This window comes from Phyllopteryx taeniolatus, chromosome 2, assembly GCF_024500385.1.
Source record: "Phyllopteryx taeniolatus isolate TA_2022b chromosome 2, UOR_Ptae_1.2, whole genome shotgun sequence".
In the NCBI taxonomy this organism is placed as follows: Eukaryota; Metazoa; Chordata; class Actinopteri; order Syngnathiformes; family Syngnathidae; genus Phyllopteryx; species Phyllopteryx taeniolatus.
Genome location: NC_084503.1, coordinates 37,429,754 through 37,573,932, shown reverse-complemented (window position 1 = coordinate 37,573,932; position 144,179 = coordinate 37,429,754). Strand labels below are relative to the sequence as shown.

Sequence of the window (144,179 nt, the reverse complement as noted above, 5' to 3'; positions counted from 1 at the left end):
ATATCCCAATTCCTCAAAAACCACACACACATTCATGTACACTTTCCAAGCCACCCAGCAGTACACAATGTCTTCAACTGTTGCACCATGAACATAATTCCCTCACACACAACCACACACACACACAAAGCCAAATGTATTCCTCTCCCATGCTCCCATGCGTGGAGATCAGCCCACCCTTGAGTGGACCACTAGCACCATCTGGTGGCCATAGATATCACTACATATTCTTCACACCTACACTCACAGAAGTAGCTTTTGAAAATTGGTTTGTTTAGCTGCGTATGTGTCCTTGAAAGCATCTTATGTTATGTATACAGTACGTTCCTGCTATGTGTATACAACCATGGTGTATATTAACCACACTGAGTTAGGTATGTGTATGAGTGTCTATCATTTTAACGGCTAGTTCAATTGATGGATATTCAATTATTATAAGGCTATTTAGATAGATAGAATAGAAGAACCATGATATTTACACTAGGCAATTAGAACGATCAGAATAAGCAGCAGCAGTGTATTTCGCATCTTTACATGAATAACAAATATTATAGATGCCGGTGTCAATTGCAGCTGTCCATGAATAAGTAAATATGATGTAAACAAACGGCAGAAAAAAAGTAGGCAGCAGCAGTCCGTGTAAATAATCTGTAGACCGAAATAAGCAACACACATTGCTTCATTCATGCCGCTATAAAAAGAAAAATAATACAAATATATAATTGAAGACAACACATCTAGGGGTAGCAACCCAAAGTCGATCCAACCTCCCGTCACTTGGAATTAAGTGAGTGACAAACAACAGACACCAGTGGTCTTGATCTGTGGAGTCAGCCACAAATTCCTAATTCCTGGTCTGTCTGTTGAACAGGAAGTGCAACATAAATTATACAGATGGGCAAAGAGACGCTGATGGAGCGACAGGGAAGAAAAGAGAATCCACGTGACCAAAACCACAAGTGCTGAGGACAAAAGCACTTTTAACTCAACCATTCCTTTCATGATTTAGGACCATATACATACCATGGATAGCTGGAATTTCCATATACTACACTACAGTATCTAGACCCCAGATTCTAGCGCATGTCACCAACCATTTTGGAACTGAGAGCTACTTCTTGGGTACTACTTAATGCGAAAGGCTACCAGTTTGATTCGGACTTCTGAAATAACTAATTTGCACAAAATACATTTAATTATATGTTATTAATAATTAATGATATCATGTTAATGATTTCTCACAATATTATTAACAATCGCTTAAGTTTAAGAAATGTAAATAATATGTAACATTTTAAGTCAAGTCGATTTGAGTCATACAGCTTCATTTCACAACAGAATGTATCTCAAAGAACTTTATACATTGAGCAGGTTAGGAACCACACCAATCCATCAGTGAAGTTGTGCTATGCTACTATATATTGGGTTTATAAATATATATTTTTTTGAACTGCTATGTCACAGCTTTCTATTAACAGTGATAACTGATAAGGCAAATAGTTTGGGATCTTTCAAGATATTGGGGTGGCCCGCAGCCCTGTATCCCACAAGAAAAGACTTGCCGTCACACGAAGCAATAGCTGAATCACATCTCCACATTCACAACCAAAACAGTCAGCTGTAAGCTGACGATCTTTAAAGGAGTGTTTACTTGAGATCGTGTGATGTTTCAAATTGGACAAAAAGTGGAGCAAACAATCACGAGTCACACTATTTTCTTCTGAAACAATTAGTTTTATTTATCGAGGCATTATAAATGGAAATTGTTACTAATTTAGTTGTAAATAGATTCAATATCATTTTTATTCATACTGAGAAAAACATAAAACCAATGTATTAGTAGCATTTGTGATGGGTGTCACAACCTCTACATTTTTTCAACACCCACGCTTTCCACACTGACCTGCGCCCACCCTGTTTTTTGTTTTTTTTTAATAATGACACGGGCCATGTCAAATGCTATCTTAAGTAAAGGCCGCGGGACACAAATGGCCCCCGAACTGTAGTTTGGACACCCCTGGTATATACAGTATGCATGTAGACTAAAAGGCAAGAGGCAGGTACAACGTCTAACAAGGGGATTCATGTACAACAGTAGTGTACATGAGGACACCCACATGTGACCCTTGACCTTGTTCAGATAGATGAGAGACAGAAAATGGGGAGGAAAGAGGAAAAGAGCAGATCAAGGAAAGAGGAGCACCCTCTTGACAACAGTCTACACTGTGTGTGTGTGCTCCTGGCAGACAGACTAGGCATTAAAATTATTGGTGCCGCCAGCGTGCCGCGGCCCCTGCTGAAAAGGGGGAGGGAGGTGAGCGGGGAGGGGGCTGCGTGGAATCACCAAGTGCTAATCGGATACATGTGTGTGTGTGTGGCCAGCGCTGCTCTGAACAGCTGTTCCCATTCGGAGGAGATGGTTGTCTCGCTCACACGCACGCAAACACATTTTTATTTTGCTTTTGTTTTTTTTGGGGTGGGGGGTGCAGGAAGCGTCCTTTCCTCCATTCATTAGGGGGAACAACAGGAAGCGTGTGAAAGCAAAGGGAGGAAAACCTGCTATTTATATTAGCCACGGAAGGAAGGAAGGAAGAAACCCTCGTTCTACAGCACCAGCACACACTTTGAACCAGTAGGCTGCATGCATTACAGTAAAGGACCAAGGTTTCTTAGTGTGCGTGCGAAAACAGAGAGCTATGATAGGCCTCAAGGCAGTGAGTCTCTTTGTAGTGGGCAAGGGAAGTAGAAGAATGTCAAGAATCTCCTCTGGAGGATGATGAAGGGTCTGTCTGCTCGGCCCTTCTTCCCCACTATTGTTGTACCTCTCTGAGTCACGGTCATCCGGGCCACAGTACGTGCGCTCGCGACTGTTGAGCAAGCAACGAAAATGCAGCAGCTGAGAGAGACCAGCGTAAAAGAGATTTGAGCCAATGATGTTCGCTAACAATACAGGAGAAAACTAAGCTTTTTTTTTTTAACAGCGGGCCTTGAGCGATGTGTGTGCTTTTTTTTTTTTTTTAAATGGGGAGGGGGATGAAAGTGGTCAGACAAATTATTAAAAAATTCCCATTGTCCAAATAAGGTGAAACCTCCTTTTAAGTGTGTTGTAGTTTTTGTACTATGCTGTTTTTGATGATTATTTTCACCAAAAGTTTGCCCCAGTTTTCTTCCATCTGCTCATAGTGGCTACTCATCCGCCGGCCCCCGTGACTCGGCCACTTACAGTATTTCCGAGAATGGAGCTCCCACACAAAGCATCCCATGCGCATACATAACTTTATTGAGCATTTCCTTGTTGAGCGAGTCACGCCATGCGTTCATCGGAAGCATTTCAAATGTTTTTTTATGCTTATTTGAGTGTGACTGTTCAATACGCCACCATGGGGGTCAAAGAAAGTTCCAAGTGCCAGCCTTTTGATAAAATAATTTGAAACATCATAGTATTCAAGAAAGAACATATAGCAATGTATGAAAGTAACCTCGATCCCTAACTTTCCCCACCTCATCTTTCATACGCCATTGTGTCTTTGATGAAGGTAAAAGTGATGTTTTATAGTTACTTATTCGTTTCATTAGTCATTTATATTTATTTCACAGTGTTTTACGTATGTTAAAATATATATTTCTGTATAAAAAGTAGTTTTTTATTATATTTTTGAGCATCCGGTACAGATTAATTGGATTTCCATTATTTCCAATTAGAAATATTGCTTCAGTTTTCATACAATTTGGTCATACAAAAACAGAGGTTCCACCGTACTTTTTGCCTTACCGATACTGTGTATGTCAACTGATTGGAGAGAGAAAAAACTGTCATCAAGGGCAGTGTTTGACAATCTTTACTGACCTCAGGCACCCATTTCACATTAAAAACAAAGCTGATATACTCACTAGAAACCATGATTTATTCAGTTGTATGAACGGCCACAGTTGGATTCTCAGGTTAATTATGTACTTTCTGCCATCTAGTGAAAGACTGTTTCATCGGTCTGCCTTTCACAATACGTCATTTGCATAGATAGATGAACAAAGATACATCAAGTAGAGTAGAGTAATCAACTTTCACCGCGGAGGTTACATTACAGACCACCCCTGTGATAAATGAGATCTGCAATATCGAAATACAATATTTCAGTAAACCCTAGGAATGTTTTTATTGCATTACAATTTTTAAGGTCTTTAAAACACACTTTTAAAACACTACAAACACATTTATACACGTAATATATTGAGAGCTAGCAAGAGCAATGGATAACACAAAAATATTGTCCAAACAGTATAAAAAGATTGAGTAACAATTCCACGATGTAGAGGGACGTGAAGCATGAATGGTGGTTTACTGTAAATAATAATTTCTAAGCAATCAAGTGAAACTGGATCATTTCTGACAGCACCCATGATGATCTCTCACCTTGGTTGGGAATCACTGATCTAGAGTTGTCCTCCTTCAGAGCAAGTTTGACCACAATCATGCTCTTCATGCTTTGTTGAAACTCTTCAGGGCTCAAATTGTTTTACCAGCAACACTGACACAATGTAGCACTGTTTATTTTGTCTGTGTGCGTGTGCATGAGAAACTGAGGTGAGTGATGGATGCAGTTCATTGGCAGCCACTAGGAATAGCGCATCCGGTTGATGACAGAGATTTTGCAGCTCACCAACCTAAAAGGGAAAGACGTGCGTTGGTGTGTGTGTGTGTGCCGTGTCAGCACTGCCCAGAAACACAGCAGAAACAGGAACACAGAGCACAAAAGGCGAGTCATAGTGGCACCTGGTGGAGCGACTAGAAAAGCAGCAGCGACGATGTGAATCACTCAATAATGTTTACCATACATCACTTGTGGTGGGAACACTGGGTGAGTTGAGCGAGCAGAACCACATGCATTAAAAAAACAAGAAGAGAGGGGGGAAAAAAAGTGCACACGCTCACACACACACTGCGGATGAAAAGGTCTGAAAATAGAGGAGAAGTGAGATGGAGATGAGGGACATTTACACGCAGACTCAGCAACAGATGTTCAGTCCTGTCAAGGATCTTTTCAGAATAATAATAATCATCATCTCTATTGTCATGGTACAATTACAGGCATGTTCATGAAATGTAGCCTCTGTATTTAACATATCACAGTAGTAAACAGAAAGCACACAGTGGAGCAGAGGGTGACACAGAGTAGATGAGTGGTATCGGCGCCTTGCTCAAGACTACCACAGCTGTGGGTGTGAACTGGGATCCTCACCGTGACAAGCTGTCACTGCAAAAATATGATTTTAGTCAGTTTTGTGCTTTCAGGGAGAAAATGTTTTTCTTGGGACTCCTTAAGGCCATTTCCACAAATTTAAAGTTTAAAAAAAAAAAAAGTCGACATGAAATTGCATTGGCAGACTGTCAAGTGCATCCCAAAGCTGGAGATGGCACGGTAACCCAGAGTCGTGAAGTCATTCCAGCAGTCAGAAGCCTAAAGAAAGTTGTTTCCAGCAAAAGCACACTAACAACAGAAACAACAATTTTGAATGAGGAAAAGGCAAAAGGTGCGCATCGATAAAGTGGAGTAACTCCTGGGCTAAAAAACATAAAATAAACTTCTGTAGAATTTAGCGTGTGGTGTACATTTAAAGGATTGGGGTCAAGAGGGCATCTTGGTTTTGGGGCTGAAGCAGAGGTCCACAGTGAAACCAGAGGATGCAGCAGCGTCAAAGGGCAAGCACCAGCAGGAACAGTTACCAGTGTCACACAGGCAGAAACTGAGTCAAGTGTGGCTGCAAGTCAGAAAACAACTCACTCAGCAGAACAAATCCAAGGTTCATAAGGGGGGAGAAAAAACAAAAAAAAACATGAAAGTGAGAAATTGAATTGCCCGTGTCTAGTAGTGTGTAATACTAACCACTTAACACCCATCTGTAGTAGCTAACAGGTACTTAAGTCTGGTAATGATAGATCCCTGATACACTCCTCCAGATAAGTGAGCAGAAGTCTATCATCAACACAAAGATGAGCAAACTGGACTGGGTCATTATTTATTCCTGTGTTTATTTAGCATTACAAACATTGTATATCAAGCATTTTACAATTGAAGGGTCACAAAATGCAAATCATGCCTCCAGTTCACTCATGAACTCAGGCCCTCCGCACACCGAGCAAGGCGGCCGAATGCAAGTGAAGTTGACCATCGCGAAAAGATTAGAATCTTCACCGCACATGAAGCCATTGAGCACCGCTCTACATACGTACAATATATTGTACTGTATTATTTTTTTTGTATTATTAAACCACAAAAACATGACGCGTTTGTCAAGAAAGAAGTGGTCAGAGGACAGAGTATGGATATTTTGAAAGGCTGTTGGCCACCCATTCAATGGCTGCACCCTTGCATTTCTTTTCTTTAATAGACAAAGCTACATATGTAATTATTAACACTGTTGAGTATTATTGAAACACTATATGTTCATACGTAATATACTGCATGTACGGTATTAGTACGGCTTGGCGGGCCGCCTCGGACTTTCGTCGCTTAAATCCTGGAAGCCTTTTTTTGAGGGGGAGTGAAAGCTCATATGCATTTTTGATTGGCTGTTACATCTGCGACATTGCGATGCTGTTCACCGGCGATTCAAATTTTTTATCACAGCAACATCATGAAAACTAGTAGCAACAGTTCAACGAGTTGCGGCCACGTCATTTAGTGTGCGGCGAGCCTTACTTGGGGTTCACGCTGCATTCGAGACTCATGGGAAGCCTCAAGGTGTTCCAGTCTAACATAAAAAAAAAAAAAACATCTGATGACTGCAGTAAACTAGTTTCGTTTGTGATTAGCAGACTAAAAACCTGAGCTTGGTAATTGTTGTTTTTTTTAATAGATTTTAAATGGCTCAATGCAGAGGTCATGTAAGTATAACCTATAACAGTTCAGATCATCAGGTGTCAATTGTCCATTTTCATCATTTTCTATTCTCTGATACCAGGAGGAGAAGCGGTACGGAAAATGAATGGATTTTAAGATGAAAAAAAGCAGGGTTCAGATATGCTCAGATCTCAATCAGGGATGGATAATATGTGGATTAAAATCAGAAAAACGACAAAATTGGACACGGGTATTAGACCAGAATTGGGGAGTGTTAATTGAGCCTAAGTAATCAGTGTATTGTGACTAATATAGATGAGGGCATGTAGCTGAACCTGCTTTCACACTTGAAGCTATTAAACCACAGCCAGGTTACACAGGAAGAATTGTATCAAACGTGAAACCTGGCAGGATGAAGAAAGAAGAAAAAAAACTGCTCCTTGTGGGGGGTACGGTGACTTTACACCAAAGAGTGTATTGTGGTGGTGTGGAAAAAGTGGGAGGGAAAAGTGGGAAAAAAAAGGGGGCGGGGGGGCGGGAGGAAGAAAAACAGGTCCCACTGAGCTACCGTGCAGGCGCCAGCAAAGACAGCAAGGGTGGAAGGGCGGGGAGGCGGAGGGGAGGAGTGTGGGGGGGGTGTGGACTACCCTGGTGAAACTCTCAACAGATGCGTGAAGCCCTTGTCAGCATTCCTGCTAGGTAACGCAAGGTCAGGAGCAAGCAGGAAGACAATATGAGGACTATTTGGGCTCCCTGAGCGCCAGATGTGTTTTAATAAGACGGCTGCCCTCCGAGCTAATAAGGTCAGCCTCTGGCTCCAGCCAGACGAGCAAACAAGTAGACTCTTGGCAGGAATTCAGTTCCAGCTTGGCACAGCCTCTCTTTCTGCTTCCTGCCTTGCTCTCTCACTCACTCACTCTCTCTCTCTCTTACAAGCTGGGGAAACAGAGCGAGGCCAACTCATGGCTGTGTGTGTGTGTGTGTGTGTGTGTGTGTGTGTGTGTGTGTGTGCGTGCGTGTGCGTGCGCGCAAGACCGACACACATACACATCCACACCCCTTTTATTAGACACTTCCCTTTTCTGCAAGAGGAGAGGGAATACTACTCCGTAGAAGCCGGAGCCTTTGACAACATCTGTGCTTGGATTGTGCACTTTCCTGCATACGCATATACACCCAGATGCAAGTGCACACACAGGAAGCAGAGTGAGCCATGTCACTATTTTCGAGGACTGCAACAGGCGATGATAAATATGTAAAAAAGGACTCAATTTTGTCATAAAAAAAGAACTAATAAATCTTTCTTCTCTAGAGAGGAAACTAAAAAGGCAGCTCCGGCGCCAGTGAGATTGGCTCGCATTGCACTAGAACACAGACGAGAAGAGGCAAAGAATGAAGAGGAGTGGGAGGGGGCGCGGAGATTTAGAGTTGAGAATGAGAGAGCTAATTAAGGAATAGACAAAGTTAGGGAAATCAAAAGAAAAGCCCGGGGGAGTATCTGTTTCTACGAGCCAAAACTAATGAGTGGAAAAAAAGTCCAAACAGTGAGAAGAATATAGAATTTCCTATTTATTTTTGAAATTACGGATGCTAAATGTATAACCATTGTTCAAACCAGACAGATCAAGAGCGTTTGTGTGTGTGTGAGAAAGGAAAAGCTGACATCATCATCTGCATCACACGACACTGGCCCATCAAACAGAGCCTGAGCTAATGGTGCCTGCACTTCTCAAATATTTACCTCAAGGCCAGGCCACAGGATCACACACACAGGAGCTCTCACCATCAACGTGGACCCCGGCTCTCACCTATGCCTCTTATTCATACTCCTGCCAACAAGTAGCGAAATGTGTGGGAGAAATAAGGGTGAAAGTGGTGTTCTCAGGTAGGGCTGTCACTATCGAATCTTTTTTTAATCGATTATTGTATCTATATTTCCTCAAGTACTTGAATAATTGCCGTCCCCCAAAAGAAATTTATTTATTTGTTTGTTTTACTACTATCATGCATTCCTTTCTCATTAAAGACTCATATCTTTCAACTGCATATGTTGGTACTGAGTGTATGGTATTAATTCAACAAAATGAATTTGAGACAACATAATAAGCCTTTGCTAAACAGCATGCGCGAATAGCACTGGTGCGCAAGCAATTACCGTTATAGGCAAAAAAAATTATAATATATATATATATATCCGCTAACTACCATTCAGCTCACTCATACATCATGTTGTACACATCTAATAGTGCCTTAAAAATCACTTAATGAGGCTGCTCTGTTGTTTTTGGCAATGCCATCAGTGTGTCCGTCTGCAACAAATCTGCGTACGGTAAACATGGACTGTGGCCAAATGGTTCCGGGAAACGTAAATATGTTATTATTAATACTTTTTTTTGGCTTAAGGCTGAAATTTTTGCATCAACCAATTTTTGTCGTCGATTTTCCCAAGTTAGGCGACTATCTGCTACATATACACTGTATTCCACTCTGACCTGCAATTTGTTCTGATCTAAATAAATGTATATAGAAATATATATTCTAAATAGAACAATGAATTCCACGGTTTGAACTTTTCCCATTAGAAAATGTTAACTGATGGACAGGTAATGCTTTAAGTAAAACATTAAATTGATTATCAAGTAATCAAAAATAAGTTGCACACAAGTACCGTAATTTCTCGTGTATAATGCGCACCCATGTATAATACGCAACCCAAAAGTTGACCTCAAAATTCTGGAAAACCCTTCTACCTATGTATAATGCATTTTTACAATGCATGATTTTGCTTCTACCCATATGATCAAAACATGATTATATGTATTTTGTTAGGTTTTTTTTAGTTAAGCACTTTATTTGAACACGCAATCCTTTTTTTAATTTATTGCTCTTATTTTGAAATTAACAGCCCTACTTTATTTAGTAATTTAGAAAACACACAGTTGTGCTCATATGTTTGATTACCCAGGCAGAATTTGTAAGATGTGTACAATTCTTTAAAGAAAATATGAAGGACCAGGCAAAACACATTTAATTTTATTTTAATGGGATTCAAATTAAACGGTCAAGCATTTCAGAAAAGCATTATCATTAAACAAATCATAATCATGAAGAAATTAATGATGGTTATTGTTCAGTGAGTCATATTAAAAAAAAATAAAAAATTCACAAATTCTGCCAGGGTATGTAAACTTATGAGCACAGCTGTACATATATGCCGTCATACGTACCTGTCATATTGGAATGAAAGTGTGGGCTACACTTTTTTTATAACCACTAGGTGGCGGTGGTATTTTGGAATGAAAGTGTACAGCTTTTTCATAACCACTAGATGGCGGCATACATTTATAAAACGTGAATGTTTTTTCCATTTGCCACTATACCTATATATAATGCGCACTATTGACTTTTATCAATTTTGGGCGGAAAAATAATGTGCATTATACATGAGAAATTACGGTAGCTGTCCTCACAAGTAATACGCATTGGCGTGTACAATTTTAGGCAGTTACTTTTATTTCTACCATTATGACCATTTTTGTCTTTGCCTTATCAACAACACAGATGCATTTGTGAAAGGGTGTCAACACAAAAAAAGCCAAATAAAAAGCAAAAAAAATTAATAATTTGACTGGAAGACATGGGAGCTCATCTGATGCCAAGCCAGTTTGTTTCAGCTCATACGTTTTTTCACTGGATAATTGGTCAATTTCTGGACTACATGCCCCTTTAAATTGTAGGTAAAATTCTCATTTTGTTTCCCCCTTGAAATTTTGGGCGAAATTCTCAGTTGTTGAATCACCAAACTGTTCAAGGGTCCATTTCAACCCAATCCGGGGTTCTTAATTTAAACAGATGCTGTCCTATGAGGTAAACACTAAATAGTATGAAGCATATCATCCGATCTGCAGCCAAGGAACATGTTTGCTGGACAGATGACCATCATCCATCACTGAGCTGTGAGTAGACTCCAGAGATTACACCTTCCTGTTTTTAATGCTGGCAGACAGGGAACATTAGGCCCAATGTCATTTGAGACGACCTCATCACAGAGAGTTTGAGGTCACAAGGTTAGCAGGCCTGATCGTTGAGCAGCTAGTTATGTACTTGCACCAAGCTGACCGCCACTTGTTGGCTCACTCACAGACACGCCCAGACAAACGTCTGTTTTCCCACGGTTTCAGCGGGTCCACAGGTTGACATATGGCGGCTTCTAAAGCAATGCTGTCACTCGGCTTTTATAGCCTATCACGGATATCCAACAGGACCGCAGCCAAGTACTGCAGCAGTAGATGACTGACCAGCTCAGCAACACGCCATAAAAGCAGCTGAGCGTCTACATGCTGAGGAAAGGTGTGCAGCAGGGGGAGTCATGTTTGATCTAATTTATATTAACGTTCAAGGTGCTCCAAAACATTCTTGTACATGCTTCAATTATCCAGGAACTTGGACAACCCTAACACCCTTGGAGCTGTTAAGGGAGAGTGGGGCCAAAACCTGCTATCAGGCTAAAAGCGGGGTACACAACCAAACATTTTTAAAATGTGAGAAACCTCAATCATGGCAATAATATTTTTTTTTAAAATGCATGTACGTGCTTATTGCTCTTATAGTTTGTGTTGATGATCAACACAGAACACTGCACACAAAACAATATCTCCAATTGCGAATCTCCTCCACCAAACCCTTGGTGTTGACCACACGCAAGGGTTTGCTATTGTAAATCTCGATTTACCATATTTTTACAGTCTCGCATTTGGTTAAACTGTACATAGGCCTCTCTCCTCCCCCCTATCTTGGAGACGGGGGTCGCTCGAGATGATCAAATCTGAGGCTGTTGCTGTATGGATTCTGCACCGACCTAACGAGACAAGATCTGAGGTGAACCAGTTCCCCGGAGGCGCAGCTAAAGACGATTCTGCATCGACCGACCTGGTCAGGTCCTGAGGAAGAACAACTTTGGCGAAGACGTTTACCTGCAGCGGTTCATCTCATTTAATCGACTCCTACGCTGTTTTAATTAACATTGTACAGCACCATACTATGTGGGAAATGTTGCCCACTCGGCATCCATTGTAGCCTGGTTATCCTGGAAGGGGATCCCTCCATCTGTGCTCCCTTCGCAAGGTTTCTTTTTTTTCCCCAAACGGGGGTTTGAGTTATTCCTTGCCCAGTTTTTTTATTTATTTATTTTTTTTCTTTTTTTTTTTTTAAATCAGTGGATGCTTTGTCAACTATGGGCCTGTGAAGCCCTTTGAGACTTTTTTGATTAAGGGATGAATGAATAAACTTGACTTAAATATTGAACAGTTTTGACATAAACGATTGTCGGCCCCACTGACTTTGATGGGAATATATTGCAGGAGAAAAATGCTCAAATTTGGCCTAATTGTCGTTATATGTTTACCCCACTTAACATGACTACATTAAAGCACTGAGCATACTTGACCAGGCAATAAACCTGGCATGATCACAGAGACTGACCTCGACAGATAAATATTTATTAGCGGACTGCTAAGCTACCCGACCTATGACCCCTCTCACTTCCTCCTAACAAGAGCTGCAGGCGGATATGAATTCTCTTCACCTGTCTCCTCTGTGTCCCGTTTGATGTGACACTCGGGTGCGTTTGAAGAGGCTTTCAAAAAGATATGCAAGGGGCCATAAAGGCCATGTCGAACAGGAGAGGTGTCCTCTAACATCACAGGAATAATACATGTTGATTGGGGTCGCAATTTCAATGAACGGCTGACTGAAGAGAACCAGCTGCAGTTACTATAGCGACCAGCACAAAGGATTAGTGTAGTTCAGCACAAAAAACCCTTGTCATGTGGTATGTATTGTAGTATTGGTACCGCCATATAGGCCTACTCCAACATGCCTCCTACCGAAAACATCAGACAACAGAATATATTATGTGGACTTTGAAAGACAAACGGCTCAGTTTAAAACTTTATACAGAGATACTGAATTTAGGAATGTACACTGAAAAGCCTGTTCTCACAAGAAACTTTGGAGCTTGAGGTACAAATGTATTACTTTATTCAGTATAGAGGTGCTACGATTATTTGATCATGGTAATGTAGTGATCTCAATTACTATGGTAGAAAATAATAGCCAAGACCACAAAGTGACCAGCAGAAAATGAGTATAACTCATTACCAAGTGAGCACATTTTGACCTTAAACTGCACAGTTGTAACTTTTCTGCTTTGCAAAGTGTTGCATTAAGGCGCCTCCACCAGAATGGACACATTGTCAGTCTTGTATACCCCCTCCTGAGATGTGAGAGCATATCAGCAGCAGGGATGCTGCAGACAGAACCATATGTGTGTGTGTGTGTGTGTGTGTGTGTGCACGTGTGCGTTTGTGTGTGTGTACCTGAGTGCGCGTGCACTTCCATGTAAGCATGTGTGTGAAACAGATGGGAGGAAAGAGAGAAATAAGAGAGGGGTAAAAGGAGAATAGCGACAGCAAGTCTGCAATAGCTTGTGTGTGTGTGCGCGTTGAATTGGTGGCGGGGGTGGGGGCGATGGGGGGGTTCTACAAGAGGGAGTAGTGTGGCTAGGCATCCAGAGTCACTGAACATTTTTCTGGCAGGCCCTCGCTATGCTCCTGGCCGCGTGCCCAGCTCTGAAGCAAACTTAAACAAACTCCTGTTGCAGCCATCTGCTGGGCCCGCGGGATAAATCACAGCACTGCTCCACTCAGTACTGCTCAGCCGCACCACTATCAGGTTACTGTGTTAGCGGCCGCACACACACACACACACACACACACACACACACACACTTTCACACGGGCAGACACACTCACACCAAACTACGCGTCAGCCTGGAGCCAGGGCCTGCCATGGGGCTCACACCACCAGGAGAGGCCAGCAACATGTGGCCCCACTAATACCACAGGGAGAGATGAAGCGGAAGGGGGAGAAGAAGAGGGGGGAAGAGGCAAAAGGGGACAAAAGAGGGGAGGACTGGATGAGGGGGCAAATAAAATTTAAAAAATTAAAAAGACAGTGGGGGAAAGTGAAAGAAGCGAGTGGGAGAATCCCTCCGACAGCAAACGTGATGTGCCAAGCGCTATTTTTATTGCGCCCTGTGGAGGAGAAGAGGAACATAAAAACATATTAACGCCGCCTGCCTGTGCTTCCCAAACAAATTAAGCTTTTATAATTGATGTCAATTGGAGAAGGAAACTTAGATTTTTTTCTTTTCTTTCTTTTCTTATTTTACTCCTCCTCCCTCTTGATATATCATGTTTACACTGACATGTCCATGATCTCTCTCTTACCCTGCCGCTATTTATCTGATGCATGTTAAGGTCATGTCCACCCGTTAACAGCGCATCCAGTTATATGTGAAATCATGTCCTCCTTAACTGGCTACATTACTGCGGCCTTGAATGAATAACAAAAGGCATTTAGTATCTGTCGCACAGATGGAGACACTGTATTTGTGTATTTCTGATTCATCGCATAGTCATCTCAGTGAGAAACATGCACCAATCCGCAAAACACACACCAAAAAAATATGTTAATTCAAACCTTGCAAGTGGACTAAAATTAGCAAATTTGGTTCATAATCTTAAACATGTACAGTATGTCTGACTCTTAACTGAAAGATCGTGACAAGCCTGAAAATACTATTCCATACCAGTCCTGGAGAGGGCAACATTGCACATCACATAGTCCCAACTGCCACAAACAGGAATCTTTATTTCCCGTAAGTAAATCATCTAGATTTGGTGGGTCACTGCCACATTTGGCCCTAATGCAAGCAAAATTGAATGCCTTTGTCCAGAGTTGCTCCAAAATTGAGTTGCTTCTTCCTCAGTCCACACGCCACCTTCTATACAATTATTTTTTTTTTGGGGGGGTGGGGGCACTTATGCACAGTGGTGCCTTGCGGTACAAATGATCTGACGTGTGAGTTTTTCGGACGATTTTTTGCTTTGACTCACAAGCAAACATTCGACATACGAGCGCTGTATGCACTTTACAACAAGCAGCTGTTTGGCAAAGAGTCTCCAAAAAAAACAAGCTTCAAGATGTTTAATGGCACTCCCAGGTGAATTTTACTGTCAAACTAAATATAAAACAAAGAAAATTACACTTTGTGTATTTAAAACAACTCCATAACGGCCTTAAAGTCCACTAGCTTAATGCTAACATAATTAGAAACTCCATAGATGGGCTAACAACTAGCAACCATGTGACGGTGTTATAACGCTTCAAGCAACGGCTATTCGATTTGATATATTTGTTATCCTCTGCGAAAATGACTAATATTACTGGATCTTACTGAGTCACTTACTGTAGTTGTGAAACTCTTCTTCGTTTGTGTCTGCATGACTGTATTGTACTGCCCCCAGTGGGCCAAGTCACACACACCAAAAGGAGCCGCAATTAATTAATCATGACGCACAAATTGTTTTTTCTTTCCAGTCTATTTATGATCTTATGACTGTGTTTTTATACAGTACAATATTATAGCGTGCTATTTTCCTTATTAGAAAAACATTACAAACAATTTTGGTTGGGTTTTTGGGGGAGGCTGGAAAGGATTCATGTTAGTTCCATTCATTTAAATGGGGAAAGATGAGTTGAGATGAGTGTTTTGAGTTCATCAAAGCACCACAGTAGTTTTAGCTAACAAGCTAACCCACCCACTAATGGCTCTGAAAACATAACCTCTTGCCTCGAGCTTTTCATGCTGAGGTAAGGCCAAGTGAATCTGGAGCACTTTTTGTTAAGTGTTAAAACCATACACTTTGGGCATGCTCTCATATAGTCATTTTAAGTGGTGCTTTTAAATTTCAACTCACGCTGTATAAGTGTATCTGCAACAGGAAGTCAAAGTTAAGAATTGAAGTATTCACATAGTATGGAATGACAGAGCCACAACTTGACCGCTGACACTGTACATTCGGGTATTCAATTTCATTCAAAAAGGCTCTGAGTTTGAAAAAAAATCAAGCAACCCTGTTTCAATTGTATGAGGTCATTGTCAGAGCCAAGCAAATTTCTGACACGACAGAAATTCCCCCAAATGCAACTTAGACTCAACCCTGATTCAGTCTTGCGAGGCAGCCTCAAACATCTTCATTTGTGCAGTGTATGACCAGCTTAAGAAAGACTAAACAGCTTTGCAGCCTTGAGAAAAACACTCAGAATTATTTTTTTTTTTTGCTTGGTAGCAGTATGAAACACTGAACAAAAAGGCTGTAAGGTCTGATGAGTACGGACCTTGTGTGACGGGCGTATCAGAGTAAAATAAATGTGATGTGAGCCTCTAGGAGCAGTGTTATAATCTGTTATAATTTTCAGCAGTCGGCCAGCTGTCATTTCAACAAACTCAAAATGGACGAGGTCTCCTGACAATAGCAATGCAACGTGTTATTCCATCAATGGATATTAGGTAGGTCCCTGACAGCACTCATGTACTATAAAGACAATGCCAGGATTAAAATTTAAAGAGGAACTTCAACTCAAGATGTCAAAAGTGTTATATTTTAATCGGTCATATCTTCTTTTTGAGCTGCTGTTTATACGTTTAAAACATTGCATCTACTCACTTACGGTGAGATTGCGAATTTGCGAGAATAAGATGTGTATCAGTCAATTATTGCCCATTTTATTTACTACTTACTTCAGCAACGACAAGCTACAAATTCAATTTCATTACATGTACAAAAGCTACATATAAATCAATATCATCCACGTGTACTTACTGAGTTATGAGCTGATCTGGAAAACTTTTTGTGGCTCTCTTTCACATCACGAAGTTAATGTACCACACTTAGTTTTTGCTACTCTTTCTCTGATGACTGCCGCATATTTTCCATCTCAGTCACGGTGTACACAGGATCAAATGATTAAATCCATCGCTCTCTACAATCTGTCAGTTGACACAGTTCAATAGCTCGCTGTATTAACAGGTAACGCGCTACTTTAGCTTCGACGTCACTTCCGGTCTGGAGCTGATAATGATTTCGCCCAACATGCGCCCCCTAACATAGATGAATTATTCTGTTCGATTCTTATCCCTCAAACACAATAATAAGAGGACCGCGTTTTGACCCGTACTAGCACATACAATGTATTCTTGCTTTAATTTTGGGTGGGTTTAGTTCCCCTTTGAAAGAATGGTTCAAGGTGCATGAGACATGATGCTGAAAATAAGACTCTAGCACACAGTGTCCAGACTAAATTTTTTTTTTTTTAAAACAAAAAACACATTGAAGTTGCCATGGCGTCTGCCTGATCTGCACACTACATTCTGACATCAAGCTCAGTCCAAAACCTCCCTGCTCTGTCTGTCATATTTCCCAGCTGTCCTGGAACCTGCCGCAGCAAGCTGTCAGAGACCAGGTGGTTGGTTTGTAGGAGGGGGCGGCGGGGTCATGGCCAGGGGGGATGCTCATGGAAGGAGAGAGTCATCCAAGAAGGGAATGACTCCTTGAGCCAAAATTAGATCCCTAAAGATGACCGCTACAGATGATTATCTCTCCTCCGATTGGCTGACAGAAAGAAAGTAAACAAATCTAACGTCTGGTCGGTTTGAGCCAGTGTGCTGACTGTAGGATGCCAAGTATATTTAGTCCGCTGCGTGCTATTTGGGACTCCAGCTGACATCTACAGTTAGCCTGATAGCATCCATTTCGAACTATCAGCGTTGACCATGAAAAAGGAAAAAGGAACAAGTGATGTAAAGAACAGAAGTGAAATATATGGAAAACCAGCGAGAAAAAGTATAGAAGGACGTGATAATAACAGCTCGAAGCATACGCTACACGTTAAAAATAGCAATAGTGGCTACTGTGTGACCACACGCACACGCGCGCACACAATCGGCCATACACACTGACAGCTGTGGCACAATCCAGCTGCATTTGCAAGCACAAGAGCAAACACCTGCCAATGCTGCCGACCACCTGGCAGACACACGTGTGCACAAACACACTTGCAGCTGTTGTGAATTTAGATGCAGAACAAAGATTATATATTTGATGTGTGTGAATGTGCGCATCCAGGCAGGTTTGCATATGTATGTGTGTGATGGTGAGAGGGCAGCTGGAACAGAGCGCAGAGCTGTAGTTTCTTTGCACTCTGTCCTCTATAATTTACGCCAGTTAAACCTGGTTTACTACTGTAAAACACAGACTTTACATTTTAGGGGAGCACTGCATGACAGCCTTAAGTTAAAGCATGACCACACCTCCTCATACATCATGCAAGGTTCCTTGCGATACTCAATGTATCAAAATCAGATATGCAGTACATAATATATTCAAATATTTGTAGGGATGTACTGATGCCACTTTTTTTTTTTCAGCCCGAGTACAAGTACTTACATTTGCATACTTGGCGATAAAGTACCAGAACTTGACAATGCCATCGCATCTTGCAATTGTGATGACAGTTTTTTATTTTCATCAAATATTGTTCAAAAACAAAAGACAAACTTTAATTGAACACGGCAAAGATTTCACACAAACATCACAAAAAAAAAAAATTGGCAGGCCAGTCCCTGGAGGATGGGATCGTACTTTTTAAAAAATATATATTATTCAAAGGTACCCTGCGATTGGCTGGCAACCAGTTCAGGGTGTACCCCGCCTCCTGCCCGATGATAGCTGGGATAGGCTCCAGCCACGCCCGCGACCCTAGTGAGGAGAAGCGGCTCAGAAAATGGATGGATGGATGGATATTATTCAGAGGTGGAAGCCTAAACAGTATCCATCCATTTTTGACACCGTTTATCCCCATTGGGGTCGGAGTTGAGCGGTATCCCGGCTGACTTTGTGCGAGAGACAGAGTTTTACACCTATGGACAATTTAGTGTCTCCAATGAACCTAACTTCATCTTTTTAGTATGTGGAAGGAAGCGAGAACATGCAAACTCCACATAGGGATGCCAGATTCAAACCCTGAGAACTGTGAGGCAGACGGGCTAACCACGAATGGTGCCGCTGAAACAGCAAAGTGAAGAAAAAAATTCATTTGAAGAAAATGAAAACTCGTAGAGCGCTATGTGTCTTTGTCTTTTCTGTCTGCTAGTTAGCAGGCTACTTCATGGTTTATGGAGTATGAACACAGAAATATATGGATGGCGCTCTACCATTTATATATTCTGTGGAGGTTTCATTGTGCCTCGAGCAGTAAAAGTAAACTTCTTTATTCGCATTTTTATCCAAACTGGCATGAAAACACTGTTTCCATCATTTCCAGATGTACTGTATTGTAGTAATATATATATATATATATATATATATATATATTTTCTGCTAACTAACTAACAAAATACAAAACCATTACTCACCATCACAGTGGGAGGGTGTAATTACCACAAGCATTAAGAAATACAATAAATACCGGTACATACAGTACAAACCCACAGCAACAAAGAACTGCTTTATACAACCCAACCTCACCTCCAATCTACTGTATCATATGCACCCCTTGGGGCCAGAACAAACTCTCTCAAAACGTTTTCGTCATTATTCGCTACATTCAACTGAATTTGGACATTCATTTTTGAAAGAGGCCAGTGACCAGGAATGCAGCATTAGCAAAGCTATTTGTTTCCCATCATCTAGCCATCCATTTTCTATATTATCTATCTTGCAAAGCTGCAGCCTATCCCTACTGGCTTCGGGAGAAAGGCGCCAGCCAATCGCAGGGCACATATCAAGACAGGTGACCTTTCACACTCACATTCACACTGTTACTGTGTGGCAACTGAACCCACGGTGCCAGTCAGTCAGGCGACTGTGATGAAATTGACGACTTATCACTAAATGACATTTTTCTTTTTGTAAACATTTAATCTAGAGGCATGAGAATAATCTTTGAGAATGATTGAGTGAAGTTCTATACCACTTCAAAGTATAACCACAGCATACACTATAACAAAATTGTCAATGCCTCTCTTATCAGTTTATTCGTAAGGGTAGAACATTTGAAGCCATTCTTCCATTGGTTCCTATAAGATTGCTGTGTTTAAATTTATAGACTAGCAGAGGATCACGGGAGTTATGCATGCAGTGTTGCGCCAATTCTTGATACTTGCGGTATTGATGTCACAACCTTGATATTTAGACAATATCGCTGGACGAAAAATATGCATGTCTCTTGTCAATTAATATTGAACACTTTTGAGGTAAACATTTTGGTGTTGGCCCTCAACAACTGTTCCAGTTTCTCACACAGCCCCTTGGGAAAATTAATTATTTATTGTTGGCCAGCCCTGTGCAACAGGGTCAAAAGGTCAATATTTTCCAAATACAAACCAAACTGCATCCTGGCCCCCAAAGTTCTGACGTCAAGCTCCTGAAAACCCGTTTCTTTCCACTCTCCCCATGACTTTAATGCCAGGGGGGGGGAAACACGATGAGCAGAGAGCAGCAGCGTGATGTGCTAATTCTTCATTCATTCTTTGCTCTCAATGGCATTCCTTTCTGTGACAACAGGAAGTGAAGAAACATCTCAAATGGAACTCCTTGATTAAATCTCAATGAGCTCGCTCAAGTACTTAATCTCGCCAGCCTGCCAGGAAGTTTACATTCTTTGAAATTTAGGATGAAAATCTAACTCCAGTTCCAATTGTGAATGATTCCCATGTAATCATAAGGATTGGAATTCTACACAGTACACTAATTGATTCATGCTTTGTAATGGTCATTCTCAGTATAAAAATACGCTGTATTCACTATGTTTTTCCGTAAAATTGTGTAGCTGATTGATTACATTGTCTTATTGCTTGACTTGCTTATTTATTTAACCAGAACTCGACTGGTGTTAACACAAAAGCAGCAAAAAATAAAAATAAATAAAAAATCGTTCGTTGAGTGGTTAATTCGTTAGTGGGATGATGAAAAAACTACCGAACTGACTTCCAGAAATAGGGGTGTGGCAAGGGTAAAGGAGAAACCATTAACATTGGGTCAGAATCTGGATGAAGTTGTGGATTACTTTTCACAGTTGAACAGTAACAGTCCAACCCAAAAATAAAACGGCACTGCATGTCCATCCCTAACATCTCACCCTCCATGCATCACACATATATTTGTGATTAGTATGAAGTATTGCAATGTCAGTTTTGGAGAAGTGTGCAAAAATCCTGCCTGAATGTCTTCACTTTGTGCGTATGCAGCTGATGCTAACCAAAAAACAGAGGGACAAACAAAAAGAATTGCTATTGTCAACAGTCTGACCTTGACAGAGGTCAGTGTTTTTACGATGGATAAATCTACACCATTTTCCCCGTGTGCAACACTGGCCATGTACTTTACATGAGTATATCAAGACGGAATCCAAAAATAGCAGACAAAAAAATATTTTATATTGCAGTGTTGAGAGTAGGCAGGAACTGATACTACTTTTTCAGGCCAAGTACAAGTACTTTACATTTGAGTACTCACCAATACTGAGTACTGATACTATATAATGCCATGTCTTTCAATTGTGATGAAAATGTGTTTTATTTTAATCAAACATTATTCAAAAACAAAAAACCTTTTCTGGGAATAGGTTTCACTCAAATGGAACACTTTTGAGAGTTAAACCTTGTCATGATTGACAATTTAACATCTAACCGCATGTTTTTCCCCACAGTGTTGCCACAAATTTCACTTACATGTATCCAGTAACACAAGGCATTTTAGTTATGTCTCAGCCTGAACACTAGGGGGCACAATGTAAGAGGAGTACATAAAATAGATAAGAGACAAAGAAGAAATGAGACAAAGAAGTACAGAGCATGGCTCATCCACACATGGCATGATACCTCCATGTATAACCTACAAAATAAAGTGAATAAAAAGAAATACAAGACTGCTTCTTGGGAGTACCACAAGTTATAAAATAAAACTTTGGCAGGACAACTGAAGTCATACTTTAATCACACCATTGCTTACTTCTTGCCACGCCGCAGTGCGTAGATCGGCCGCGGCTTCGAGACGAAAGCGCGGCTTTCTCACTGGAGCTGAGCACTGCGGAGTGGAACGTGTGAGAAACTTCGTGTATGCCGGAGAGCCTGCCGCCGCCCCACGAATTGCGTCGAGATTTTATGTATCTCCACACGGCTGACATACAGTATCACTAGTTGAGACATCAAAGACAAACATTGGAGCTCCTCAAATTCATCTGTGAATGATCTGGACAAAAAAGCAGTACTGACAAATGCGGGAAGAAAGTGTTCATTAAAGCGTCGTAGGCTAAATCAAAGCCTGCATGAAACAAATGTTTAATTAAGGCCATTCAATGCTGTGAATTGTGAAATTCAAGGCAGTCTACCTGATTCTACCATTGAGAACACAACAAAGGGTGAAAAGTATTCAAAGGTTGGCTTTACGATTCATTTCTCTTCTGTGTGTAGTTGCAGTCCCTTTAATCCCCCCCTCACAGCCCTCAATGTTTCTCTTCTCTTTTACTTCCAATTGTTCACGCTCGCTAATTTGTTTATATCCAATTTCAGCTTCACTTCCTGATCCCATGTGTAATTTTGACTTCCCCCTCATTTCACCGCTATGCTGTAAATCTTGCTTGGCGGTGCTGTGAGAAGGCTGGCATGTTTTTCCTGTGACAGAAAATACCCTTTGCACAGGATTCCAGACCTGCAGTGACAAAACACTCACTTCTATGACACACGTAGGATAGGTTAGGTCTCATCCATCCATTATAGAACACGTACACATACGTAGTCAATAATATATGTAAATATGTATTAGAGAATCTGATTAACCATTAGGCAATAATTGTGATAGAATGTGTCAAATTGGATCAAGTGGCTATTTTCCTGCTCTTGCTTTGGGTTTCATAATCACTGATACACTAGTATACAGTATGTGTATTATTAAGTCTGTCTATCGAGCCTTTCATCTGTCATTTGGGTATTAACAGTGACACATTTCAGCAGAATGAACATATTTAAACAAGGGTCTTCTTCTTGAAAGCACAATGACAACATAATAAATAAAAAACAATTGATAAAACCATTTTTTTTATTTTTCCAATTGCATGAAATTGGATAAAATCTTCCAGACTTTTTATGGGGGGCACAAGGCACAAAAACCATGTACTGAAATGACCATTTTGAATGACTACATGATCGTATTAAATCTCAGCACACCCTGCGACAGCCATTAAAAACCCTGTCAAACATAAAGCTTGTCCCAAGAGGACAAAAACACCTGTTCCCTGCAACCATGTCTCTATATCCCCCCCAACCCCCCCCCTCCACACACACACACACACACAGTCACGCTTCCCAACAGAGACAATGTCACTTAATACAGGTTATTAGCTCACATGGGCCAAAAGGAGCGTGGGCACCTGCAACTACGCCAGTCCAAAATGATCACTCGAAACCTTCCCACCCGTGACACTTCTCCCATGCCGCAACACCTCAGTCTCAATGGGCAAAAGCCAGTCCCATAATTAGACTCTATATTAGGAGTACCCCCTATGAGCTCATCTAAAAACATGTGTGACTGTCCAGACCAATAACAACTACAGCGAAAACAAGTGGTTACGCCACATAAGAGACTCCAGTCATGGATATTTGTTGAAGGTTGCTCCATATCAGTAGACTGTCGTTATCTTAAGGGACAGATAGAGAATGAGGTGGACAGCTCCCGACAGCTGGCGTGAGTGTGCTTCCATTTTAAGATTGCCGAGTGCGAATGGCATCCACAGATGTTTGTCTTATGTCCTGCGAGGCTGTACAGTCGGTAACTGTTTGCATGAGAGAGCGGTTCACGAGGCCAACTGGCGGTCTAAAGGCTCCTCAGCGCTTCATTAAAACATCACAAGCCCTTGTACAGCCCCACTGGCTCCCATTTGCATTCTCCACCCTCAGCTTTAAAACAGCAGGATGGGAATTTTACAAGTTTTACTGATGGAAGAGTGACTTTAAAAGATGGTAAAAATGAGCAACAGAGTGGAATTTTCTATTTTTTTTAAAGGGAAGTGGATTGAGTGTGGATGTCCCACTTACACAACAATTCGGCTCCTCTCAGTCAGGATAACAAATAAACAAACAAACATCCACTTTTGGCTTTCAGGTGCTTCCACGACCATTGTTACAATTGAATGGAGTATTAACAAGCGTGATTCCACACAAAATATGCCTCTCTCCACTCGATCTTAATTAGACTTTACACTGATTTGATCAGGCTGATCGGTATCGGCCGATATTTAGCATTTTATGCTGATCGGCCGATCGGCTTTAATGTCATAATTCGCCGATCCGATCAATGCCATCATTGACTCCGTGTCAACGCGTGCACAGTATATTTGAATCCAAAAGCTAGTTTATTTTTAGCCTTGTCGTGTGTCTTTTGACGTAGTACTGTAAATATCTGACGGCCAATGAAGTTATTTTAAAAATAAATAAATAAATAAAAATATGTCGGCGGTGTGGGACAGACAACACATCGGAGATAGGCAACACGTAATGCCCGGATCAGACTACAAGAAAACATTTGCTCTTTCACGATTGCACTATGTCAGACTACTGCAATAAAATCTTCTATTCCGATACCACCGCATCCAGTTTTTTACGATCATTGGGCTTTATCTTGTCAACTCAAATGCGACCAGATACACTCGTTACCGTGGCGACGACAACAAGAGTGGATCGCGCCGACTGTATTATAAGGACAAAATGGGGGAAAACGTGTGTTGGTGGTCACCGGTGCGCAGGACAGGAGAGGACGTTCGTTTAAGGCTTGCTTGAGGTATGTTCACGTGCTTTTAATACGATACGGATCGCAAGCAGGCAATAAAATGTTATGTAGCCTAGCAAGCTACTGCTCGCACGAACGGTTGGACGTAAACGAATCATGCTCTAAAGCAGGGGTGTTAAATTCAAATACACGGTGGGCCAAAATTTTAAATTGGCACAACGTCGCGGGCCAAACTCAATATTTAATGAAAGATCATTGCGATGTGCATGTTTCCCTTCTCTTCAGAAATGTAGCGTTAAAGTTTATCATATGACAACAAACTTAAATTTTGCTTAAACACTGAAACTGGAATAAACAAACTTTAATATTATAAATACATGAGAAATCTAATTTGGTAATTCTTTGTTGTTTTGTTATTTAAATAGATAACATGAATTCTTCTGTCTTTCTATCTTCTATTCATCTATCTCCAACTACATTTCTTTTTGATGTAAATGTTTTTTCAAAGGTCAACAACAAAACAACCAGAAACAAATAAGAATGTCCTCCAATAAAAAGCCAAACTTCAAACTATTCACAGTCCCTGCCTAGGAGTTGATAAAGGGCATTAAAAAAAAAAAAAAACATGAATTCAATTATGTTATATTCTTTGTTACAGCCACGTTGCTCCGCACATGACAAACAGGTCTGTCGTTTACTTTCGTGAACAGATAATCTGCCTCCCACCTGTCTTGGAAGTTAACTGTTTTCCATCTTTCGTTTGGCCATTTTTGGGAAGGGGAAGTGTAAATTTTCCCGAGGAGACTGGTAGCATAGTTGCTAACGACAGCAAGAGAAAGGGAAGGGGCGCTCGCCGGTCGAGACTGATGGGCCAACACACTAGCAAAGCATTCTGGGATTTGTAATATCAGTGGCGCATGTGCTATATACTGGTGGGCCAGCTCTAATACACATTTGATAGGGTCTTGCGGGCCAAATATAATTACATCGTGGGCCAAAGTTGGCCCCCGGGCCTGAGTTTGACATATATGCTCTAAAGTTTTGGTGTGGGTGAAGTCATTTAATTAAAAATAAAGTAATTTAATTACAGTAAGTTAGCAGCCATTATTGCTGCCATATTGTAATGTTGGTTTGACCTGACTGATTAGAATGTACGATCTGACTAGAGCAGTGATTTCCAACCTTTATGGAGCCAAGGAACATATTTTACAATTGAAAAATGTCACGGCACACAAACAATCTAAATCTATCAGAAAAAGTGGATACATTACATTACATTACTGTATTTACTTCCTGCCATCTAATAGAAGACCATTAATTTGTTCTGTCTGTCACTATCCCTCACTGGCACAAATAGAGGAACAAAGATACATTATTTATTGTAAATGTAGGTTTTTGAGCAATTACGTACACAAGTATATACAGTAAATGAACAGGTCATTTAAATAGACACGTTCCTCCATCTTGTGATCGGATCGGTGATCGGTTATTGGTTTTTTAAACTCGCTGGTCATTGATCGGCCCCAAAAATCCTGATCGTGTAAAGCCAAATCTTAATGTCTGTCGTTTTGCATCCAAAGCTATCCTTTCTAGCTTACGTGCATGAACTGGTGAATCCTGATCGGATGATAGGCCAAAACGTCTTGTAAGACAACCAGAACAGTCCAGCTGCGATCGATTCAATGCTCTGAGAATTGAATGACCTGGCTCACAGGTGTCCAACTCAAGACCCGCGGGGTAGATCAAATGTAATGTAATATATAACATTTCGTACAACTTCAAGAAAAGTTCTTTAGGATTTGCTGTGTGATATATTTTAAGTAAACACAAAATAAGTCAAAATTTCAACATTGCTCGTAGCCGACCATACCGCACAGCAAAAAGAGAGACATACTCAGTCATGCTTGATCAAATAAACACAATGCGGGCATTGGCTTTCAGACCCCATACTTTCCCTCAAGCGTTTACAGAGGTTTGTTGATGATAAATGTTTGTGTCATCGTAGCCCACATAAGTGGCCCCAAACTTCCTCACACACAACTACACTGCTTGAGGTTCTTAGACTAGCTATTGATACCTTTTGTCAAACACAAGAAGCGCATGAAAGAAAACTGACCAAAGAACGAAGGCACTTTCATGACAGCATGAATGTGACAGCAAACCGTCAACATCATCGCTTGTCATGTGAAACTCCAGAGGGCACAGCATGACAAATGCATTCTGCACTCAGTGTGGGGAAAGTAGAGAGCACAAATGCGTCAACTTCATTGCATGGTGAAAATGAAATATATAAAAATGACCAACCTGTTTTCCAGGCTGTGGCGAGGTTAATTGTGGTTCTTCTCTCTCCCCATCCGAGGCCCCGTGTCCAAGTCTCTCCCTGTCCTGCTGTGCGCTCTGGCCCACCTGCACCATAGTCTTACAATCCACACACGAGCCAACCATCAGCCTCCTTCCATCATCCACCAGGAGCGTGCGAGCGCCGCGTGGCGCATAGAGGAAGACGGGGAGCCTCGCCACAGTGACCGTGCACAGCCGCCCGTGCCTGCGCTGCTCCTGCCTGCAGAAGAAGCACATGAACGCCTCACAGGTGTACTGGCGAGCCCAAGGAGAGCTGGAAGAGCTAGAGGTCGAGGGTGTAGAGGGCGTGCAGGGGCCCAGGCCTTTGCCCTCATGTTGGGCCCACTGATTGTGCAGGTCATGGTAGCAGAGGGCGCAGGCTGACACCAGGCCCGTGGCGTCGACTGGCTTGGCTTGAGGAGCGGGTGGGTGCACTGTGAGGAAAGGGAAAAACGGCTCCTTCTCGCCACAACGTCCAGGTGGGTTGACAGGAAGCTGGAACTCGCATCCGGTAGACAACTCCAATCCACACAAGTAGCACACTGACACGGTACTCTCAGAAGACACCCCGCTTTGGGAACCAACAGCGCCGAACCCTTCGTTGCCCATGACGGAATGATACCTGACCAGGAAAGAGCTGACAGAGGTGATGAGATCCTCGCTGAGACAAAGGCGATAAGCACTCCAGATGTCCTCGAGGATTAAAAGGCACTGTGAGCAGCAGCGCACACGCCCGTTCCTCATCGGCTGGGCGTCGGGCGGGCAGGGGAGCATGTCGATGAAGGGAAAATACATCACACCGCGAGATTTGCCGACGCCAGCCTGCACATGCACTACTTTATCGGCGCCGCACTCCTGACCGCAAAGGAAACAGGCCTCACGGGCAGCCTTGTTGTCACACTCCGCGGGCCGGGTGGGTTTGTCCCGCTGGGGCGCGGCGGCCGGGTTGAGCGGGACGACATAGAGGCGCTGAAGCACGGGAACATCAGCCTGTTGGAAGTTGTGCCACTGCTGCATGAGTGAGGCGTGACAGCTGCAGCACACCAGGGTCGCACCTGCTGGACCGATGGGCAACGCACCTGGAGGGGGAGTGTGCAACCACAGGAAGGGAAAGAAAGGCTCCCCTTGTGCCGTTTCCTGCTTTTGAACACTGACTTTATAACTGCCACTTGGAGCGAGCTCCGTGCCACAGATAAAGCACGCGCATCCGTCTGCGTTTGACTTTGCAGTGTGGCGCAATTGTGCTACTTTTTGGGTCAAAAGGTCACCGGCAGGACCACGACATTTGACATTTGTACGATTGTCCACGTCCCTGTCTTCATCGCTTGTGATGTTAATCTCATCTTCATTCGAGATGCTCCCTTGTGCATCTCGACGACATTTAGAGTTGACGGCGGAGGTGGGCTGAGGATATTCGGGTGAGGCGCATCTGCTGTCGGCTGCACGCCGGATGTGACGCGACTCCAGCCACGACCTGTTGCGCATAATGACCCCGTTTTCCTGCACAGCCGTGTCAGGGAAATGGTTCTCATGGCACCGCTGGGGTATCCTCTCCTGGAACTTTGCCAAAGAATACGATGACTGACACGCGTTATTCATCACTTTCGGTGCGCGTCTTGGAGGCAGCGCGCTCTCCGGTTTGGGTGACCCCTGCCCGCCGTAGACCCCGACTGAGTAGCGCGGGAGTGTCCGTGGGGAATCTGGGCTGGTTTTAACGCTGTTTTTCCGGCTAGCGTCTCTCTGCGATTTACCAGCTGCTCTTGGGCACTTGTCCTTGCTCACCACGTCCATCTCCTGATCTGACATGTTGTCGGAGAAGGAGGAGAAGTCCGACTCCGCGCCCCCGTCGTCGTTGTGGCTGCCGGTGCCGATCCTCCTCTCCAGCTCGTAGGAGATGTTCCACTCCTGCGGGACCCGGCGAGAGTCGCACTGGTAGGGCCGCTTCAGCCAGTACATGCGCTTCTCGATGGGCGTCCCGCTCCTCTCGAAGGAGTTCCACTGCTCCGCCAGGAAGCAGTGGCACACGGCGCACACCAGCGCGTGACCCTCCGGGCTCAGCTCACTCGCACCGGGAGCTGCCTCCTGGTTCTGCAGGAACGGGAAAAAAGGGAAGCGCTCCTTTTGATAAGTCACTTGCAACCTCAGCTCCTTTCCTGCCGTTACTCCGCTTCCACATATGAAACAGTGCACCAGTCCCCCCATGCCGTTGCGGTCAGCCCTGGAAGTGTTGACCGGCGAAGGGTGATCCTCGCCGGCCATGGCCGCAGCCATCAGTCGGTGTTTCCGAGATAAGAGCGCCAGTTCCTTGTCACGGGGGGAATGCATTGCGTTGAAGAAAAAAATATAAGAATAATCGACGCCAGGCTACATGGTATCAGTCCTCCTCGTGCTCCAAGTTAAGCAACGCATTTCACGCCAGCGGATGATAAGGGAGACGACAATCCATTGAAAGTGCAGCAGCGTGCGGCCAAGGCAGCAAAGCGGTGACTTGGATCCCCCACGAATAAATCCACTTGAACGAGACAACAATCCACGCAGGTTTTTGCACTTTGTCGTCCATATGTTGCTTTACACGGGAGGTCCGGGAGGGACATGACAGCGGAACCCTTGCGGGAACGCGGCTCAGCTTCCCCGGCGAACTTTTTTTTTTTTTTTTTTTTTTTTTTTGCTGCCTCCCCGCCGCTCTGCAAAGTTTGGCCGCGAACTCGCTCACACTGTACTCAGCACCCCCCGCGACGACCCCCACTCTTGGAGAGCCTCCCCACACACTTATGATGCGGGAGATGGGGCGCAAACACTCGTGGCACGCTGCCCGCATGCGTCAACACACGCAGCGTGCCACGGGATTTCCACTAAACACGCGTGATTCAGTTCACAGGGGAAGTCGTTTTTCCGTGACCTATAATAAGGCTTTCCCAAAAAAAAGTCATTTCGTCCTACTTTGTATTCATGTTGAGACAATAAGAGTCCATGCAACGTGAGACGATGGTGAACACATGGTACCAGTAGTTTCTCTCGTCAGCGGGCAAGTTTATAGTGAATGAATTTAAAAAAAAAAAAAAACACTCGTGATACTGAAAAGTGAAAGGTTGGGGGAACTCCAAGTTGAGCGAAGAAACGTCTTAACCCCATTGAAAGGCTCCCATATCAATCATGGCTCATGCTGTCATTACGTTTAGCCAATTCATAGTCACACAACTTAAATCATGTCATTGTTTACAACACCGCCCCACAGTGGCGAACCTTGGTACTGCACCAATTTGCTCAAGCACGTTTTCTGCAGTCGTACTGTGAATTGCAGAATTTAATACTTTAACGTGTTTACTGAATGTGTTATTTGTCAAGTTTATATTATCCTACGTAACATTGAGTTTACATCTAAGTATCCGGAAGAAAGGCGTCGTCTTAAAATAGTACTGTTTTTATTTAACCCACCACTAGGTGAAATTGCAAGTACATCTAATAGGTTTGAGGTTTAAAATCACCGAAAGAGAAATGAACATCCATCCATCCATCTTCTATAGCGCTTGTCCCCATTGTCCAAGGGTGCTTATATTTCAGTGTCTGTAAGTACTTTATAGTTGTGCACCCTATGGTAATGACCCTCATTGACCCTAGACTAGAAGACAGGATATGAAGGGCTCTGTGGAAAGATGTTTTGGTCAGAAAAATAAAATCAACAGATGGAAACAAGGATGCAAGGGGTGCTTTGAATGAAATACAAAAATGCTCTTGTTGACTGTAGAGTTTTATCAGCAGGTGGTGTTGACACGGGCCAGATGGGACTGCAGACGTTACAGTACGCTGCACAAGACGACGTACTCAGATCAGATGACAATGTGAAATCAGCCTGTCTGGATACCCATGTTTGTAGTTTTAGTCTATTTTTCCCCCCCTTGATTGTTTACATGCAACTGGTGCCGATTTAGAGTACCATACCCCTATCCTATATATGCTCATATGATTTAGGCTGGTTTCTGATACTCGAGGCCTCAAATGACAGCTCATAAATACACATTGTTCCATAGTGGACAATATATCCATATCAATATACTCTGTACATAGGATTACTTTTGGCAGCTTGCATGTGTAGGTGTGGTGCTTTCATGGCCATATGGGACTCATTATTATTATTATCATTTTGAAAAATGACTTCATACTCTACAGGAGAGACATTTATTGAACATCAGTGAGAAGGATAATGTAATGTAATGTTGGCTCTAACTGTTGGCAGTAAGGTTAAAGAAGAACATTAAATATGAGGATATTGGAAATATTCAATAAGTATAGTTTGTAAATAGCGAAATAGTTATGACATAAAATTCATATGCTTCAAATGTCGCACAAACAAACAGCTATCATGTATGCTATCACATGACACTTCCATTCAGTGAGAATCCAAGGACTTATGTTTGTTTTTCCCCCATTTTTTTCCAAAAAGAACAACAAAGAGTGTTAAAGAGAAGAATGTGAAAATATACACCAGTTCAGTGAAGCCCACTCCCTTTCAAAGCAGTAAGACTCCAGCGTCAACATACACATTGTCACTTTTGATAAAAGTGTTTCATAGTTTTTATATTTTACATGAATAGTAGTTAACTCCTTCTGACATATGTGACACTTTGATGTCAAATGTTACTTAAAAGTAACTTTACGGTTAATAAAGGTTTCATGATGCAGACAGTTTGACCCAGGGAGGAAGAATCGTATTACCACTGTAGGTCAACCAGAACCATGAGGTAGTAGGTAGTTTACAGTAAAAAACAAACAAACACATAAAACTTTTTGTCATACATGCTAAAACTGTCTGCATGACCTGACAATAGAATATTTACAAATTTTTTGAAAAATAATCCTTCTTTCATCATATTTTATGGCTGTAATTGAATTGTAATTATTATTTTACAACTGGTCCCTGCACAACAAGAATAGCCAATTAGAGACTGTAGAAACAGGAGGTGCGACCGAATTTGCTCGCGTGTGCCACCGCACACGCAGCCTCACCGCTCTCACCGGGTCATCAGGTAAGTTGATCACCACTTTTATATTTGTAATTGATTGTACATTCAAAGAAATACATCAAACCGGAGTAAGATAGGGTGTGTTGATAGGTTTCTCCGATGTGGCCAGGAAGTGCCAGATGCTCAGGGCACTGTGGGCAGGCACATTGGTATTTTGAAGCAGTCACGAGTTGTCCTGCCACAACTCCCACCTCTTCTCACACACTGAATGAATCAGCCACCACAGGATCTATTTCTAGATGTGCTTCTTGATTATCTGTCCGACATTGAAGAGGAAAACTCATAGTTTGTTGTTTGGGTTTGCGATATGCCTACCGTGAAACCTGTCCTGGAACTATTCTGAAATACCTTCTAATTATACAATAAGCACACTTGAAAAAGCAAGTGTAAGAAAGGTCAGATGGCCAAAATGCCGTTTAAGTATGCTTTCAACGACAATAACAACAACAACAATAATTTAAAAAAAAGTTACCCGAACTGCCCAAACTGATGATCCAAGCAAAAGGTCAGATAGGGGAAGGACATTTAACCGGACAGAGAGCACTGGAAGGTTACAAGCAGAAATGAAAGGACATTTTGGTTGGAATTGGGAACAGATGAGCTGACCAGAGAATGAGGATCAGGTGAGTCCATAAATAATGGGGGAGAAGTTTAGAGACATCTAGTGGACAGTTTGGGGATGGCGAAGATGCTGGCCCCCTCCCCCCCCCAAAAATAAAACAAATAAATCCTAATCAGACTTGTGCTGTACAAAATAAATATTACCAAAAAAGAAAAAATAACCTTCAGTCTATATTGCTGCATTTAGTGCCCCATTGTGTTCTCAGAGACGGTGACTTTTTGATGCCAGAAATAACAGCAACACTGTGCTGCTAGTCACAGCTCTGCATCCGGCCAGGCAGGAAGAGAGGGTGTTTGTGCCATTGCAGGGAGGTGACACAGGAAGTAGACTTAGTCAGAGTCAGCAGTTCAGTTCCCTGATGATGAGCTGTCAGTCGCCCAGGCGTCCTCACACGTGATGGACTAAAGTGTAAGCATTTCAAGATTGGATTTTGATATTAATTGTTACAATATGGACCTCTTTGTAGTTATGAGTGGAAGTGTTTGATTATCTTGGGCCCATAGCAACAATGAAGTGTGTCACGCACACTTCACACACAGCTGAAAAATGCAACCTCTGAGTATCGAGGCCTGGACTTTCTCCTACTTGTTTATTTGTTCATTTATTTCTGCAGGATTTCTTGCCGCTCTCCAAGGTCAGAGGTGCGTCTAAAGAATGCGTTTCCTCGCCGTGAGGAAAAAAACCAACATTTCCAGCAGTGAAGACAAGGCCAGTTTGTTGTGTGTTCTTGGCAGTATTACCCTGCTGAGTTGTTTTTCAACATAAAAACAAAGTTTGACAGATTTGTCACTGATTTAGGCAAGTGATTTTAGACAAGTGAAGATTGAAGAGGCACCCCTTTGCTCAATGCTGCTAAAATCTGTTGCACAGGAACACAACAGCCACAACATTAGGTGCACTTGCACAGTCTGATAACCTGCATCAAAATGTTACACCCTTTAAGAAGATACTAATTCAGTCTTGATTGTCTCTACAGACACTGCAGGTTTATTATTGCGGTTGTAGTTTGTAATGGTGTACTGTGCATGTATGTGTCGCTGCTCCGTGTGTGTTAAGTAGCATCTGTGCTAATGTCCATTAGCCCGTCTGTGGTATTTCATGTTATGTTAGCATTAAGTTTTTGTTAGACAAAATGATGTAGCCTGGTTGACTATTTAAATATACAATGTTTAATTCTCGTTTTATGTGTCACTTTTACAGTTACATAACTTCAACTGTGAGTGACAAATGAACCACTTGAAGCAATTGCAAGAGAGAGAGAGAGAGAGAGAGAGAACGGGCACTGTGGAATACTTCAAAAACTGTGTTTAAGAGTGTTTTAACAAGTAAAAATGTTTAAAGTGTATGAGCCGGGGGGGGGGGGGGGGGGGCTATTCAAAAAATGTCTTCTGTCTTTCATATTTTTTTTAAAATGTATTGTGTGATTATTGTGCAAACAACAACTACACATTTTGCGGCACTAGAAGTATTTTCTTTTCTTTTCTAAGGCAGAATCTTTACATTTTTACAGCTCTTGCAGTGGGTCTTATTAGAGCAGGTGTTCCTAATGAAGTGTCCCCTGATGGAGCACATTAACATCTTATAATCTTCTGGTCAACGTGTTTTCTACTTTCTCTTGAAGTGAAGAACATCAGTTGTAGTTGACCTCTCCCCTCTTTCCCAAAGAGGTATAGCCTTAACGGAGCCTGCATATGTCTGTGTGTGTCCTCTGTGACACAAGGTTGACGTAATTCACTTTCACCTGTACATGTCAATCAATGAGACGCCACTCGCATTGCCTGAGGCTCCATGACCTTCTCCTCCTCTCCCTCTCGCTCAAAGGCCTTGAAAAGTCTTGACATACTCCTTGTGAACATTCCTCTCTTCTCAGGTCGCAGAGACCCACAAGAGGGATAATGGAGAGATTGACAGAACACAAAGGAATTGGAGAAGAGGCATGGTGGTCTAGTCGCCAGACGAGGAACTGGAGAGGCTGCGACAGCTGTTGTCCATTGCAGATGTTTGCTGGCCTTTGTAGCAAAGGCTCTCTGCTGTCCTGTTCTTGGTTCCATATGACACAATGCTGTCAATATTTCGTATGCAATGTAATTAAACACAATAAAGAGTTTCAAGGTTCAGGTCTGTATCTGGTCAAGCCTTTCCGTGTGAAATGTTTTTTTGTTTTTTTTTGTTTACTGCATGTTAGTTCATTGAAGATTGAAGGCCTGATTGTATTCACTCACGAAATGATTTCACAATTGTTGGCAACAGGTGTAAAATTGATGGCGATCACCATATTTTACCGGGATTTGCACTTAAATTACAACTCCTAGTTTTCACCACGGAACATTTGAGAGAGCACTGCAAGCACAAAGTGAAGTCAACTCAACTTTATTTAGAGAGAAGCCGATGACAGGTACTAGGCAGGCATCAATGGGATCCAGGAAACACGAGGGCACGACGAAGAGAGGGATACATTATGTTATGTACGGAGAATCAGTCATGTCGCCATGGAACACAAGAGGCCACACACCCTATTAGCCCGCTGGCTGTTTACTACAGCTGTTAGGTCGTCCGTTTTGTTAGTGATTGACTTCACACTTCCCCTAATGATCTATGGAAGAAACTGTTTAAATCTCCCCATGCTTCTTGATCCTCTACGCTCATGTTGGCGCCACTTTTTCCACCATTGATGTGATCTCTAACTTGTACAACTCAATTGGGGGGGGGGGGGGGGGGGGAGAAATCTTTTAGAGAGTGGAAGTAAAACAACAAAACAAAATTTAGAGAGTGGAAGTAAAAAAGACAACAAAATCTTAAAAATTCAGTATGTGGCTGTGTTCAGAATTAACCAATCACGTTCAAACTTATTAAATGGGAGGCAGCGCAGCCCTGCTACCATTTAAATTGACTCAACCCCAAATAAAATTCAGGTGTTCTAGTAGGTTTTTCTTGATATTTTTTCTCTCTTTCTAGCAGAAGCCTAAAGGTTTTGAGCTAACACCGATTGGTATTTGAAATGGTGGGAATTTTGCACTGTTCCCATTGAGTGAAAAAAATCTGAATTGATCTGCCCTGTGAATCTAACCTTTGACTTTGGCAATGAGCAGTTACCTTCAGGAATTACGTATGGCCAAAAAGTTCAAACGTGGGTTCATTGGACTATAAAACATTTTCCCACATGCCTTTGGGAGTTTTTGTTTTTTTTCTTTGTAAAATAAGGCTTCCATCTTGCCACTCTATGCGATATTCTAGACACATGGAGAAGACAGGAGATTGCTGTCACATGTATTAAACAGCCAGTACTTGCCGGAAATTTCTGCAGCCCCTTTAATGTTGCAGCCAGCCTTTCGGTAGCCTCTCTGAGGAGTTTTCCTCTCTTTGTCAATTTTGCAGGGTTGTCCAATTCTCGGTAATGTCTCTGGTGTGCCATATTTTCTCCACTTGATGAGTCTGCACCGTGTTCCATGGTATATTTAATACCTTGGAAATTATTTTGTATACTTCTCCTGACTGATACCTTTGAACAATGAGATCCCTCCGATGCCCGGGAAGCTTTCTGCGGACAATAGCTTGTGCTACATGTTGTTGCTACAAAAACTTAGTCATAGGGGTTAATCAGAGGTATACGTTACCATTTAACATGAGTTTGAATGAGAGTGGTTAATTCTGAACAAAGTCATATCACCAGTTATCTGAGGGCGTGCACACTTAACACATTATCTCAGTTTATTTTTTACTTCAGCTCTCTAAAATATGTAATCCCTTTTCAGTCAAGTTGCTCAGGTTATTGGTCACATTAATGGTGGGAAAAGATTTAAATTTTAATCACAAAACAAAAATGGCATTTGGACAGGGGTGTGCATACTTTTATATCCACAGTACATCCCGTTTTGTCATGGTCTTATATATATATATATATATAACTAATAACTAATTGCAGGTGACCCATATCATTACATCGTTGTGCGTATATTTACTGTACGAAAAAGACAAAATAAAAAAAACGACATACTTTGGTAAAAAAAAAAATAAGGAAAAATGTACTTTTAATCAGTAATTCAAAGGCTCAAAAGGTAAATAACCTTAGCATTAACTAAAAACAGTGACAGAAAGTAAATAGGCCTACAGTATACTGAAATGATCTCAATTAACTTACAAATTTAGTGTGAAATCTGGGCCTGTTTTAGTTGATCACAAAGCTATTATTCTGTTGTATGAATGTCATCAGGAAAATACCTTCTGCCATCTAGTGGAAGATTGTTCTGCGTGTCATTATACGCCACTGGTTCAGATGAATAAAGACGAAGTGACGAACATTGTCATAAATGAATATTTTTCCAACCAGTTAATTGGATTTGGATCATTTCAACAGATAATCTTTCACGGCACAGTAATGTGCCACTGCACAATGGTTGGGAATCATTGTTTTAAAGAACACACTCAAATCAGCATCACAGAAGCAGAGCCCTCAGCTTCATCACCATCTCACACCTCAGGACGAGCAACAGCAGCAACTAATAACCACAAGGTAACAAGAATAAAAACACAGAACATCGGGGGCAAGAGGAAAAGCCAAACAAATCAGAGGATGTTGCTGTCATAAAGGGATGCTTGGAATAATGGGAAAGGAATGTGGAGTAACGACTCCCCTGGGACAGGTCCAGTTGAAAGCCCTCTGGCTCGCAAACAACAAACGGTTGAGGAGCGCTTGAGGAGTCCAGGGTGCACGCATGAGGGTTTTAAGAGCCTCCGCACTCACTCTTTCACACACATGTAGATCCACACTAACGCTCATCCACCCGTCGCCCCCCTTCCCCAAGTCCCTTCCTGTGCCGACCTACTGGAGTCGGCTGTTGATGTTGGCCGCCTTCAGAAGAAGCACGCCCTCAGCCTCTCCCTCTCTTCTCTTCATCATCCCCCCCCCCCCCCCCCTCTCTCTCTTTCTCACTTCAACTGAACGTCCAGGGAAATGCTGATAAAATGACATCTTTACAAAAGTCTTTGGAAAAAAGTGTTTGTTCCTCAGTCTTGTCTGTATCAAATCTCTCAGTTCACTCACAAGTATATAACTGACCATGCTGATTACCTAGCTGGCTACTGATACGTGTGGTTGTGAATGGGTGACACAGGCACACAAGTACAGTGGTGCCTTGAAATACGAGTAACCCGACTTAAGAGTTTATCACGATACGATGATTTGCGAGCGCAAACCTGAGATACGAGCACTGTATGGTGGTAGTCAACTCAATTCAACTCCACAATAAGCAGCAGTGAATAATTAAAAAACAAAAAGGTTTCAAGAAGTTTAATGCCACTCCCAGTTGAAGTTCGGTATCAAACTAAACATAAAACAAAGAGAATTACAAGTTGTATATTTTAAACAATTAAATTTTTGTCAATTCATTCTTTGCCTTAGGAAAGCACACTTAACACTAATAATGAAAAACCCCATTGACAATAGGTATTTGAACACAAGCAGTCGAGCAACACGTAGACATAATATAATTACTCACAGTCACAGGCATACTGTATATTCTTTTTCCGCTACCAAAAGTGACTAATACTACAGTCTACTACAGTTTGTTGTCACATTTCTGTCGGGCCAATTATATCTTACTCGCGCACTCACTGTAGTAGTCTCGCCACGCTGCACTATTTGCATATCTGTTGTTGACCAATACTGGCCACTCATGCCAGAGTGAGCATCTACCCCACTTGCACACTGACTAAAGAGTATCTGCAACATTTGCAGAATCAAAATTGTCCCAGATGATCGCGCTAGTAGTCACTTTAAACTGCATACACTCCTTAAAGTCTCGGGGCCCTTTGCACAATGGTCATTGCACCGGACTATTGCTATATTAGTCATTCAAACTGCTCTAAGTGCTAGAGGACTCTGCATCTTATTGCACAATTGTCAAAAATAAATAAATAAATAAATTGTACCGGCATTACCAGATAACTAGCAACCCTTTGTTGCTCAGTTTTTCTCAATGTCTTTATGTCTCAAAAGTGTTCTCTGTCAATTGACTGTCTGTTGTTGTACTAGAGCGGCGAGAGAGACAAATTACTTGTGTTTTTTGGACATACTTGGCAAATAAAGATGATTCTGATTACTAGGTCACTTACAGTAGTAGTAGAAGGACTACTTCTTGGTTTGTGTCTCCATGAGTATCATACAAACATGTTTGTTTGTTTGTTTGTTTGGGGAATGGCTTAATGGCATTTCTATTAATTTCACTACTGTACAGTACTGTCCAAAAGGTAGTTGTACAAGTTTGACTTCATGTTAAACCATAAAAGTTAGAGGTTTTTTTAATTTAAATGTATTAAATTTAAATTATAATCCTGCAAGGCGAATTCCATTTAGTCAACAGGATAACAAAATAAATAAATGATTTCCACAAATCATTTATTTATTGAGGGGTGGTGAATGGGACAAAGAAGCCATTACATTTTGGTGAGGCTCTGGATAAACCAAACATGTATTTATTTGGATTCAATGGAACTGTACACCTGTAGAATCATAATGACATTGCCCATCCGTCATCCTCCCTAAACCAGGAAGTACTCTACTAACCTATAGATGGACAAAAACAAACACAGATTTATTTTTTCACTTTTGTTCACATTTGACAGCCTTGATGAGGTCTTTTTTTCCCCCACTGCGTGACATTCTCGTACAGTAGTTACATGGTCATTTTAGCATTGCTGAAAGAACAAATATGACGTCTCGATTCCATGTGACAAACACATGCTCTTGCAGTTGTCAACATGTTCTTCCCAGTTTCTGGTTTGAATTCCGCCATTTAATTGCGGTTGTGCATTTCCTTGTGTTTGACCAATTATTCAAGCCAGTTAAGGGAAAAGAACTTGCCTACTGTCCACTTTCGGTCAAGCGTGGCACAATCTAACACTCAAGGTGCCTGGCATGACTGTCATCAGGAGACTTCAATTTAAGGCACACACAAACGGAAATCCCCTGATATGGGCTCCACGAGTAGTGCAAAGTGATACAGGAAAGTAGGAAAAGATGCAAAGGGTGGAGGTACTGTATAAGTCAAAGTCAGGGAGAGCTGCTGCCTTTGGGTCTGACCCATCTTTACATTCAGCCTTTTGACTCCTAACTTGCTCCTGTTGCCAGAACCACGAAACCGCCAAGAATGCAAAAATTCCAGAGGATGCCTTCAGAGACAATAAACTGTGGCATGCCTTTGCTGCACACAAATAGAATGAGGTACATTCTTATTTAAATATTTTTCTAAAAATAAAAGCATGTCTCTTTTTTGCGGTTGTCACACAGCTTTCTATCGCTGTACAACTCACTGCCATTTTGGTCTGCCTAGTCATAATGGGTACTGCCGCTTTGGATTTCTTCTGCCTAAATCTATTATTGTCATCCAATCCTATGTTTTCTTGACAGTTCATTTCAGTCTGAGGGTCGTCGGCTTCTTTCGTTCACTATGTAAAGAGAGCAGTACCATTCATCTCCAGACAGTCATCCTCTTTTCATTCAATCCTCCATGACAACCACTTTCACATTCTTGGAAAGGGGCCAGGGTCTGTTCGAGAGCAGAGGAGCTTTTTTACCCCCCATTCCAGGCACATATACTTAAAGCGAAGGCTTCTTTTTCTTGAGGATTTCTGTACACAAAAGGTCACAATTATTGTATTACAAAAATAGTCATTCATCTCTTTGTTTTCACTTTTGTGCTTTGGTCAATGGTGTTTTTAAATGAGGTGGGGGGGGGGGGGGGGGGGGGGTGAGGCACTGACCACTTGTAGTGGTGACATACTTGGAAAAATGACCTCTAACATTTTTTACTCCCAATTAATCTTTAGCAATATAGAAAATAGTAGAATGTGTCATACGTACAGAATCAGAATCCAAGTATGTTGGAAGACACACAAGGAATTTGTCTCGGTTAGTTGGAGTCACTCTAGTACATTGTATAACAACAAACAGCCACTATGACAAAATAAACATTAGGACATGAAAAACACGTGTGTGGAGTCATTGAGCAAGGAAAGTGTACCACTAGTGTGGTGATACCGATTTAATGGCTCAAGCAACTTAAAGCAGTTTAAAGCAATTTAAAGCAGTTTAAAGTGAATAAAGTGACAGGTCACACGTGCTGTAACCTTGATTAAATATCAAATTTGTGTGGGCACAATCGCAATTTAAAAAAAAAATGGTTTTGTGCTGTTTCCTTGGCAACTTGGGGTATGGAAACCCAATGCCAGACAGAGTAAGGGAAAGGTATGTTGAGGCAACATTGAAAAACAGTTCACACAAAACAACATGACAAAGGAGTTTTGTTAAATCGAAGTTAATTTCACAATTGAATCAGTAGCGTGTAATAAATACAAAAACATGCACTGGAAATAAATTTCAAATAAATTAAATTCATTTCCTAGCTATTTATGGTATGCGTAACCTAGAACATCCTAGTAAGAATGGAAAATCATTTTCTACGCGTTTTGGGAAAATGTTCACTTAGCGGCAGCAACACTGTTATAATGACACCATTCTCAAAATTGCCTGAAAATGCCAGATCAGTAGTTGGCAATGTTTGTTTGTGAAGAATAACTAGCTCACAATGTGTATGTGACTTAATTGTAGACTTTAGTGGAGAAGTGTTATAAACAATTGTGACAACAGAGCTGTGGCCCATCATTACTGTTTTGGCTGTGACGCACTGCTCTCAAATGTTTCTACAGTATTTTGACATCCAAAAATACTGCTATCACATAAACAAACGGTCGAAACAACCATTTTTGTATTTTTTATACAGCTTATCCTGTTCAGGGTCACACTGAACTGGTCGCCAGGGAACAGTCAAAGCTACCACTTTCGGTATGAAAACCATATCATACCATACCATGCCATAACATACATATTGTATTGTCATGGCATGTCATCTCTCTTCATACCTGGAAACGGAATAACATTCCAACGCCATTTCCTTGCCCCAAGAATAAAAAGTAAATAAAAAGTGAATAAAAAATTTAAAATAGTTTATTTAAAAAAGATTATTCATTCTCATTTAATTAATACTATTAATAATTAATTGAAAAAAACAACATTTTAAAATGCATTTAATTTTGTTAATATTCTACCAATCACCCAATTATCCAGTGAGAGGCATGAATATAAAATAAAAAAAACAATTAAAAAATACATTTTTCTCATTTTAGAAAAAAATGGTTAATTAACTTATTAATATCTGTGACTCTTGATAATGTCAAAACTCGGCGGGCTACATTTAAAAATGGACCTGGCCTGTACTTTTTAAAACCAATGAATTGGAATGGTCCTAGTCTGAGCAGCAGGCTGTCTTGTCACAATTTAATTTAATACAAAAATATGGGTTTAGATAAATTATTTCACGTCAATAACTTGCATTCCTGTGAAATTAGCTTCTACACCATGAAGGCCCGAACATGTGGCGTGAGTGACATGGATGAACACCCGCGAACAAACTCCCACGAGTGACCGCAGCATTAGTCACCTGAATTTTGGCTGTGTAACGAATACAGAATCCATGTCTAATCCATCTGTGCTTGAGCGTGCGTTTAGTTCTATGTGAACAATTAAGTGTGCATGTGATATACATGTTCTGTCCCAGATGCAAGAAGCAGGAGACCGCGTTAGGCCGCTCTCAGTTGAGCTGCATTAAAGGAGCCCAGTCGCCGGTCACACACAAATACATCACATTTATGTGATGACAGCGAGCGAAAGTAGGGCAAAGTTTGGACTTCCAAATTGAGCTTTACACTAGAGCATATATGCATGTGGGAGATTTTATACGTGTGCGGTGAAGTGTGTGTTTATCATGATGCTTCACCTCAGCTCTCCCACAGCTTCCCAGCAGCTTTCCGCGGATGAAAGCAAGTGAAACCCCAGACTGGTGGGGCTCCACATCCAATTAGGATTGTTTATTTAGCCAGCCGCTGCCGCTGAGCATAACAGGAGCACATAGCCAGCCATACAACCCTGCAGGGGCAACCTCTTCTCTTTTTCCACTCTTAAACTCCTTTTGGCACAACCCCCTCTCTTCCTTCTCTCCAGCCTTTCTTCCTCTTTGCCCAACTGTTACTGGCTTCCAATTTATATAACAGTAGTGTCCATGATAAGCCACAGTCAAGGGGCCTACGATACTCAGGCACACTGTTTTTCCTCTCTACAAATGTCTTATTTGTGGTAAGGCCATGCAGTCTATCAGCTACTATTATCCAATCTTCCATTGTTGGACTCCTTACATGACAGTCCTGTGGTTTCAATGACTCATTTCTGACCAGTAAAAGTAATTCAGTTTTTGTTTGATGTTTTTAAGCGAGTGAGTCATTTTTTTTTGGCTGCATGCCGTCTCATACAGTACATGCTGGCCCATACGTCAAAAACACAAATAAGACAAATCAACAAACAGGTGGTCGAACATTCTTGATATCTGTTATTAACATAAAAATAAAGGGCTTACTCCAACAGTACACCCACACCATGTCGCCAGTGTCCTATTTCCCTCTTTTTTTCCCCATAACCGTCCTGGATTCTTGGAAGTCATTAATCAACATCCTCTTCATCATCCATCACCATGATAGGGGTGCTACATCTCCAATTCCCTTCTTTTCCCCTTCTTCTGTCTCCATGTTCTTCTCATATTTTCCCCTCCTCTTCAACGCAGCCTACCCATGATGAATTGGCTTGGTAATTGATGTGTGAAGGGGGCTTAATTGATGCGTGCACACTTGAGTGGATTTTAGAGACTACTGGAGAGCTGCAGTGCTGGGATCATGGCGTAAACGGTGGTGTTCGATTCTGTGTTGTGCATTAAAGGCTGTGACGACGCACACCGGGATTGCTAGTTAGGGTTGTACTTTTATTCGTCTCACTCGCAGTGCCTGACGAAGTCAACACAAAAGAAAATCCTCCTGTCAAATGTGGCGATATAAGGCGGGCCTCCCCCATGGACTTCAACAGGGGGGAAAAAGGGCTGTACAATACACTATCAGAATCATCTTTATTTGCCAAGTATGTCCAAAACACACAAGGAATTTGTCTCCGGTAGTTGGAGCCGCTCTAGTACAACAGACAGTCAATTTACAGAACACTTTGGAGACAGAGACATTGACAAAAAACAATTGTGCAAAAAGATGCAGAGTCCTCTAGCACTTAGAGCAGTTCGAATAACTAATATTGCAATAGACCGGTGCAATGACCACTGTGCAAGGGGCGCTGAGACTTCAAGGAGTGTATGCGGTTTAAAGTGACAAGTAGTGCGATAATCTGGGACAATGTTGGTTGTGCAAATGTTACAGATACTCCTCAATCAGTGTGCAAATGGAGCAGATGCTACTCTGGCATGAGTGGCCAGTATATGCAAATAGTGCAGCATGGCGAGACAACGACAGTGAGTGCACGAGTAGTACATAATTGGCCCCACAGAAATGTGACTATGCACTCGAACGCAACATACCTGACAAAGTCAGCACAAATGAAAATCCTCCCGTCAAATGTGGCGATATAATGTGCCCCTTAACTAATTAAATGACACAGATATGTATTGAAAAACAAACTTGTGTATGAAAACAAAAATGTTTCTTCAGCCTCATGGCGTTTACTGGTCCCATGGACATCAACAGAAAAAGGGAGAACCAAAGACACATATCCAACTTAACAAGGGCAGTGTCACATTAATTATTGGAATAGGGGAACACATGAAAAACAAAAGTAATGTTGCACCTTTTGATATTTGAGGATGCATTATAAAAACAGGTCAGGTAATTACCATCAAACAGATTTTGTGTAGTTATAATACAAAAATAAGTGCTTAACTGGCTGTTACACATGGTCACACGTAAAGACTTTTTTTTTTATTTTTTTTTTTTTTAACCAATTCCCTAAACTTTCAGGACACTGACTTGAACGGAGACTGGTTAGAAAGCAGTGAGACAAAATAATTCCTTTTCAGTGACAAAACTGACCTCCCCCCTAACCAATCTTGTTACTTCTGTGAGCCCATATGCATGCATAATTTAATACAAGCCCACATGGGTGCTAGGGATTCATACTTTCAAGGAAGTGGAAAATGTAAAAGGATCTTTGTGTAAATGTCTGGACAAGCCTGCATTGCCAGGGCCTTCTGGACAGCAGGGGAAGTACCTGGGTCAAACTAAGTGCCTCAGAAGGCAATGAGCCAAACTAAGAGTTCATGACTAAGTCAAGGACCTGCCATACAAAACACCCCAGGTGAGCTCGTGGATGTGCGGACACATGTGAGAAGCAGTTCTACTAGACACGTGCTCATTAGAATGTGCAATAGATGTAAATGAATGAGCAATTCTAAGAAAGTGACATTTCGGAGAGTTTGAATGAGGTACACGCTCACTCATAAAGCAGCTCAGTGCACGAATAAAAGGTCTGTTCACAGACTCCTTCGTCATGAGTGCCTGTGGTTTAGGCTCTGCAGTGACTACGGTGAATGTGTATGTCTTTCAGTCCTCCAGAATCATTCAACAGCCCTAACAAGACTTTAGCAAGGCAATCTACAAGCAGCATTATACTAATCGTACTGACAGTTCCTTGATGATTCAACAGGCGTAGAATAAGAAAAAAGCAGTGTTGACTAATTAGGTGTAATGGGACTACCTGACGATGTCATCTGTTGAACATGTCCTCTGAAATTTAAGCATTTCCTCATCATTTGAACTGCCCATGAGCTGCAGAGTTGCAAAAACTAGGGTTCACACAGTCATGGCTCTGTAAATAAGTACGGAGGAAGACAAACCAAACCACAGAGCACATTCATATTCCAGCAGTAAGACCACTACAGTAAAGAAAATAAATATCTGATTGCATGCTTTCATTTGGAATTGCCATTCTTGAGAATGAATTCAATGGCTTGATGAGTGGATGCTGGCTGTTGAGTTCACACGTCGACAGTACATACAAAAAATCTGAATATCGGTACATTTGAGTGGAAAAGGTGTTTGAAGTAGTAGTGTTTTTAAGATTTGACTTTGAAAGGCAGATCATGTAATCTGTGGATACAATGTGTTTTAAATTACAGACTGTTCTTTTGTGGAAAATATTATCAAAAAGACATCTTTGGAGAATGAGAGCAACTGTTCTAGGACAAAAATTTGCATTTCGGGATGAGATCAGCTTTAAAAATTTGACATTTAATGAATGATGACGCGGGAGTTTAGTCGATGACAGCTCTTGGTGTCAGTCACGTATAAACAATTTGGTAGTGTCGTAGTACCCGAGATTGTTCTCGATCTCAGGAGCACTTTGGGAAAGGAAGAGAAGTGGGCGGATTTCGCTCTCATTTCGTAATCAATTTTATTTTAACTCAGTCTTGTCCCCTATTAAGATATACGGCACTCAGGATTAATTCACAAGACCTACGCACTGTATAATTTGTTTGTGAATATAAAGACTGCAATTGGATAAAACCAGAACCAGGATAGCAATTATTTTGACACAGATCAGCAAATACCTTTGAGGCCTTCCATGAGACCGACATTTTAGTTCAATTTTGAATTGTTCTCAGAGAGAGAAATAGGAAAGAATTGAATTTTTATCTGCTTTGTAGCTCACCAAAATACTTTATGTATTCATTACACAATATTAAAAGTACATTTCTACAAACATTATCATACAAGCCTGAGCATGGTCTAGGTCTCCGGTTACGTGGTTGCGACTACAACACTAGTGTTTAGTGACTTGTACCAAAACCTACAGATAACTTTGACTATTTGAACAGAAGCATGCTTTAAGAACATCCATCTATTTCATTTTCTGAGCCGCTTCTCCTCACTAGGGTCGCGGGCGTGCTGGAGCCTATCCCAGCTGTCATCGGGCAGGAGGTGGGGTACACCCTGAACTGGTTGCCAGCCAATCGCAGGGCACATAGAAACAAACAACCATTCGCACTCACAGTCACACCTACGGGCAATTTAGAGTCTCCAATTTATGCATGTTTTTGGGATGTGGGAGGAAACCGGAGTGCCCGGAGAAAACCCACGCAGGCACGGGGAGAACATGCAAACTCCACACACTCAGAAGTGTGAGGCTGACCCTCTAACCAGTCGGCCACCGTGCCGCCAGCTTTAAGAACATGTCAATCGCAAATTTAAAGCAACATGTTACAACATGTTTTCTTTCGTTATTCTCATGTATTCTCTAACAAAAGAGCCTGTGGAATCACAAACAAATGTATGCGTTGAACTTCAAATCAAATGGAAATTTAATCATTTACACTAGGTCCTAAGATTTGTGAAGGTATTCCTGGTGAAAACGTTTTTCATATCTAAGGGGGCTCAATGTTGAAGGTAAAAGCTGGCTTCCGTCGCTGGCACATTCATGCTCTCATAAGGCTTCATATTTCTGTGTTCTGGGTCGATTCGATAGACAATACTTTGTCATGGGTGATCAATCAATGCCCCCCCCCCCCCATTCACCCACAGTTGATAAAGTACTGTCTGGACTGTGTCTGACATAATGCGGTCTGGGTCTCAGCCTGTACTCTCTGACTTACAGTCAGGTTGGCAGAGCTGTTGCTAGACTGGAGGCTGACTGGAGCGGAGCGGGGGTGGTGGTGGTGGTGGGGGGGTCTGCTGCTACCAGACAGTGTGTTTATCATAACCACTGTCCACTGGGGAAACTTGGCAGAATACATTGAAAATTCATCTACAGACCCCTTTTACACTGTAACCGTCCGTCACAACCAATACTTGAAGCCGTGTTTGTGTGTAGTGTGCAAAATGTCCCATGGGAAGACAAATTTACCCATTGAAGATCGTTATGTCCTAACCTATCCTAACTAAAAGAGAGGTCTGTTGTTCATGTTTCTGTGTGAACTAATTAAAGTACCATTTCAGTGGTGCCTCTTGTGTAGTACACATGCCAACACATTCTTACAGTTGGGAGCGAAGATGGCCTTAGTTCAACACATAGGCCCTCATTAACAGTACACACAATCCCTCCCCAAAAGCAAGTGAGGAAGGGGTACAAGAAGTTTAATGAGCGTCTTTTTAACAGCAATTTAAACACCCAAGGAATAAAGTTGATTTTCTTCAGCTCTAGAGCAGCTGTACATTCTTGCACCTCTGCTGCCATCAAACGTCTGCGATTATGAACTACAAGTGCCAGAATTTTACATTGGGATCTAATGCAGTGGTACTCAAACTTTTAAAGCCGAGCAAGTACCACCTCAAAAAATACTTTTCTCTCCAAGTACCACCATAATGACATTAAAATGTAGTAGCATAGTAGGCCCACGCGTTCATCAAAAACGAAGCAAAAGTTGTATTCCTAAAAAGCATACATTATATTATTATTGTATGCTACTGTAACATTACGCGCAGTTTGAACATTAACACTGCGCTTAAATATTGGACAATAAAAACTGTACTTAAAGACTAAAGTGATTTCAGTGATTTCTTTCTAAATACAATTATTAATAAATTCATATCCCGGCGCAGTTACGAGTTACTTAGTAATAACAACTTGGCCCATTTCCACCACTATAGCATGCAGTTAGCTTGCAAGCTATGTCTACAACCTGAAATATGAATCTTATCTGAAGGTCTTATATGTTTTATGTTATTCGGGCTACGGCGTCTCTGCTGTGTAGACCCACGCACGGTGCGTGGTGATGAATTAGCTTGCTAGCTCACTAGCCCGCGGGCTCACTGACCCGCTAGCTAGCGAATGGACCGGCGGCGGGGTCGTCTAATTCATCTCCAATTCGCTCTATGTGTTGTGTGTGAGTCTACATAACAAAGACACCTCAGGGAAAGTTAACTGTTTGTTAAACACAATGTCACATGTTATTCAGCCTGTGGCTCAAACTACAGACATTTGGGCATATACTTTGCTTTTGAATGAGAGCTTAAGGTTGAGTGGGGCATTTTCAGCACATTCAGCGGACATGTCCAAAGGATCCGAAAGCTCTCCATTTTTCACGATTTTGGAACCTCGTCTTACATACTTGGCCATTTTTCTACTCATTCAAATATGGCAGGCTTGTTAACAACACTGTTTTTAACTCTTTTTTTTTTGTTTCACTTTACAGGTATTTTAAACAACAATTACATTCAAATGTATTGCACATGAAAGTTGAGTAAAAATTGACCCTACACAAATGTTTGAAAGAAAACACTTCAGGAAGATTAAATGCAAATGTATTGTACTTAAATACAACTGAACTGTACCTAACAAATCTACTACTAATTCACTGACAGGTTGGCCTGTGCCACCCCTAAATTGGGACACAGCCTTTTTCGCCCACTGTGGATGGGTCAAACTGCTCGCATAGGGTATAGAAACAAATGAGTTGAGGTTTCTGTCTGAATGTGACTGATAGTGTTGATAACAGTTAGCACAGCACATCCCCACGCTTGCTTACGGCTGAATTAGAGACCAGATGGGCAGTGAGAGTGTTAAAAGAAAAGTCAAACAGATGGAGGCACTGATGCCATCTCTGTTGATGGGACCCAAGAGACAGGGGCCAAATGGCCAAGCCTTTCTGGCAGCGTGCACACATTTGGGCTTTTGTTCTGCTAACCTGTGGAGCATCTGGCCAGATGGGATAAATTTAGAGGGCTGTGGGAAAAAAACGTGTTTTCGAATGAAGCACCAAAGCAAAACCTCAATAATTAACGCAACTTGCAATAGGCAGTCACACCATTTTGAAAGGCCTGAAAATGTCTGACAGGTTTGCTCTGTGGAGGTGCATAAATTGCCAACGCCAATGTAGGATTATTGCTCACTATTAAGCCTTAATTTGCCAATGTAAAAATACATCGATTGTCCTCAAAAAACGTGTCATGGATTAGCCTTCAGAGTTTTCATTGATGTTCCTCTGATTGACTAGAAGCAGTGAAACAAACAAACAAAAACAAAAAAAAAGATTGATGTAGCATGATCACTCAGGAGGTGGCAGCAGAGAGTTTGCTGTTAAAGGCTGGAGCCAGTAAGATGGAATCAGGTGTCATGTTGTCATGCTACATCTAACCCAATGAGGTCGTACTATCTTCCACCCAATACTGACCTAGTGCACACATGCATGACGTTCCTGCTCATAGAGATGGTTTATCTTGCAGCTGTGTACTGCAACAACTGTGGAGACATATGAATAAATAAAAGGAAGTACAAAGTAAAACGTACCTTTGCGTCAGTGATTAGTCATGCTGAGGAAAATAGTCTGAGCTGGCTAAATAAATAAATAAATAAATAAATAAATAAATAAGACCACCGCACACCCACACTCCATGTGACCAGCTATTGTCGATAGCAGAGAGATAGGAGAGTGCTTTGGGATCGAGTCCAGATACACTGAGAGGAGTGTGAGAGTGCAGCAGCATTGTTATTTTATGATACCTGTTATGAGATGTCTGCTCTCAAAGGCAAACAGGGCCTCTGGGGACGCAGCCTTCAGAGTGATGAAATGAGTGGGGATATGATAACGCAGAAAGCAAGAGGGGGTAAAAATCAATCTTGCATGAAAAAAAAAAACATGCATACCAACTCTCATCAGCACGCACGAGTGCTGTAATGGCTGACGCGTTTCACACTCGCCTGGCAGAGGACACAGACGTTAAACAAGCTGACAAGTCTGGTCAACAGTCACGTTTTGCTGAATCATTCACGTGCACAGCCTTGCTTCTAGACAGCAGACTAGGTTTTATTTGGAGGTGGGGGTGGGATATAATGACATCATTCCCTATGACAAAGTACCAACGGCGCCCCTGGAGAGGGGAGGGAGAGGCCGGGGGGCTAAAGTCATCAAATGGATGCACAGCATGAGACAGGCTAACAGTATCAGGCATACTGGAGAGAAATTTAAGAACTGAACATCGTTCCTGAGCATCACAGTGGGAGACCTCTCTCTTATTGCACTTTTACACTTGTATTGCAAATAGATTGTTAAAAATGTTACTTGTAAAACGGCCTGTACAGTGGGAGCTTGCAATTAAAAAAATAATAACTTTTTGTCATATTTGTTAAAACTGTCAGTATGACCTGACAGTAGTATATGAGTAAAATGATCTGCAAAAATATAAAATCTGCCCTCTGGCGAAAACGGGGTGCAGTGGTGCACTTAGGCACTGGTATGAGTCGTCGTCGTCCTCCCCCCCAAACACACTATAAGAACATGAAATGCCTTTGTTCGCATTGGTGGTTATCCGGAGCAATTCTGAGTTACGTCGTTATAATTACGTAGCCCACTTCCACAACCACAGCGTACAGTTAGCTAGCTAGCTACCTACTGTAGCTAACTATGCTTATAACCCGAAACCTCATTGTTGTTATTTAAATTCCCAAGTGTTATGTAATTTGTGTTATTCAGGCTACCGTAATATGTAAGAACGCAAGACATGGTGGTCATATAACTAGTATGAAATATGTGATCAAATGTCTTTCAGTATAAGCCACAGACAATAACGTGTGCCGCAGTGTTTAATAAGTGGTTGACTGAAAAGTCTGTTAAGTGGACCCATGCACAGACAACACCAAGCAAAGAGGTGACGCCAAAAATGAGCTCGCTGCCCATTCGTCGGCCGAGAGGAGCCCTGGTTAGCTTGTAAGCTAGTGGGTGGCTAGCACCTCTTGTCGTGGCATGGAAAGCCCCGGTGGTATACTGTATATTCCAACCAACGGAGACTTTAAGCAGATGTACATTCACGGCTCAATCAAGTAGGGATGTGTATAGGCATAAGAAAGATGCTAGACGCAGTGATATTTGATTGACAGTGGAGAGGGATGTGGTTTCAGCACTTTCAGCGGACACACTCACAGCGTTTGAGAGCGGAAACAAGGGCTTGATTTTTCATGTTTTATATAGTTGGCAATTTATTTATTTTTCTTTTAAACATTCAAATTTGGCAGGGTTGTTAACCCTCTTCTCTGGGATGTGTCAAATTTATGACATTTTCTCTTTACAAGGACTTTAAATGTTTTTGATGGTGAAATTTTAAAACTACTTCCGTTACATTCATAAGAAAACATTTCAAAATATTGAGCAAATCGGAGGCCGATCGGCTGCCTGGAATAGATTGTGTTCAACCGTAGTCGGTCAACTGTATTTAAATAATTTATTGGGCCCAGGGTGACTGAAGGCTTATCCACCATGCATTTAGAACTTTCACCTTAAAAAGAAACTCATCACAGCAGCTCAATATATTGTGACATCTAATATTTTAAAAGGCTAGCTAGCAAAGGTTCAGTCAATATTAGATCATCCTCTGGGAGACACCCCTTGGCCCTGGTCCTTCATATATTTTCCTGTGTGCTCCTATGTTGTTTGTGTCTATGTCTTTTCTCTATACCTGGCTGTAATGGAAATATTTGTATTCAAGCTTTGGTACAATTCCAAATTCAAAAAAGCCCCCCCCCCCCCCCCCCCATCTGATCTGATACTGGTCCAGGAAATGGTTTAGATTGGATGCACTTGCTTTGCCTACAGTCCATCCAATATTCGTAATTTCAATTTCAAATACTTTATCTAACCAGATAAGTATCATTGAGATTAAAACATCTTTTAAAAGAGCAATCAGGCCAAGAAAGACAGCAAAAGACAGAGATACAACACTACTTAAGGTATTCCAACAGGCAAGAAAACAGAAGACTCACAACAGGTTCAGACATAAGACACACACGTTGTACGAGAGAGCTGCATTAGTAGTCTTTTAAATAATTTTTAATTCAAAAAAGTGAAACCAAATTTATGCTTCAGTTTCCAACCAAGTTTGTATATGTGCGACTTACTGTAAATGTGAGGTTCTCATCAACTGTGATGGCTAGTACTTGTAGGGGTGACCCTTTAGGTTTCAAGCCCTTCTGCTGTCAATAGTTTGGGAAGATCTGCTGGATGTCTTTTCCAAATTGAGAAAAGCATATAATGTTTGTAAGCACTTAACAAAACCTGAAGAAGGGTAAGGTGGGACTAAACAATATCAAAGACAGAGTGCAAGAACTCTATAGTTGCCACAGCACAAGGGGATGAGCATCTGACTGTCATCAGCATATAAATGGTAAGCAGCATTTGATAGGTTGTTACAAAGATCATTTGCAGAAATTGAAAAAGTAAAGGTCCCATCATAGAACCTAAGGGTACACCCTTAAGTACAGGGAGGAAAGAGTCAACCGGGCATGCTGACCTCTCACAGTTAGGTAATTTGAAAACCACTTAACAGCTGCCCAGATAACACATTTTGATAAAATGCCACAGTAATATTAGATTCAAAACAAACTAAATGGTTGTGGTATAGCATAAAAATTGTGACAATTCATTAATTTTCTATAGTTGCTGTTCATGTCAGATTCGGTAAAACACCTCATAAATGCAATGCCATTAACAATAGATAAAAACAAATTGCTACAAAATTTTCAACACAACCAAACTAAGCCAAAAATAGCACATAACTTCAGTTCATTTAGTTGAGGGAGACAGCACAAAACCCCTTCATAAACTCAAATCTCCCAAAAGTATTCAAGTTCCATGTGGTCCTTTATATAAGCAAAACCAAAGTGCCACCCTTGCCTTCATGTTACACATCCACTAATCCACAGGATTCAAAGTGAGGGCCAGAGTGCAATTGGTCTATTTGACTCATTATAGATAGCTTAATTTAATTTGGCTTCCCCAAATAAAAAATTACAAAAAAAGTAAGAGTTGGCACTTAAATTTTTATTTGGCCCGCCAAGTTTACATAGGGTGATAGAAAACAACACCAAAAAGATTCAAAAGACGAGAAGTACAGAACTATGCATTGAGTTGGGTACTAATGATCTCCTCTCACCACATGGTCACTGTGTGCATGCACTCGGATATGACCTATTACCTAACATATTTTCCACCTGTTTCTAAGTTATGAGGCTTCCCTTTTCTCTGTTTTGCCATCTAAGGCAAAGCAGCAGGATATTAAAAGATTGGGCTTGGAGACAGATTGCATTTTTATGATCGTCCTCTCGCTCAGGAGTTGTTATGGTGGAAATGTGCAGAATGTGTTTGCAATAAAGTGTTCATTATATTATTGGAATGCCATTTAGCCTGAAAGGAAAGTGACTTCACAAAGAGTGGCTGTAAACAACGAGATAAGAAAGAAAATGGGGTAGGAGCAAACAACAGGCCAAAGTAGCATTTGATTTATTCCAGACCGTGAGAGGCCATGATGAGAAGGTGAAAAAGTCACGGAAAGGGCATAAATACTTTACAGTGGGGAAGAAAATGTAATGTTGAACCTTTTGTTTAATTCATAAGATTTTGTGCTGCAATAACTCCTTCTGTGCTCAAATGAAGCAGAACCGATCTGGAAAGTCAGAGCATATCAGCAGCACACAAAAAATAAAGGGTTGGTAGTAAAGATTACAGTTTTCAGGACGACAGAAAGTCATTGAGGGTAATCTTAAAATTGTTTTCGTCTCATGATTTCAGTTAGCAACAGAACTTTACTGATGATATTTTGGGGTTGAGTGTTGGTTTGGATGTGACAGATTGTTAAAGAATGAGCTTGAATTTTCATTAATATTATTGAAAAATCTACTATTTTACTTTAAAATATTTCCTGGTAGGGGAGTACGGTGAGGTAGTGGTTAGCAGGCCTGCCTCAGTCAAAAGGTACAATGTTTGTCCTGTATATCCGCTTAGGCCCTCCTGTGTCAAGTCTGCATATTCTCCCCATGCTTGTAAGTACTCCGGTTTCCTTCCACATTTAACCATTCATGTGTTGTCACTGAAAACTCGAAATTGTTCACAGGCATGAGTGTGACTGTAAATGCTTGTTGGTCTTTTATGTGACCTGTGATTTACCGGCAACCAGCCAAGAGCGTAGCCCGCCGCCTCTTACCCAAAGTCAGCTGGGATACAGGCTCCAGCTCCCCAGCGACCCTAACAACGACAAGCGCTAGTAAATGGATGTATGAATAGTCTACGGTATTATTGGGAAGTTCATCAAGGCTCTCGTCAAACCTTCCAAAACAAGGTCTCTGGAATTCACGTCACATATCCTCAACTCATAAATTGTCTGGTTTCCTGTTCGTTGTGTCTAAAGAATACAAGAACACTCAGAGGTCACTCATTCATGTCTGAGGCTTCACTTACAATTCCTTCCCTGTTGCAGAGCACAGGAGCAGTGATCCTAACGATACAGTATTGTCCCCCTGGTTTTATGCCTTGGTCATTGTTTTGTTATGGAGGCCTTTCCTAGAAAGTAAATCTAATTTAGTTCCTTTATCATATCTTGGGAAATGGGCAATATTTCTTCATCAGGTAGGTTACCAAAAAAGTTAAGTTGAGAGGACAGGTAAGTCCAGTAGGTGTTAATAACGTGCATTTCAATCTGTTACCAGCTGTTAAACATCCATCCATCCATTTTCTGTACTGCTTATCCTTACTAGAGTCACAGGCGTGCTGGAGCTATCTCCGGGCGAGAGGTAGGGTACACCCTGAACCGGTTACCAGCCAATCGCAGGGCACATACAAACAACCATTTGCACTCACATTCATACCTTCAGGCAATTTTGAGTCCTCAATTAACCAACCACGCATGTTTTTGGGATGTGGGAGGAAACCGAAGTACCTGGAGAAAACCCATGCAGGCACGGGGAGAACATTCAAACTCCAAACAGGCGAGGCCAGGATTTCAACTGAGAACTGTGAGGCAGATGTGCTAACCAATCATCCACCGTGCTGCCGAGCTATGAAACAAATCGAGAAAATGTTATCTGGGCTGTCTGTGCAATCAGATTGCTCGTGGTGGGGGAGCGAGAGAGAAAAGAAAAAACCTCTGGCAACAATGCCAACAATGTTGTTCCCGTAACATTCAAGGCTGTCTGTGGAATCAGATAGATAGATGATGAAAAAGTGCTTGCTATGGTTAGGCTCATCATTTGAAAATGGATCTGTGCTCAAAATTGAAAGAATGAGAGAAACACACATCGGAAGTATACAAAGATAAGGCTAACAACTGTTTTGACATTACTGAACATGAGTAAAGATAATGAAAAGGAGTATCAGTTTTTTCTTTTAACATTTACCAAACCACTTAAGAGTAAATATACTGACAACTTTTCATATTGAACAGGTTGTGACAAATGCTGATATCGAGTATAAGCAATAAATACCAATAGAGATCGTTGATATAATCTTATATTTAAAATGATCATGGGGCCAGTGAAGTCATGTGTACAGCACATTGAGTTAATGGGTATAAAAATTACTTGGAGCGACATTCCAATGCAGGATAAGATAAGGTAGCATTAGGGAGGGTTGGTGCACGCGAGCGCTCATTAAAACAAATACTAGCCCAAGCAGACATTTTGCACTGACATACTTTGACACATGGAAAAAGTATTGAACACATGAAGAATGGGAGGTGGAAAAAGGCATGTAAAGCCAAGACAACACCTAAAATCTGTAAATCAAACAGCAATCCAGCCCCTTGTCAGTGCAAATAAATATTAGCTGGTTCAGTCCTAATTGATGGCCAACAAAAATGTCTCATTGCCAAGGTGTGAGTCAAGACACATCTCATGATGGGTAAGAGCAGAGAGCTGTCTCAAGACCATCGCAAACTAATTGTTGCAAAACATAACTATAGCATTGGTTACAGGCGCATATCTAAGCTTCTGAATGTTCCGGTGAGCACGGTTGGGACCATAATACGTAAGTGGAAAGCCAATCATATCACCATAAATTTGCCTCGATCAGGTGCTCCTCGCAAGATTTCTGACAGAGGAGTGCAAAGAATAATCAGAAGAGTTGTCCAAGAGCCAAGGACCACCTGTGGAGAGCTTCAAAAAGACCTGGAATTAGCAGGTACTGTTGTCACAAGGAAAACAGTGAGTAATGCACTCCACCGCCTTGGCCTGTATGCACGCTCACTACGCAAGACCCCATTGCTGAAAAAAAAGCATGACAAAGCTCGTTTAAAGTTTGCTGAACATTTGGACATGCCAGTTAAATACAGGGAGAATATAGTCTGGTCTGATCAGAGCAAAACTGAACTATTTGGATACCATAATGCACACCACACATCACCCTAAAACACCTTACAAACAGTGAGGTTTGGAGGTGGGAACATGATGGTGTTGGGCTGCTTTTCAGCAAATGGTACTGGTCAACTTCACATTATTGAAGGAAGGATGGAATGGGCAAATGTACAGAGACATTCGTGACACAAATCTGCTGCCATCTACGGGGATGATGAAAATGAAACGAGGGTGGACATTTCATCAGGATAATGATCCAAAACATACTGCCAGGGAAACTCAATTGTTTTCAAAGAAAAAAAAAAGCTGCTACAATGGCCCAGCCAATCACCTGACTTGAATCCAATCGAAAATCTATGGAAAGGACTTAAAGTCAAGGTCCATAAAAGAAGCCCATGGAACCTTCAAAATTTGAAGACTGCTTACGTGGAGGAATGGACCAAAATCACACCAGAGCAATGCATGGGACTAGTTTCTCCATACAGGAGGCATCTTGAAGCTGTCATTGTAAGCAAAGGCTTCTGTACAAAGTATTAAATAAATACCAGTTGGCGTGTTCAATACTTTTTCCGTGTCATTTCACATAACTACACAACTTAATTTCTGAACTGTTTGATCGACTTTCTTTGTATGTATGGATTATTTGGGTTGTTCCCAGCATCTGGTGAAATTGTCATGTCGACAGCACCTTTGGAAATATATTTCGTGAGAAAAATGGTAACGTGTTGTATATTATGATGAAATTCACTTCAAAGTCAAAGCTGTTGTTGTGTGGGGGCTAGAGGGGGGAGAGGAAATGGGAGGAGGAAGATTCAGTCACTACCACACATTTACACACACCTGACATTTATCTTAGGGAGAGTGTAAATTTCTGGTAGATTTGTTATCTTTAGCATTAAAAACAAGAGTAAGGAAACCAAAGTGAGAAAACAAAAAGAGAATTTCTGTTCCAAGGCTGTAAAAGATCCATTTGCAATGTAATCATTCGGTTCAGTGCTCACAGCAGGAAGGCGGCTGCTGCTGCTGAGGCAAGGCAAGGAAAATTCATTGAATGCCTTGTGAATCATTTTGAGTGAAATTATGAGCGCTCGCGTGCACCAACTTGGGAGCGGCATTAAAATTGAAGGACATCCTCAAGATGAAGGTAGTGAGGCTGTGCAAGTGGGATGTAAATACACATTTGTGCTTTCAGGCAAATATAACAGCAAACCCACCCGGAGAGAGAACAATCATCCTACAACCACATACAGAGGTTATATACAGTATGCAGCTGTTACCCTGCACCATAGCAACACTGCTTACCACATCATGCTTAAGTTACATAATACATCATACTCTGCCATATTTCAATGTCTGATTGGCTACACCTCTTATGTAATTATACTGCATTTGCTAAAGTGGACAAGTATGTTAATTAACTTGATAAAGATTATAAATGTAATATCTATAGACTCAGGTGATCAACACCCTAGAAAACAATGAGACAATTCCAATGGGCCCCATCAAAATTCTAAAAATATAAAGGGTGAAGGACAGATAAGAAGGAATTAATTATTATTTAGCTACAATATACAATACAAAAGGTTGCTCTTCAATTAATCTAGGGAAGAACCCATTCTCGTGAGAATTTAGGTAATCCTACAAGAGACTACTGGTAGAAAATCAGTCTGTGACAAAATGTCAATGTAGAAAGTCTGCTAGGGCTAGTTTTGTTTTGTTTTTTTAAATTGAAAACAGTAAGGTAAAAACAAGCTCACTCAATTTTTGTATTTACTCAGTTGTTTGCACTTTACAAAATATTTTTTTATTCCAACAGTGTGATGCATGTATGAAAAACACAAGCTTGCACTCAATACAACTTTCATTTTTAAACTAACTTTTTCAGTGTTTATATAGAAACATTGCATATCTTTGACACACTTGCACTTAAGACCTTTCTCAAATGTTTATGCAGTTATGTAAACAAAAGGTCAACGCCCTACCCTTTTTTTTTTTTTTTTTTTTATAAATAATTTATTAAACTTTAGTGCTACTTTCAGTGATATTTTGACTAACGAGTTATGAGCCATCACTTAAATGGCTTTTTGTTTTGTGATTCTAGCCAAAATTTGAGTGACGAGTTTCAAATAGGCAACAGTTTTGAAAAAAATTGTGTCACATGACATAATGTGATGACATTCCTATGGTTTGCTTACATGAAACTACTCCTGTGTCTGAGTCCAATACCTCCCCTCCCAAAAATGGCAGTTGGGGAGCATCAGTCTGGCATCATTCCAAGGACATGACTGCAGCCATGTCGGCAATGGCGATGGCAGCAGCACATTGCAGCGCGTGTGCAGCTTTCCCAGTGGGGCCCAGCAGGCTTTGGAAAAGGAGGTGCTCAACTGACCAGATAGCCACATTTGCAGCTCTGCAGTCACACACTGCACATCACAATATAACTAACATTAGCACAGAATGTTTATAATACGGCGGGCGACTGATTAGAGCGTCTGCCTCACAGTTCTGTGTGGAATTTGCATGTTCTCCACGGGCCTGCGTGGGTTTTCTCCAGGCACGCCGGTTTCCTCCCACATCCCAAAAACATGCATGGTAGGTTAATTGACAACTCTAAATTGCCCGTAGGTGTGAATGTGAGTGCAAATGGTTGTTTGTTTATATGTGCCCTGCGATTGGCTGGCAACCAGTTCAGGGTGTACCCCGGCTCCTCCCCGGTGATAACTGGGATAGGCTCCAGTACACCCGCAACCCTAGTGAGGAGAAGCGGCTCAGAAAATGGATGGATGTTTATAATACCATTATGAAACACACCAGTGTATAGATTGAGCGTGATTACAGAGGAAAAAAGAACAACTATCATGAGTATTTGTTACAACATTTTTATTGAGCATTTATTTAATAAAATAGTGGTTCTGTGGTTAAACTAACAGAAAAATAAAGGTTTGTTTCAGTTGTGCATGCATGCAAACATGGTGAACATTCAGGAGACAAAACATTTACGATAAAATGGTTGCATAGGAAAATAATTACTAGGATGATGCTCCCAAATTTGACAAAACAAAAAACATGCCAACGTTTTCAAGCCCCGGTGAAAGAACAAAGCAGTGAATTGAGAGAAGGCAGGAAAAAGAAAAAAAGGGACCATATTACAACACTTTTCACATGAAAAGCTATTGCCCCATGTACATACTATCAACCGTCTCTTTCCGCATCCTCCCTCAAAGTGCAATAAAGGTGGCGCCGAGTGAACGCTCCCAGCTCCAGCTACAATCTCAAGTCACTCATACTTGTCACCATAGACCAAAGTCCATTTGGCGAGTGTCACTGGACATATTTCCAACCCTCTGCAATCACATCCCCCCCCCCCCCCACAAACAAGCACTTACAAGGTTCCATCTCTTCTTCGTAAACTCTTATAACAGTAAGGTGGCGCACTCTTGCAATGGTGCAAAAGAGCCCAGTTCAATTACATTGTGAATTTCAAATTTTCTCAATTCATGTTTTCCCATTAATAATTTCAAGGTCTACTAGTGTGCTTTCAAGTTGGGTTTTTGTATTGAAACTTCACAGGTCAAAACTGAACCAATTGCATCTCTATAATCTGCTTTTAAGATGCTTCGTACACGCATTGCAAACAGTAATATGAAGACATTCAGTATGAGACATTGACAATACAGTACATATTTATATACATATATCAGTGCGCTCGGATGAGAAGCATAATATAAGCAGTTAAAATGAATATCTGATTCAGACAACAGCCCTTCATTAGGGATTCACCAATAAGAGCTGGCTAGCATGTTGAAACAATGTCTTAGTATCGCCAATTAAACAGTCAAATATGAACTGTACAAAGAGTTGCTTTTTAAATTTGGTTTACTACACATGTTGTTAAACTGATATTGATGCATTTCTTACGTTCTGAACTCTGCTACTTTGTATGGATGCTTGGGCGGGCTCGACAAACATGAACAATGTGCAAATACACTTTTAACAAAAAGAGCAAAAACTTTGCACATCCACATCACATTTGAATAACATACAGTGCATGACAATGCTACGTAGGCAAACGTTGTCCCAGAATGCTTAGCTCTCATTTTAGCAGTCCAATATTGAACCAGGAAACTTTTTTTTTTCAAAAATGGATTGGGCGCTTCACAGTGGAAGTGCTCTAAAAGCTAAGTGCTTACTGGAAAACTTTTTATGTCCACATCAACCAGATTGCATCAGTAAATGAAGAGTTACCCTCTGAGACTGCTGTAATGTAAACAAAGAAATGTTCAGATCAGAGACAGAGAATTTAAAAAGTGCTGACTTGTACTTACAGACAACTATGATAGCATCGCACACGACGACACACCAAATGTGAGCAAGACTGAAAACAATATAAATGAGAGCAAAGCTGAAGAAGTGGAATTTGGAAGACAACTCACAAGTGAATAGAAATCTCTTGTTTATATATAAAAAAATAAAAAATAAATTAAAAAAAGGAAGGGATTGCCAAAGTTCTGGTTGGGACACAAAATAGATTCGGTTAGAAGTACATTTTTATGGGGGTCAGCCATAGTTTAAATGCCGCAAGTGATTTATTTTCTTTATTGATAAACCAGTCAGCCAATTTCTTGCAAAGTTGCTATTCATCTTTTCTTGGAGTAAATTAACATTCTTTGTCATGAATTTGCGTCGAGTCTATCAATCAATGTTTTGTCAAGGGATAGATTTTAGTAAACTCGGGACAAAGGGGGAGCCATATTCCTACTTTGGAATGTGAGCTGAAAAGTTTGGAAAACTTTTGATATAAATGTTAGTGGACGATATTGGAGAGCATTGCACTGCATCTCAACAGTGATGGACAACAAAGATTTCAAAGACAGTGACGTTTTATACTTGCTTTCTTCATTTGACAACAACGCAAAGAAAACAATCACCAGTGAAAAATAGCTTAGAAGTTGGGAGAAAAAAAAAGTACTAATAGTACATGCTACTTGTTAAAAATATACTTATCTGTTCAATGTTCAAAAGATAGGAATTTCTTGGTCTACATGTCCTCTTGCACTATTTGCAAAAGGGAATGAGTTGAGGCAATATCAACACAATTTATTTATTTTTTTTTTTTTAGACAGAATCTAGTCTCTATGAACACAATGGAATGGCCAAAATGCAGATATTTCGGGGGAATAGTTCTATGGCAACAAAATATGTAATCATTGGGGGGGGGTGCTTAGTGAGAAAATCAAAACTATCAATGCACTGCTTCCCATAGCATGCTTTACAAAGGCATTTAATGGCATGACATAATAGATGAATGAGCGGTGGTATATTTTAACCTCACGTGTTTCCACGTTACATAACGTGGACGTGCCCTCCCAAAGGGCACCGAGCTGTGCAGAGCCCTGACATCAAGGCAAATTAACTCTTCACCAGGGCACCTCAAATGCTCACGCCACGTATATATTTGATACTGCGTGTATTTAACCCCCATGCACACACTAATAACGCCCATTTGTACACGTTAGTCACTTTTAAGGTACCCGGGGGTTTCAACGAACGCACAATTTACGCACGCGGCGTGTGGCTGAGGTTAAATAAAGTGGATCCATCCGTTCTCCCATTCCTTCGGTGGGGACATCTTGAACCGGTGACGCCGCACTTTGTAGTTACTCCCGTTGTTATTATCCCAAAACTCGTCGCCGTCGACTGTGTATTTGATGGCGAACTGCAACGTGCCCCCGTTCTCCATGTAGGTGGGCATGACCACCTTGAAGGAGAAGCGATCCGTGGCGCCGTCGCTCGAGTGGGGCACGTAGGACGCCAAGCTGTCCATAAAGGTGATCCAGTTGTTGAGGGAGTAGCGCAAAGAGACGCTCTTCTCGAAGGCCAGGTTCAAGACGCGCACGAAGCCCGACAGGCTGAATTCGTCCGTCTCGACGCTCTCCAGCAGCACTTTCACCTCCCGCACCTTCTGCTCGAAGTCGGCAAGGTTGCCCGGGCTGGTGAACTGCAGCTCCATGAATACAGACTGGGCCGGGGGTCGGGGGAATTTCGTAGAGGCCATGCGGTTCGCGTCCGTGGATTTAGGTAACTTGGCCAAAATGCGCTCCGGCACCTCCGGCTCGTCAGAGTCGTCGAAGTGTTTCACGGAGATCAGCTCCAGACCGAGAGAGTCTGCGAAGCGCACCTTTTTCTGACTTGTTGGACTTCTGCTGCGGGAGATTTCCAACTTGGCTCTCTCCGTGGGAGTGGGCAGAGACTTGCATCGCCGGCGCAGGCTGGGGCTCTGCGGGGGCTTGAGGAAGGTCTCCCGGCCGCGCGGCCTCTCGTCCACCACGGGGCTGTCGGCGGGTTCGCGGGTGCCGTTCGTGATGTCAAAATCGTCGCCATCTTCCAGACGAGGATTCGCCGCAGCCAGGCTGCCGAAGAGTCCGGCGATGCAGCTGTAGTTCCTGGGCAGGCAGGTCTTCGGGGGCAGCATGTCCGCGGCGGGTCGCGCGCGCTCCGCTTCCATGCAACGCTGCAGCCCCTGCGCTGCAGAGCCCGACTCGGTGGTCTTGCGGAGACCAAAGACTGGGGAGACCGAGACTTCGGGTGCCAGTATCCCACCCGCGGATTGGCGCCGCGGCTGCGTCACTTCGACTGCGGCGCCCGGGACCAATTGGCGCGAGTTTTGTTGAGCGCTGTTTGCTCCATCGGATCTGCCAGTTTAAACGTATAAAAGAGGCGGCGAATAAGGGGTGGGGGGAACAAAACACTTGCCTTGATGTTTCAAAATTTAAAAATAAATAAATAAAAAAGTACACTTCCACTGAGTGGAGATCGCCCTCTCGCGTGATACTGTGGTATATGACGTCAAAACGCAGCGCGGGCTCACTGTGAAGTCTACGTGCGGATCTGAACGTTGCCTCGCTCGGGACAAGATGGTTCCCACATTTAGGACATAATGTCACAGTACACGTTGAGTGTGAGATGGAGTAACTGCATCGTTACCGGACCGTTTTCGAGAAATCCCTCGTGTGTGCTGCTCTGTTATTGCATAAGACAAGTGTCATGCCGCCGTCTTGTGTGCAGCGGGGTTGCCTGCGCCCCGTCCACTTTGTTACGTCACAGGCGGCAAAAGAAGGGTTGCCAGGGCGACAGCGTCACTCGGCAGCACACTGTGGATCGAAAGTGAAACACACAAGGGAACTCAAAGACAGTTTGACGGACAAGATAACTACAACCTGCATGCCACAAGGATTGTGAGTGCAGACGTTCATGCTAAAGTTACAATGGCTCTTTTCGCAGATTTCTTGTTTTTCCTTTTATTTCTGTTGTCAATGATGTTGTAAAAATATGCCACAAACTGTCATGGGATCACACGTCATTTTCTCATGCAGTCAAAAGTAGCACTTGAGTGTAAAAGCAGAGTCTATTTAAATGGAAAACTCAATGTTACAAAGTTCAGTTCACTAATGGTTAACAGTGAAATTTGCAATCCTAAAACATTATCGTTTGTAGATAAAGAACTAGCACAGCCATTGTTGTCACTGACACAAAACTATACAGATTGACATTACAATGTGCCTTGTTTTCTTTTGAAGCATTGAGGACCTTTGGAAATCAAGCCATTTAATTTGACATTTTATATTGAAGCAACAAAATGTCTTTGCCGGCCTCAGCACACATAATGGGCTCTTTGCACATTGTGCCGTGACATCATATCTATTGATAATACAGTTTACCCTTTTTTTCATAGCCTTGAAAGGGTTTTTTGGGTTTTTTTCCGCCGGGGGCAGCACAGATGATTGTTGAGTCCCAGTATTCACATCATCATCTAAATTGGAAGGAGTTTGAAGCAGTGGCTCGTGAGTATTCGTCGTGAGAAGTTTACACTTCACCCCAGAGCAGATTATTCAGACAAAAACCAAGGAAAGATATTATTTATTTATTTTAACAGTGCCATATTTTACCCAAACAACTTATTTCTAATATTGGGGGATGTAATATTAGCTCTAAGGTGCCTCAGTAAACCTGTGAGATGTAAATTTAAATTGTGCATGCATTCGGAGTTCCAGACATTTTTTCCCACTGAGAGACCTGAAATCAGGTCATTCGAATTTCTCAAGCTTATCTACTTCACTAGCGAAGATCTCCGCCTTCCTTTTCCTGCTCTCGAGTCAGTGATGTTAACATAAACCTCTACACGGAGGCAACCAATAAGAGGAAAGGGGGCGGTCTTAGCCAAATAGGGACAAAGCGGATACAAAACTGGGTCAAACAGAAGTCACTGTAAGAGGAGCCTTTTCTAGACACTCATATGACAAAACTAAAGTGTTTTTTTTTTTTTTTCCAAATGAAATCGACACTTTCATACTAAGTCCATGTTAGACAGTCAATCTATGGAGGTCTAAATAGCCAAAATATGTGATGTTAAAAAAACAGTTGAATACAAAATGTGTCAGATTTATTCATGACCTTTACACAATATGTATGGGTAGCTTTAGAATGTCGGCATTGGATCTGGCGAATGTTTGTAAACCAAATTAAATGTAACGTTTAATTCCTTGATCTCTTCCTTTAACGAGTAGTTCTACTTTTAATTGAATGTTTTCATGCACTGCAAGTGTTTAGGAAAGCAGATTCCGAGACAGCGCAATAACCATGAGTTCAACATTGCTGGGAAATCCATGGTAGCTTAAAACACCATTGAATTTGGATGATTGTGTGAACATTAGAATGCAATGTTCAATGTATTGTTTGCATTGCTTTTGAAAAAAAAAATACAAAGCTACCGTTAGTTTGGTTTAAAAAAACAAAACGGATACTTTTTTTGTAATATTACCGACACCAAGAGTCTGGGGTAAGCAGAAATTGGAGAAAGTCTCCGAACTTCGGACTGCTGTGGATTGGTCCTGTATCGCATTGGTAGCTCATGGCAGCATAAGGCAATTCAAGCTCCTATGTCACATTAAAAACTAACTCAAGTTTATGGATCTAGCTAAAGGAGGGTATAATAGGAAGCGAAACGGGGTGCAGAAGAAAGTTATTCAGACAGTTGGTAGGTGAATTACTGTTTAAGGGTCTGTGTATATGATGGAAAAAAAGTCTTTATTCACCTAACATGTTTCTGCAACAGTGTCACATGATGTTACTGTGACGCGTCTTGTTCAGCTGTTTTAGGTCCTCTGATGAAGCTAACAATTGTTTCTGCAACATGCAAGATAAATCAAACCCCTTTTCTGACATCTACAAAGAATGGGGAACCGTAAACAGTATTAATTCTAAGAAGACCGTATGAACCTTGTTACATTTGGTAGGTTAAATGTAAAGGCGATGAAGCATATCATGTACCTTTACAGATAGCAAAGTCAGGTAACTGTACCTATAATCATTAAATTTGACTTTGGTTGTCACTTATGAAAAGATGAGGAATGCACATTCTTTATATACTTAAAAGCTGTCAAAAGCATCCAAAATCACATCTAGCCAGTGGGGGTGCATCTGTAAAGCCAGTGTGATGAAGGGTTAAAAGAGACGTCTCTCTGGTCTCAGTTAAGGCAGTGGGAAAAAAAAATCCACAACATGAAACATTCAACAGGCGGACAAAGTGCTGACCCGGAAGAAAGATTAAAAGTCTCACAAGGAAAATAGTCCATGAAACCATTTGCAAGAGGGTCGGTCAGCTAGCTTCCTTGAAAGGGGTCAGGCTTAACACTGTCCAGTTAGAATATTGCTTTAAACAGGAAACATGTGAAATCATTATGTAGCGCCTGCCCTCCACTGTATTAATCTGTATTAATCAAAAAGCTCTAATCCACCTCTCTCAAATGTTCAGATCACACCTAAACTCCTTGCTCGTTGTTCTCGCATACAATCATTCTGAATTCAATTCTTTGGTATTTAGCCCATCTTTGCCTGCTGTCTACATCTACATACCTCCTCTTCTGCTGCTTCCAACTCTGCTTGAACTCCATCTTCCTCAACTTCCCCATCTGTCCAACAGCTTTCCAGTCATAGATTGATTGTGTTTCTGCTTGGTTTGAACATTTCTCATCAGCTGTGATCACACCTGTGTGTGAGAATTTGGGAGAAATTATTATTATGACAGAATGAGTAGATGCACAGTAACTGGCCACAATTGGCCACTTGAACAAAATAAAACAAAATAAATGTGTGATCTGCATCTCTTGTAGTGTTTTATTGTTTAAGGGAACTCTTACTACCATATGCTGTTATCAGACTTACAAATGTTTGTCAAAATCCCTTAGAGGTAATTTGCCATGTATACCTCAAAATGCAACATCACCTCATAAAGTCGCACCACCCCACGCTCCCATTCGTAGCACTTTTAAGTTACCTGTTGGATTTCTTTCCTCCAAAGTGGAACAAATAAAAGGTTGAACAGCATCGCATAATGGACAGCAAAATATTAGACAGCTCTGAGTATGAGTGCAGTCTGCACCAGAAATTCCTGACCAGGGTGCCATGGCAAACTAGTGTACTGTGAGAGATCATCAGGAGTGCTGCGGGAAATTATTAAATTTTCACCCTTTTTTTTTTTCATGACAAATAGCTTTGCTTATCAAATACAGCATCATACAGTGAGAGGCAGAGCAATGTTGTTTCATTAGATGGCAGAAGGTACAATTAAACTGTGCAGCCACCTGTTGTCATTCATGCTTCCTGTGAGTACATCAGCTTTGTGTTCAATTAAACAGACCCAGATTTCAAACTTGAGTGAGTAAGTCAATATGCGAGTAAAATGAGACGAGATCGTCATTATTTCAGTATTCATACTTCTTGTGACAGTTTTTGAGAATGAGAAAATGTGCTGTTCATCCAAAATTCAGCAGAAGAGAAAGCAATTGTTTGGACTGACAAAAGAAAAGGCACACATTTTGTTTTTGAATTGAGTTGGAATCCATTGAAAATTCGAATACTGTACTATGTAAACTGACGATTTAAAAAAATAAATACATTCACACATTAAAAAAAAAATGTGATACAGTACTCATTTAAGAAAGCAATAAAGACGAATTATTTGAAACTAATGACATTATTCCAAGAAAATGTCAACTTTGGTACTTACCAGAATGTGGACGAGGAACACACTTCCAAACAACAAAACTAGAATGGTGTAAAACGTGATTTATGCGCTTTACTGCAGCTATCCACAAACATTTGGGCCTTATAGATATTATATCAGAAACACGACCTAAATAAATCTACCTGACTGAACCTTTCGGGGGGGGGGGGGGGGGGGGGGGAAACAGTCCATTTGGAAGTGCTTCAACAAACAGCTTCCTCGTTCGAGTTTAAAGCTTTTGACAAAACTTTAGTCATGCGTCCTTGTCTTCCGGTCACGCCATATGTGGCGAATCGAGCTCGACAAACACCCTGCGCATTTTGGACGTGACGTCACTCCCCCGAAACGTTTTAAAACCAGATTACGTCATCACGGCTGTTGTCACCCAAGAACGTTTGCGTGTATGTATGCATCCGCTGTACTTAACGGCTTCTTTGCAACATGAAGTGGAACTGCAATTGTTTATTGTGTAATGTTCATCAAAGTGTGTGTCTCTATGATTGGTAACTGCACAGACTCGGGCGTGCTTATCATCTGATAATGTTCACGTGAGCTGCAAATTAAAAGCATGTTGTGCATTCTAATTATTAGGTTCCCATCAGCGTAAAAGCATTGCTTTCATTGAACATTTGTTTGAACCGCAGTATAACAACGATTGGAAAAAACTAGTTTCCTCCAATGGTAATTCCAGAATTGGAGGACAATTTGGCCACCAACATTGTTTGACAAAAAAAGGACCATTAAATATTTTATTGCCCCGTTTTCAAGAAAAAAAAACAGGGTAATAAACAGCATAGCATTTATTTCATTGAACTCAACCATCAACAGCACAGTTTGCAATTTGTCATATACATTATGCTGATTGTAGCAACCCTGTTACAGATAGTACAGGACCTGAAAACATACAGGATTTCATAAACATTACAGAATAAATCTTGTTACTAATTAAATTTTTGTATTTCTCTAATTTCTGTAATGGGGTTGCAAATCAATGCTAATTTTAATTTTTGTCCAAGTACTTGCTAGCTGCGTTAGCTGCTATGCTAACTGGTCAAGAAAAAAAAAACTTAGCTACAGTATATAATAAAAAAACAAACCTTTGTTTGATCATGAGGAACAGGGTCGCATTGGTCTGAGGAAACACTCCATTATTGTTGAATACATTGAAAAAAAAACATTAACAGGAGACAATTTACCAAGGTCTTCGCATGGTCAGGGCAATTAGCTAGATAATGACAATAAGAGGTATAGAAAATGGTGAATGGATGTAATTTCTGCTATGTCACAAACTTTTTTTTCTTTTCGTCAAGATGGCTCAAATGTTTTACTAAGAGGGTCCTGTGTATGTTGAGAGAAATTCAGAGCATAATTACTACTATTTAAGATGTCTGCTAAAACAATGTTTTAACAATCACATGGAAGATAAAAATAAAATTTTATTTTAAATAGTATTTAGGAATCACTTTTACTACAGCTAGTTACATTTTGTCTCAGAACAACTATAATTTACACATGTGCATTTCTGTATTTGTGCATGGATTATTTTGGGTGTTGGGTGAGTTCCTCCAATTCTGGAATAACCCATACATGTTCCATAATGTCCACTTTAATTGAAAAGACCATAAAGGTGCCATGGATATATATATATATATATATATATATATATATTTAGCAATATACAATTGTTTTGATGACCACTAGATCTTAATGATGTCAAGTGAAATCATGTGTAAATATGCAATCAAATAAAAGACTTTACCAGTTTCTCATTTCTTTAATATAACTTCTGGATATAATGGGAAAACGGCTCGAGAAATCGATCCGGAATGGGGGAATGGTATTCGATTGACAGGCAGCAGCATCCCTAGTTACAATTTTGTTCTATCTATAATTGTTAGTCACATATTTTTCATCTTGTTAAAAATTAGATGTGATTAGTGACCATTTAAATTCTTTTTTTAGAACATTTTTATCATGTATAACCTTTTATTATCCTGCAAAAAGGATCCCACAGGTATGAATGGATCAGATGAAGGAACTCTTGATCAGGAAGATGCAGCTGAGGAGCAGCTTTACAAAGCACAAAGGATTCATGTCGATGCCCTGCTTGACATGAGTGAGGAGGCCTTTTTAGAAGATCTGGAGCCACATGAGTATCATTGCTACTGTGGTTGGGAAGAGGCTGTAAGTGCATTTGTATGATTTGGTGATTGCTACCGAGTTGAATTTGGATGACAGTCAACTAAAAAAAAATACATTTTGTGTTGCTGTAGGTGCGGGGCTGGGACAGAGTTGCTCCTGTCAGTGGCATTCTTCTTCCTCAAAAGAGAGACAAGAAACCAAAGCCGCATAAGGAGTTGACAGACAAGCCACCCTCCTCACATGCAGATCCAATGTTTTATGGAGACACCTTGGCCATCAGTGGAGAGCACTGTAGCGAGTCACAATCAAGCCCCCATAACTTGAAGAAATTCACCCCATCAAGCCAGAAGGCCATACTAGAGCCAGAATCCCCAGAATGGCATCCACTGGATGGCGTGGAAGAAGACTTGTCACACCTGCTACATGAAGAGAGAGGGCATTCCAGTGGGATTCCTTTGCACCTGCAACAATTACCCCCAAACATTTCAAAGGGCAGGCCATCCAAACCCACAAAACGCCAGACTAAAAGCAAAGTTGTTCCCATTACAAACTTCACTTTTTTACCTCCAATAAAATGATGTGACAACCAAAGGTCAGCTCTATACGCCATGAATAACCCAGTAACATCACAACTGTTGCAAGTTTTTATAAGAAATGTGGACTTCCAAAGCCAACCAAAGATGTCAGGAACATTGCTTTTTTTTTTTTTTTTTTTTAAGCGGCTCATGTACCAATGTTCAGCTTCTTACTGTCCAATACGCATGCTACAATATATGTGAAGGCTGATTTGGAATGCTAATTAGCAGCACCAGTTTCATGTCCTGTTGATTACTGCCCATGCATATTAAACTATTTGAAGACTGATTTGGGATTGTAGTTAACAGCTAGTTCCCCAGGGTCATTTCTCAGTTTAGTTACTAAGCAACATCAAATTGGATGCAAGCTCTTGTCACAGAAATGTGTTGCAAAAGAAATCTCATTATGGACTACTTCTCTTTAAAGGGATTCAGTACATCTATTGAAAAATTTGCAAGCCTGCCTTTATTTTTTTACACAAACGATAGTTTATGAGTACACAAGGCCCTCCCTTTCTGAGATCTACTCTGCGAAAATAAGCACACAGTAATGTTCTTGCAGTTTATTAGGAACATTTGTAGTTAAGCTGCAACATGTAATCAAGGCAACATATAATTCTACAGTTTTACTAAACGGAAAGCCTTTTGTGCCATGAAAACACATGCGATCACCCACTAAGGGAAGTAATGCTTTGTTGTGATGTTTGGGAACAAAAAGGCATAAACATGTACTGTAGCTGACTTTTAAAATGTATTCTGATATATGTTCTTCACAGGAAATGAGCCAAGGCCAGTGAGTCCGAGTTTGAGAATGAAAATGGGTTACACAGATCCACACACCACACAGAGGTTAAAGCAAAATATCTGTAAAATTCATCTATTGCTCCTGTAAGAAACAAACTATCAATAAATGTCATAACTGAATATGCCAAGAGTCATGAAAACAGCATATATTTGTCAACATCTTTAGATGTCGTGAAGAAAATTTACCAAGTTGTACATTAGCTTCTACAACAATCTGCAGCCATGAAAATAGGGACGCATCAAATTGTTTCCAGTGACATGTTACATTGCATTTTGATGTGACACAGCACAAGCCTTCTGACAGAAACTTCTCGTAACATGCAACCATAAAAAAATATATACCCATGCAAATATCATCATGATCTTTTTTTGTTTATCTTCCAAAACATCAATTATTTTAGGTGAAGTGTAACAGAACAAAAAATACTGGGTTAAGGCACCAAAAAGTTAAAATAGATAATTACATTTACCGGTAATCACTGTTTCCTGTGTAGCGCATTAGCTGCTTGGTATGCCTCAGCAATTAGCGCTAACTCAAATTGAGGTAACGCGCTGCAACGCAGCAAAACAAAATCAGGTTTTGATTCCTTAAAAACTAGACGTCAACAGTGTTTTAGTGCAGGATTAAAGAAATTAAATTGATAATTTCTTAAAATAGAACACATGCATTAAGTTTGTGCCAAAATAGCAGCTAATGTTAATCAGCTGGGTTTATGTGCAGTAAGCAAATGCAGAAGATCCAAAGTGATGACTTGGGATCACTGCCAGCATATACATTTACACCAACCTAATAAATAAGACAAAGACAGCCTAGTCTGAAGAGTTTCCTATAAAAATGACACAATCACAATTCACACTACCCTTTCAAATCAAAAGGTGTGCTACAACTGACATTTTTTTCTTGTGCAACTGCTGTAATTTTTTTGTTTTCTAAACGACAAGTTCCTTGTTTATTTAGAACTCGTACGGCTCTGCAATTGTCTGCTAGCCTTTAGGTTAAGCAGCAATTGGCTGCTTATGATCAAAATTTATATTTGGCAATGACAAATTGAAGGCTCATGCACATTTTAAAGACACGTAAAGCAACTTGTGTTAACTGTACAGCTGAGGTTTTATTTTTCCCCATGCAGTCGATGCTTCTCTAAATTCAGTCATTTGTATTAACTGCAGATGTAACTGATGTGCTAGGTTTTAATCTGTGTGATGGAAACACCAAATAACACTGAAATAAAAACTTACATTTCAGACAAGACACATTATGTCACATGTGCTAGTAAATATGTAAACTGTCAGGAGCTGAAACATCCTGCCCATTGAGCTAATAAAGTGCACAAAGCAGTCGGATATTGACCTGGAAACGCACTGGACAAGATAACCCGAGTGGAATGATTCAAACATCTTCACAGACTTCTTTCACCTTCACTGCTGCTCCACTGGGGGACATCCTTCACTCATTCCTATGATAGAAAGGCAGACACAGGAAACGTGTCACAAAGATTAGGCAGCTTCATTATGAATAACTTCAACGGTTGGGTTTCTCGGGCTGCTGAAAGAGAGCACAAAGCTCCTGGCACGTCTGCGTTTCCACTGAGCTGAAATGGGACTCCATGTTCCACAGCAAGTCAGCTGACAAGAAGTCATCCATGACTGTTTGTGTTTCGTTGCTTGTCAAGAAGAGGTGTCCGAAGCCTTCAGCCTGGCTGGTCTGAGTCTCTGTGCTGCTTAAAAGCCTCGCCTGCTCCCCCTGACCAACGGGGGTTTGAACAGGGATGCACGGAGCAAATGAATGGAAGTCTGTCTGTGTTTCTGTGTCTGAGGACTCTGTGCTCATAGAAAAGCTTGAATGGCGCAGAATGCTGCTCAGTGGCATGTGGCTTCCAGCGTTCAGAAGGAAGTTAAGGTCAGTCTGAGTCTGAGTATCGAATAGCTCCAAGTCACTGGCTTGGGTTCGACTTGGTTCCTCGCTTTCGTCCAGTTCATCCATGAGGAAGAAATCGGTCTGGGTCTGAATGTCCAAAGACTCCAGGTGTGTGTCACTGTTCAGGCCATCCAGATCGTTTTCCTCTGTCTGCGTCTGAATGTGCACGGCGCTGAGAAACTCTTCAAAGTCGAAGTCAATGGTGCCGTGTTGCTCCTGAACAGGACCCAGGTTCGACCCGCAGCCTGCGGCGGCAGAGGTTAGCACTTGGTGGCCTGACATGCTATCAGACAGAATGTTTTCCAGGTCATTTAACAAGGTCATGGTTTGGGTTTGGTTGTCTGCCACGTTATTGGAGCTCAGCAAATCTGTCTGAACCCCAAAGCACATGCCTCCTGCTGCCTTTCCAGCATCGTACAAACTACTTCCTGTGGCTTCCAGAGGCTCATCCACACGCAGAGCAGTCTGGGTGGAAACACTGAGGGCATCGCTGCTGAAAAGGTCAGTGCACATGATGACCTGATCCTGAGCCTTGTCGTTTGATTGCGCGATTGTGAAATAGGTCTGCGTCTGCCTGGTTTTGCTTGATGGTGGAGATGAAGAGGAGAGGCAAATACTTTGGTTCAAGGATTGGTTGTCTGTCTGAGCCCCGATAGTGGAGGTGCTTCTGACACGGGTGTGGAATGTCTGGGTTTGAACACTAACTGGCAGGAGGACTTGGGCACTCACACTGATGTCTGTCTGGGAGCAGGATGACACAGAGGACTCTCCCACAGAACACAATCCGATCCCCTCCGCAACCCCTGTAGGCATTTTTGACAGATAGGACTTGTCAGTCTGAATGTTGGTAGAGGTGCTCCTTCCTCGTTGTGCTCCCAAGATGCTGCCTGAGTCATGTGTAACCGAATTGTCAAATCCAACCTGCACCCCTGTGCTGATGGGCCCAAGGCCGGAGCGAGAAGTAGGCATGCTATCCTGGAAACCTAAGCACTTAGCATCCAGCTGTGGTACCACAGCTCCTGATGCCTGTGGCAGAAGGTGAAGGGTGCTAACAGAGCCTTGGCTGTTGACCGCCAGGACCACAGACCTAAGATTGCCGCTTTCTGTGGAGGGAAGGAGAACAGGTAGGTGGGCCAGCTGCATTACTGGCACACTGACTAATGCCATATTGGGTTTTGGTAAAAGCTGCTTCTGGAGGCTCTTGTGGCCGCTGAAAATCTGACTGGCAGAGTCTGGGCTTTGAATGATGATGTCAGAAGATGACGAATCCTCTATTAGCTCACGAGTAGAAGGAATAATCACAGAGTCATTGATCTTAACCTTTTCAGAATTAGTGGCGAGTTTCTCCAGCTTTCGCTTTTTTACTGGTGGAATTCTGAAAAGAAGAAATACATAGATCAGACATTACAGCGCTACTCATCTCTTTTAGATAGCAATAGTTACTTTGGTAGAGCGAATGCATGCCTGTGCTCAGTAGGAATCTCATGTCCTGTCCTCAAGATATGCGACAGTAGTGCAGCCCGGCTGGCATAGGGGCAACCACACGTACACTGGTAGGTCTTTCCACAGTCCTCTGTGTGCCTCTTGAGGTCCCACTCGGTGCTGTAGCCATTGTTGCACTTGGAGCACTTGTGTTTCTTCTCTGCATGCATCTTCATAAAGTGCTGTGAAAAAAAAAACAATGTTTAAAAGGTCCCGTATTTTGGCTATTAAGACCTACATAGAGTGACTCTCTAGCATGGACTTAGTATAAAAGTGTCAATTTCATTTAAAAAAACAAAAAAACACCTTGGTTTGTCATACAAGTGTCCAGAAAAGGCCCCTCTGACAGCTATTTCTGTTTGAGCCAGTTTTGTATTCGCTTTGTTCATATTTGGCTAAGACCGTCCCCTTTCCTCTGATTGGTTGCCTCCGTGTAGAAGACCCACTTGTGAGAGCATGTGTTTGTTATGTTGACAGCGCTGACTCGAGAGCGGAGAGGTGGGCGGAGCGCTTCGCTAGTGACGTAGATAAGCAATTCGTAGAAATTCTACGTAGATAAGCTCGAGATACTAGAATGGCTCTTGGCAGAAAAATGTCTGGAACTCAGGAATACGTGGACGATTTTAATTCATATTTGACATGCTTACGGAGGCGCCATAGAGCCAATATAAATCCCAAATATCAGAAAAAGTTGGTTTGTTAAAATATGGGATCTTTAAGAGGAAATTGACATGGCAAACCAATATTGGAATTGGCAGGATAAGTGTTACACTGCTGGCGTAAGGTTCTGACTTCAAATATTGACTAGGGCCTTTCTGTGCTTTTCTGGGTTCTCTATGGGTAAGGTAGGGCATCGAGAATCGAGAACCGATTGGAACTGGGACTAACGTTCTGGTTATCCCGGAATCGTTAAAATTTTAAAATTACGGTTCCCAGTTTCGATGCTGAGTCCGATGACCCCGAAGTGGCGAAAACCAACGAAGAACGCACATGAAGACGTGCTTGTACCCAACGGCGGCGGCAAACCATAGTGTCCTAACTTTGTTAAAATTATTGACCAGTCGCCACAGTGCAACACTTGGAATAAGATTATATTGTGCAAAGGAGGCTTTCACGATGTGTAACGTCTGACGCGCTCCCTCCCGAGTCCCGTTCTGAGCCTCAGCCTACACCGCACGGAGCTTCAGTGAGTGAAACAACAAAATACATCTATGCCAACATTGAGACAGCTCACAAGGTAAACGATTGCTTGCACTTTTGCACTGATGGTTTTTAGCATTTATTTTAGTCTTCAACCAACGTAAGAGCCGATGACAGAAGAAAAAAAAAAAAAAAAAAAGCTACACATTGAGCTGAAACATTACTGTAGCAACTTTACATCACAATGCACTGGGACAAAATTCAAATGAACGTTGTCTCACAAAATCACAAACACTAACCTTGTGCCTCATCGGTGGGTAAGAAAAGAATCAATGTTTTATAGCATTTGGTTCCATCCCAAAAGAAAAGAAAGAAAAAAAAAAAAACCAGCAACAACAAAAAAACACCGGTGCCGTGTGAAGTTACTTTTTGTGCCAAAATGCTGAGTTCCGTTGCATATCCTTCAAAATAAAAGGCTAAAAGCTTAAAACGGGAAGTCAGGTTAAAACTTGCACATATAAACCATTTGACATGATAAAACAGTCCTAAATAACGATTTTAACAATGCTATATTCAACTTTTAGCTGAAACATTAATTCATGAATATTAAGTCAATTGGGTTAGCTCCACAGACATTGCATTTTAGTTCATAGGGTTGATATTGATACTGGTTATAAAGGACCCCAAGTCAAATGTTCATTTTAGTCTATGCTGCGGGCTGCTAAGAAAATGGATGTTCATAATTTGGGGAAGACCAATGAAGAAGCGGCGAAAACCAACAAAGAAGCCGAAGCCGTGCTTGTGTCCAGTGGCAGCGGCGAACAAAAGTTTTAACTATGTTAAAATAAATGACCAGTCACCTCAGTGCAACACTTGGATTAAGATTATATTGTGCAAAGGAGGCTTTCACGATGTGTAGAACTCAGCCAACACCGTGCAGAACTTCAGTCAAGTCAAGTGGGTGAGTGAAACAATAAAATACGTCTATGACAACATCGAGGTAGCTAACAAGTTAAACGCTGGGGTGCACTCTTGCACTGATGGTCTTTACACTGGCTTCCAGTCATCTTTAGAATAGATTTAAAAATTCTGATACTGGTCTATAAATCACTAAACGGTTTAGGTCCTGAATACATGAATGAAATGCTAATGGAATATAAACCCAGTGGGGCTCTGAGATTGACAAACTCGGGTCAAGTGGAGGTCAAGGTCCAAAGCAAACATGGTGAAGCAGCATTTACCTATTATGCTGCACACAAATGGAATATGTTGCCAACAGAAGTGACGTCAGCCCCAAGTGTGCATGTTTTTAAGTCCAGGTTCTTTTTTTCCCCATGCTTTTTAGAACATTTCCACTTTTGAATGATATTTCTTGCACTGTACGCTGTTTTAAATTGTATTTTTTATTTTTTTCTCTTTGTTTTAAATGTTTATAAGCTGTCTTTTCACCTTTGTTTTTAAATGCTTTTAATCATCTAACGCACATTACCTTGTGTATGAAATGCGCAACCAAGATGAATTTGCTTTGCGAGTTTTGACAGACAAAAATAAAATATAAATTATTTTACCATACTGGAAACAACGTAGAAACAGTCGCATTACAAGCTTAACATTGAGCTAAAACTTCACCAAAGGTCAAACTAGCAACTTTACATCACAATGAATTGGGACAAAAATCACAAAAACATTGTCTCACAGTATCACAAACACTAACCTTGTGTCTCATCGGTGGGTAGGTTAAGAAAGTTTTATAGCGTTTGGTTCCACTACTTTAATTTTCAAAATTCAGTGTCGTTTTCAGTTACTTTTCGTGCCAAAAGCTCCGGTACGTACCCTTCAAATAAAAGGCTACATGCTTAAAACAGGAAGTCAAGTGAAAACTTGCACATACAAACCATTTGATGTGATAAAACAGTTGTAAATAACGATTTTAACAATGCTGCATCCAACTTTTAGCTGAAACAATAATTAATGAATATTAAATCAATTTGTTTAGTTCCACACAAATTGCCTTTTAGTTCATAGGTTTGATATTGATACTGGTTATAAAGAACGTCGAGTCAAATGTTCATTTTAGTTTACGCGGTAGGCTGCTAAGAAAATGGATAATTTGGACACCCTTTTTTGACCCAGACCCCTAAAAGAATCGGAATCAAGAATCGTTTGGAACCGGAATCAGGAACGGAATCGCTCAAATTCATACGCTAATGCCATCCGGGCGTTGCTAGATAGAAGTGCTAGAGTGGAGCATTGAATAGACTGCTTGTAAAAGAGAATCTGAGATTTTAGATCCAGTCAGAGCCGATCCTTATTTGTTTGTTTTTTTGCTGACATGGGACCGATTTCCGATCTCAAAGATCAGATCGGGACACCCCTAATTCTTATTATATAGTCAGTTGACATTCTGTGCTGCATTTATATATGGGTGACAAACTACTGCTGGTGACTCACTGGTCAAGCAGAGGCATCATTGCCATGTGACTCTAACACTGTAAGGATACATGGCTAGAAATTAAATGCATAATGTTACCTTACCAGGAAGCACATACCGGTGACCTACACACTCCATTTGTATCGTTACTGATGAGTTGGGGCCTGATTTTCTGAGTTTCCCTTAAGTGCAATTTTAAAGTGGAAAATTGAGCACGCCAAACTTAGGTGAGGTGAGCCAAGTGAGTACAGTGTAGTGTAAAAGTCGCATTTACTGGTATGAATGTGAACTATATGCATCAGCCGTAAACGCTTCTTTATACTCGCGCAGGCAGCGAACACGCTGACGTCACTGCGGTTATCGCTCGTGCAGTTTGCCTTTATACTCTAGCGCAACCCACGCTCGCTGTTTTGAAAATGTGCTGCAGTTCTCCTCCAAGTCAGGGGTGAGTCGCTACGGCTGGAATTGGCTAGGACACCACAGGGTGGAGTTTCCTCTGCATGTTATGGCCAATTCCGGTAGTATTTTGCACCTTCGCTAGCTCAGTAACACCTCTAAACCTACCGCTGCGGAAATTACACACCAGGAGTTTGCTGACATTAGTGCATCTTTGTAATTCTTAGTGCTAGCATCATAAAGGTGCACATATTTGCGCACCTCCTCGCACAGCCTTTCTTTAATCTGTTCCATGTTTTGTATTTTACAGATGCGGTATTGAGGAACCAAGGGAAAAGCCGAGTACGTCATCACAGCATGTGACTAAAACGGACCAATCATGAGAGATGATCTCCGCGGCATTCTGTGCGCGGCGACAATTTGTGCTGTGTGCGCGTCACACGTGTAGTATGGGGGTCGCGTGGCCCAATGCGTCGGTCACGCAATGCAATGAGGGCGCCGTCGCCCGCGTGTGCGCGGAGTATAAAGGGGCCTTAAGTCAGCAGTGCCACACAAAGATTATGTAGTATAGAAATTAGATGGATAGATAAATATCACAAATAGTACAAATTCCAGAACCCTTCCAGACGTGTGTATATTTAATAACAAACAAACAAACGGGCAACTTTGGCCAAAGACAAAATGCAGGGCTAACTCAAGTAATGAAGGCTAAGAAAGAACACAACCTGTAGAATGTTTAATATTGGGGCCCAGTGTATGCATGTGAATTTATTGATGCAATGATTTCAAGAGGATTTGACTCACACGGGAAATGTGTGGGAGGTTTCCTTTCTACTGTCATCTGTTTTAAAAATAATGAGCCTCACTTTTAAACAAAGAGTAAGATACCTCTTGGCACAGCCAGGCAGAAAGTATTCACCATAAATATATGAAGCCCATCAATTTTCTAATACTGATCAGCCTTTTCAAAGAGCTGGAGCCTATCCTGGCGGAGTGTGTGTGAACAAGTCACCAATTGCAGAAATTAACTATTTATTGTGCCACGAACGAATCAGTGGTCATATGGATTGGCTTGTGAATCCCAATGGAAAAAAAATATTCCCAAATCAGAATTTTTGCAATCGAATCAAAACGAGTCAAAGAATAAAATACACTCCACTTTATTCTGACAAGCACTGCAATGCTGCCCACGGCTGCTGCCATTTTGACTTAATTCGCATCGCTTCAGCCCATGTATGCATTGTAGCTTCACCAAGATCAACAAAGTTTGGTTCAATAAATAAAATAAATAAAAAAACGAGCTTTCTGCTGAGGGATGCTTGTGTTTCCCCGAGCTCTCCAATGAGCTGCACGGATAGCATGGAAGCGCCTCAACGGAAGCCGAAAATGAGCCATCGCTGGAGAAGGCGATCACGGCACAGTGGCAGACTTAATGGAAGAAAGTTGATCCAACACAGCGTGAAGCTAGAGCAGCTAGGTAGCCAGCAGGCTAGTTGAAAGGCGACCGGTTGGTCCAGTCCGCAAGGGCACCGACAAGCGCAAAAGACACCCAAAATACTACCTGTGGCTAAGGTATGGCGAGGGATGGTTAAGTAAGCAATTTTAAACTAAAAAGAAAAACATCTGTACGGACATGCAACAACTAAAACTCATCAGTCAAAACGTGCTACCCTACTCTCTTCCCGGTTCAATAGCTAGCTTTCAAATAAATGGGATTTCTCATTTGTTGGACTATCATTTTGGAAAAGTACAAAAAGCAACAATTTGATTCGTTATTGTCAATATGAACAGCGATTGGGGTTCAGGGTGCAAGTCCGACCACTACTATTTATACTGCAATTGAAGAAATGCAGGACTTTGGTGTCGCTACCAAATAAAAATATGCGTTCATTGGCAGACTTAGCGTTTGTGAAGGCTTACTTGTTTCACCAGGGAAAATTGAGAGAAGGGTCTGCCAGGTCCCCTAGGACAGCCTTCAATGGGACAGCAGTAAAGCTTTTTTGACGCCTTCATGTCCTTTCTGACTGTGGGGTTGACAATACCGTCCTGGGGAGACAGAGGATACACAAGTTAAGTTAATTTATTTCTCTTAAAAAGACCCTCTGTAGCTCGCAGCAAGAGTGACAATAAACGATTTACTGCTTTTAAGACATTGTATAACACTGACTAAATGTACGAAGCCAGTAAACAGATTATAGCAGTCTCTCCTTTACTGAATGACTAAGTGATAACGATCAACTTTGGGATATTCATTAAGAGAAGAAAAACCCTTGCGCATTGACAATTGTTGGGGCTCCACAACACTAATGCTACCGCCAGAATGTGGTCAAGGTCACCTCCATCTGCTCCAACACTAGAGGGAGCGGAGAAGCTAAAGCTGAGAAAGACACCCTCAGGTTTATCATAAGGAGTTAGCAATATCTGATGTTTCTAACGAATGCTCTAGCAGCCTTGAACCGAATCCTATGCTTGAAGGCAAAAGCCGGAGTCCTGTTAAAGGAGTGTTCCATTGCAGAGACGAGCAGATGCATCAATGTTATGCAATGCTGCAGCGGACCAAAGGCAGCATTGAAAAGGTTATGATAAAAACACTGCATTCTCTCTGCTGGACCTCATGAATAATTTACACGGCGCATAAGGAGTAATTTGATTATCTAAAGCGCTCGGTCACATCTACCAGAGAACAATTACTGCATCTGACAAAACTGCCACATCATTGTGAATTATAAATAACACAAATCTGTGTCCCCATTCAGCATACTGATGGAGACATTTTGTCTTTATTATCCGGCATTCTTTGCACTTATGTTTCCCATCATCAAACAAATTTAAATATTAGTCAAACACAACACAGATAAAAACAAAATCCAGTTTAAGAATGATGTTTTTTTTATTATTAAGGTTGGAAAAAATCCAAACCTACATGGCCCTATGTGAAAAGGTGATTGCACCCCCCATTAAAACATAACTGTAGTTTGTCATAACTGAGTTCAATTTCTCTAGTCACACCCAGGCCTGCTACTGCCACGCTTGTTCTCAATCACGAAATCACTTTAAATAGGACCTGCCTGACAAAGTGAAGTGGAACAAAAGATCCTATAAAGCTAAATATCATGCTGGGATCTAAAGAAATTCAGGAACAACCAAGAAAGAAAGTAATTGAGGTTTAAAAAAATAATAATTTTAAATTCTAAAGCTTTGGGACTTCAGCGAACCACAGTGAGAGCCATTCTCCACAAATGGCGAAAACATAGAACAGTGGTGAACCTTCCCAGGAGTAATAAAGATTGATTCATTTGATAATAGATAAGTTGTCAAGTAATCGTTGCACCTCTAGTTCAGTAGTCATATTTTTGTGACATTTTTGTTTGGTGGTGTGCCGTGAGATTTTACAAATTCAAAATGGGTGCCTTAGCCTCACTTCATTTAGATTCACTACAAAGACAAGATAATGTTCAAACTGATTAACTTTGTTTTTTTTTGTGTGTGCGCAAATATTCACAGATTTTGAATTTGATTGCATCCTCAGTTCCCTTACTGAGTGTTAAAATGAAAGGTGAGGTAAGACAGTGGTAAACATGCCCCTGTCCCAAATTCAAAATGAGAGAATATTTGCAAAAAACGACCATCAGTTTGAACATTAAATATCTTGTCTTTGTAGTGAATTCAAGTGAATTTAGGTTGAAAAGGATACTCAAGTCATTGTTTTCAGTTTTTTTTTTTTTTTTAACCAACCATCAGTTTGAACATTAAATCTTCTTCTTTTCCTTTCGGCTTGTCCCGTTAGGGGTCGCCACAGCGCGTCATCCTTTTCCATGAGAGCCTATCTCCGGCATCCTCCTCTCGAACACCAACTGCCATCATGTCTTCCCTCACGACATCCATCAACCTTCTCTTTGGTCTTCCTCTAGCTCTCTTGCCTGGCAGCTCCATCCTCATCATCCTTCTACCAATATACTCACTCTCTCTCCTCTGGACGTGTCCAAACCATTGAAGTCTGCTCTCTCTAACTTTGTCTCCAAAACATCGAACCTTGGCTGTCCCTCTGATGAGCTCATTTCTAATTTTATCCAACCTGGTCACTCCGAGAGCGAACCTCAACATCTTCATTTCCGCCACCTCCAGCTCTGCTTCCTGTTTTCTCTTCAGTGCTACTGTCTCTAATCCATACATCATGGCTGGCCTCACCACTGTTTTATAAACTTTGCCCTTTATCCTAGCAGAGACTCTTCTGTCACATAACACACCTGACACCTTCCTCCACCCGTTCCAACCTGCTTGGACCCGTTTCTTCACTTCCTGACCACACTCACCATTGCTCTGGACGGTTGACCCCAAGTATTTAAAGTCCTCTACCCTTGCCATCTCTTCTCCCTGTAGCCTCATTCTTCCCCCACCACCCCTCTCATTCATGCACATATATTCTGTTTTACTTCGGCTAATCTTCATTCCTCTTCTTTCCAGTGCATGCCTCCATCTTTCTAACTGTTCCTCCACCTGCTCCCTGCTTTCACTGCAGATCACAATGTCATCTGCAAACATCATGGTCCACGGGGATTCCAGTCTAACCTCATCTGTCAGCCTATCCATCACCACTGCAAAAAGGAAGGGGCTCAGGGCTGATCCCTGATGCAGTCCCACGTCCACCTTAAATTCTTCTGTCACACCGACAGCACACCTCACCGCTGTTCTGCTGCCCTCGTACATGTCCTGTATTATTCTAACATACTTCTCTGCCACTCCAGACTTCCGCATGCAGTACCACAGTTCCTCTCTGGGTACTCTGTCATAGGCTTTCTCTAGATCTACAAAGACACAATGTAGCTCCTTCTGACCTTCTCTGTACTTTTCCATCAACATCCTCAAGGCAAATAATGCATCTGTGGTACTCTTTCTAGGCATGAAACCATACTGTTGCTCGCAAATACTCACTTCTGTCCGGAGTCTAGCCTCCACTACTCTTTCCCATAACTTCATTGTGTGGCTCATCAACTTTATTCCTCTATAGTTGCCACAGCTCTGCACATCACCTTTGTTCTTAAAAATGGGCACCAGTACACTTTTCCTCCATTCCTCAGGCATCTTCTTACGCACTAGAATTCTATTGAACAAGCTGGTCAAAAACTCCACAGCCACCTCTCCTAGATGCTTCCATACCTCCACAGGAATGTCATCAGGACCAACTGCCTTTCCATTTTTCATTCTCTTTAATGCCTTTCTAACTTCCCCCTTACTAATCATTGCCACTTCGTGGTCCACCACACTTGCCTCTTCTACTCTCCCTTCTCTATCATTTTCCTCATTCATCAACTCCTCGAAGTATTCTTTCCATCTACCTAGCACACTGCTGGCACCAGTCAACATATTTCCATCTCTATCCTTAATCACCCTAACCTGCTGCACATCCTTCCCATCTCTATCCCTCTGTCTGGCCAGCCTGTATAGATCCTTTTCTCCTTCTTTAGTGTCCAACCTGCCATACATGTCATCATATGCCTCTTGTTTTGCCTTTGCCACCTCTACCTTTGCCCTGTGTCGCATCTCAATGTATTCCTTTCGCCTCTCCTCGGTCCTCTCAGTGTCCCACTTCTTCTTAGCTAACCGTTTTCCTTGTATGATTTCCTGTACTGTGAGGTTCCACCACCAAGTCTCCTTCTCTCCTTTCCTGCCAGAAGATACACGAAGTACTCTCCTGCCTGCTTCTCTGATCACCTTGGCTGCAGTGGTCCAGTCTTCTGGAAGCTCTTCCCGTCCACCGAGAGCCTGTATCACCTCTTCCCGAAAAGCTGCACAACACTCGTCCTGTCTCAGCTTCCACAACATGGTTCTCTTCTCTGCATTTGTCTTCCTAATTTTCCTCCCCACCACCAGAGTCATCTTACACACCACCATCCTATGCTGTCTAGCCACACTCTCCCCTACCACTACCTTACAGTTGGTAACCTCCTTCAGATTACATCGTCTGCACAAGATGTAATCCACCTGTGTGCTTCTACCTCCGCTCTTGTAGGTCACCCTATGTTCGTGCCTCTTCTGGAAAAAAGTGTTCACTACAGCCATTTGCATCCTTGTTGCAAAGTCTACCACCATCTGACCCTCCAAGTTCCTTTCCTGGATACCGTACTTACCCATCACTTCTTCATCACCCTTATTACCTTCACCAACATGTCCATTACAATCGGCACCAATTACGACTCTCTCTCTGTCTGGGATGCTCAGAACTACATCATCTAGCTCCTTCCAGAATTTCTCTTTCACCTCTAGGTCACATCCTACCTGTGGGGCATAGCCACTAATCACATTACACATAACACCCTCAATTTCAAATTTCAGCCTCATCAATCGATCTGATACTCTTTTCACCTCCAAGACATTCTTAGCCAACTCTTCTTTTAAAATAACCCCGACTCCATTTCTCTTCCCATCTACACCATGGTAAAATAATTTAAACCCTGCCCCTAAACTTCTAGCCTTACTGCCTTTCCACCTGGTCTCCTGGACACACAATATATCAACCTTTCTCCTAATCATCATGTCAACCAACTCCCGAGATTTTCCTGTCATAGTCCCAACATTCAAAGTCCCCACATTCAGTTCTAGGCTCTTGTGTTTTCCTCTTCTCTTTCTGCCGAAGAACCCGCTTTCCACCTCTTCTTCTTCTTCTTCGACTTCGACTTCGACCCACAGTAGCTGAATTTCCAACAGCGCCCTGCAGGTTGACGGCGCCGGTGGCGGACGTTGTTAACCCGGGCCACGACCGATCCGGTATGGAATTCTTTGGATGAACGCTCATATTTGTTTGGCAAGGTTTTAAGCCGGATGCCCTTCCTGACGCAACCCTCTGCATTTATCCGGGCTTGGGACCGGCCTACAGTTTGCACTGACTTGTGCCCCCCATAGGGCTGCATTCTTGAACATTTGAACATTAAATGTCTGTAGTAAATTTAGGTTGAAAAGGATTCTCAAGTCATTGTTTGCTGTTTTTATTTACATTTTAAAGAACATCCCATCTTCATTGGAATTGGGGTTTATAGATCACTAAGGATCATTTAGGACAGGAGTCACCACAATGGTGTCCCCAAGGACCATGAGTACCCTGCTGGCCTGTTCTAAAAATAGCTCATTACTGATGGGACATTGTGATTTCTTTGGAATATTATAGCAGCGATTGTTTGAAAATGTAAAGATACTGTATATAGAAACGGTGTTGCACATTGATATTATCTACCTTGTTAAATCAGTGTCAATAGTTATCGTGAGAAATCATTAACATGATCGACGTCTTCACAGAGATGAATGTCATTAATTATTAACAACAATATGGGTGTATATGGGTAATGCAGCCCTATGGGGGGGCACAAGTCAGTGCAAACTGTAGGTTGTAGTTGTGCTGTTGGTGTGACAGTCGAATTTAAGGTGGAGGTAGGACTGCATCAGGGATCAGCCCTGAGCCCCTTCCTTTTTACAGTGGTGATGGATAGGCTGACAGATGAGGTTAAGACTGGAATCCCCGTGGACCATGATGTTTGCAGATGACATTGTGATCTGCAGTGAAAGCAGGGAGCAGCTGGTGGAACAGTTAGAAAGATGGAGGCATGCACTAGAAAGAAGAGGAATGAAGATTAGCCGAAGTAAGACAGAATATATGTGCATGAATGAGAGGGGTGGTGGGGGAAAGAGTGAGGCTACAGGGAGAAGAGAGGACTTTAGATACTTAGGGTCAACCGTCCAGAGCAATGGTGAGTGTGGTCAGGAAGTGAAGAAACGGGTCCAAGCAGGTTGGAACGGGTGGAGGAAGGTGTCAGGTGTGTTATGTGACAGAAGAGTCTCTACTAGGATGAAGGGCAAAGTTTATAAAACAGTGGTGAGGCCAGCCATGATGTACGGATTAGAGACAGTGGCACTGAAGAGACAACAGGAAGCAGAGTTGGAGGTGGCGGAAATGAAGATGTTGAGGTTCGCTCTTGGAGTGACCAGGTTGGATAAAATTAGAAATTAGCTCATCAGAGGGACAGCCAAGGTTCGATGTTTTGGAGACAAAGTTAGAGAGAGCAGACTTTGATGGTTTGGACACATCCAGAGGAGAAATTGTGAGTATATTGGTAGAAGGATGATGAGGATGGAGCTGCCAGGCAAGAGAGCTAGAGGAAGACCAAAGAGAAGGTTGATGGATGTCGTGAGGGAAGACATGATGGCAGTTGGTGTTCGAGAGGAGGATGCAGGAGATAGGCTTCCATCGAAAAGGATGACGCGCTGTGGCGACCCCTAACAGAACAAGCCGAAAGGAAAAGAAGAATGGGTATTTTATTAAGCATGTTATTGTTTGTTTCAGTAGCCCTTTGAATTATGAAAAATCAGCACCCAAAAAGATCATTGCAGTTTCAAAAAGGTTAGTGACACTGATTTAGGGTCAGTGCAGCGAAATCATTACAGATCACAGTGCCAAACAAAATAATAATATGGACTATGGTAGAAATGAAATTTTACATGGTCTAATTGTTACCTTAATTCTTCCCGGATCTTAAGGGTTTCATTTACATCTGCAACTGTGCTTCACACTTCATAGGGAACATTTAAAAAACATTTTCTAAAGGGCCCGATTCCCATTCCCATTGAATCAGTTTAAACAAAGAGCTTTGGCCTGTTGCAGAAAAACAGACATATTTGCATGCTAAAGATCTCATTCATGGTGGAGAGATTGAATTACTACCTCCTACGAAGGAACCTATCTATGATCGTGGCACGCCAGTCTCACTGCTTTCACACTGGTTAACAATGACGACGACGAATGGACTAAGAAATCAATGAGGACAATACACACACCAAACTCACGAGTGGAACAATTAGCAGCCAAGTGAACCAAATCGGCAGTGGATAAGAGAAACCAACGTTACTATTCGACCAAACTGAAGTTTTGCCACTTCCCTCCCGTAAAGAATGCCAGGCAACTTCTTGCTAAGGTTAACCAAACGGTAGCACGTCATCTCTTAAGCGTCACTATATTTTAGCTACACGGTGAAGTTCGTATGGATGACTTGCTTTTTTTGTTTGTTTTCGGGATACGGAGCTTAGTTAGCTGAGTTTATCGGTTCACGGCGAGACCCTGAGTACATTCCAGTGATGTCTAAGCCATTTTACCTTCACTCTGTGCGACTTCACAAGATGCATGTTCAATGCAGGTGTGTTAGGGAGGATCTTGCCACATCCTTCAACGGTGCACAGAATGTTCGTCCTGACTTCTTTGGTCAGTTCCAGTATGGAGGGTTTAATTATCTCTCGGGTCTGCGACACGGGCTCTTCGTGACAGCCGGGGCTGTCTTTGGGTACGTTGCCTCCGTTTGTTGCCTTGCGGCTCGCCGAAGAGGCAGCCATGTTTCTGTGTTGACAGTCACTCCCGCGTCAACGACGCCACGATTGACTAGGCAGTGTCAGTGACAAGCATAGATATGAAGACAAAATACGCCAGCGCGCGCTAGCAGCCCGGTTAACCGACGTGCCTTCGTGGCAGCCATGTTGTGAAGGTAATCGTTCCCATTGAAGGCAATGCATGGACATAGAAATTAAGTCGTAACTTGCTCATTTCGGAACCGATTTTCATGAGGGTTACTGATTTTTCAACGCCAAAGCGCATGCTACGAATACGTATTGTTTAGCATAAGCGCAAACATTTTTTATTTTATTTTTTTAAATCTAATGTGAAAAGAACTCCCAGTTCACTTGCCGTAATTGTACGGCGTTTTACACAACCGTACGCAGGACAGTGTCCTGGCATCCTTGGTCTTTTGGTTTTCTTGCCGTCCATTCACATGAAATGTAAAGTATTTGACCTCCCTAGTTTAGAGTCCCCTTAGGCACGCAGCTCAAAAGGGGCGTGTCTAATCTAGCTATACTTGTGGGGGACAACCTTCCGGAAATTTGACGGACAGCCTGCTCGGCCAATGGAGGGACGAGAACATGACGCACGATGCTACAACTTGTGGCTACTTCCAGCTGAAGGGCCAGAATTCCTGTTCGTTACAGAGGTGGCAAAACGCTGTCGGGATATTGTACCTATTTCATGTATATTTTTGTTTATTTTTATTTTTTTTAAGTACAGTATCTCTTTTAGTCCCAAGTGTTCTTTTTCACTATTGACCGTTAAAGCACACACACACACTGAAATCAGTTATATTAAATTTACTATTACAACACACATAGATCAGTTTCAATGTGTAATGACTTTAATGTTGGCGACATACTGTAATTTGAAAAACATGCACATATAGAATCAAGTTAGTAGCTACAATCCATGATATAAAACCAAATAAACTTGACTCCTTAAAACTTTCTAATCTACTTGAGTGGACATGTTAATTAGTTTGTTGGTTGATTTGTGAGGCAGATCTTTGGACGTTGTCTGTGATGAGAAAAAAATTTCTTCCTTTTCGGGGGATGGACGAAAGCAGAGGTGTTAAAGGAGTAGAAGCAATTCCTGTAAAGTATAAAAATATATTACTGGAAAACAAATTACACTGCAAAAACTAAAACCTTACGAAAATTCAATGTCTCAAATCAAGGCAAAATATGCTTTTTTTTCCTGTCAGTCAGGATATTTCTTCTTACCCGGGAGTTTTTGTTTAAGAGCATTTCACTTGCTTCTATCTTCTTTTCCTTAAAGATCTTACGGTATCAATAGTCCTCATTCTAAGAGCTTTTTCTTGTTTTTTTCTAAACCCAGTTTTTGCAGTGTAAGACCAGTAACACCAATGATGAGCTCCTGTCACTTTACCTCACCATAGAATAAATGTTTGTGTATGCATGGATTAGTAGAAAGGTAAACTCAGGGACAAATATGCAAAATGTGAATGCTGTACTGTAATCTGTTACATAAATTTGGAAGAGAATTTCATCCCCCCCATACAGTAGTTTGTACATGCGCGCCCTCTTGTGGATCAACTGAAACATTGATTTTACCTAATATTTAAAAAAAAAATGTAAACGTCTGCATAAATGTGTTATTTATATTTATTAATAGATTTAAGTAAGAAAATAGTTTCAATCTCATTCAAGGATCATCTTGCAGACATTGACTGTTGTAATATAGAGTGGATCTTATAGCAGTCAATTGCCAGGTTTTTGCGGCATGAAAAAAATATATATTATTTTTTAAACTGAGCTAATGTTATACAAGTATGCTAACTGGGATGTGGCCGTGTACAGAATTAACTAATCACATTCAAACTAATGTTAAATGGAAATCAAGACACATCTACCACCGTTTAAAGTGCCTCGGATTAGTCCCCAAATACATCCAAGGCCATTTTCCTATACGTGTTTATTTGGGAGACTTTGTTGTGGTCCAGCGAAACAAAGGTTGAAAAATTTGGTCAAAATTCCAAATGGTATGTTTGGCACCAACACAACACAGCTCATCACCAAAAGAGAACCATACCCAAAGTGAAGCATGGTGGCAGCGGCATCATACTTTGGACGCATTTTTCCTTTTGCTGGAATTGAGGCCATAGACAAGATGAACGGAATTATGAACAGTTCAAAATAGCAGTCAGTGTTTGGAAGAAAATCTGCTTAAAAGTAAAAAAAAAATAAGAAAAGTCTATTAGAGCACTTTAAATTTATTTGGGGATAGTCAGAGGCACTTTTAATGGTGGCAGGTGGTGTGTAACCTGAGTTTGAATGTGACAGGTTAATTCAGAACACAGCCACATCCCTAGTTATAAGAGGGTGTGTATACTTTTGCAGTCACATCACATTATCTCAGCTGTTTATGTTTTGGGGCCATCTCAAAGATTTCCTTTCTTTCAATGGCATTGTACAGATAATAGGCCCCATTAATGGTGGAAAAAGTTTTGATTCTTGGTCTCATTTTATTAAATCTTAAAAAATAAATAAACCTGGCGTTACCTGAAGCAGCGCAGTGCCGTAGTGACTCTAATAGGTTGCTGCTTTTAAACGTGACGACGCACTTGAACGGTTCCTCTCGTTCGGTCATCCTCTGGTTTATTGGGTCTTTGAAGTTTGTCTCCAGCTGACGACAAGTCAATATATAATCACAATTAATGATAGCAATGGGTTATTTCACCAACTCAAAACAGTGGAGGTGTGATGGTTCACCCTTAAAACTCACTTCTCACACCCTTTTATGATGAAAGCAATGACAATGTCTAACCACTGCCCCACTATGCTGCCAGTGCTGACGTCGCGTTTGTAATTTTCTGATTACAGGATGCCATGACACACAGAAATATCAGTTATTTGAGTTGTGTTAAAAAAATAAATAAAAAACAGCTAATGCTGAATCTTATCTTACAGTTGTGATGAGTATATTTCAGGGAATCTCTGTGGAAGAGGTTTGCTTGACCCTATGCTGCAGAATACAGGACAACCTCAGTTTCTGACCAACAATTCAGTTTCATGAAGAAAAATTGCAAAGAAAAATTACTTGGGTTTACGCATTATTTTCAGTTCAGTCTTGGCATGGCTGTGGAAGGCTCAGTTGTAGTTTTTCCTCACGCCATGTAAACATCATTGGCTCCATACATCACACATTGTAGGTACTGTATTTGTGTTTTGCTCTAAATTAGCCTATCAATATGACTCCAAAGCAAGTGTTATCAGGAAGACTAAACATTATAGAAGGGGAGAGAGAAAGAACTAGCTAAACACAAAAACGATGTTCATGTTTGTGATCTTGCTGCGTAGTTTAGTTTTGTGAAATCTATCGTCTGTACATTTGTGATGATGAATCAAGTTTTGTATCGCGCACCCAAAGACACCTAACAACATACAGTAGGTGCACACAAACAGGACAGGTTTGAATTAAAAAAAAAAGCAGTCTTCTCCCAAAGGAATAAGGAGATGCTAGCTAACAGACTCAAGAGGCACCAGTCCCAGCCAGTGAGTGTTAGCCGCACTAAGAGAGGTGAAAGTCCGGGTTCCACTGTCAGCCACGGTACATGCTCGCTGGGAGTAGTGTTACGGAGGCTCCATGATCTGCCATTTTACTGTAAACCACGTGTAGCATTTCAACATGCCGTCCTTCACTTTGCATGACTGCCCGAACAGACTTGTTTACATACACTATGGATACCATTAGCCCAAAACGGTGTCCAAATCCCAAAACACAACACTGTTCCAAACCTGATAAGTGCAACAATATGCGAAAACTGCTTTATATTCAAAAGGTGTGTACACTTCTGTCTATAGTGTCCTATATTTTGTATTTTCAACTACATGCTGATGAAATAAAAGTAAAATATAACTTTGTTCTGGGGCTTGAACGGATTAACTGCATTTCTATTCATTTCGATAGGACACATCACTTTGGTTTGCGAACGGAGTCACGGAACAAGTTTGTAAATTGAGGTTCCACTATACTTCTATTTGCATTACAGTACTTCCTGTGAAAACAAGTATTTACATTAGAGGTTGACCTGTAACATATTGTAGAATGTTTGAAATGGAGAGTCCATTGTAATTGGAAAGAAGCAAAACTTGTAAACTACCTTGTAAACTACAGACTGTAGCTGCGGTAAATTGCCAGCACCAAATACTTCACAGGCCATCTGAAGTCTGTTTACTTCATTCTCGGCTTGTTCTCGCTCTATGTGGGGGTCTGTGTAAAGAAAGCTTGTTGAGCGTGATTAAGAATTATACAACGCACACACTAAACATCGTTATTATGTTTGAAAGCCTATAAAATAGTCACAAATTGACAATCACATGATACATACGTGATGCTATTTGAGTCCTTTCTACAAGAGGCCTAGGATACTTGGCAGGGAAAACCTGGACAACAAATCACAGTACTAGAAATTACATTACTGTGAAGTATGGTCCAAAAATGTATTTTCTTACTTGATGCCCAATAAAGTTCAATGTTCATGGAATATATTGCTTTCACTCAATAATGGCCTTACCTGTTCATACTGCTGCATCAGCAGGTCCCGAATTGCTGAGAGGTTTTGTCCACTGAGGTTTGCATCCTTAATTGCCTCATGTCGAGTGGCTATAATCAGAGCCTAAAAGACAAAGTTGTATTTTTAGATAAAAGCAAGACCATACAATGTCAGCGAGATTGGTCAATGTATGCTCATTTTCTCCACCTGGGACAACAGGCGCTTCTGCTTGGACGCGAGTCTGGTCACAAAGACATATGGAGTTTGAAGATAGTGAACAGCGTAAGTTGCTTTCATGTTGTTGGGTCGAGAGTAGCTGTCCCCCCACGCAATGCGGATCCAAACAGCTTCATCAGTGTTCTTCTTCATCTTGACAGACACCTTGGATGTCAAACGTCAAGCTTATATGAAACACTGAGAATATTCGGTGAACATGGACTTCAGAAAATCAAAAGCAATCATATATATGACTTACATGTCTTGCGACCTCTTTGAGGTGTGATTTGAATTGCTCCTTGAACTGCATCAAATCAACAGCTTGCGCATCAGCTGGAAACAGCGAAGAGAAAAGTGACAGAATATGGATCCAGACCAAATTGTACCCCTCATGGTGTAGTATGAGAACTATCCTATTTACAGTAATGTCAAATGAGGGCCATTGTTTTTGAAAAAAAGTTGACAAGGGCCAAACTCATAACGTTAACAAATGTCAGGAAATGCTTGCAGCGCAATTGTTCACTATCTGCTAAACTGCAGATGAAGTGAGTTGAGTTTACTGCAAACGTTACTCAAATTTTTACTTTCAAGTCAAAGCAAAAAAAATAAAAAATCCGAATGAGGGTTCATATCTTGAAAAACTCAAGTGGGGTCACTTGTATCTCAAGGCACCGCTGCATTTCATTTTTACCTTTATAATAATAACCACGACAAGACACGATGCTGCCTTCTGTCCATTGTCGGCCCACACGACCAGGTTAACTGAGGCTTCCAGGCACCGAAACAAACTCGAATTAAAAGACCTCAAGAACCCCCCCCCCAAAAAAATTTTTTTATTAGTTCATGCGCTTACATTCAGGTTCCACGAGTTGTAACGCATGCCACATCCCCTGGTTTGGCTTGTCCATGACATCTGAAAGGCAAATACAACAGAACATATTACTGGACAGGTGGCACTCACATTAAAGAATGTGAATACAACTATGAATTATTTACATATCATCTCTAACTCTGCTACATGTCGAACAGTCCATCCGTTTTCCTGCAAGGGAGGGAACAAAATGTTAAGCGCAAAGTGACCCACAGTGCAACATAATTATCTATTACACAGTACGTAAAATACTAGTTGGTCATACTGCACTAATTATGAGGGGCCGGTCTAAGCCAACAATGCTCGGGCCAGTTTTTTTATTTATATTGTTTGAAATTTAAAATTCCATTTTAATCTGATAAATTCTTTGCAGCAATATTCTTCTTCTTATTTTCCTTTCACCTTGTCCCGTTAGGGGTCGCCACAGCGCATCATCCTTTTCCATGGAAGCCTATCTCCTGCATCCTCCTCTCGAACACCAACTGCCATCATGTCTTCCCTCACGACATCCATCAACCTTCTCTTTGGTCTTCCTCTAGCTCTCTTGCCTGGCAGCTCCATCCTCATCATCCTTCTACCAAAATACTCACTATTTCTCCTCTGGACGTGTCCAAACCATCGAAGTCTGCTCTCTCTAACTTTGTCTCCAAAACATCGAACCTCGGCTGTCCCTCTTATGAGCTCATTTCTAATTTTATCCAACCTGGTCACTCCGAGAGTGAACCTCAACATCTTCATTTCCGCCACCTCCAACTCTGCTTCCTGTTGTCTCTTCAGTGCCACTGTCTCTAATCCGTACATCATGGCTGGCCTCCCCACTGTTTTATAAACTTTGCCCTTCATCCTAGCAGACACTCTTCTGTCACATAACACACCTGACACCTTCCTCCACCCGTTCCAACCTGCTTGGACCCGTTTCTTCACTTCCTGACCACACTCACCATTGCCCTGGACGGTTGACCCCAAGTATTTAAAAGTCCTCCACCCTTGCTCTCTCTTCTCCCTGTAGCCTCACTCTTCCCCCACCACCCCTCTCATTCATGCACATATATTCTGTTTTACTTCGGCTAATCTTCATTCCTCTTCTTTCCAGTGCATGCCTCCATCGTTCTAACTGTTCCTCCAGCTGCTTCTCTGCCACTCCAGACTTCCGCATGCAGTACCACAGTTCCTCTCTGGGTACTCTGTCGTAGGCTTTCTCTAGATCTACAAAGACACAATGTAGCTCCTTCTGACCTTCTCTGTACTTTTCCATCAACATCCTCAAGGCAAATAATGCATGTGGTACTCTTTCTAGGCATGAAACCATACTGTTGCTCGCAAATACTCACTTCTGTCCTGAGTCTAGCCTCCATTACTCTTTCCCATAACTTCATTGTGTGGCTAATCAACTTTATTCCTCTATAGTTCCTAGAGCTCTGCACGTCACCTTTGTTCTTAAAAATGGGTACCAGTACACTTTTCCTCCATTCCTCAGGCATCTCACGCACTAGAATTCTATTGAACAAGCTGGTCAAAAACTCCACAGTCACCTCTCCGAGATGCTTCCATACCTCCACAGGCATGTCATCAGGACCACTGCCTTTCCATTTTTCATCCTCTTTAATGCCTTTCTAACTTTCCCCTTACTAATCATTGCCACTTCCTGGTCCACAACAGTTGCCTCTTCTACTCTACCTTCTCTCTCATTTTCCTCTTTCATCAACTCCTCGAAGTATTCTTTCCATCTAGCTAGCACACTGCTGGCACCAGTCAACATAGTTCCATCTCTATCCTTAATCACACTAACCTGCTGCATATCCTTCCCATCTCTATCCCTCTGTCTGGCCAGCCTGTATAGATCCTTTTCTCCTTCTTTAGTGTCCAACCTTGCATACATGTCATCATATGCCTCTTGTTTGGCCTTTGCCACCTCTACCTTTGCCCTGTGTCGCATCTCAATGTATTAATTTCACCTCTCCTCGATCCGCTCGGTGTCCCACTTCTTCTTAGCTAACCTTTTCCTTGTATGATTTCCTGTACTGTGAGGTTCCACTACCAAGTCTCCTTCTCTCCTTTCCTGCCAGAAGATACACCAAGTACTCTCCTGCCTGCCTCTCTGATCACCTTGGCTGCAGTGGTCCAGTCTTCTGGAAGCTCCTCCCATCCACCGAGAGCCTGCCTCACCTCTTCCCGAAAAGCTGCACAACACTCGTCCTGTCTCAGCTTCCACCACATGGTTCTCTTCCCTGCCTTTGTCTTCCTAATCTTCCTCCCCACCACCAGAGTCATTTTACACACCACCATCCTATGTTGTCGAGCCACACTCTCCCCTACCACTACCTTACAGTCGGTTACCTCCTTCAGATTACATCGTCTGCACAAGATGCTTCTACCTCCGCTCTTGTAGGTCACCCTATGTTCGTGCCTCTTCTGGAAAAATGATTTCACTACCGCCATTTGCATCCTTGTTGCAAAGTCTACCACCATCTGGCCCTCCAAGTTCCTTTCCTGAATGCTGTACTTACCCATCACTTCTTCATCACCTCTATTACCTTCACCAACATGTCCATTACAATCTGAACCAATTACGACTCTCTCTCTGTCTGGGATGCTCAGAACTACTTCGTCTAGGTCCTTCCAGAATTTCTCTTTCACCTCTAGGTCACATCCTACCTGTGGGACATAGCCACTAATCACATTACACATAACACCCTCAGTTTAAAATTTCAGCCTCATCACTTGATCTGATACTCTTTTCACCTCTTAGCCAACTCTTCTTTTAAAATAACCCGACTCCATTTCTCTTCCCATCTACACCATGGTAAAATAATTTAAACCCTGCCCCTAAACTTCTAGCCTTACTGCCTTTCCACCTGGTCTCCTGGACACACAATATATCAACCTTTCTCCTAATCATCATATCAACCAACTCCCGAGATTTTCCTGTCATAGTCCCAACATTCAAAGTCCCCATATTCAGTTCTATGCTCCGTGCTTTCCTCTTCTCTTTCTGCCGAAGAACCCGCTTTTCACCTCTTCTTCTCCTTTGACTTCGACCCACAGTAGCTGAATTTCCAACGGCGCCGGTGGCAGACGTTGTTAACCCGGGCCACGACCGATCCGGTATGGAATTCTTTGGATGAACGCTCATGTTTGTTTGGCAAGGTTTTAAGCCGGATGCCCTTCCTGACGCAACCCTCTGCATTTATCCGGGCTTGGGACCGGCCTACAGTTTGCACTGACTTGTGCCCCCCCATCGGGCTGCATTCTTTGCAGCAATATTAATTTGATTTATTATGAATTGCTTTGAGTGATCCTAGTACACACATAGCCATAAATGCAATTTTACTAATAATCGACATTGTAAATTCATTGTGTGCTTCGGTTTCGGCCAAGAATGTTAATTTCAGTGCATCAATCAAAAAAAGAAAGCATCATGGTGAACCCGGGTGTGCAGTAAAGTTGTCTATTTATATTGACAAAATGCTATTGTGCTAACGATATGTATTCACATCCAGGTCAGCAAGCATTTTTCTTAGCGAACTTCTATGTGACTGGTTCTAATAAAGAATATAAACACAACCCACAACTATTTCACAGATGCGTATACCTCACTGAGAGCGAGAAGTTGGTCCGCCAACGCCCATTTCGTTGGAGTCAAATCGATGTTTTGTTGTTGAGCCGCCGTCAAACGGCCCCACTTCTTCAGCATCACTTTTAGAACTTGAGTCGGTATCCGTCGAACGAGCCGACGTAACAAACATCTCATCTGGTCTTCCATTGGACCGCAAACAAAACGATGCTCTCAGATTTCTAGCTCCTGCTTTTGAAACAAGCCACATTCGCAAGGCGAACAAACCGACCAATCAGATCACGGCAAAATATTGGACGTACTTGGTATAGCGCCTCTTTTTTGATTGGAGTAGTTCCGGGGCGTAAAAAAAAAAACCATGCAGATGGATGTTTTACTTGAATCTAACCATTTTTTTAGACGTTAAAAAAGTTAATTAAATACGTTTAAGGTGAATATAAAATCAACTACTTTTGTTTATTATTTCACAGTCGTGAAAAGTTAATCTAAAACCTATTGGGGATAGTTCTGTACAACTTTGTCACGAAACGCCCCGCCTTCTGGGACAAAGAACAAACTCAATTGGTGAATTAATGAGGAAGTGGTCACCGATTGGTTGTTAGGGATTGTCATTCAAACGCCTGTCCTTCAGTTATACAAACCATCCCACAGTGTCATGTCCCTCAGCACAGTTTGCCCATTTTCTTCCAAAGTAATACAGTACAGTATCGTTAACAATCCAACCTATGTATTGTATTGATTTGTGGTAGGCCGTATTGGCGGTCAAAAAGGACAAGACAAAAGGACGATACCATCGACACTTTTAGCAGATTTGGATTGGGTTTAAATGCTGCGTTAGCTAGCTTGTAGCGAACCTAACGTTTTGCCGACTTGTTCTGGAAAACCTCTTGGATGAATCACCGTGTCTACTGCTGGTGAGGGGTGATTGGTCTACTGAATTATTATTTCATATATATATGTGTGTGTGTCTGTGTGTGCAGGTAAGTGTCAACAGAGACCAGCATCTCAATGACGACACAGGAGGGAGAGGGGTGGGGAGGCATTAGTATCCTTCATGTCAAATTATGCACAATATTGGGTTTTAATGGCCATATTTGTCAATGTAAGCTAATAACCAAATAAGGCAACTGAGAGCTTCTGTTGTTTGTGGCTTTTCTGTACAGTATTTGCACAGTACAGGACCTTAACTCACCATGCACCCTGACCTGTCACCCCACCTACACACAGATGAGTGTAATGAGTTAATAAACCGCCTGAAACAGTGTCACTCTGAGGTATGGCAGTAACTCACCACCTTATTTTTCCTCTTAAACACTTCTAAAAACACATTCTCTTTGGCTGTAGCATAATTTCCTGAAGTTCTTTGGGACGTGTAACGACGTTGACCGCGCCATGCGTCACTGCCTGAAGAATGAGGTAAAGGTTACACTTGTGTGCATGTAAATCATGAACCGATTAGGCACAGTGTATTCACCGAGTCTTTGTATTGTTGTCATTTAACAGAGACTGGAAAAGCGGGAGCGTAGCAAACAGCATGCACAAGCCATGAAAAAGAGGCTCAAAGAAGGACCCAAGGAAAAAAAAATGAAAGACATTTAAATTACAAGCTTGCATCCAAGTGTCCAGATGAGATGCCGAACTAAGCATGTCTCACTGCTTTGGTGGTTAAAATCATACAAATGTCTGAATGTTGATGACTTTGTGGCAGAGGGTGGCACATGACAGTATCTTAACGTTTGGTTATGTACAATGACCTCCAAAAGCATTGGAACAGCAAAGTCAGTTCCTTTGTGTTTGTTGTATACTGAAAACATTTGGGTTTCAGATCAAAAGAATATGAGACAAAAGTTCAGAATTCCAGCTTTGAATTTATGGTATTTACATCTACATGTGTTAAGCACAGAGCACCTTTTGTTTGAAGCCACCCACTTTTCAAGTGAGCAAAAGTATTGGAACAGAGATTAATAAATGAACTTAAAAGTGAGTAATATTTAGTATTTGGTGGGATAACCCTTACTTGGAATAACTGCATCAAACCTGTGACCCATTGACTTCATCAGACTGTTGCATTCTTCATTTGAAATGCTTTTCCAGGCCTTCACTGCAGCTTCTTTCAGTTGTTGTTAGTTTCTGGGGGTTTCTCCCTTCAGTCTCCTCTTCAGGAGGTAAAATGCATGCTCTATTGGGTTATGGTCCGGTGATTGACTTGGCTAGTCTAAGACCTTCCACTTTTTCCTCCTGATGAAGTCCTTTGTTGTGTTGTGTTGTAAACTAATCAGGAGAAGCTTCACCTCCTGATTAGTTTGGATGCATTTTTCTGTAAATTGCCAGACTAAATGGTTGCGTGGAGTTCAGAATTAATTAATTTATTATTATTCATCATCAATAAAGACTAGTGAGCCTTTTCCAGAAGCAGCCATGCAAGCCCAAGCCATGACATTACATCCACCATGCTTCACAGTTGAGCTTGCGTGTGTTGGATTATAAGAAGATCCTTTCTTTTTCCATACTTTGGCCTTTCCATCACTTTGGTAGAGGTTAATGTTGGTCTCATCAGTCCATAAAACTTTGTTCTAAAACATTTGTGGCTCATCTCTGTACTTCTTAGCAAAACCGAATCTGGCCTTCACCCCTGCCTTGTGGAGGTTGGCGGTGATGTCACTGATGGTTGTTTCTTCCCAGCTCTCACAATTTTTCTGTCAACTGCTGTTGATACCCTTGGCCGACCTGTTTGTCTGATGTTCAGTACACCAGTAGTTTCTTTTTCAGAAATTTCCAAATTGTTGTATTAGCTATGCCCAATGTTTGTGGAATAGCTCTGATCGATTTCTCCCTCTTCTCAGCTTCAAAATGGTTTGCTTTTTTCGCTTAGACAGCTCTCTGATCTTCATGTTGGCTTCACAGCAAATGAAGTTTTCACAGGTGAAAGCCAAAAACAAGCACTATTATTTAAGCAATCAATCTAAAAGGCAACACCTGAGCAACTAGAAACACCCATCAGTCATATGTTCCAATACCTTTGCTCACTTGAAAAGTGGGTAGGTTCAAACAAAAGGTGCTCTGTCCGGAGTTGTTTAACACATCTAGATGTAAAATCCATAAAATAAAAGCTAGAATTCTGAACTTTTGTCTCCTATTCATCCTTTGATCTGAAACCCAAATGTCTTCAGCATACAACAAAAACAAAGGAATTGACCTTGCTGTTCCAATACATTTGGAGGGGACTGTATACTGTCCAGCAGTGGCAAATCCTGTGATGGAGGACACTGGACAGTTTACACCCACATAAAAAGAACACCATAACATTATTTGTCATCTGTTGGCCTTCAAACATGCATCAGCCTTGTTCAAGACAAGAAAATTTGTTGGTGGGAATTAGCAATTCTCAGGACATTTCAGGTACACCCACACAATAAAACAACAGCTAATATAAAAACTGTATTAAAATCAATTCTGCCTTCAAAGATGCTCATTTTTGATTGACACAACAAAATGTGCACTCTTGCTTTTGTATTTTCCAGTGTTATAGAACTGTACTACATCCTACTGAGTGCTGTTCCTACTAATATTTAAAAATTTTAACTATGGGAAGGGCAAAATATTAGAAACACCTCTCTGTATGATGAAATATTTTTGTAGCTGGATTATTTAGACAGTGAAATCTTTTTTTTCTCTGCTGGACTAATCTCCATCTGGGTTGGGAATAATATTGATTCGTGTAATTTCCTTCAAATAAAGTGTTCATATTAAAGGAACTTCACAGATATGTAGGTAAAGGGTTTTCATTACAGTACTTCAGTGCATCCTGATTATTGCATTCACCATGTAGACATCACACAATGAAAGCAACCTTAGTATACAGCACAATTCGGAAACCATTGTTAAAATTGATAAGCCTTGCCAAATACCTCAACTTTAGGTTTGAAAGTAAGGCTCACTCCACTGAGTGAGACATTTAGTAAAGTGTATCAGACCATATGCTGGGATAAGAGTATGGCCATTGATAAAACCATGAATTCTGCTCTTTAACAGAAAATCCTGAAGGAGAATGTTCAACCATCAGTTTGTGACCTCAAGCTGAAGCGCACTTGGGTTCTGCAGCAGGATAACGATCCAAACCACACCAGCAAGTCAACTTTGACTGTAAATGGCTTAAAACAAAAAAAATGAAGGTTTTAGTTCACGCTCGAAAACCCTTAATTTTTGCTGAATTCAAACAATTCTACAACCCCAATTCCAATGAAGTTGGGACGTTGTGTTAAACAAATAAAAACAGAATACATCCATCCATTTTCTGAGTCACTTATCCTCACAAGGATCACGGGAGTGCTGGAGCCTATCCCAGCTATCATCGGGCAGGAGGCGGGGTACACCCTGAACTTGTTGCCAGGCAATTGCAGGGCACATACAAACAAACAACCATTCACACTCACATTCACACCTATGGGCAATTTAGAGTCTTCAAGCAACCTACCATGCCTGTTTTTGGGACGTGGGAGAAAACCCACATAGGCACGGGGAGAACATGCAAACTCCACACTGGCGGGGTCAGGGATTGCACCCCAGTCCTGTGAACTGTGAGGCAGACGCTCTAACCAGTTGCCCACCCTGCCGCAACAAAATACATCCATCCATCCATCCATTTTCTGAGCCGCTTCTCCTCACTAGGGTCGCGGGCGTGCTGGAGCCTATCCCAGCTGTCATCGGGCAGGAGGCGGGGTACACCCTGAACTGGTTGCCAGCCAATCGCAGGGCACATCGAAACAAACAACCATTCGCACTCACAGTCATGCCTACGGGCAATTTAGAGTCTCCAATTAATGCATGTTTTTGGGATGTGGGAGGAAACCGGAGTGCCCGGAGAAAACCCACGCAGGCACGGGGAGAACATGCAAACTCCACACTGGCGGGGTCAGGGATTGAACCCCAGTCCTGTGAACTGTGAGGCAGACGCTCTAACCAGTTGCCCACCCTGCCGCAACAAAATACAATGATTTGCAAATCATGTTCAACCTATATTTAATTGAATACAAAGACAAGATATTTAATGTTCAAACTGATAAACTTTATTGTTTTTAGCAAATAATCATTAACTTAGAATTTTATGGCTGCAACACGTTCCAAAAAAGCTGGAACAGGGCCAAGTTTATCACTGTGTTACCTCACCTTTTCTTTTAACAACATTCAATAAATGTTTGGTAACTGTGGACACTAATTGTTGAAGCTTTGTAGGTGGAATTCTTTCCTATTCTTGCTTGATGTACAGCTTCAGCTGTTCAACAGTCCGGGGTCTCTGTTGTCGTATTTTACGCTTCATAATGCGCCACACATTTTCAATGGGAGACAGGTCTGGACTGCAGGCAGGCTACTTTTTTACTACGAAGCCACAGTGTTGTAACACATGCAGAATGGGGTTTGGTATTGTCTTGCTGAAATAAGCATGGGCCCATGAAAAAGACATTGCTTGGATGGCAGCATGTGTTTCTCTAAAACCAGTATGTACCTTTCAGCATTAATGGTGCTTTCACAGATGTGTAAGTTACCCATGCCATTGGGACTAACACAGCCCCATACCATCACAGATGCTGTCCATAACAGTCCGGATGGTTCTTTTCCTCTTTGGCCCAGAGGAGACGACGTCCACAATTTCCAAAAACAATTTGAAATGTGGACTCGTCGGACCACAGAACACTTTTCCACTTTGCATCAGTCCATCTTAGATGAGCTCAGGGCCCAGAGAAGCCGGCGGCGTTTCTGGGTGTTGTTGATAAATGGGTTTTGCTTTGCAGAGTAGAGTTTCATGTCTCACTTACGGTTGTAGCGCCGAACTGTATTTACTGACATTGGTTTTCTGAAGTGTTCCTGAGCCCATGCGGTGGAGGGATCGAAAGGTCACGGGCATTCAATGTTGGTATTCGGCCTTGCCGCTTACATGCAGTGTTTTCTCCCGATTCTCTGAACCTTTTGATGATATTATGGACCGTAGAGGATGAAATCCCTAAATTCCTTGCAATTGTACGTTGAGGAACATTGTCGTTTGACTATTTTCTCACACACTTGTTCACAAAGGGCTAAACCTCGCCCTATCTTTGCTTGTGAATGACTGACAATTCAGGGAGGCTCCTTTTATACCCAATCATGGCACCCACCTGTTCCCAATTACCCTGTTCACCTGTGGGATGTTCCAAACAGGTGTTTGATGAGCATTCTTCAACTTAAACAATATAGCTGAAGCTGTACATCAAGCAAGAATCGGAAAGAATTCCACCGACAAAGCTTCAACAATTAGTGTTCTCAGTTCCGAAATGTTTATTGAATGTTGTTAAAAGAAAAGGTGATGTAACACAGTGGTAAACATGACCCTTTCCCAGCTGGGATGTTCCAAACAGGTGTTTGATGAGCATTCCTCAACTTTTTCAGTCTTTTTTGCCACCTGTCCCAGCTTTTTTGGAACGTGTTGCAGCCATAAAATTCTAAATTAATGATTATTTGCTAAAAACAATAAAGTTGATCAGTTTGAACATTAAATATCTTGTCTTTGTAGTGTATTCAATTAAATATAGGTTGAACATGATTTGCAAATCATTGTATTGTTTTTATTTATGTTTAACAGAACATCCCAACTTCATTTGAATTGGGGTTGTACAAGAGTGGGCCAAAATAGAGATGTGAAAGACTCATTGCCAGTTAAAGAAAACGCTTTATTTCAGTTCTTGCTGCTGATGATGGCCCAACATGTTATTCAGTTTAGGATGCCATTACTTTTTCACACAGGGCCAGGTAACCTTGAATTGTATTTGTTTCCTTAATGAATGAAATCACCATTTAAAAACAGCATTTTAAGTTCACTTGGGTTGTATTTGTCTGATATGTACATTTGTTTGATGATCTTAAAGATGAGAAACTATGCAAAAATATAAATATAGAAGGGGGCCAATACTTTTTCATGGCATATATATATATTTCTCAGTTATATTTCCAAAGGTGCTATTGACATGAACATTTCACCAGATGTTGGGAACAACCCAAGTAATCCATACATACCAAGAAAGTAGAACTAATAAGATCAGAAATTAAGTCATAATTAAGTGTGAAATGACACAGGGAAAAAGTATTGAACATGCCAACTGGTATTTATTTAATACTTTGTACAAAAGCTTTCATTTGCAATGACAGCTTCAAGACACCTCCTGTATGGAGAAACGAGTTGCATGCATTCCGCTGGTGTGATTTTGGCCCATTCCTCCACACAAGCAGTCTTCAAATCTTGCAGGTTCCGTGGGCTTCTTTTATGGACCTTGAGTTTCAGTTCTTTCCATAGATTTTTGATTAGATTCAAGTGAGGTGATAGGCTCGCCATTCTAGCAGCTTTATTTTTCAGAGTTTCCTTGGCAGTATGTTTTGGATCATTATCCTGCTGAAGTGTCCACCCTCGTTTCAATTTCATCGTCGTCGTCGAGGCAGCAGATTTTTGTCAAGAATGTCCCTGTACATTTGCCCATTCATCCTTTCTTTAATAATGTGAAGTTTACCAGTACCATTTGTTGAAAAGCAGCCCCACACCATCATCTTCCCACCTCCAAACTTCACTGTTGGTAAAGTATTTTGAGGCTGATGTGTAATGCCATTTCTCCTCCAAACGTGGTGTGCATTATGGGATCCAGAGTTCAATTTTGCTCTCATCCGACCAGACTGTACTCTCTCAGTATTTAAGTGGCTTCTCCAAATGTTGTTCAGCAAACTTTAAACACGCTTTGACATGTTTTTTTTTTCAGCAATGGGGTCTTGCGTAGTGAGCGTGCATACAGGCCAAGGCGGTGGAGTGCATTACTCACTGTTTTCCTTGTGACAACAGTACCTGCTAATTCCAGGTCTTTTTGAAGCTCTCCACAGGTGGTCCTTGGCTCTTGGACAACTCTTCTGATTATTCTTTGCACTCCTCTGTCAGAAATCTAGTGAGCAGCACCTGATAGAGGCAAATTTATGGTGGTACGGTTGGCTTTCCACTTCCACATTATGACCCCAACCGCGCTCACCGGAACATTCAGAAGCTTAGATATACGCCTGTAACCAATGCCATCGTTATGTTTTGCAACAATGAATTTGCTATGGTCTTTAGACAGGTCTTTGCTCTTACCCATCATGAGATGTGTCTTGACTCACACCTTGGCAATGAGACCTTTTTGTAGGCCATCAATTAGGACTGAACCACCTGATATTCATTTGCACTGACAAGGGGCTGGATTGCTGTTTGATTATCGATATATTTTAGGTGTTGTCTTGACTTTCCATGCCTTTTTGCATCTCTTTCTTTCATTAAATACTTTCCCCCTGTGCCATTTCACATTATTACACACAACTTAATTTCTGAGTTTATTTGTTCTACTTTCTTTGTATGTATGGATTACTTGTGTTGTTCATCATCTGGTGAAATTTTCAGGTCAATAGCACCTTTGGAAGCATATTGAGTGAGAAAAACAGTGACTATGTTAAATACTTATTTCAGCCGCTGAGTGTGTGTGCGTGCGTGCGTGCGTGTGTGTGTGTGTGTGTGTGTGTGTGTGGCGGCCGACTGGTTAGAGCGTCAGCTTCACAGTTCTGTGGACCCGGGTTCAATCCCCGGCCCCGCCTATGTGGAGTTTGCATGTTCTCCCCGTGCCTGCGTGGGTTTTCTCCGGGCACTCCGGTTTCCTCCCACATCCCAAAAACATGCATTAATTGGACTCTAAATTGGCCGTAGGTGTGACTGTGAGTGCGAATGGTTGTTTGTTTCTATGTGCCCTGCGATTGGTTGGCAACCAGTTCAGGGTGTACCCCGCCTCGTGCCCGATGACAGCTGGGATAGGCTCCAGCACGCCCGCGACCCTAGTGAGGAGAAGTGGGTCAGAAAATGGATGGATGGATGGATGTATACATATATATATATATATATATATACACACACACACACATTCAGAAAAATACTTTTTACATGTAAAAGGAAAGAAACGGTGAACGTGATTTTTGTGTGTGTGAATATTAATTACTGTATATTGATCCCTTAACAATATCCCAACAAGCAGAATAAAGGTCAGGTGCATTCCAATATAAAAGAAAGATAAGAAAAATAAGGCACTAATCATGCATTTAACTTGTCTTTTATTTTGTGGAAGTTTTATTTTTTTGGGGGGTGGGGGGGGGGGGGGTGTTCTTCAACAAGCCTTTCACAACTTCACAAATGACTATACTATACTATCATATATTGCATTTTAGTCAAGATTTAAAATAAATATTCTTACTTAGGAATAATATAGCCACTTCTCCAACCCTTTTTGTTCAATACATCTAATCTTAAATGGTTAATAAAAGGTTATTTAGAATCAGGGTGTCTCAGAAACAAAGCACACCTTCCCTTGCATAAATACAAAAATAAACATACATACGTACAACCAACATCTTCAAATGCTACTTACAATGCAAGTACAAAATATACTCAGAAATAACAGGCCACACATTCATATTATTTACAGTATCTTACATGCAACAAGCTCCAAGTATGGCAGTCTACACATTATTTTTTTTTTTTTACAAAATAGTTTCCACATATTTCATATAGTATATATATTTGGTAAAACAAAATAGATCCTAAACATAACACATCAAAATAGAACCTCTCATCAGTCATCACATGCTGATACATAAATTCCTGACAGCGACTCACAACACTGATCACTGACAAATTACCTGAACCACAATCTGATTACTTGACAATTAGTACTAAACAAGACTGTCAATAAATATCATGATTGTACAGACATCAAACGTTTCACATCTCCATTTAAACCTGCAAGCCATATTTTGTGGATATTTTCTCCCAAAAATGGGATGGAATCCAGTGCAAATCTTTCCATTATTGAACTTACACTATAGGCTGTGTCTTATAGTTAGTACTCTCATTTAACCTTAAGTCACTCTGCTCTAGGGCCAAAGTGAATGAAGATTTCAGTAGACTTCCAGTGTGTTTTACGTATGTCAATACCATGGACAGACAAATGGACAGAACAAGAACCAAAAACAAAAATCAAGGATAAATGAACGTGAAAATAACCTCATATATTAGAGCAGATGACATTCATAACAAGCATGAAATTTGTTATATATACTTTTCAAATCACTCTCTTTTAAAAATACCGCTGGTCACGCAAATTCTTAAATCTAAGATGTCCGCACAAATTATAATTTTTTTCCCCTTTATGACTCGAAATGCATTGATTTTAAGCCCCATAATGTACTAAAGTTGAATATAAAGTTGGGTACCAAGGCATGTTTGTATCTATTATGGTTCTAGAAGCATGTAGGTACTTTTACATATAGCATATGTAAGCATATAGGTACTTTTACAGTCTCAATACCTCTCTTTTACAGAGATAAAAAAAATGGGTTTATGAACCATAACTTTGAGAAAATATATATTATTTAATATATACAAATGTATTCAAATCAAATATAAATATGGCTATAGTGGACATTTTGGTAGAAGATCCTATTTATTGATGGCATGTATGAAACACTTATGGAACAGTTCAGTATATCTACAAATAAGACCACAAAAGTGCCATCATCAGTTTCAATGTACTTCTGAAGCAGAAAATCAATAGTTTCAAAATCATGACTGATAAACCCATTTTTTGTCAACTCACAGAGGTATGTACTTCATGCTGTAGCTCAAGAATTATAATGGCTACATGAATGCTTGTGATAGCAAAATGTCAACAAGAGCCATATATGTATTCAACTTTAATGCATCTGTGGATTTAAAAAAAAAAAAAAAAAAAGTAAAAGTTACAGCTAATAAACCCATTTTTTGCTTTCCTTCCTGAGTCTGGAAACATGCCTATGCTGTAGCGCAAGAAATGTAAGAATATCCCCAATACCCAATTTGATTTTCAACTTTAGTGCATTTTTGGGGCCTATAATCAATTCATTTTGAGTTATAAAGGAATGAAAATTACATTTTTTGGGCAGACATCTTGGATTTTGGGGCTGCCATCTTGGAATTTTGTGTGAGCAGTGGACATTTTTTTAAAGAGTGGGATTCGAAGAGTGTATATACAAAATTTCAAGCTTGCAACAATAGTCGAACAATTCTTTCACTTATCTACTCCATTAAAACTGCTAAGTGACAGTAAGCAGAGGATGTTGAATACGACATAAGCTAATGTGGATAGTAAAGTAATGGGACCCCAAATCAGAAAATTAAAATGGAAGAAAAACACAGATATTGTCCCCACTTTGCACCTCCAACGTTTTGGGATGACTCTACAACATTTTGAAGTGGTCCAGTGAGATTTTATGTTAGAACATTTGTGAAGTCAGAGGTCATTGTCCGTCTGTTCTAGTTATCCCAATTGTGTTTGATAAATTTCTTCTGCACCAAACTTCTCCAAGCATGCCTCTTTAATGCTCTTTGCACTGTGAATGAAACTATCTTTTTCACAGAACGTTGCGACGAAGTTGGAAGCATAGAATTGGCAAAAATATCTAGATAAGATGAACAATTAATATTCATGAGGAACTAAGGGGCCTAGTCTTTAAAAAAACGGGCGTAGTGGTTTAATAGGTGTTCCCCAAGACTTTTGCTCATACAGAACAGTTGTTGATCATTCAAAGTCAGATTATACTTGGGGTTAAGATATTTATGAGAAAAAAAGAACTAGGTTTATTCTTCCAAAATATATTACTTGCTACTACTTCATATGACCTAACAGTGATTTGTGATCATAAAAAGTGGCTGATGATGTTTTTTAGTATTGAGCAGAATAATGCTGCCCAGAAGAGTGGGTTAGTGGGGATGTTACTCTAACATCACAACCTGACATAATGTTGTTCTTCCGAGTGAACAGTGCCAATTCCACACAATCACCAGAATGATCAATTACCAAATCATCGATTAATTTGCCCACAAAAACTCATATTTATTGTAGACACCAGAACTGAGATGCTGAGAAAAACATTTCCGTAGCCTGAGAGGAATGTTAAGGATAAAGAAACAGTGTCCTCATGTAAACTTTGGTTTTCACTGTTTTCTTCTTCTTCTTCTTCTTCTTCTTCTTAAAAATAGCAGGCAACTGAAGAACTAAAATAAAGCTCTTATATACAGAAAATAACTTTTGTACTTAAATATGTATGAAGTATATACATTCATTCATATATATATATATATATATATATATATATATAATCACTTTGTCATATGCAATCAGACAATTTTTCCCCCCTTAATCTGGATTGTTTCTCACATTGGTACAGAACACACTGTAGCTTCCCCCGAGAGCCCTGTTTACACTATATGAAACTAAAGCACTTTTGGTCCCTTAGACCTTTCGAAAGGACATGCAACATCTGGATGGTCCAATTTAAAACTCTCTTTTATAAACCTGATCCAGAACAACTTGTTGGAAGCAAACTCAATCCCGGGATTGTTCTCTGCTGATGGACGGCAACAAAGGCTTACATCAAACTGTATCTTTAGTTTGAGGTCACTTCTCATACGTTTTGTTGTGTAGGTAGCTGAAGAGCGCCTCCAGTCCTTTGGTTGAACACCAACGCTGCTTTAACATCTGACACTCCTTCTCATTCACTTCCTCCAGAACACGCAGGAGGATGCTCCGAACCAGGCATTTGGATTCTTCTAAAACCTTTTGGGCAAACAAAGGAGGTTTGTTGGCTATTTTCGAGAGAACAAACACCTTGTGTCACTTGTCTGGTTTGGCACGCACCACGGCATTGCACGACGCCATCTCCTTCACACGCAGCATCACTTCCTGATTAAATGTAGTTGGCCAGAATACCTGTGACACCAGACCTCGATTGCAAGCTTCTTGTGCTGTCAGCTTTCTACCACAGAACAGCATCTCATTGGCCTGTCATTTGGACAAAAAACAAAACAAAAAAAACATCATACTTAAGGGAGATTTAAACATAAACTGGATGGCTGAATAAGATTTGCTTGGACTTACCAGAGCCACACCGAGGATTTGCGGGAAAGTATAAGAGGAGCAGCCAGAGGGGGTGAGGTGAAGCGCTGCGCAGGGAGTCTGGAACCAGGCTCTCTCACTGGCCCAAACCACATCACACAGGGGCAGGATAGAAGCCCCCAAGCCCAGGGCAGGCCCGTTGATTGCCACCACTATGGGCTTTTTGAAGCGTATGAATGCCATCACAAAGTCCCTAGATGAGGTAAAGAGCAGTAGAACTTGAGGACGTGTTTATACAGTAATAAAGGTCTCGATTTACCCATCTAAAATTCCTGCCCTCACAAATGGACATGGCTTTTGAGTAACAACTGAAAGATTAAGGTCCAGAATACAAGACAACTCCTCTTTCTTCTTCTTCTTCTTCTTGGACTGGTACCCAGACCCAGATAAGTTTATAAGAAAAAAGGAATGATCAAAACAACAGGAACATTTTCCCTCATGCGCTTGAAAAGTCTCATAGATTTCATTCCTCTGCCCGGGTAGAATGCCATCTGAAAATAACAAAAATATATTGTAAATGTAATAGTAAAGTTTTGCCTTCAGTATTCTTTGTTGTTGTTTTATTTTCTTGTTTTTCTAATTTATTTATTTATTTTTTCTCTTTTTCACACTTTAGACTGATTTTCACCATGAAAGGACACATGCTTGGACTGGGGATCTTCTCTTCTTGACCCTGCGCTTGCGGTGCTGGCGTCTTAGGGATGGGATTTTCTTTCCTCCTTCTGGCCCCCTTATCGTTCCCTTGTCGGGTGCGGGGCGGTGGGTGGGATGGGGGGTGTTGGCTGGGGGGGGTGGCATTGGGTCCCTGCGGCCCCCACTGGGTGGCCGGTTGTTGGGGCGGCTCAGTGGGGCTGTGTCCCGTCCGCCGGGCTGCTCTCGGGTGGACCCCTGGGCCTGATCTCGCCCCTTGATTGATTGGGTGGGGTCCTCAGCCGCCGCGGTGCGGCCACAGCAATTACAGGACACTTTTGTCGGTCTTTGTGCATGTAAAACGGTATCAACGGTATGATTTACTTCTCTCATTCTGTTTACAATTAGTGCTTTGTCTTTTGTCTTTGTTTCTCTCTCCCTTCTAGAAACATTGTTCTGCTCGACTGATCAAGTCTGATTCTCAATAAACCTCAATTATAATACCACAGCGGAAGCTTAAAAACTCCACTGTGACACAGTAAAAAACTGTTCTGGCATAAAAGGGATAGATTTTCCATCCAGGCAGCCTGGATGAATATACGGACACTGTTACATCCTTGCACATTCAACAACAACAAGCCGTGGTTCACTGCTAAACTTAAACAGCTTCGCCAAGCTAAGGAGGACGCATATCAGAGCGGGGACAGGGCCCTGTATAATCGAGCTAGAAACCAGCTGACTAAAGAAATTAACATTGCAAAGAGGAACTATGCAGCAAAGTTGGAAAAACAGTTTCGCGCTAATGACTCTAAATCAGTCTGGCATGCATTCCAATCGCTGACTAATTACAAGCGACGATCCCCCCAAGCTGAGAACAGTAGCACACTAGCCAACAACTTGAATACCTTCTACTGCAGATTTGAAAAGGACACTTTCACACCCCACACCCACCCGGGCGCACCCCTGACCACAATCACACCTCTGACTTATGCGTTAACCATCCAAGAACAGGATGTGAGACGCATCTTCAAACAACAAAAGATTAACAAAGCGGCAGGCCCAGACCATGTGTCCCCATCCTGCCTCAAAGTCTGCGCGGACCAGCTCGTTCCAGTCTTCACTCAGATCTTCAATAGATCTCTGGAACTGTGCGAAGTTCCATCCTGTTTCAAACGCTCCACCATCATTCCAGCCCCCAAGAAACCTGCAATCTCGGATCTAAATGACTACAGGCCTGTCGCCTTGACATCTGTGGTCATGAAGTCCTTTGAACGCCTCGTGCTGGACCACCTCAAGAGTGTCACAGGCCTCCTACTGGACCCCATGCAGTTTGCCTACCAAGCGAACAGGTCTGCGGATGATGCAGTCAACATGGGACTGCACTTCATCCTAGAACACCTCGACAGTGCAGGGACCTACGCGGTCAGGTCAGGCTGGGGGAGGCCACCTCATCCACACGCAGCATCAGCACTGGGGCGCCCCAAGGTTGTGTCCTCTCTCCGCTGCTCTTCTCTCTCTACACGAACGACTGCACCTCAGCGAACCCGACTGTCAAACTCCTGAAGTTTGCAGATGACACCACTGTCATCGGCCTCATCAAGGACGGTGACGAGTCTGCATATCGACAGGAAGCGGAACGGCTGGCGCTGTGGTGCGGCCGACACAACCTGGAGCTGAACACGCTCAAGACTGTAGAGATGATCGTGGACTTCAGGAGGCATCCTTCGCCACAGCTGCCCCTCACATTGTCCAGCTGCCTTGTGTCAACCGTCGAGACCTTCAAGTTCCTGGAAATTACAATCTCTCAGGACCTGAAGTGGGCGACCAACATCAACTCCAGCAGAGGATGTACTTCCTGCGGCTTCTGAGAAAGCACGGCCTGCCACCGGAGCTTCTGAGGCAGTTCTACACAGCGGTCATCGAATCAGTCCTGTGTTGTTCCATCACAGTCTGGTTTGGTGCTGCTACAAAAAAGGCCAAACTCCGACTGCAATGGACCATCAAAACTGCTGAAAGGATTGTCGGTACCCCCCTACCCACCCTTGAGGACTTGCACGCTGCCAGAACTAAGACAAGAGCGTGCAAAATCCTCTCGGACCCTCCACATCCCGGTCCCCGGCTCTTCCGCCTCCTTCCCTCAGGTAGACGCTACCGATCAATGCAAACTAGAACTAGCAGACATTCCAACAGCTTCTTCCCTCTTGCGATCAACTTCTTAAACACCTAACCTCCAATTCCATTACAACATGCTGGCAATTTTTTGACTTGGGTTCGTTGTCACATTTCTGTGGGGCCAATTATACATTACTCGTGCACTCACTGTAGTAGTCTCGCCACGCTGCACTATTTGCATATCTGTTGTTGACCAATACTGGCCACTCATGCCAGAGTAGCATCTGCTCCATTTGCACACTGATTCAGGAGTATCTGCAACATTTGCACAATCAACATTGTCTCAGATTATCGCGCTACTCGTCACTTTAAACTACATACACTCCTTGAAGTCTCGGCGCCCTTTGCACAATGGTCATTGCACCGGACTATTGCTATATTAGTCATTCAAACTGCTCTAATTGCTAGAGGACTGCATCTTTTTGCACAATTGTCCCAAAAAAAAAAAATAAGTAAATTGTACCGGCATTACCAGATTACTACCAACCTTTTATTGCTCAGCGACTGTTTTTCTCAATGTCTTTATGTCTTAAAAGTATTTTCTGTCAATTGACTGTCTGTTGTCATACTAGAGCAGCTCCCAACTACCGGAGACACATTTCTTGTGTGTTTTTTTGGACATACATGGCAAAAGAAAGATGATTCTGATTCTCTAAATGTGCTTTTCACAACTAAAACCTCAGCCTGGTTCTTCTGTAGATGGTCTGCGTCCAACAGCGGTCATGTAGTTGTGGGAGAGTTTTCAACTTACCTTACGGCATCTGCAATGCGACTGCTCTCTTTCCTGCGGTCGGTGGACAGACGGCCTATCAGGTAGGATGGCTCTAACCCACTGCAGAAGATAGTCCCCACAGAGCTGAGCAATAACAGTTTGCTGTCATCGGCCGCTGCATTACCGAGAGCCCGACACACCTCCTTCATGATCTAAAAAGCAGCACAATGACAGGTGTAATATAACCCTACCTGAAAACAAATAAAGGAGAACAAATCATGGTAACGTCTTCAGCCCTTGCTGAAAATCCCTAATCATTTTTAATATAAATGATATATACTGTATAAATCTTATAGTCTGGGCTGACTTGTAGTCACGGCTAACTACGACAGTTACAACATCTTCTCATTTTACTTCTATGGTAATGGATAGCTTGGGAATTTGATTGTGTCTTTGTTTTAGTTTTAGTTTTGATGAAGGCCAGTCATGATGCTTTCTCCTTTTACGGTGACGACTCAGGCTGGTCATCCCTTTGTTCAGCTGCCATTTATCACTAACCTCTCAAAATTCCCCCTTATTATAGACAATGCAGCCTGTCAGACAGACAGTCTAAGCACACGTAACAAACCACTGTATTACGCCAAAGTGATAGCCAATGTATGCAACTTGCATTTTCTATTGCAGTTGGACAGGAACTTTTGAAGGCAAAGAAACAGAGTAGTCTTCAATGCTCAGTCAGTCACCTGACCTCAACCATTATCTGCAGTTGTAACCTTACTCTGTGTTATATTTCAGTGCCTTATTCTGTCCAGGTGAATCCAAATCATGGTCAAATAATATGAACAAGTGTTACTTCAAATCTGTGAGACAGAAGACAACAGAAAAGTGAAATGAATGTGTAATGAGCTCCAGAGAAAAATCTACATTTGTGTGAAGGACAGAAGCAAATGTTGATTTTGTTTTTAATCAAACAGAGTGATGGACTGCTGCTTGGTTTAAACTTCAGCAGAGAAAGCTTACCCACTAAAGATGCAAGGGAAGAAAAACTATTTCAGTGTTATCCAAATATTTTAAGTAAACTAGAAATGCATCACTTTTTATATGCATCACGCCAGTCAACACCTGGATTTTCAAATGCGTTCCTGTGAAATGAGTTGAAGGAAAGCCCATTAAAAGAATAGTTGCCAACTGAGGAGGTTACAGTATCATCAACCCTCACTTCAACCCTTGGATAAAAAAATATCATACATAACATTTGTCAATGTTACACTCATAACATTAGTCAATGTAAAAAAAAGATATTTTTAACTGGTGGTATAGCATATGATAGAAAGCTTCAAGAAGATCAGTTCACAATGTTGTAAACTTTGTCAGTTGAGTAGTTTTAAATCTTTTAACAATGGGATAGCTTAAAGAGTCAAAGCCAAGTTTATCAGCTCCGCCTGTACTTTTAATTCCCAAATCTCAGATCTTGAGTATTCCCATGTTCTATTGAGTTAAATATAGTACTATTCTTTCAGGCTTTCTTTACACAGATGGAAAGCTTTGTCACATGGGGCAATGTTGGGTACTTACAATGTTAGTAATATGTGGAGATGTACAAAACAAATAGGAGAACCTTGGGATATACAGTACAAGGTCAATGACATCTGCATCTTTCAAGTGGCTTGCCCCAAGATTGGACTGAATTGCACCATTAAAAAAAAAAAGACAAATGGATTGATTATGCATACAGAGTAAACTATTTTGTTTATGAGATGCATTATGGTAGAGTAAAAGTCTAAGTGTAGGATAAGCATTTGCTGAACACAAAAGTGAGCAACTGATACCAAGGGAAGTCTTTAAAGCTTACAATTAGGACAAATTAGGCATTGGGAGGACAATATCAACTGTGTTAGAGTTATGGGGCTAAATACAGTAGATGCAGCAGAACTATCAGTCAAATCATCAATCATTTTGCAAAAATCTGCATTGAATTGTACCTCTTTCTTACTTACTATACTTCTATTGAAAATAAGTTGTGATCACCCCCTTGATAAAAACAGTGAACATGTCAAAGCACAAGTTAATATAACAACATCTTCATGTATTGTGTGTGGAGACTTTGCCGTTCCCACCTCTGGTGTCAGAGCGTTGTTATCCGTTGTTTGGCTGGAAAGAAGGACATGCGTGAAACCATCCTCCTTCCGGACTACGATGTCCCGAAATCGACAGTTGCTCTCGTTCTGTCGTACGTTGTACCTGAGCCGCTTGTCAAACACGTAGCACTTGTTCTCTACCAGCTTGCGTTTTACTGAGCTGTGCAGATGCATTTTACCATTGGCCAGAGGGGAGCCTGACAGAGGGAGGATGGAAAAATAGGTCAAGTTAGTCTTGTACAGATGAAAAAAATAATAATTGTATTTAATGCAATTTAATATTTGACAAGCTGCCTGAAAAAAAATGCTATTTGTGTATGTTTGTTTGTTTGTTTGTTTATTTATTTATTTAAGTGTCCAAGATGTCCAAAAAGAAAGTATTGTCCAAGATGATGTCCCATATTGGTCTGATGCATGGTATATGAATATATACTTTCTATAGCTCACCTACAAGTTGCCTGTGCACATACTGTTCAAATTTGTCAATTGAAAGTTTTCAGAAGAATCTAAATTGGCTTTTCTTTGTAAAGTGGCTGTATTTGCTTCAGGCTAAGAGTGGGAGTTCAAAGTAAATTCAAACTAGAATTGCTTTTCTTTTACATCGCGTCACGTGAAGTGGTTTGGTTTGGACATCTGATTCCTTCTGAGGTTCCTTTCATTTAAGGTGTTCGGGGCATGTCCAAATAGTAGGAGACCTCAGGGAAGACCGTGAACTCAGCAGACGGATTATATGAGCTTGTCTGGGCAGGGAACGCCTAAGCGTCCCCCAGGAGGAGCCGGAGTGCGTTCCCCGGAAGATGGGATGCCTGGGCTACGCTACTAAACCGTGACCCGGAAATAGTTTTACTGAAATGTAGCCTACTCTTCAACCAGGAAAATTTTAAATGTCATTGACTGCAGGTGAATTTTTTAAGTCAATCACTGAAATGCTTCCTTGACTCTAAACTCACAAATAAATCAATTCAATTAAATAATTCCCAATTAATAAAATAATCAACATTAAAACCTGGCCTCCTGGAAGGTTGTATTTTCCATCATGGATCGACTTCTTTCATTTTTCAGTAGGACATTAATCGATAAAATTTCTTGTAAAATTGTCCTGGCCAATATTGTGTCCAATGCGAATGAGCCAAAATTTATTTTCATCGTTCAGAACTCTTCTGGTTTAATCAACCTGAATTATCTTTTGTCTCCTTGCCTCAAATTCAAGACTGTTGTTTGCCTCCGTGGCGGGACATCAGGCTCCGTATCCCTATCCTTCCAATCAAAAGTAGATTCCAAACTCTCCATCCTCAATCTGAACCTCCACTGTTGAAATCAACTCAACCACTCTGCTACCTCAGTTGATTATACTATATATGTGTAAACTGCATTGGAAAAAGGAATAACATGTTACTGTCAAAATAAATAAATAAACAAATAAGTTAAATATTTATAGTTGTATGCTTTCATCTGGCCTATAAATCATTTTCACTCGATTATTGTGGAGGACAACGGGATGTACAAAAAAAAATGTGCACATGCTTACAATTTAATTTGATTTTTCTTTTTAATGAGTGTATCCAACTTGATTTAAATGGTTGTTTACAAGGGAATTTGAACATGAAGTGAAGGAGCAGCCTGACACAGAACTCAAGTTGTTAATGCTTGAGGAAATCCACTGCATGTTCTTTTGTTTGGAGAGAAAAAAAAGGCAGTTTCTGGAGTCATTGTGTTTTGAATGAAATGTCTAAATTCCTTTCATAACACACATGTAGGAATTGTCATCTATTGTTGAACATGTTCAGAGACTACGAATTGTTTGAATACAATTATAGTGAAATTAATTTCTGTAAACTTTTCAGGAGTTCTCGGTTTATAAAGGTTGTTTTTTCCCTCAGAATAATCAAAATGGATACATGAATGAATGAATACAGTTATTATAATATATACAGTGGAACACCACGATTCAACAGGGATAGGGACTGAGCCCGATTGTTAATAGTAACAATTCACGAATTCATGCGTCCCTAAAAGTGATTATAAGTGCACATATTGATACTTTAAACCATAAATATACCACAAAGCTCCCCAAACTCTTGCAAAGTGGCCCACTGCATTTCAAACACTGACATACACAATGTAAAAAAAATATCTTAAGGGTGGTCTCTGGAGAAGAAGATTTCGGGAAGCAGAAAAAGCTGTGGTGAACTATGGACATGTAAAGATAATTGGCTGTAATTATAAACTATATCTTAATATTGTATACAGAACTTCATAGAATGTATTTACAAAAAAAAAAAAAAAAAATCATATTACTGTAGGTATATTCTACTGCTTTCATCACCACAAGTGCTTATAATTAAATTGACTTAAAATGTGCAGTCTACTGTACTTAAAATATATGAAACATCCAGTCTTCTCTCAACAGCCACATAAATCTGTTGTATTCTGGGAGAATATTAGACAAAGATGTGTCACCTGTGCCAACTCTTACTGGAATGTCAAACGTATTACGATGTCATAAAATATTAAAAGTCTGATCCAGTCTGTTGTTTTGCTAAACATTTACAATTTGTTTTCGGATGTACTGTGTAAGTGTGTGTGCATAATCAGAGACACTCTTATTACGCAACACTGTCACAGTAGCGGGATAATGGATGGAATTGAGAGAGCTCAGTGAGGTAAGTGGAGGAGTCCTTCAAGGATTAGGAGATTATCATCAATAATAGCAGCTACCAGTGCAGTAGCCTTGAGTTAAATTTGTAGCTGGGGATTCTTAAACGTGGCTCATTTCTGATGAGCTTTCCGAATTGCTCAGTAAAGACACATTCTTTACATTTTACACTTTTAAACTTATTTTAATGTGCCTGAATAGTAATATGAAGCCAACTAAAAGAACAAAATCAATGAGGGGACTGTAACGCATTTCCTCATCTAGTGGCCGGGCACATTTAATTCCTTAACTACAAAGGGGACAATGCTTGACCAAAATAATATATACTGTAAGTGAAACTGGAGTGGAACTAATCAGATGACGTGCAGCTCCCCAGAATAATCACCGCCTCCACAAAACAGAAATAATACTGTCCGGGGAATTCGTTTAGAACATCTGAGGTTCTGTTGACGTTTCAGTAGATACTGCTGTTTTGGCTAGCAACCGAGGTACTAACAGTCTTACTTGCAGCAGTTAACCTTTCAATGTCTGTGAGGAAAAACTATGACTATGATTTGTATACTAACCTACAATTACAGTAGTGAGCAAGTATGCCTCAGTTCTGAGGTTCAGGGTTTGAATTTCGGCTCTGGCTTATGTAGGTGCATGCATATTAGGTTCATTGAAGACTCTAAATTGGCCATAGGTGTGAATGTGAGTGTGCATGGTGGTTTGGTTATATGTGCCCTATAGGATGAGGAGTGGTATACTGGATGTAAATCGACAGATGGATGGATCGAATAAAGGAGCCATCTATTTGAGGTGCGTGTGTTTCAATTAAATGAGACAATGTGTCGATTAGAATGGAGGCCACTATTTTAGCAATGTAACCAATATGAATGATGTGAGGTAAAAACCTTCTCTTGTTAACCAACTCGCGTTATGGGAGCAGCAAAGATACTCTCGTTATAGACATCAAGTAGCTGTAAGCTGGTTCATTATCTATCTATTATCTATTATCAAGATGGCGCCTACCAGTGTGGTCGCCTCGGTAACGCGCTCTCTAGTATTGTCTTTGTTTTTGTGTTTTTCTTTGGAGACCTTACACGACTCACTTACACAAGGGGAGACCAGCTAACCATCAAGGAGTCTACTCCGGACTTTCTGTCACCAACTTTCGAATATCCACTCAGTTTTTTCCCCGAGTTACTCACCGGAGCGGCGTCCGCGGTTTTCGGCGCATGGAGACGGAAGCGAGTCGGCATTCAGGTGAAACTCCGCAAGAGAGGACACAGATTGGCGTTCCCGTCGATCCACCTCACGAATGTACGCTCCCTATCCAACAAAATGGACGAGCTTCATCTTCTGTTAAAGACCAGGAAAGACTTCGGACGTTCCGCGGCCATGTGCTTCACGGAGACCTGGCTTTGCGACGCTGTACCCGATGGCGGCGTCATGCTCCCCGGCTTCAACATTCATCGAGCGGACCGCGACATGGAATCATCGGGGAAAACAAAGGGCGGCGGGATATGCCTCTATATCAACGAAAAATGGTGGTGTACGGACGTCACGGTGCTCAGTACACACTGCAGCCCGCATTTGGAGTCGCTATTCTTAAACTGTAAACCATTCTACTCGCCACGTGAGTTCGCATCATTCATATTGGCTGGAGTCTATATAACGCCTCAAGCTAACACGAACGCCGCATTGCTAACGCTCGCCGATCAAGTCAACGAAATTGAAAAAAAACACCCCGACTCACCCCTCATTATTCTTGGGGACTTTAACAAAGCTAAACTCAACCACGGACTCCCTAAATACAAGCAGCACATCGACTGTCCTACCAGGGAAAATAATACTTTAGACCACTGCTACACTACGGTAAAAAACGCATACCGTGCTATACCTCGTGCAGCCCTGGGCTCGTCTGATCACTGCTTAATTCACTTAATACCGACGTACAGGCAAGAACTTAAATGTGCGAAGCCTACAGTGAAAACAGTCAAAAAGTGGACAAATGAAGCCAAGATGGAAATTCAAAGCTGTTTAGACTGCACAGACTGGAGTGTCTTTGAAAATTCAGCTGGCAGCCTGGATGAATATACGGACACTGTCACATCCTATATCAGTTTCTGTGAAGAGGTCTGTGTACCAACAAAATCATTTCGCACATTCAACAACAACAAGCCGTGGTTCACTGCTAAATTTAAGCAGCTTCGCCAAGCTTAGGAGGACGCATATCAGAGCGGGGACAGGGCCCTGTATAATCGAGCTAGAAACCAGCTGACTAAAGAAATTAACATTGCAAAGAGGAACTATGCAGCAAAGTTGGAAAATAAGTTTAGCGCAAACGACTCTAAATCACTCTGGCATGCATTCCAATCGCTGACTAATTACAAGCGACGATCCCCCCAAGCTGAGAACAATAGCACACTAGCCAACGACTTGAATACCTTCTACTGCAGATTTGAAAAGGACAGTTTCACACCACACACCAACCCGGCCGCACCCGCGACCACAATCACACCTCTGACCTCTGCGTTAACCATCCATGAACAGGATGTGAGACGCATCTTCAAACAACAAAAGATTAACAAAGCGGCAGGCCCGGACCACGTGTCCCCATCCTGCCTCAAAGTCTGCGCGGACCAGCTCGCTCCAGTCTTCACTCAGATCTTCAACAGATCTCTGGAAATGTGTGAAGTTCCTTCCTGTTTCAAACGCTCCACCATCATTCCAGTCCCCAAGAAACCTGCAATCTCGGGTCTGAATGACTACAGGCCTGTCGCTTTGACATCTGTGGTCATGAAGTCCTTTGAACGTCTCGTGCTGGACCACCTCAAGAGTGTTACAGGTCCCCTGCTGGACCCCCTGGAGTTTGCCTACCAAGCGAACAGATCTGCGGATGATGCAGTCAACATGGGACTGCACTTCATCCTAGAACACCTCGACAGTGCAGGGACCTACGAGAGGATCCTGTTCGTGGACTTCAGCTCAGCGTTCAACACCATCATCCCTGAACTCCTTTCATCCAAGCTTCTCCAGCTCAGCGTCGCACCTGCCATCTGCCAGTGGATTTACAGCTTTCTGACGGGCAGGACACAGCAGGTCAGGCTGGGGGAGGCCACCTCATCCACACGCAGCATCAGCACTGGGGCGCCCCAAGGTTGTGTCCTCTCTCCGCTGCTCTTCTCTCTCTACACGAACGACTGCACCTCAGCGAACCCGACTGTCAAACTCCTGAAGTTTGCAGATGACACCACTGTCATCGGCCTCATCACGAACGATGACGAGTCTGCATATCGACAGGAAGCGGAGCGGCTGGAGCTGTGGTGCGGCCGACACAACCTGGAGCTGAACACGCTCAAGACTGTAGAGATGATCGTGGACTTCAGGAGGCATCCTTCGCCACAGCTGCCCCTCACGTTGTCCAGCTGCCTTGTGTCAACCGTCGAGACCTTCAAGTTCCTGGGAATTACAATCTCCCAGGACCTGAAGTGGGCGACCAACATCAACTCCGTCCTCAAAAAGGCCCAGCAGAGGATGTACTTCCTGCGGCTTCTGAGAAAGCACGGCCTGCCACCGGAGCTGCTGAGACAGTTCTACACAGCGGTCATCGAATCAGTCCTGTGTTCTTCCATCACAGTCTGGTTTGGTGCTGCTACAAAAAAGGACAAACTCCGACTGCAACGGACAATCAAAACTGCTGAAAGGATTGTCGGTACCCCCCTACCCACCCTTGAGGACTTGCACGCTACCAGAACTAAGACAAGGGCGTGCAAAATCCTCTCGGACCCTCCCCACCCCGGTCACCAGCTCTTTCAGCTCCTCCCCTCAGGTAGGCGCTACCGATCAATGCAAACTAGAACTAGTAGACATTCCAACAGCTTCTTCCCTCTTGCAATCAACTTCTTAAACAGCTAACCTATAATTCCATGACAACAAGCTGGCAATTTTTTGACTTGAGTTCGTTGTCACATTTCTGTGGGGCCATTTATGTATTACTCGTGCACTCGCTGTAGTTGTCTCGCCATGCTGCACTATTTGCATATACTGGCCACTCATGCCAGAGTAGCATCTGCTCCATTTGCACACTGATTGAGGAGTATCCGTAACATTTGCACAACCATTGTCCCAGATTATCGCACTACTCGTCACTTTAAACCGCATACACTCCTTGAAGTCTCAGCGCCCTTTGCACAATGGTCATTGCACCGGACTATTGCGATATTAGTCATTCGAACTGCTCTAAGTGCTAGAGGACTCTGCATCTTTTTGCACAATTGTTTTTTGTCAATGTCTTTATGTCTCCAAAGTGTTCTGTAAATTGACTGTCTGTTGTACTAGAGCGGCTCCAACTACCGGAGACAAATTCCTTGTGTGTTTTGGACATACTGGCAAATAAAGATGATTCTGATTCTATTCTGATTCTGATATGAATGGTCATCTAATGGTTTGCAGTCTGTTTTAGGCATTTGAATTGTCTGTTTTCAAGAGGTGATGACATTATGAATTGTATATAAATGATTAACCATGGCAGTGTGAGTTCTGGACTGTGACCTGGCAGTCAAATTCAGGTGGTGTTATCAGCTTCTGTAGCAAAGAACCATGATCGGAGCCTTATACACCCCTGTTCAATTCCTTTTTGTGTGTGTGTGTAATTAAAAAAATGCGGCCAAGATAAATCGTTTCCAAAGTTTTTCCAGCATTAATGTAATCTATAACCTCTACAACTCAATTGAAAACAAGGAAATCCTTTCGAGAGGGGAAGTACAAATAAATGACAGAAATTATATGGCTGCACAAATGTGCACACCCTCTTGTAAGTGGGGATGTGGCAGTGTCCAGAAATAACTAATCACATTGAAACCCATATTAAATGGGAATCAGCACGCACCTGCAACCAAAAGTGCTTCTGATTAACCACAAATAAAGTTCCGATGTTCGAGTTCCAGAAGGTTTTTTTTTGCTTTCTAAGGGCCCAGTTCCAGATGAAGAAAACTAGTCCCAATGCTTAAATGTACGTGTTGTTTTGATGATGAGTGGTGTTGTGTTTGCACCAGTGGTGATTAAAGGATGAAAACTTTAGGAATGCTGAGCTCCCACTCAGGCAGGATAAATTTTACTGTTTTGTATATTTGAATGCAATTTCATTCCCAGATTTATGAAAGAAAAACATAACACTTTTTGGGAAAGTCTGTGACTAAACCATCAAATCTGATCAAGTTTATTTAAATGTTGAGACACAGAAAAAGAGGACTGGGTTGGATTTATGAAACAAACATATTGTAACCGTACAAATTCCTAGGGGAACCATGGCTCATTTTGATACAGAAGACCCTCTACATACACATTAATAGTATGTAGATATTGTTTTTCCCTGCAGTAAATCAGTCCCCTATAGTGTGCACTAAAAATACAAAAAAATGTATTTTTGTGGTTAAACTATTATTTCAACCAAGTAGTGTATGGTGCTATACTTTTCTAGCTTGTTTAAAAATGACATCTGAAAAGTATATACTGTATGTCTGTGTGTGTATTTTATATATATATATATATATATATATATATATATATATTTATATATATAAAAAATACACACACACACGCAAACATTCTCTCAAATCTTAGGGGTGCTGGGATACAATTTAGGGCTGCTTGAGCACCCCCAAAATGGGCTAGAAACCTACACCTATGGTTGGCACCAAACATATCTTTTGAAATTACGGCCAAAAAGTTCAATATTGCTTTTGTCAGACCAGAACACATTTTCCCACGTTTTTTCACTTGGATGTTTTTCTTTGTAACATAAGACTTCAGTATTTTACACCACCCATACATATGAAGAAGACAGGAGATTTTTGTCATGTATATTAAACAGCCAGTACTTGCCAGGAACTCCTGTTGCTCATCTATCACACTGTTTTCCATGTTTTATTTAATGCCTTGGAAAATCTTTTGTAACCTTCACCTGTCTGTTACCTTTGAACAATGAAATTCCTCGGCTGCTGTGGTAGCTCTCTGCGCATGATGGCTCGAGCTGTAAGTATGTGCTGGCTACCATTTAACATGAGTTTGGTTTGGTTTGGTTCATTCTGAACACAGCAACGTCCCAGTTTAAAGAGGGTGTGCAGACTTGGACAACCACATTATCAGAGTTGTTTATTTTTACTTCTGCTCTCGAAAATATTGATTTTTTTTCCCCAAGTGAGTTGTACAGGTTATATGTAATGGTGGACAAAGACTTGAAATTATTTATCTTGGTCTAATTATTATTTTTTTTATATCACAAAAAAAATTCACTTGTATCCACTGTAAGCTTTCAGCACAACTGACTTTTGAACTGCATGCAAGAAGTCTCCAATTATGAGCAGATGACTTATTAATGTGACTCTGAGAGCTCAAGGAACAGTGAAACAATTAATTAACAAGTTTCTCGTAATCTCTATCATAATTTCCAGGACCTGGACGAGTTTGAAGGTAACCATTTGCATTGCCTCGTCTCCAAAAAAACTAAAACCCACTCACACAAAAATCAGTTAAACTGTGCAGATGGTTCTTGGCCCATTTTTTTCCATTTTCGTTAATAAATTATTCATACATTGTGATACCAAATCCCTGGAAAAATAGCAATTTGCTCAGGTGCAGAGCTTTAGCCGCGCAACACACTCAAACATAGGCCTATGTGTCGAATAAAGCATATACGATGTGTAGAAGACAAAGGCCAACAAGAATACAGGATGATTATGACAAGGTCGCAGAAAACCACATTGTATCTCACCCGGCAGCATCCACTTGTTTGTGATCATGCATACACTATGTGCCATTTATCCATCCATCCATACCCATACCCTTTTGGCCCATGCTATTGTTGTTCCAAACAAAATTACTCACAGTCACACACAACATTTGAAAAAGATTTTTTTGGAAAAAAAATCTGTCCTGTGTTCCTGCACCAAAAAAACTCAGACCATTAATCTAATTCTTAAATTATGCTTAAAAATGACAAAGCGACACCTGCTGAATTCAGGAGAAAGGCAGTACATGACAACACAACCACATCTCTAAAAGTATGTAAAATATTGTTTATATAGATCCATTGTTTGTTTTTGGGTTCCTATTAGCCTTCCATCTCGTCAGACTTGGTGCAGGGCTGGAGTTGTTTTTAGAAACTGAAACCCATTGTGCCTGAAAATGACAATGAACCAAAACAAAGACCTACAGAGGAGATGGAAAGATCAGAGAATCGTGTGGCAATGCGCTCATGTGATTGTATATTGTATTGTACACAGTATATACTGTACAGTATTATAGACGTGGTGCCTTGAGATCAGAGTTTAATTTGTTCCCTGACCACGTTCGCAACTCAAAACACTCAAATCATCTTTCCCAATTGAAATGAATAAAAATATAATTAATCCTTCCCTTTTTGTAATATGGAAAATATAATCACTAATATTGTACTCAGAAACATATAGTAGTCACATAATTAAATAGAATGTAAAGTATTAAACAATTTGTGATTCATCATGAATTCATTTCAGCTCCTTCTCGTGTGTGTGTGACTTGGTCACTGGGTGGCAGCATAATTCAGTCATGCAGACAAACGAAGAAGAGTTTCACTCAACTACTGTGGGTACGTTCGGAAATTCAGAGCTTGTTGGAGTGTGCTGTTCGGTTATTCAGAGCGCCACACTCCAGAGTGTGCCGGAGTGCACTCCCGCTACTCTGACTGAGGAGACAGAGCAGCCGCAGCGTCAGGCAGGACAAGATGTTTACAGGCAGAACTAACACATTCTATATGGCGGATGCACTGACGTATCCCTGCTAATGGCTGACACGCTTTTTCGTAAATTCATAGAAACTGGAGTGCGCTCTCTGCCGCTCTGAACAATGCGCTCTCAGAGCGCAGTGAGAGCATCAGATTGAATTTACAAACGTGACCTGTAAGTGGGCATGGTGGCCGACTGGTTAGCACATCCGCCTCAAAGTTCTGAGGACCTGTTTTCAAATCCGGCCTTGCCTGTGTGGAGTTTGCATGTTCTCCCCTGGGTTTTCTCCGGGTACTCCGGTTTACCCCCACAACCCCAAAACATGCATGGTAGGTTCATTGAAGACTCTAAATTCCCCGTAGGTGTGAATGTGAGTGTGAATGGTTGTTTGTTTATACTGTGTGTGCCCTGCGATTGGCTGGCGACCAGTTTAGGGTGTACCCTGCATCTCGCCCGCAGTTAGCTGCGATAGGCTCCAGCATACCCGCGACCCTAGTGAGGCTAAGCGGTGTAGAAAATGGATCGATAGATGGACCTGTAAGGGAGTCAGTAATCTTTTCGTGGAGGATAAAGAATATATGGCAACGAGTATGGTTATATTCTCTGTCTAAATGTGTTGACGCCCCGTTTGTTTTCCAATACCCGTCACCTTAAAGCGTTATAACACCTCTACAAAGATGCTATTTGTTAGTCTATAGCATTTCCCATTACATGTTAGTATTAAGATAGCGGACTTAAAGGCCCACCACAGAGGCCCCCAAAATCTCTTGACACACCACAGAGAGGAGTATTGTTAACAACTTTTTTGTTAACAAATTTTAATGAATCAAAAAATGGTAAAGTATGTGAAATCAGGCTTCAAAATGGTCAACAATTGAGATGTTCTTTCAGCTTCCAGACGCTGTGGGTGTGTCGCTAAATGCTCTGAAAACCCCACTCCTTGGAACCCTCCGCTGTCAATCGAATATGTGCCTACACACGTTCTCACGGGCCGCATAGACGCACTCTGTGGCGGCCAGGCAGCCTCTGAGCCTCGGCGTAATGATTGGCAGCTGGGCTGGGACAATTTTCTCTCATTTGCATCCGTTGAAATTCAGCGGGCCGTGCATCACGCTGCTGTGGCCATCGAAGGGTGTGCCGCAACAGTGCGATCGACCGCGGTCCCCTCGGATGATTTTTTTTCTCTCCTTCTCCTCACCCTGTGACGTCGCATTCGGCAACTGTGAGGCTGACGGCCCTAACACCATTGTGTGGCGGCTACCGGGGCGGCGGAATCATCTGCTTCGCAGCTGCCTTACTACGTGCTGTGCGTGGTTGCACACCAAGGCAGATAAACTGTAGCCCATATAGTACAAAACACATTACACTTAAGGAAGGATGTATTTTTTCAAGTTGTAGGCATCGTTTGATGCTAACTGCACGCTGTAGTCGTAGAACTGGACTAAGTTATTATGAATAAGGAAGTGGTAGTTATGCCAAATGGCCACTGCATGGAATAGGGGCGCTTGGTAATTATATAGTAGGGGAGGGACGACTCATGCTGTTCCCTGCTTGTGTCAGCACGCCCCCATTTTAGCCCCGCCCAAAAAAATGGTGAAAAAGAGTTTCATGCTATATCTCAACAATTCAGTACTACTATTAGTACTACTTTCAGTACTTGGCTTCAAACAGATTTAATGTATTTAGAAAAAAAACATAAAAATGACTTTTGTGTGTCTTTAAAGGCAAAGTTATGTGGTTGTTTTAAATATACAACGTGTAATTATCTTAGTTTGACTGTAAACTTTAACTCTGTGCGGCATTACACAGCTTGAGGGCTTCATTTTTTGGGAGATTTGTTCACAATGTAAAGTAGTAAAAGCCAAAAAATCTCTTGAGCAAGTCGAGTCACTTGTATCTCAAGGCACCACTTTATACCTTTCTTTTCTTTTTCTCTCCATTCAATGGATATTGGTCTTTTTCTATTAGAAATTCTGCCCAACAACAATTTTCCATGCTGCTGAGGTTCTTAAAATCTTACCCAAGTCAGTCGTATCTATTTCATCCAGATCTCCATCCACTCTGTTTGAGGATGCGCTGTGTGACCTTGAAGCTGTCCTGTAAACATGTGGCTCCACATCTCCATTCAAGAGTCCATTATGAGGTTCTCTCACTTGGGCCACAAAGCGAGTGGCTCCTATTTGCGGAGTTTTAAACCTCATGGCTTTGCCCAATTTGTCTTGTATGCCCACATTCACCGGTTTGTGAACATGTCCTAAGCCTCTACTTCCAATCCCTTGAACAGTTCCTCCTTGAACACCGACAGCTGTCTCACTATTGCTTTTCTTCTTTCGTGCTTCAGACCGAGCTCGGGGGTTTTCTATGGCTGCTGGGTGGCCATTGGTCGTACTTTTGGGAATTTTGGGCTGTTTGTCAGAATGGAGTTGCAAACTGTTGAAGCGATCAATGAACTCCTCGCAATGCAGTAGGTGGTGCTCTGGCTCCCAGGTGTCCTCTTTACTTCCATAGCCCTTCCATCTAATTAGGTATTCCCACTTTCCCTTCTTATTTCGCCTCTTGTCCACAATGTGCTCCACCTGAAAACAGGAGAGAGAGTGAGAGACTATTCGACTGCATTTCCTCTGCTTAAAGATACTTGAAGACGGCCATGGAGGCACATTATGTGACAAGTCATGTTTAAGATAAGGGACGTTCCTGGTAAGAGGTTGATAAAGACATTAGAGTGGAGCTTAGACAACCCGCTACCATGAAGAAACGTAAACAATTCAAGTTGAATGAAAAGTCACGGTAGGTCGTCCATCTGCTCCACTTTCTGGTTACAGTATATACACACTCAAGTGTCTGCGAAACCATGTGACCACATCACAAGAAATACACTGATGATTGGCCAACTGGTCCAAGGGACCAAAATACTGGGGTTTGAATGGGGAAGTAATGTGGACAAAATGCTGGCAGGATTCGTCAACTGGGTTATATAAGGGGCGTGCGTTAATAGTCTGATAAAAAAAAATGGTGTCATTAAAGGGAATTTGCATTAACTCATAATTAACATTAATTGATATCAAGGCAAATGAAGCCATAAACACAACTACATACACTCTGGTTACTGCAATAGCACACTACTGTAACACACAATGAAGATATTATCGGCTTATATCGGGGGCTTTCAAAGTTGGACAAAGTGTGAGAGAGTGAGTTTCCCCCCAGAGAATATAAAATGGCTGGCGCCACCACTCACTCCTTTTTTGAAGAAATCAGATTGGCATGTAATTACTACATGCTGTTAACATTTTTGTTTTTTTGTATTCGCCTCGTATTTATATGATTGCAATATCAGCACTAATTAAAAAGATTTGAGTTTTCTGTTCTCTTACCATATGGTCTAAAAATATCAATTTTGCCATTGACATATATCAAAGTTACCAGGTTTAAAAAGTTTTTTTTACATTTTTTTTTCCCCCTCACATTGGTCCACCTCCCGTAAAGACGTCTGACGCCCCCCAGGGGAGGTATTCACACAAAAGCTGTCTTAGCCTTTAGTAGCACCAAAATGAGAAGCAGGAAGTTTGGCAAATTACAGTCAACAGCTGTGGGTTCTAAAATGAAAGCAGCGTGTTGATGCACAAGTGTGGTTAGCCGAGCTCAGTGGCCCGCTGTTTGTCACTCCTTGATGCTCCCAGTTCAAAGCTCCTTTAATTGCTTCAAAACCAATTGTAGTTGGGATCGTTGCAGGCAACATACTCAATGAATCACTGCCTTCTTTGTGAGGGAGAATATATTTTGATAAAGATGTCTTTCCCGTCTTTCATTCATTGTTCTCAAACTGTCCGAGATACAATAAATGTCACAGGTCTTTCGACCACTCATAGAATTTTACAACAAACAGGTTTAAAAAAATAGAAAGAAACATGCACACGCACACACACCACCATTGTCTTAAATTCCACACCAAAATCACTTGTACTCGTTGAACTTGAACCCTTTATTTAATGTCTGTTAGATAATTTTGTGCTCCATAAAACCACACCAATGGAATAATTTTGAAGGTAAATGTCATTTCATTTGTGACAGCTACAACCCATCCTTGAGCAGCAGAAGCTGTCACATGGTTGCTTCCCACAATGCCACAGATGTTGATCAAGGAATGGACTAGAACTCAGACAGAAAGGCCCCAAAGTCAGGTGTTAGTGTGGCCAAAGCTGGATTTGAGTACTTCTTTTATTAAACGCTATTCACGAGGGATCCACGTGTTGATGATCTAAACATTGGCGCTCAGTAGAGTGTCTCGGCACAACAATAACACCAGATTATAGTACTGTAGATCCTTCCCGTACTCAGCTTAATCGCTCGTGTGATCTATGTAGAGGAGTCTAAATTAGAAATTGTACGGACAAAATGTCAAAGCTGTTGGTAAACTCCATTAATAAAAGTTAAAAACACATACACAGACGTGTTGTAAATTATGGATGATAATGTTCCACACAAGTCCTGCAGTTGTTCATCTAAATCAGTACACAAAACGTTTCTGTATTTTTTAATTAAAGTCTTCAGTTGCTAACATTTTTGAAAGTCACCGAGGAACAGAAGTGTTCGCCAGTTTCTGTTTTTCTTTTTTTCAGATGGTTGCTTGAGGATATAATAATTGTAACAGCAGGGCTGACATAGAGGCTGTTTGTCCAAGTATAAACTTGATGCCCAAATTGTCTTGGGACATTAAAACTATATTATTTCTAGCAGTTTTTCATAGACACAAGCCACATTATGCATTTTAAAAGAAAGACTATGTAACACTAAGTCTGTTTTTTTTCTGGCATAGATCAAATACCATCAAATATTACACCCTGAAACCAATCACTTAATTGATGATAGTTGAAATCATTATGGTGCAACCAGACTTTGAAGAACTGAAATGCTTATTTTATTCCAATTAGTTTGCTTTCTTAGAATGTAGACACTGCACTCCTGTAAACACCCTCAATGTGCTCATGTGGGGTGTTAAAGACAAATCTTGGGTTGCTTGGTTTTCATCTAACTGTAAAAATGTCCCAAACAAATACAGATAAAGTATCCTGACTAGAATTTGGAGACAGCCGCCTCTGCCAAATTTTGGCCCATCTCCAGTGCGAGAAGTTCTGAGAACATGAAAATTGTTAATTGACCAATGTCATTTTTAACTGCAAATGCGGCATTATACCATGCTGACAGAGGGGCGCTGTACCAGAGTGGTGAATAAACACCAAAAGAAGAAAAAGAGTTGCAAATGACACATTATCTTCCATCCATCCTAACTTTAAATGTAACGGTCCAGGTGAAAAAGTCTTGTCTGTCTGAAAAACAATGTGATGCAACTCATTTTTGTTTTACCTGTTAGTCATTAGTTATTAAATATATATTTTTGTAATTTCTGCTCATATTAGTACCCAAAGTAGTAGTATCTTTTTTTTTTTTTTACACTTGTATGACCACAAGGAATTTTAAAATATTACATAAAAGTTTCATTTAATTGAAGGTTTTATGACCTTTACGGTTTGCCATGGAATATATTATTTCTTGATTCTCCTTTTAACAATGATCATTTTCCCAGTCTATACAACATTCATGTTCAAACAGAACTACGTCACAGCTGTAAAACAAAATGTGAAACAAACTACCATGACTCATTCAACGGCTTCTTCTGATGTATCGGGGTATTTGTCACTGCTAAGGCCAGATAAACCTTATCTACTGGAATGTGTAAACTGGATCTAGAAGTTTGTTTTTGACTTGTTTGGCATGTTTAGCCAGTGCCATTTAAAAAATTCCATGACTAATAGTTTTCTTGTATCACATGAAGTGCATCTTGCTTAGTCACCACCATGAGGAACATTATGATGTAATGCATAGAGCACCCACCGATGACACAGTGCCAGGCATAGAACCAAGTGTACCAAGGGTAACTGAGCAATTTCTTTCAACGTATGAAATGGTTTGCAGTCAGAAATAGGGCTACAGTAGGTGTTCATTCATGTCCCTAAGCACAGTACAATCTAGACTAAGACCTGGTGACAGTACACTTTCCAAAGCCCCAAAAGGTACAGGTATTAAAAGAGCAGTACCTTTGTACTACCACAGTGACTTATCCCAGTAATTAAGTATTCATTCATCATTTGAAATTGGTAAAATTATGGTTCGGACATGCTGAAAAAAATCCCTGAGAGGGAAATCAGTTGAGAACTGTGATAAAAGCAGCTAAGAGATTTGACCATTATCATGCACTGATTTGCTCTTTTACCCAAAGAACCAGATTCAGCAGTCTGTTCTGTTTTTCTTTCCTTCAATTAGCAACAAGCGACAAGTTGCCACCATCTTTGTGGAATTTTCTAAAAAAAAAAAACCTCTAAAGTCCTCCCTAACAAATAAATTCAGGAAAAAACAATTGCTGACTAAAGTGCATGACTGCCCACACTGCTCTTCTCACAAATAATGTCCCATTTGCGCTATTTAACTCGAGTTTTTAGGGCAAGTGACATTGTTTGGTATCCCATGGTCAGTTTGACTTAATGACAAGAACCCCTCGAAATTTCGGTACGTACGAGCATAGGGGTGGATAATTTTAGCTGAAACTTGTCAGCCAATCGGAGAACGGGTTCCCCGAGTATCAGACAAAACGAAAGGGTCGAGGAGCTACACTAACAGATACTGAAGTGATACTGTTTTACTCAAATTTATTATGTGGTTTGAGGTCAAATTATAACCTGTCAGGAAGCCGTTGTCAGGGAAAAACTTTCCAAGAATTGTAATAAAATTCTGAGAATAATTTCGGTCAATTTTGCTACTGCCACTTAAACATGTCAACCATATCTAGACAGTATTTTGTAAGTGCATTGATCGTTATTTCATTATTTACATTATCACTATAGCGTCAATAGGGTCCAATCCATTATCCATTATCAGCATTATACTAATATAACATTTGTATATTATCATTATCTTTGAGACTGATAAGCAAGACATTACTAAATGTAAATACATAAAAAGTGCTCTAGACACATTACAAATTTGGGTGGAATAAAAGCTTTTCCTTTACCCCAAATGAGTCTGTCCCACATATAAGTGGCCGAAATGAGTTTCTTCCGCAGGGTGTCCGGGCTCTCCCTTTGAAATAGGGTGAGAAGCTCTGTCATCCGGGAGGATCTCAGAGTGGAGCCGCTGCTGCTCCACATCGAGAGGAACCAGATGAGGTGGCTGGGGCATCTGATTCGGATGCCTCCCGGACGCCTCCCTAGTGAGGTGTTCTGGGCACATCCCACCGGGAGGAGACCCCGGGGATGACCCAGGACAAAAACAAACCACTCCAGACATCACCGCCCCCTTTTTTTGTTTGATAAAGTGACACATGGTCCCACCCATGCTCACTTTAGAAAAATACAAAAACAAAAAAAACACATCACTGACAACCAAAACCAAAAACAAGAGTGTATGTAACAACTTGCCAACCACAAACTCAGTGGGTCGACCTTAAGGTCAAAATCTTTACAAGACACGATCAGCCCAGCTTTGGGTAACAACTCAAATACTGGACAAATACAGTCAACAGCATCCGTGTGAAGTGAATGCTGGCACACTGTTGGAGGATGGGCAGTTTAGGTTTGGTGGACAGTTCCCGATTATCCCTATATTTGCTGGTACCCCAATCGGTGGTGCCCAATTAGTCGTGCGCCGGCAGATTCAAACACTTCTAACCACGCTGAAGTTTGCTCCGCCAGAGAAATGCGCAGTGTTTTGGTTAAGAGAACACACACAAAAACACACAGCAAAATCATGACTGGAGAGGAAGGAGAAAAGAGGGAAAAAAATATTGCCGATAATGACTGAGTGTCTTGTAATTTTCCTTTCATATGTGATTAAGACTTGATTGTGTTATATTATCAAAAGGGGGCTCCTGATTTGGAAAATGTATGTTTTATATACCAAATGTTAGTTCTATTAGATTTAAACAACCTTAACATGTTTTATTATTATTACTACCTGAATTTCTATACACAATAGCACACAAAAATGTTCCCCAAAAAGACAATATTTTTCACAAACACAAAAAGCCAAGTTTCTCCGGTACCCATCACCTCATTTTTAAAATTCTTGGAGCATTTTACTCAGGTTGAAGTGGCCATTCCAACCAGAACTCAGCATTTTAACAGACTATCATTTTGGGGAAATCTTCTCACATTGCTACTTCAATGTAGTTTATATTGAATAGAATGTGTCAATTGTAAAATGAATGCTAATTAACAAAAATGTTTCGTAATCTTTATAATTATGTTTTTGGAGTAAAGCTACTTATTTGTCACATGTACAGCGAAATTTGTTGAGGAGCATTGGGCAGCAAGCATGTTGCACCCGGGGACCGAATCCAGACCTCATGTCAGTTCCTCAGTCTAGGTAGCCAACTGGAAATTAACCTTACATGGTTTTAGTTGTAGGAGGAAACCGGAGAACCAGGATAAAACCCACACAGTCATGGGGAAAACATGCAGATTTCACACAGGATGTAGTCTAACCATTAGCTCTCTAGGGCCGTAATTGTGTCTGAAAAGTCAATTCATTAGCCAGTCCCTCAATGATCATGTTAATTCTTGTCTGAGTTTCCACTACTTCTATTTTTACTCAACCTCGACATGTAAATTACAGCCAACATTCCCTCTCCCTTGAAGCAATTTACGGCACCCATCTTGTTTTTGACTGACACTTCACACTTTCAAACTACGGCTGAAAGGAAGAAGGCTAAAAAGATCATTCAAGTAATTTACCCGGTTTTCTCTTGCTGCCTTGGTCAAATGACAGAATGTGTTTGTTTACTAGCGTTGCTTGGATTTTTGCCAACCGGAAGTACATGTGACGTTATAGTAAAATGTCCAATGGGGCAGTTATGATCGAGCCCTCCCCACACCATCCTCCTGAACAGACTCCACCACATGGGCATTACACACACAGCCCTTCAGTGGTTCAGTTCTTACCTGTCCCACTGCACCAAGTTTGTTCAAATGAAATAATTCAAATCCCATCTGTCCCGCATTTCTTCTGGTCTCCCAGGGCTCTGTCTTGGACCCCATCCTCTTTAACACCTACATCTTGGCAATATTTTCCAGAAATTCAATTTACACTTCACTGTTACGCGGATGACACCCAGCTCAACCTCTCCACCAAACCCATCAACACTCTTCCTCCTTCTTCCCTTACTGACTGCTTGTCTGAACTTGAACACTGGTTTCTCATCCAACTTTCTACAACACTGATAAAACTGAAATCCTAAGTACGGTACAAAGTCCATGCTAGCCAAAACTGTCAGTTTTTCCATTACACTTATTAATTCCTAAGTTTCTCGTTCCCCTCAAGTTAAGAGTCTAGTCTGGGTGTCATCCAGGACAGCATGCTCTCCTTCCAAGCACACATAAACGTCAACCGGTCTTCATACTTTCACTCATGAAACATGCCTCTGTCCATCCCTCACCACCTACACTGCTGCTGCCCTTGTTCATAGCCTCAACACTTCCCACCTGGATTATTGTAACTCTCTTCTGTTTGGTCTCCCCCAAAAGTCACTGCAAAAACTACACATTTTCAAGAACTCTGCCGCTCGTTTTATCACAAGGACTCCCTCCACTCACCGCATCACTCCAGCCCGGCAACAACTCAATTGGCTCCCCGTCCAATACGACATCCAATATAAAATACTGATCTACACCTTCAAGGTCCCGCCATATCTTGCTGACCTCCTTCACGTTGCCATACTTCCCGCTCTCAAAGAGCTTTGTCCTCCATCCACTTCACCATCCCTTATGCAGACTGTCCACTGTGGGGGACAGAGCCTTCAGCTACTTTGCCCCCAGTCTTTGGAACTCACTACCACCTGTCCTATTAAAAACACAGACTCATTAACCCTTTTAAATCCAAACACAAGACATGCTTATTCTGGACTGCCTGTTCACTTCAACATTTCCCCTATCTTTTGGCATTTTAATTGATGTTTTATTTTCTGTTATTCTTAATACAATACAATATTGCTGGATTTCTTTTAACTATGTTTGTACGGTGACCTTGAGTGGCTTGAAAGGCACCTATAAATACAACCCCAATTCCAATGAAGTTGGGACGTTGTGTTAAACAAATGAAAACAGAATCCAATGATTTGCAAATCATGTTCAACCTATATTTAATTAAATACACTACAAAGACAAGATATTTAATGTTCAAACTAATAAACTTTATTGTTTTTAGCAAATAATCATTAACTTAGAATTTTATGGCTGCAACACGTTCCAAAAAAGCTGGGACAGGGGCATGTTTACCACTGTTTTACAGCACCTTTTCTTTTAACAACATTCAATAAACGTTTGAGAACTGAGGACACTAATTGTTGAAGCTTTGTAGGTGGAATTCTTTCCCATTCTTGCTTGATGTACAGCTTCAGCTGTTCAACAGTCCGGGGTCTCCGTTGTCGTATTTTACGCTTCATAATGCGCCACACATTTTCAATGGGAGAGAGGTCTGGACTGCAGGCAGTTCCAGTCTAGTACCAGCACTCTTTTACTATGAAGCCACGCTGTTGTAACATGTGCAGAAAGTGGTTTGGGATTGTCTCGCTGAAATAAGCAGGGGCGTCCATGAAAAAGACGTTGCTTGGATGGCAGCATATGTTCCTCCAAAACCTGTATGTACCTTTTAGCATTAATGGTGCCTTCACAGATGTGTACGTTACCCATGCCATTGGCACTAACACAGCCCGATGCCATCACAGATGCTGGCTTTTGAACTTTGCGTCCATAACAGTCCGGATGGTTCTTTTCCTCTTTGGCCCGGAGGACACGACGTCCACAATTTCCAAAAACAATATGAAATGTGGACTCATCGGACCACAGAACACTTTTCCACTTTGCATCAGTCCATCTTAGATTAGCTTGGCCCAGAGAAGGCGGCGGTGTTTCTGGGTGTTGTTGTTAAATGGCTTTTGCTTTGCATAGTAGAGTTTCAAGTTGCACTTACGGATGTAGCGCCGAACTGTATTTACTGACATTGCTTTTCTGAAGTGTTCCTGAGCCCACGTGGTGATATCCTTTACCCATTGATGTCGGTTTTTGATGCAGTGCTGCCTGAGGGATCGAAGGTCACGGGCATTCAATGTTGGTTTTCGCCCTTGCCGCTTACATGCAGTGATTTCTCCAGATTATCTGAATCTTTTGATGATATTATGGACCGTAGATGATGAAATCTCTAAATTCTTTGCACTTGTACGTTGAGGAACATTGTCCTTAAACTGTTCGACAATTTTCCCACGCACTTGTTCACAAAGAAGTGAACCTCGCCCCATCTTTGCTTGTGAATGACTGAGCAATTCAGGGAGGCTCCTTTTATACCCAATCATGGCACCCACCTGTTCCCAATTAGCCCGTTCACCTGTGGGATGTTCCAAACAGGTGTTTGATGAGCATTCCTCAACTTTCTCAGTCTTTTTTTCCACCTGTCCCAACTTTTTTGGAATGTGTTGCAGCCATAAAATTCTAAGTGAATGATTATTTGCTAAAACAATAAAGTTTATCAGTTTTTATATTAAATATCTTGTCTTTGTAGTTTATTCAATTAAATATAGGTTGAGCATGATTTGCAAATCATTGTATTCTGTTTTTATTTATGTTTAACACAACGTCCCAACTTCATTGGAATTGGGGTTGTAAAATGAATTATTATTATTAAAATTATAAGCAATAGGTGGCTAGGCAAACGTGACAAACACACACACACACACACACACGATACACTGCCATGATCGATTGTTGTTGTTGTCGCCACGGTAATGGGTGTATCCGGTCACGTTGACCCATGACATGTTTTCTGGTTCCGCCTCTCCAACAGTGTTTGATTTGACAAGATAAAGCCCAGCGATTGTAAAAGACGGGATATGGTGCTATTGGAATAAATGTCACGTAGTGTTGCCACTGTCTGCCCGAGATACGGCATGGTTTGATGGCAGTAGTCTGACATTGTGCAATCAGGAAAGACCAAATTTGTCTTGTAGTCTGATCAAGGCATAAGGCAAAGTTATATGGTTGTTTTAAATACACAACATGTAATTCTCTTTGTTTTATGTCCAGTTGACAGTAAACTTCAATAGGAGTGGCACTCAACAGCTTGAACCCTCTTTCTTGAAGAATTGTTCCCTATCTGCCAAACTGCTGCTTGTTGGAAAGTGAGCTGAGTTGAGTTCACTGCCAGCATAGTGTTTGATTCATATCTGAAATTTTTGCTTGCATGTCAAAGCAAAAATCATGCTCGTATCGCGAAAAAGTCGGGTCACTCGTACTTCAAGGTGCCACTTCACTGTACCCCGACTGAAACTGTGAACATTTTAAGTAAAACACACAAAACAATCAGAGATTCTACTGTAGTTTCCATGGTATGTAGCTTGACATGTTCCCTACCAACTTTGTTGTGATTTTCTATATAAAAAACGTCAAAAGGGTACAAGGTGTGTCTCCATGCTGTAAAAAGTCAAGTGGGGAGGGAACTCAAGCGGTAGGCTACTACATTTGAAGGTACCACCCTCGCCAGTGACGAGCCCCCAAAATGTAGAACGATGTACTGTACCCCCCCAAGAGGGTGGGAGGCGTGAAACGGAGCTATTTTGCTTCCACAAGCCTGACAGCACTGCGGTGATGAGGAAGCTGATTCCCGGCATGTGCGCGCACCTCGGCGACCATCCCTCCCGGCCGAGCTGCCGTCCAGCATGTCCGCTGTCACTTTAGCACCACTTTCAACTCGGCGACACCCCGAGCACTTCAGCCCGTTGCAATACACCTCACTTGTTTGCAACAACCGCCAGAAAACGGGCGAAACTGTGTCACAAGCGACATAAAGTCGACGAAAGGTTGAGTTTCGTCTCTTTAAAAAGGGCTCAGGCTTTTTTTTTTTTTTTTTTTTAAACACACACACACACACACTACGCGACGCCCTCCCTTGTACTTCCTAATTCCAATATTCGTCAAAATGACAGCGAATTCAGCGCGGACGTGGCTTCAACCTACCTCGTAAAGGTCTCCCGAAGCCATAGCGGGCTGCTGGCACCGGCGACTGTGGGCTTTTTTTGGAGGCTCTTCGCACGGGGAATTAGCGAGCAGCCTTGTTATTGCGAGCGATGGGCAAGCCAGCACGCAGATCAGCAGACAGTGTCAATCGAGCCCGGCGCGTTGCGATGGATCGTTCGAGCACCGGGCGGCGCTTGTTTACTCAGCGCAACAACCGACGCCGAAAATGAGTTTTTGTACAAGGCGAGAATGGCCGATGATCGTGCGTCTCCTCCTCCTACTGCTGCTCGCCTTACTGGAGAGGTGTCTTGTGACGACGCTGAGCCACGTCGAGATCCACTCCACCTGTTCGCAAGACCTGATTTAGGAACAGGCCTTCTGAATTACACTTTCAACACGGTCCTTATACAATCTCAATATTTATACCAAATGACTGACTTTTGACTAATATTGCGACTGTCAATAAGCAACCGATCGTTCCAATTTGCCGCTTTGTATCGTCCTGCGTTGTAAGATCATCACATAAACAAACAAGCGCCTATGTGATCTAATACAATTTTGGGGGGGGGGGGGGGGGTGTTAAGAGGACTATCAAATGGCTAAATACACTTTGTAACGACACTCTTAAAAAATTGTACAGTCATACAGAAAAACTGTCATTACAGAAATAGAAATACTCAGCTATATTTTTACACTCAGTGAGGTGTCAATTAACAACACATGTAGGGTACTGTAACAATATATTACTGTAAGTATTTAAGTGGTTCTTTGCAGTTACGAACAATTGCCAAAATAATAAAAATGACATCTCTCATCAGTAGTGAACGTTACAGCTCCTGTAAACGGCTTGTAATGTGAATGCTGGTGTACCTAATGGTTTATATCTACAGCCCACCCCCACCTATATTCGGTATTCACAAATACACCTTCTGTGGACCCTTCTCAGCTATTTGCTGAAAAACTCACCTATTTGCAGTTTTTGTTCAGTTTGTGTAGCGCTCTAAGATTCCACAAGATGGCACCAAAGCCCTGGCTAGTTGGAAAGTAGTAATTGATCTCAAGGAAGTACCGTAATTTCTCATGCATAATGCACACCCCCCTCCCCCCTAAAATTGTCAAAAGTCAATAGTGCGCATTATACATAGGTATAGGGGCAAATGGAAAAAAAAAAATGTCTTCACATTTTATAAATGTATGCCGCCATCTAGTGGTTATGAAAAAGCTGTAGACTTTCATTCCAAAATGCCATCGCCACCTTGTGGTTATAAAAAAAGGTGTAGCCTACACTTTCATTCCAATATGACAGGGGTACGTATGACTGCATATATGTAAAGTTGTGCTCATTAAGTCTACATACTCTGGCAGAATTTGTGAAATATTGTTTTTTTTTTTTTTTATAAAATATGACTGATGACAGGACAACAACCATCATTAATTTATTTATGGTTATGTTTTGTTTAATGATAATGCTTTTCTGAACTGCTTGACCGTTTAATTTGAATCCCATTGAAATAAAATTAAATGTGTTTCACCTGATCCTTCATGTTTTCTTTAAAGAATTGTTTAAAGAAAACGTCTTTAAAGAATTGTTTAAAGAAAATGTCTTCTTTTAAAGAATTACCCTTAGACATCGACATCTATCGATGTCGATGTCTATGGGCAATTTTAGAGTCTCGTATATATATATATATATATATATATATATATATATATATATATATATACATAGTTCTGGGGACCGGGGTTCAAATCCCGGCCCCGCCTGTGTGGAGTTTGCATGTTCTCCCCGTGCCTGGGTGGGTTTTCTCCAGGCACTCTGTTCAACAGATTTCCAGCGGGTGAGAAGATGCCTGAGGAATGGAGGAAAAGTGTACTGGTGCCCATTTTTATGAACAAGGGTGATGTGCAGAGCTGTGGGAACTATAGAGGAATAAAGTTGATGAGCCACACAATGACTTTATGGGAAAGTGTAGTGGAGGCTAGACTCAGGACAGAAGTGAGTATTTGCAAGCAACAGTATGGTTTCATGCCTAGAAAGAGTAACACAGACGCATTATTTGCCTTGAGGATGTTGATGGAAAAGTACAGAGAAGGTCAGAAGGAGCTACATTGTGTCTTTGTGGATCTAGAGAAAGTGTATGAAAGAGTACCCAGAGAGAAACTGTGGTACTGCATGCGGAAGTCTGGAGTGGCAGAGAAGTATGTTAGAATAATACAGGACATATATGAGGGCAGCAGAACAGTAGTGAGGTGTGCTGTAGGTGTGTAGGAGTTTAAGGTGGAGGTGGGACTGCATCAGGGATCAGCTATGAGCCCTTTCCTGTTTGCAGTGGTGATGGATAGGCTGACAGATGAGGTTAGAGTGGAATCCCCGTGGATCATGATGTTTGCAGATGACATTGTCATCTGCAGTGAAAGCAGGGAGCAGGTGGAGGAACAGTTGGAAAGATGGAGGCATGCACTGGAAAGGAGAGGAATGAAGATTATCCATCCATCCATCCATTTTCTGAGCCGCTTCTCCTCACTAGGGTCGCTGGCGTGCTGGAGCCTATCCCAGCTGTCATCGGGCAGGAGGGGGGGGTACACCCTGAACTGGTTGCCAGCCAATCGCAGGGCACATAGAAACAAACAACCATCCGCACTCACATTCACACCTACGGGCAATTTAGAGTCTCCAATTAATGCATGTTTTTTGGGGGATTTGGGAGGAAACCGGAGTGCCTGGAGAAAACCCACGCAGGCACGGGGAGAACATGCAAACTCCACACAGGTGGTGTCGGGGATTGAACCCAGGTCCTCAGAACTGTGAGGCTGACACTCTAACCAGTCGTCCACCATGCCACCGGAATGAAGATTGGCTGAAGTAAAACAGAATATATGTGCATGAATGAGAGGGGTGGAGGGGGAAGAGTGAGGCTACAAGGAGAAGAGATAGCAAGGGCAGAGGACTTTAAATACTTGGGATCAACAGTCCAGAGCAATGGTGAGTGTGGTAAGGAAGTGAAGAAACGGGTCCAAGCGAGTTGGAATGGGTGGAGGAAGGTGTCAGGTGTGTTATGTCACAGAAGTCTCTGCTTGGATGAAGGGGAATAAAGGGTTGCTTGTTATCTGGAAATGCCGGTACATTATTATTATTTTATTTGCCAATTGTGCAAAATATGCAGAGTCCTTCAGCACTTAGAGCAGTTCGAATGACAAATATTGCAATAGTCCAATGGAATGACCAAATGGCGCTGAGACTTCAAGCGAGTAGTGCGATAATCTGGGACAATGTTGATTGTGCAAATTTTGCAGATACTCCTCAGTCAGTGTGCAAATGGAGCAGATGCTACTCTGGCATGAGTGACCAGTAATGGATGGTTTGGACATGTTCGGAGGAGAGAGAGTGAGTATATTTGTAGAAGGATGATGAGGATGGAGCTGCCAGGCAAGAGAGCAAGAGGAAGACCAAAGAGAAGGTCGATGGATGTCGTGAGGGAAGACATGAGGGCAGTTGGTGTTAGAGAGGAGGATGCAGGAGATAGGCTTACATGGAAAAGGATGACGTGCTGTGGCGACCCGTAACGGGACAAGCCGGAAGGAAAAGAAGAAGAAGTAGAAGACTGTTTTCTTCCCACATCCCGAAAACATGCGTGGTAGGTTGATGAAGACTCTAATTTGCCCGAAGGTGTGAATGTGAGTGCGAATGTGTGTACCCCGCCTCCTGCCCAAAGATAGCTGGGATAGGCTACAGCAGCCCGCGACCCTAGTGAGTGTAAGCGGTAAAGAAAATGGATGGTTGGATATATATATTACCTGCACTATGCAACTGCTCATAATGCCCTGAACACCCTACATTTCCTGGCCAAGAAGAACATTGCTGTGCTGGAGCAAGCTACCGACTCACATGACCTGACTCTGTATGATTTTTGCCCCCCTTTTTCCCAAGCTCAACGGGGTCATCAACGGGACCATTTTTAAGAAATGGACAACCTCAAAATGGCCGTGGAGTGCATGAAAGCAATGATAAGGCATCCATACCATCGCTATCTGCGTTCTCTGGCATTAAACCCTCCCCCGTACTCGCCTTGCCCCTTGCTGTCACTGGGTTTCACACTTGGGCAGTAGTTTTCCTCCCACGTGTTCTGACATCTATGGAGAACAGAGATTGGATTCCTGTGGTTATGTTGCAAAGCATTCCCTCTCTCGGTCGTGAGAAAATTCATATCCATTGTGCACACAGTCTACTTCTTTGGGTATGTCGCTCTTTGGTTTGCCCACTTTGCTATTTTTGCATGGTGCATTCATCACCAATTATTGATGATTATTGGATGGATTGTGTGCCGTATCATGTGTAAATATGTGTTGGTATGACAATTCCTTGAATCTTGAATTGTCAAATGCCCAGTATTATATAAGTGTATTTCCATCAGTCCTCCATATGTCACCTCTGTTTCTGACCCTATGCTGTCACACTGCCATATGAAACCATGACATGATGATTTACAGTGTACCATGTGCTTTGTTTATAAAAAGGCAAATAAAATGTTTTAATTTTGGAAAAAAAAATATTTTTTATGGCTTATTTGTTAGGTTCTAGGTGGCACACTGGCCGACTGGTTAGAGCGTCAGCCTCACAGTTCTGAGGACTGGGGTTCAATCCCCGGCCCCGCCTGTGTGGAGTTTCCATGTTCTCCGCGTGCCTGCATGGGTTTTCTCCGGGCCAAAAACATGCATTAATTGGAGACTCTAAATTGCCCGTAGGTGTGACTGTGAGTGCGAATGGTTGTTTGTTTGCATGTGCCCTGCGATTGGCTGGCAACCAGTTCAGGGTGTACCCCGCCTCCTGCCCGATGACAGTTGGGATAGGCTCCAGCACGCCCGCGAACCTTATGAGGAGAAGCGGCTCAGATAATGGATGGATGGATGGATGTTAGGCTCTACTAAAATGATCCAACTGTAAGGTTGTCAATCTGTTGAAACTATCAGTGATAAAACACAATAATCACAATGCACCCATTTAATCTTTTAATTGTTTTACATGTTCTTGAAAGAGAACATTCAAAATATCG

At 41.6% G+C, this 144,179-nt stretch overlaps 6 protein-coding genes and 2 long non-coding RNA genes across 18 annotated transcripts in view; 3 read left to right on the top strand and 5 right to left on the bottom strand.

The window, feature by feature from the left end:
- The window catches only part of gse1b (Gse1 coiled-coil protein b), a 198,045-nt gene extending 168,547 nt beyond the window's left edge, over positions 1 to 29,498 (bottom strand). The window contains exon 1 of the mRNA XM_061766079.1: positions 26,831 to 29,498. Within this exon, the coding sequence (XP_061622063.1) occupies positions 26,831 to 29,191 (2,361 nt within the window). The 5' untranslated portion in view covers positions 29,192 to 29,498. The remainder of the gene's footprint in view (positions 1 to 26,830) is intronic.
- Positions 29,499 to 32,782: 3,284 nt separating this feature from the next.
- On the top strand, positions 32,783 to 34,624 carry LOC133466218 (uncharacterized). The gene is made up of 2 exons (XR_009784894.1): positions 32,783 to 32,917; positions 33,123 to 34,624. It is a non-coding gene; the product is annotated as an uncharacterized LOC133466218 (long non-coding RNA).
- Positions 34,625 to 59,355: 24,731 nt separating this feature from the next.
- On the bottom strand, positions 59,356 to 69,167 carry LOC133474386 (protein phosphatase 1 regulatory subunit 3E). Of its 3 annotated transcripts, none has more exons than XM_061766072.1 (4): positions 68,652 to 69,167; positions 66,405 to 66,537; positions 63,477 to 63,643; positions 59,356 to 63,184 (listed from the first exon to the last, which is right to left on the bottom strand). In XM_061766072.1, the coding sequence occupies exons 3-4, from the start codon at positions 63,536 to 63,538 to the stop codon at positions 62,074 to 62,076; spliced, it is 1,173 nt and encodes a 390-aa protein (XP_061622056.1). In that variant the 5' UTR covers positions 63,539 to 63,643; positions 66,405 to 66,537; positions 68,652 to 69,167; the 3' UTR covers positions 59,356 to 62,073. The 3 variants fall into 3 exon arrangements, with proteins under 3 accessions (XP_061622056.1, XP_061622055.1, XP_061622057.1); XM_061766071.1 differs by lacking the exon at positions 68,652 to 69,167 and adding an exon at positions 67,558 to 67,925; XM_061766073.1 differs by lacking the exons at positions 66,405 to 66,537; positions 68,652 to 69,167 and having other exon boundaries at positions 63,482 to 63,620.
- Positions 63,601 to 70,406, top strand: LOC133474389 (uncharacterized). Of its 2 annotated transcripts, none has more exons than XR_009787485.1 (3): positions 63,601 to 63,727; positions 69,559 to 69,738; positions 69,828 to 70,406. It is a non-coding gene; the product is annotated as an uncharacterized LOC133474389 (long non-coding RNA). The 2 variants fall into 2 exon arrangements; XR_009787486.1 differs by lacking the exon at positions 63,601 to 63,727 and adding an exon at positions 67,806 to 67,955.
- Positions 70,407 to 70,819: 413 nt separating this feature from the next.
- Positions 70,820 to 88,373, bottom strand: atmin (ATM interactor). Of its 3 annotated transcripts, none has more exons than XM_061766070.1 (4): positions 88,164 to 88,373; positions 80,363 to 80,488; positions 74,458 to 74,657; positions 70,820 to 74,368 (listed from the first exon to the last, which is right to left on the bottom strand). In XM_061766070.1, exons 1-4 carry the CDS (start codon positions 88,242 to 88,244, stop codon positions 72,598 to 72,600), a joined length of 2,178 nt encoding a protein of 725 aa, XP_061622054.1. In that variant the 5' UTR covers positions 88,245 to 88,373; the 3' UTR covers positions 70,820 to 72,597. The 3 variants fall into 3 exon arrangements, with proteins under 3 accessions (XP_061622054.1, XP_061622052.1, XP_061622053.1); XM_061766068.1 differs by lacking the exon at positions 88,164 to 88,373 and adding an exon at positions 87,581 to 88,136; XM_061766069.1 differs by lacking the exons at positions 80,363 to 80,488; positions 88,164 to 88,373 and adding an exon at positions 87,581 to 88,137.
- Positions 88,374 to 88,640: 267 nt separating this feature from the next.
- cenpn (centromere protein N) lies at positions 88,641 to 97,288 on the bottom strand. Of its 5 annotated transcripts, XR_009787484.1 has the most exons (11): positions 97,017 to 97,288; positions 93,550 to 93,595; positions 93,407 to 93,466; positions 92,813 to 92,886; positions 92,545 to 92,718; positions 92,359 to 92,460; positions 92,173 to 92,227; positions 91,945 to 92,054; positions 90,750 to 90,806; positions 90,567 to 90,654; positions 90,431 to 90,467 (listed from the first exon to the last, which is right to left on the bottom strand). XR_009787484.1 is itself a non-coding variant. In XM_061766074.1 (10 exons), exons 1-10 carry the CDS (start codon positions 97,185 to 97,187, stop codon positions 88,792 to 88,794), a joined length of 1,038 nt encoding a protein of 345 aa, XP_061622058.1. In that variant the 5' UTR covers positions 97,188 to 97,288; the 3' UTR covers positions 88,641 to 88,791. The 5 variants fall into 5 exon arrangements, 4 of the variants coding, with proteins under 4 accessions (XP_061622058.1, XP_061622059.1, XP_061622061.1 ...); XM_061766074.1 differs by lacking the exons at positions 90,567 to 90,654; positions 90,750 to 90,806 and adding an exon at positions 88,641 to 88,913 and having other exon boundaries at positions 90,344 to 90,467; XM_061766077.1 differs by having other exon boundaries at positions 90,437 to 90,654.
- Positions 97,289 to 97,607: 319 nt separating this feature from the next.
- Positions 97,608 to 100,762, top strand: cmc2 (C-x(9)-C motif containing 2). Its single transcript, XM_061766066.1, has 4 exons — positions 97,608 to 97,912; positions 98,162 to 98,272; positions 98,343 to 98,414; positions 98,502 to 100,762. Exons 2-4 carry the CDS (start codon positions 98,192 to 98,194, stop codon positions 98,595 to 98,597), a joined length of 249 nt encoding a protein of 82 aa, XP_061622050.1. The 5' UTR covers positions 97,608 to 97,912; positions 98,162 to 98,191; the 3' UTR covers positions 98,598 to 100,762.
- A 5,357-nt stretch (positions 100,763 to 106,119) lies between these two features.
- On the bottom strand, positions 106,120 to 139,479 carry LOC133474383 (chromodomain Y-like protein 2). 2 transcript variants are annotated; one of them, XM_061766064.1, is made up of 7 exons: positions 139,129 to 139,479; positions 128,094 to 128,649; positions 115,646 to 115,863; positions 113,568 to 113,740; positions 109,997 to 110,207; positions 109,757 to 109,900; positions 106,120 to 109,675 (listed from the first exon to the last, which is right to left on the bottom strand). In XM_061766064.1, exons 1-7 carry the CDS (start codon positions 139,150 to 139,152, stop codon positions 109,517 to 109,519), a joined length of 1,485 nt encoding a protein of 494 aa, XP_061622048.1. In that variant the 5' UTR covers positions 139,153 to 139,479; the 3' UTR covers positions 106,120 to 109,516. The 2 variants fall into 2 exon arrangements, with proteins under 2 accessions (XP_061622048.1, XP_061622049.1); XM_061766065.1 differs by lacking the exon at positions 128,094 to 128,649 and having other exon boundaries at positions 139,129 to 139,476.
- Positions 139,480 to 144,179: the final 4,700 nt, after the last annotated feature.

What these genes read in the sequence shown, in the direction of transcription:
- LOC133474383 (XM_061766064.1), bottom strand. Translation starts at nt 139,152, where the DNA reads ATGGCTTCGGGAGACCTTTACGAG. An exon ending in AATAGATACGACTGACTTGG is followed by an intron (nt 115,864 to 128,093) that starts GTAAGATTTTAA and finishes TCCCTCTGTCAG; the next exon opens with GCTCCCCTCTGGCCAATGGT. An exon ending in AAATCCTCGGTGTGGCTCTG is followed by an intron (nt 109,901 to 109,996) that starts GTAAGTCCAAGC and finishes TCCAAATGACAG; the next exon opens with GCCAATGAGATGCTGTTCTG.
- LOC133474386 (XM_061766072.1), bottom strand. Translation starts at nt 63,538, where the DNA reads ATGACACTTGTCTTATGCAATAACAGAGCAGCACACACGAGGGATTTC. An exon ending in GATTTCTCGAAAACGGTCCG is followed by an intron (nt 63,185 to 63,476) that starts GTAACGATGCAG and finishes TTAAACTGGCAG; the next exon opens with ATCCGATGGAGCAAACAGCG.
- cmc2 (XM_061766066.1), top strand. Translation starts at nt 98,192, where the DNA reads ATGCACCCTGACCTGTCACCCCACCTACACACAGATGAGTGTAATGAG. An exon ending in TGAAACAGTGTCACTCTGAG is followed by an intron (nt 98,273 to 98,342) that starts GTATGGCAGTAA and finishes CTTTGGCTGTAG; the next exon opens with CATAATTTCCTGAAGTTCTT. An exon ending in GTCACTGCCTGAAGAATGAG is followed by an intron (nt 98,415 to 98,501) that starts GTAAAGGTTACA and finishes GTCATTTAACAG; the next exon opens with AGACTGGAAAAGCGGGAGCG.
- cenpn (XM_061766074.1), bottom strand. Translation starts at nt 97,187, where the DNA reads ATGGAAGACCAGATGAGATGTTTGTTACGTCGGCTCGTTCGACGGATA. An exon ending in TCAAAGAGGTCGCAAGACAT is followed by an intron (nt 92,719 to 92,812) that starts GTAAGTCATATA and finishes TTGACATCCAAG; the next exon opens with GTGTCTGTCAAGATGAAGAA. An exon ending in AAGGACTCAAATAGCATCAC is followed by an intron (nt 92,055 to 92,172) that starts GTATGTATCATG and finishes TTCTTTACACAG; the next exon opens with ACCCCCACATAGAGCGAGAA.
- atmin (XM_061766068.1), bottom strand. Translation starts at nt 87,814, where the DNA reads ATGGCTGCCTCTTCGGCGAGCCGCAAGGCAACAAACGGAGGCAACGTA. An exon ending in TGAAGTCGCACAGAGTGAAG is followed by an intron (nt 80,489 to 87,580) that starts GTAAAATGGCTT and finishes CTGTCTCCCCAG; the next exon opens with GACGGTATTGTCAACCCCAC. An exon ending in AATTTTCCCTGGTGAAACAA is followed by an intron (nt 74,658 to 80,362) that starts GTAAGCCTTCAC and finishes TTTTTTTCACAG; the next exon opens with CACTTTATGAAGATGCATGC.